The following is a 144,179-nucleotide window of genomic DNA, read 5'->3' as shown; positions in this document are numbered from 1 at the left end:
TCTTACTCCCGCCCGCGGCGCTCTGTAATTTGTCTAAAAATACCACGGAAAGAAGAGGAGGAGCGTAAACTAACAAAGGGGGAGGGGGCGATGAAAGTAAGGAGGCCAGCTGGAAGAGAGAGGTTGCAAAGGCCCCTGAATGTGGAGACGGGGGGCATGTGCTAGACTCCTTTTATTATTTTATTAGATTTTTTTTAGCAATATGAGCATCTCTCCTCTTCTGCTCTGTGCTCAAATTGAAGCCATTGGGGAGGGAGGGGGGGGTCGAGGCGAGGTCACCGCTGTCACAGCCACAAGCACAAGTCCAACAACCAAGGCTCCAACAAACACGTTTGTAAAACGCGTGGCATGAATTGCGGTCCAATCGGTCTTGCATGACACCCCATCGCACCCGTTAACCCTTTTAAAAGGCGCACCAGTGTCAAGACTCAGTCTGTACCGTCCCTTTGTCACCACGACGGCTTCTCAACGTGCAATGACAAGTAGAAACCGCCCCGGGTGACGTGCTCTGCTTTTCGTTTTTCACCTTACCAGGCGAGCTTGAAGCTTTTCATCAGTACAACGAGATGCGTCTAATGTCCATAGCGTGTTGTGGGCACCGGGCCGTCCGTTGACGCCGCTGCATGCTGATCGACAGCCTCTGCGATCCTTACCTCCCATGCACGCGAGGAAAGCAAAGCGACAATCTCCCTAGCAAGGACGGATGTTTTTTTTGGGGGGGACAACCAAAATCCCCAAGGATTTGCTTTGCCTTCCTGTTACATTCTGTGCCGCAGTGCTGTGCACTAGTGCCAAAAAATTCACATTCTTTTTTTTAGTTTCCCCTAAAGAGAAGCAGGTGACCCAGCAGTGCGACGTTCCCGATGCACTCTACCGCATAAAGTGGAAGAGCGAGGAATCGCACAGAAAAGCAAAGACGGTCAATCCTTCTAATGTCCACGTCTCTGACGGGTAACGTTTCCAGTTTGCTGTCTGAAACTCTCCCCCCATTGCTCCCTCAGCCGCTGCCTCTGCGGATGAAAATTGCACTTGCTGTGCTCACAGTGAGCAAGCAGGATAGCGCTCTTCCCCCTCCCCCTAACACTCCTTCCTGTTCTGTCTCTGTCCACTTCCCTAGATGGCTCCCTTTCGCTTCTTTTCAGAGATAAGCTCGGCTGACCCTGAGTGCGGGCCGGCGGCCGGTGGCTGATTGTAGCCGTTAGCCAACCTATCCTCCATACCGAGCATGAGAAGGGTATTAAAAGCAGCACCGACTGCAATTCTTCTCCAGCCTCACCTGGCGTCCGTTGATTTTTTTTCATCTGCTAATGGGATCCATGAATGAATGTCACCATGGGTGCATTTTTGATTAAAACTAAAAAGGATATTTTACGCTTGATCACCACTGTTAGCTAATGGGTAGCTATAGCACGGTGTTTACGACACTGTATTAGTAAAGGATTAACCTTTCCAGCATCAAAGTTGCACTGCCAAAGGAAGCAGTACTTGTTTAATCTGGAGGTCAGGGGAGCCAGAGAACAATGACCCACAAATAATAATAAGGTCAGAAAAATAAGAAAGAAAGAGGGAAATACACAACACAAAGATAACTACGGATGATGGAACCGCATCTTACTTTCAAGACAGAGAGCAAATTACTCATTAACCGCTTGGGAAATTAATGCACAGGTGTCAAAGTCAATGTCCGGGGGCCAAATCTGGCCTACCACCAGCTGGTGAGGCACTGATGTCATTACAGTCAGATTTACAAACATATGAACTCCACAGAGTAGCTTATGCACCATTTAATTGGCAACAGTTAACGTGTTTTGTTTAAAAATATTATGTCAGCATTCTTTATAGACTGTATGTAAACTGGAACATGTAAACAAAGAATTAAAAAAACGTTAATAATAGTAGCTGGAACAGTGAACACGAGCTGGAGCAACTTTGTCGCTTCAGGAATAGTTTCAATGAGATCCTTCTTGGCCAAAAAGCTGAGAAGCTGTCCAGGAGATTTACATTCATCCCTCACCGTTTGTGAGCTATACAGTCCGGTGTTGGTCTTCCTTTAATTATTATCTTCTGCTTCGATTGAAAGTCCAGTTTAGAAAATGCTTTCAATTTAGATATGTAATTCACCATGCTGAAAATAAGGCCAAGCAACACGAAAAAATGACTGGATGGTTGCACTTAACTTGCTAACTGTTTACTGTAGCTTGCTGTCACTAATTCTATTATTCTGCAGTCGAGGAGTCGCAAGAAGAATCTGTAATCACCAGCGCCCCCTGTCATGAGGCAGGAGAACTGTGTGCCTCACCTATGCACACAGTTTTGATAAAAATAAAATAAAATAAAATAAACACTGTAGTACAGTGTTTATAATGTCCAGTGACTGTATATTATATACACCAGCTAAACTGTAGAAATTTAGTTCATATACTAAAAGCTTTTTAACACTTTAATAGCAATATGCAGAGGGACAGCAATGCGGTCTCACTGCAGAGCAAGCCAGCACAGGTAGCATAGTGATTGCGCAATCCATGGTGAGGAACAGCCGGCTGCTGCCTCACCACTCGTCTCCACTTAGTATTTGAATGGTAAATGTGAAAATTCGGCGATTTAAAAAAAATCCAAAAATGGTGAAGTTAAATGGAGAAGAACGTTAAAGTACAAATCACTAAATAAATATAACTGTTTAATTTATTTTGTCATTTGACAATTCCATGATGACAGTTGAGGCACAGCCTCACCTGCCTCCCCTGACAGCAAGTCACTGCCTGCCACATAATTTTATTCGGCCCACGAAAGCCAATCAAACTTGTGAAATTCCATGATGCTTGCAAAAGTCCGAAACAAAATTTGAAATTGCCGTATATAAACCACAATAACAGTCATAATTCTCAACTTCATATTTGAAAATTAGTAATTCATGGTGCGCTTTATATGTAATATGTGGAGGGGATGAACATTCTAATTGTACAACTACAATGTGGCCCACGGCAAAAAATTAGTTTGACAACCTTGAGTTAATGCGTCAATGCTAACCAACTGGTGGAATAATGGGATCATGTCTAAAAGGAACTATTTCAACTATTGCAACTATTTAGTGACTTTTGAGACCGATGGGCTTCCATTTGGTGGATTTCTCATACTTAAAATGTAAAGTAAAATGTCACGTTATATCCATCCATTCATTTTCAATACCGGCAGAGGTCAATGCCGGAGAGGCATCATGCACCTACCGCTTGTTGTGAGCAAATCACAAGGCTGAAGCCACGTAGACAAAATGGATTCCATTATGTGGCAACATAACCTCAACGATTCAACCTCAACCTGTTTGCTGGCTAAGGAAATGGCGATTGGGACGAATATGGCTGCGGCCTGCTAATTAGCATGGACTCGGAGAGCATTATTCTGCTCAACAACCACAAGTTCAATTTCACCCCTTGTCCATGAGTAGTTAGCATGTACACTCTCTAAACTGCCTTGTTCATTTGCACTGGATTTTATTTTATCATTATTTTTTAAATAAAATGTACAACACGACCAGTGAAGAGAATGTACATGGTAAATGCCTCATTAGTACAATACGATTATAATCCAGTTCACCGAGTACAGTAAAGAGGAAGGACAAAGTGAGCGACTCCAGGCCCCACCAGATCACAACAGACACGAGGCAGTCATCACATTCTATTGTTAGTCAGGGGAGAGACAGCCGGCAGAAGAAAGTCAGGCAAAAGGAGGACAAGATGGCAGCATGACGCAGCGAGAGCTTGCAGCAAGAGCAGAGTAAGTCGTCTCACACAGAGTCCATCTGGGGTCCACCCCGCTTTTGTGTGTGAGAAAATATACCCACCCAAGGTGTGCTTGGTGATGGTGCTAATTCATGAAATGAGTGCATAAATTAAAAGGTCATCTTCCTCTCAGGTGCAGGGGTCAAAGTCCCCTTCTTTGCAACACATCTGATTTATTAATCACCATCCTTATGGGGCTTCGGCAGATGTTGCTGACGTGCCAATCCTTTGAATCAGGTGTGTTGCAAAAGGTCATGATGGGCGTAGATTTGACACCTGTGTTCTCCCGCATTGTTGTTGATGTCAGAAATAGGAAGCCCAAAACGCGAGGGGATTGGTTGTCTTTCGTCACGCATGCAGCACGTGACACGAGTATTGCGTTCAGCGTGTCGGGGGACAGTGGTGCTGAATGGACAGCTCCACCCGAGAAAAGTGAATTTGTCAAATCGGTTAATTTTCTCCCCACCGATGCCCCCTGTTGGCTCATTCACAGTGACATTTTTGTTGTGTTCACGTTTTGTAGCACCCGTTTTCTTAAAAGATACATGACACAAACGTGTATGAATCACATTTAAGAACAAAGCAGATAACTGCAGTAAATTCCAGCAAAAGGAAAACCACTCATTGGTTCATTGGTTTGGTCAACAGTGAGTGACATGCAGGGCACAAATACAATAATTGAAATATTTCCTGATTTTAAGGAATCGGTTGTTTTTCTCCTTTTCTGTTTCTTCAGAATACAATATAAGAAGAATTTCTGGCTTCTCCGTGAGCAGGGAAAGCAATTTTTCAACAGCGCGCATGTGTGGGAAGCTGTGCGTATTTGGGTCAGCAGAACGACACAGTAATAAAAATCGATAATACGAAATATAAAATGAAAAAAATGACACTAAAAGTTATAAGATTTATAATTGCACTGTAAGCAGTTTGGTATATAATAGTATTCAATCGAAAACGTTCTTTCAAAACAACAGATTGACATCGTTTACTATTCTGTTGTATAAACCTTGCGTTGGCCATATTAAAGCCATTTTGACTTACGGCCATTTGACTTACGACAGTTTTGTCGGAACGGAACCAGGTCGTAAGTCGGAGGTTACCTGTATATAGAAATTGGTATATATATATATATATATCTATATATATATATATATATATATATATATATATATATATATATATATATATATATATATATATATATATATATATATATATATATATATCATCTCATCTCATTTTCCGTACCGCTTATTCCTCATTAGGGTCGCGGGGGTTGCTGGAGCCTATCTCAGCTGTCTTCGGGCACGAGGCGGGGGACACCCTCAATTGGTTGCCAGCCAATCGCAGGGCACACAAAGACGTACAACAGTCACTCTCACACTCACACCTAGGGACAATTTGGAGTAGTCAATCTGCCTGCCATGCATGTTTTTGGAGTGTTGGAGGAAACCGGAGTACCCGGAGAAAACCCACGCGGGTCCGGGGAGAACATGCAAACTCCACACAGGGAGGCCGGACCTGGACGCCAACCGGCGACCTCTGCACTGTGAAGCCGGTGTGCTAACCACTTGACTACCGGGCCGCCCATATATATATATATATATATGGGGTGCTGGAGCCTTTGGGCACTAAGCAATTGGTTGCCAGCCAATCATAGGGCACACAAAGACAAAAAAACACCCACTCTCACACCTAGGGACTATTTATAGTCTTCAATCAGCCTGCAATGCATGTTATTGGAATGTGGGAGGAACCCGGAGGACCCGTAGGAAACCCACGCAAGCACAGGGAGAACATGCAAATTCAACAAAGGGAGGCCAGAGACAGACTCGATCTCAAGACCTCTGCACTGTAAGCCACCGTGCAAACCCCTCGACCAACGCATTTCACCAAAAATCTAGATATACATACATATTTTATAAATTAACATATTTTATAAATTAACCTGTGTTTTACACATTAAAAAATAATAACTACCATAAGTATATGTAAATGTACACAAATGAAGTGACGAACTCTGAGTCATTGTATGTAGGTGTGTTGACCGGCAGCCTAAACTGAGCCACGCAATGCCATTGCCGCTGTTTCCAGTTTTTACCTGCAGCTACTGAGTCATTGCATCATGACCTTAAGCTCATCCAATTCACAATGACACTGTTCAGAAAAATGCCACAGAAGGTATCAACGTGTTGATCGCGCTGAATGCAACTTTATCAATGCAATGTATGTATGTATGTATGTATGTATGTATGTATGTATGTATGTATGTATGTATGTATGTATGTATGTATGTATGTATGTATGTATGTATGGATGGATGTATTGGAAGTGCTTTTTTGAAAAAAAAAAAATATTTTTAAGTCAGTTTATCAGCAAAAAAATATAAAGGTATAAAATAAAAAGTATGAAGGTCTCAGGTACAATATTAATAATTTTGCTTTATAACATCATGGCTTATTGCGTGGGGTATATGATTATATCCTACCTTTGATGTTTCCATATCAGTTTCTTCCACTTCTTTTGCTTGGCCTATCAGCGAGGGTACAGAGAAGTAAGTGAGAGGCCTTGGCATGTGATAAAAATAAGAAACTTGTGTTAATCTGGATACCGACGAGCATTTCAACAGTTGGGGATGGGAAATTGGTCAATTCAAATACTCCCGTTTTCATATTGTCATGGCTTTCTTTGAATGACATTCACCCTTCTCTGAATCACACCACATATTCAGTGATGTTGCCAAAAGAACAAGGCACACATGTTCCGTCATCTCTGAATAAGACCTCACGCACACAATTACACGCATTTGTATCTGTTAAATCGCATCTAGAGTACTAAGTAACACATCCCTTCCTCTCAATAATGTACTGTCTGTACAACATGTGTACAAATGCATCATGTGACCCGAGAGTGCAAAAAACACAAACATTGGTGGAATAATTTGCAGATGAACTTGCAAATAATGGGAACGGCATTGTGAGTCACTCAAGGCTTTGAGATGACTCAGCCATGAATGCAAACTCGGTCTGCACTTACATAATGCACATTTGAGACGCCACTGATGAAGTCTGTCGATCATTGGATGCAGCAAGCACGAACTACAAATAGCAAGAAATGATACGAAGTCACGAAGAAAAATCGATGCAGCCTGCAGTGGCCCTTCATCATTATTGCTACCTCCGGTTAATGTACCATACTATAAGGTGCACCTAAAAGCCTTCAATTTTTTTCAAAAGCTGTCCATGCGCTTTAGAATCCGGTGCATTTAATATATGGAATGAACTGATAAAATGAGCTTTATATGTTTGCTTTTCGTGTTTACAGTTGAAAAAGGTTGGTCACATTGAAATACAAAGAAGTCCAAGATGGCGCCCGAGTAGGCAGCCATCATCAAATGCTCACAAGCCTTTCTTTTCTTTCTTTTTTTTTTGTGTTTTCTTTTGTCACTTTGAGTTGGTGTGCGTCATGGAGAACGGATACGGATTGTTTTTCAGCACTTTTGGCCATGGCATTCATCATTATCTAGAACTGCTTCGTACAACAAAGTAGAAAGATTGAATGACCGTGTCTTTGTGTTGTCTTATTATTTTGTTATTTAGCTTTTTAGTTCATTTGACTTCAAGATGGTGCCGCGAGAGTGGCTGCCTTTCCAGCAGCTCCTGTATTTTGTTATTCTAGTCCTTCCTTTCCTTTCCTCTCACTTTCATCAATTTGATGCAGAGAATTGTGAATTTCTCCACTGTGAGACTAATAAATGCTAATTCAATCCAATCCAATCCATTGTGAATATGGACATTAATGCATTAACAACATTCATTTATGACGCTATTGCTTTAGAGGTATTATTTTAGTTATTATTGTTATTGCTTTGACCTATTATCAGTGTTACCATATTGTGACTGCACTAATATTTAATTTACAGTAACAGCATCAGAATGTTTTTTACGTGTTTACTGAATAGAGGAAAAGTTCCGATCCACTAAGTGATATAAATGTTGCACAAAAATTATTACCTTGGTGTCGTTAAAAGGTAAACTATGTTATGAAAATACAAATACAGTAAAGTCTCGTTATATCGACGTTCTCGGGAGTCGGAAAAAATATCGATATAACCGGACTATCGATATATCCGATCCTGCGGCATGTAAATTTTATCCTTGCGTTCATAGAAATAGTATCGTAATAAGCAGTACTATCGATATAACCGATATCGATATAACAAGACTTTACTGTAATATACCTTGGAGAAAATAATAAAACATTTGTTTGTTCATTTTGGGAGTGAATAGCGCGTTCAGAAAACGCCTTATATAGTATATGGAAAAACATGTCATTGATTAAAGGATTAAACCTTACAATGCGGAAATATGGTACTTGCAGAAGTGTAATCTCAGAATGAAAATTGGAGAAATGGTTAACCAGACGCCGAATCTTTACGGGAATCCAAGTGCCACACAAAAATTAAACAAACAATAAAAACAAACAAACAACAAAATAGAATAAGAACTATTTTGCAGACTTTACATTTTAGAGTACCTGGTGGAGTTGTTTAGAGTAGTTAACAGAAACGTTAGCATACCAAATGTCAACCGTAAATGACAGACAGCTACAGTATGAGGCAACGGGAACGCCTTCATTTTCTCCGACAGAAATTGAGTTTTTTTGATTTTGTCCAACTGAGCAAATCTCAGGGGAAATCACATTGATCTAATTTTGTTCGTCGAGAAAAAAAAATCGGCATGGTACTTGTCGGCCAACACGCACATCATTTGACATCATGCCTCATTTGAAATATGATTCAAGTCACTTTTGATAAACTCATCCAAACGGGTTCACTGACGCCCCAAATTAACAAAAATTCAACCTGACCTTCTTTTTGTACATGGTGAGCAGGTGGACACCATCCTGGCTTCTCTTCTCGCTCTCATTACCTCTCTTCAATCACATCAATTCTGCTCTTGTGTTGACATTTGTCCAGAAAAAAATCACCAAGCCTCATGACAACCCCTCGCTGCCTCCACAAGCAAATACCAGCCGGATAACAAAACCCGAGGATGCAGAGGTGCTTCACCTGTTTCTTCTAAAGCCGGAGGATATCCAGAGAGCAACAACGATTCTATCTCAGCACAAGCACATCTTATCAAAAATGGATGTTGTTTGAAAAGTGTCCTTTAAAAATAAACATCCGGCATATGAGTTTAAAGACAAAAATTAGTAAAATCCGGTTTGGTGCTCAGCCGATGCACAGCCTCGTTTCCAAAGTCATCGTTTCAAATGTGAGCCGCTGAGGCATGGATGAGCAATCACACGAGGTAGGATGGCTCAAGGATGCGAGCGCTCTGATTGGTTGGCCGGCGATGGTGTGTGTGTGGGAAGGCCCCTTCGGTAGGCTCACAGAGAATGGCTGTGCTCAAAAAGGGTGGTCCCTCACCTCCTTTCATCCGCTCCTGGCTTCATCACGCTCCATCTCCCACCCCACCCCCACACGGATGACACTGCCTCTCTCTTCCACCCTTTTCCATCAATGGCCAGCAAAGTAGATGAAACTCGTAAATGAATCATTTTGGGACATGACTACGCCTGTTGAGGATGCTTACTTAATTTTCCCAAGCTGTTCTTAGATCATGATCAGAACATCAAGCTGAGTTTGTGTGCGGATACAGCTGGGCCCGCTGAGCGAGTACAAAAATCTCCCAGAGAAGGATCCACACATTGTGTAACATGACTGAGTGGTAACTCAAATATTGTACAAGGACAAAACACACAAAAAAAAACGCACTTGCGCACACACCTGGCCTCTTCAAAATGATTTTTTTTTCCGGCTGGAGATACAAAATTTTGGCGCCCCGTGGGCTCCTACAAAGCATTAAAAGCACCTTAAAAGTGTACATCCTCTAAATAAAAGTTGTCCTGCGCACCCCAAAGATTGAATGAAACTGAAGTACATTCAGGATTTTCTGTTATTTTGCTTATATCATTCAACAAAAGCTGAAACAAATACAGAGGGTTGTGTCAGGAAGGGCATCTGACGTAAAAGCTTGGCCAAAAACAAACATGCAAATCAAACCTCTGAAGATCGAGGACACTGATCCACTGTGGCGAACCCTGAAGGGACAAGCCAAAACGAAAAGAAGATTCAACAAAAGCTGAAAGAGTGACCCCCTCCCAGGATAAGTTTCAGGAACATGATACCAAAACGATTTTCAAAGATCTAATTTTCACTGTCCCACATTTGAAAAGCATTTTAAATACATTTGATTGATAGATTATATTGCTTAGTGCCAGCTCACCCTAAAAAGAGGCAGGGTCTGTTTCTATGAGCCTCCAGACTCGAAAGATCCGATTATGCTGACTTGCATCAGGCGAAGCAAACATCTTTGAAATCTCAGACAAAGATCGATCAGGCGGCAACCGAGGCAGCGGAAGATCAACGAGGACGTTACCACAAAAAACTGAAATACACAAGATATCTTTTGATCCAAATCTACAAATACGACAAAAACACAACTACAGTTGACACTCATACTCAGGAATGAGAACAGTTCTATCCACAAGAAACACTGTCCACTGGACAGATAAATTTGTTTGAGTAAATTGAGCTTAAAGTTTCCCGGTATCAGCCAGCCACTCGAACATGCATTATTTAGAAATTATGTTCCTGTAATAACGTGATCTATTTTTACGTGGACCACTTAGACCTCAATTACCTGCTGTGAGGTCGTAACGCATGCAGACAAAAAAAAAAAAAACGAGTAAAATTGGACCTCCATTTGTTTAATAATTATAGATACACTTAATTTACGAAGGGGAGGGGCATGCCTGACTGCAAACACAACAATAAATATCCTGACCGTCAAGTTAGGAATGGCCAAATTGAAAATCACTACAAACATTTTTCAAAATTAGATTATGTTGAAAGATTGCAAGCAAAAGGAGCCTTGAAGCAACAGAGCCCTGCAGTCTCAGTTTGTTGAGATGCTCCACATCACACCGATGTGAAAACGGGGGTTCGGAACACTTAGCAGTCTCGCATGGAAAACCCTTTAGTTGCATGTGCGGTGAAGGACAGAGACACCTTGTGGCTTCTTCGCTCTATCTGTACCCATTTCGCATGACCGAACAGCAAATGCATCACAACACAGACAGGCGCAAACACACAGACATCCCAAATACAAACTGTCAACTCACTTTCTCTGCTTCATCATCAACAGTGACGTACGGCGAGGTTCATGGCTGGTGACCCACTGACGTCGTCACAGTCAGATTTACAAACATGAACTCTACAGAGTAGTTTATTCACCAGTTGATTGGCAACAGTTAACGTGTTTTGTTTAAAATGTCATGTCAGCATTCTTTATATATACAAACTGTAGCACAGAAAAAAAGAAGAAAAAAAACTTTATTACCGTGTTACCTTTACTTATAAATGAAGTCTATGTGCCGCTCCTTCTGAAGAAAGGCATCGGTAACTTCTTTGTAGAAGCCCTCCTTATCAGTTTTAAAAGCCTTTCTGTCTCAATGGAGATCACTGCCTGTGAAGAAAGTCGGCTTTGGTCAGTCCTGTTCCGACTTTATGTTTTCAGTCTTTTCAGTGCTGAGAACGACTGCTCTACTGATGCTGTAGTAGCTGGAAAGGTGAGCACGAGCTGCAGCAACTTTGTGGCCTCAGGAATAGTTAGAATGAGATCGTTCTGGGCAAAAAAAAGCTGAGGAGCTGTCCAGGAGATTTACATCCATCCCTCACCGTTTGTGAGCTATACAGTCCGGTGTTCGTCTTCCTTTATTTATTATCTCCTGCTACAATTGAAAATTCAGTTTAGAAAATTCTTGCAATTTAGATATGTAATCCACCATTCTGAAAATAAGGCCAAGCAACACGAAAAAATGACTGGATGGTTGCACTTAACTTGCTAACTGTTTACTGGAGCTTGCTGTCACTAATTCTGTTACTCTGCAGGCGAGGAGTCGCAAGAAGAATCTCTGGAATCACCAGCGCCCCCTGTCATGAGGCATGAAAACTTGTACCTCACCTATGCACACAGTTTTGATAAAAATAAAATAAACACTGTAGTACAGTACCAGCTAAACTGTAGAAATGTAGTTCATATACTAAAAGTGTTTGAACACTTTAATAGCGATATACAGAGGGACAGCAATGCGGTCTCACTGCAGAGCAAGCCAGCACAGTTAGCATAGTTATTGCACAATCCATGGTGAGGGTCAGCCGGCTGCTGCCTCACCGCTCGTTTTTTACTTAGTATTTTATCGCCAAATGTGAAAATTCAGCGATTTTGAAAAACAAATGATGACGTTAAATGGAAATGAAATTTAAAGTACAAATCAAAAAATAAATATAACTGTTTAATTTATTTTTTCATTTGATATTTCCTTGATGACAGGTGAGGCGCAGCCTCACATGCCTCCCCTGACTGCACGTCACTGATCATCAAAGATGCACACATGAAGACCATTCACACAATTCCATGCTATAGTAGTAACACTTGACCAGCAGAGTGCACCAAAGCATTGCAAGAACATTGATAAATTTTAGAACAGACCATAGAATCTGCCTTTTTTTCAACAAAAACTGGGACAACCATAGCATCTCGACCTACCTTTTCAGCTTTAACCCCATCTCAGCAATACCTGTGGCGAAATCAGCGGATGAACTGACACGACTACGCTGCCGACCACACTGACATCTCCGTGTTACTGTAGCCACAGCTCACCCCATTAAACCCCTAACCGCTCACTCCACCTCTTGTTTGTGTTGTTCCAGCAATCAAAGCCAACAATGGCATTCCCTCGCTTGCAACTGCATGGAGTCCACAGGCAAAGCACATTTAGACACGCTGCTTGTCACATACAAAGCCGACAATGTGTGTCACACATGGGACGGGAGGGTCATTTTGGGCCCAACGGTGGGGGGTGACAACGGCAAAGGCAGCTAGTTTAAGACCAAAAACATCACTGTTTTGGTGGGTCACAATGCACACTCACCTGATTTTGACAGCTGCACTGTCAGACCTGCAAACGGAAACGCAGGAGTTCAGAACTTTCAAAGAGCGGTTGGCTCATTCGGTCACAGAATTACTGTATTTTACAGTGTATAAGGTGCACCCAAAAGCCTTGATTTTATTCAAAAAAATGACCCTGTGTCTTATACGCTGGTGTGCCTTATATGTGAAGTAATATTTATCCACAAGAACTACTGTCAGCAACCACAGACTCCATTTACACCTGTAGAGCGTAACCCTAGCGTCTACTGTAGCACCTTATAATGTGGTGTGCCTTGGAAAAACTTTTAGATATCTATCCATTATATTTGGAAAACGTTTTTCATTCATTGTAGGTGTGCTGTATAAGGTAGTTCCTGAAGTGCGTTCATGAACTGTTAGTTGCGCGTTCATATGCAAACTGGGTCTTTCTTTAACAGCTCTTATATAAGGATCTTTCTACATAACGACACGGTAAGGTCTCGAAGAACCTCACATTCGGTGTCATCTTCGCCCATGAGTCATCATATATATATATATATATATATATATATATATATATATATATATATATATATATATATATTTTATATATATATATATTTTTTGTTACAAAGTCACATTGTGCCATTATATAAGCGTTAGAAGGAAGGAACTGCACAAGCACATTCCTGACAATCGCAGCGAACCAGGGAGCGTGGATGATATAGCCGGCAGCTGCAGTACTAATGATACAGCTTGCTGCTACTACGCCGGAAAAATACATCTGCACGTCGAACATTCGGCAAAACCGACTGAGGTTCGGCGGAGCAACGCAGTAAAAAGTCACGAGAGTGAGACCGAGGAGCCAAAGTCCGAAACAGGTAGCAGTTCAGACATTGTAGTTGTTTTACCAGCAGAGGAGACATGACATTCCGTGCCTTCTAAAACCGGTCACAGAACGCCACTCGCCCTGCAAGCAGCTGTAAAAGCCCCAAGCTAGGCGAGAGGAAAACATCCAGCCAACCCATGGGTTAAGCTCCGAGGTCATGCAAGTAGAGACCGTCTGAGAACAGCTCGTAGCCAGGGAGCTGGGGGGGGTGAAATGAAACCTGTGGAGAGGTGCACGGAAAGAATAAGTGGAGGTGTGGTGAGCTGTGGCGACACTGTAAAATGGGAGTCGCTGCACAAGTGCCAGCCACCATTTGAAGTTTGGATGCTTTTTTGGAGGCTTTTTTGACATACTTTTTAAATTAATAAGAACCCTGAAAATTTCAAACAAACACTGAATCGTATTTAACATAATTTGTTAGTTTCTTCACCGTTACAAAGGCCTCGGTTCCGGTTAATTAAAAAAGAGTCCTAAAGCAGAATGAGGCAATGGGATATCATTTTATTAATGGCTAAATAGGCAGTTTCCACATGACAATAATAAATCAACCTACTTTGTGCGGTACTCTGTTATTTATGTATTCATTTCATCTTTCATCTTCCTCTCATAACTTTGCTGCTGTGAGACTAATAAAGGTGAATCCAATCCAATTTATGTATTCATTCATAATAATAATGATAATAATAACAGTAATAATAATAATAATAATAATAATGGTAACAATAAACAACAACAACAACAACAATAATAATAATAATAATACATTTAATTAATAAGCACCTTTCAAAACTCTCAAGGACACTTTACAGTCAGAATAAAGTTTATCTACCATATGTCTGTCTGTCTGTCTGTATGTATTTCCATCCATCCATTTTCCGTACCGCTTATTCCTCATTAGGGTCGCGCGGGGTGCTGGAGCCTATCTCAGCTGTATTCGCTGTCTCAACCTGAATTGGTTGCCAGCCAATCGCAGAGCACACAAAGACGTACAACAGTCACTCTCACACTCACACCTAGGGACAATTTGAAGTGGTCAATCTGCCTGCCATGTATGTTTTTGGAGTGTGGGAGGAAACCGGAGGACCCGGAGAAAACCCACGCGGGCCCAGGGAGAACATGCAAACTCCACACAGCGAGGCCGGACCGGTTCTCGAACTTATGATCTCTGCACTGTGAAGTCGGCATGTTAACCACTTGTCAGACATATGGCAGAATTCTCCATCACCACTCGACTACAGTCCCGCCCTGGTTGAAAAATCATTTCTGAAAAATAGCTGTCTGGCAGAAGGCGGACATCCAATGCATAAGTCTGAATAAGTTCTGCATCCGCATTCTCAATTATCAGATCACAAGTGACTGACATGGTAAACTAATAGACGGCCGGCGACCTCTGCACTGCGAAGCCGGTGTGCTAACCACTCGACTACCGAGCCGCCGTATGTATGTATGTATGTATGTATGTATGTATGTGTGTGTGTGTGTGTGTGTGTGTGTTGTGTGTGTGTGTGTGCGTGTGTGTGTGTGCGTGTGTGTGTTGTGTGTGTGTGTGTGTGTGTGTGTGTGTGTGTGTGTGTGTGTGTGTGTGTGTATTTATTTATTTATTTATTTATTTAAATGTTTTTTTTTTTTTTTTTAATGGCACAACATGAAACCGGATCAGTGCCCAGTGGGAAAGGACTCAAACTGATTACACACTCAAAAGCACAGGTCTCAAACTCCGGTCCTCGTGGGCCGAAGTCTTAAATGTTTTTCAAGTCTCCCTGCTGCAACACACCTGTTGCAACACAGCCTCAGTTGCGTTGCAACAGGGATACTTGGAAAACATGTAGGACTGAAACCGTTGAAGACTGGAGTTTGAGACCCCTGCTCAAAAGGAATTCAAAGATGTTGCTCACCTCTCCTCTCTGATGAATGGAGTCAAGAAACGAGTGGTATCATCTTCATGGCTACTTTGTTGGCTGCTTTGCTGGCTACTATGTTGGCTGCTGCAGACACATGAAAGAGTAGTTCAGTTACTCAATGTATTCATGACTTTAGACATACATGATGTACTTGCACTGCTAAGCAAAAAAAAAAAAAAAAAAAAAAACCCAGATGGGAAATGAAAAGAAATGTGCAGCATACCATCTAGAACACAGAACATAATATTGACTATACATTGTCCCGGTTGTGAATTGAGGATTATTTTGCAAAGCAGCAAATTTGGCCCAGTGGGTCAAAAGAGAAGCATTATCCATCACGCTGCCCTAAATACGTTACTTTTGCAGCAGAATCAGCTAAAAAATGTAATACACTTTTCATGTAATGCAACAAACCTGCAGACTCACATATCCACAATATCACAAATTACGTTCATAATCATTGAACATGATTTGACAATTTAGGTTCCTTCCATGCACATATGGTATATTGACACAAGAGGGGGTCACATGACCTCTATGACTATCCTGTAATTGTGCTGAAAAAAGAAGGGGATTTTTTTTTTGTGGGGTGGATTATTCTAGAATATATGAAGCAGAAAATATTATTATGAGCCTGTTTCTGTATGTGGAAGCTCTTAATTGTGGTCAAATAAAACAAACTGTAAATAAAAGTCATAATTGCATAATACCACAAATCAAATTCCCTTCAACAAAAGCTTCTATATGTTCAAAATCTTCTTTTGGAAACTGAAATCACAAAAACTGACCCATTTTATAGACCAGTGTTGTATGTTCAAATACAGTAGTCACAAGAATTTTCTCTGCTGCATGGCTGAAACGCAAGGAACTTTGAACGTGGCAGCATGGAAGTGTAATCTATACCGTTTAACATGACAGTAACATCACCAGAAGCAAGCAAATAAAAATTGTGTTGCCCGTGTATGATTAATTGACGATTCATTTAAGTTCACTTAAGACCGACAGTGATGGTGCGATGGAAAAATTGTGCACAAACAGGTAAACTGAACCATAGCCATACGGATCTCTGTGAGTTTTTTCTATTGGCGATGACAATGGTCACAAAAGAGGATTGCAAAATATTCAAAGGAAGGTTTTCAAATGATAAAAAAAAACTTAAGAAAATACAGCACCATACAATATATCCAACTAACATGATGCTTGGAATTAAAATCAACTTCCTATTTAAGTATCATGTCTACCCCTTAGTGCCAGGCATCCATGCCATGCATTCACTATCTTACATACGCACCTCATTTAATTAAAACTGTAGAAATTCTTTGAAGACAATAATGCATTTATACAAACTGATTGACAGCGGGTCACCTGCTCTGGTTTCGCTTCACATCTTCGAGGTGGTTGTAGCATTTAGTATAGCCTTCCGGCATTTTACACGAATCGTTGACTGTCTATTCAGTGACTTGGACTCTAATTTTGGGGCACATGTGGTGTGCAGATTTTAAAGCCTTGCCTGTTAAACTAAGCGAACTTTAACCAAATAAATCTGGTGTGCGCAAGTCATTGGCCCCCTGTCGTGGGGCGGGGTCAGGCAAGTGAGCAGTTAAAATGATGTTCGTTATTGTGTAGTTACTGTGACCTTCCTGATGATGGACTTGTCATCAATGTTTAACCGTAAATGCTCAATCATTTGTTTTTTTCCCCGATAGACTCCCTACTGCACAAGTGTCTCTTTTAGATATAGTCAGGGCTCAATATATATACAGTATATACCAGGGGTTGGGAACCTTTTTGACTAAGAGAGCCATAAAAGTAATATATTTAGAAATGTTTTTCAGTGAGAGCCACACACACACGCGAGCGTGCGCACGCGCACGTAAACACGCACGCTCGTATATATATTTATATATAATTAAAATAACTTTGTGATAGTACTCACCGTTAACATGAATGGTTTTTCCGTTCCTTATGATTGGTAAAAATCCAGCCAAACAATCGGAATGAAAGTCAACTTGCCGGCTCAATAGGCGAAGTTACACTTTCATTCCGATCGTCTGCCTGGATTTTTACCAATCATGATGAACGGAAAACCATTCATGTTAACGGTGAGTACTATCACAAAGTTATTTTAAATAATACATTCTGACATTTTGTTGAAACGTGGCGCGTGTTTGCGTGCGCGTGCGTGTGTGTGGCCGCGCGTGTTTGCGTGCGTGTGTGTGTGCGCGCACTCGCGTGTGTGTGGCTCTCACTGAAAAACATTTCTAAATATTTTACTTTTATGGCTCTCTTAGTCAAAAAGGTTCCCGACCCCTGGTATAGGGCTTCCTTTCGGATTGAAAGAGGAAAAAAATGTCTCAGCAATAATTGATTGTGGTGGGAAAAAAAAATCATCACTTTAAGACCACGTGTTCACCTAAGACAAAAATGTCTTAATAATGAATAAATAATAAAGACAGATAATAAATAGAGTCAGACAGACAGACAGACAGACAGGCAGACAGACAGACAGACAGACAGACAGACAGACAGACCGACAGACAGACAGACAGACAGACAGACAAACAGACAGGCAGGCAGGCAGACAACTAACTAACTAACTAACTAACTAACTAACTAACTAACTAAAGGAATACATACATAAATAAATAAACGAGATGTGTTTTTTACCTGATGAACATGCCAATATATCAAAGCTAATATTCTCAAGAAATTAGTGGTATGGTACACGATATGTATAATCATCAGACATTTGTGAATTAGCATATTCTCCGATGCAGCATGGATTAACGTGATGAGTGGAGCAGAATTGGGGAAAAGGGAACACTTTATCGGCAAAGGCCCGTACCTACCTGCTCTCACTGCCTTGGTCCTTCTTCTCTCTGACTTTCAGCCATTTCCTCAACAGGAATCGCTTGCGTCGCGGAGAGGCACTGGGCGTAGAGCAGTTAGACCATGAAGAGGGAGCATCTTCATCACTGGACGGCGTGATCTCAATGGATGGCAGCTGAAGGTATTCCTTGGAGCCAGATTGCGAACGAGCCTTGAGGTGGTTGCCGCTGAGCTGTCCCCTTTTGCGGGGCCTCTCGCTGGGAACGTTTCGCATGCGCCGCATCTTGAAGCGTTTACGGCGAAGCGTCGGTGTTGAGGAGCTGGACGTCATGGAATACTCCGACTGGCTGTTCTTACCCCCGTCCGAATATACCGGCGCATCATTTGGAACGCTCACTTGGAGTGAAGGAGGTCGAAATGTGTCACTCATGGCAACTAATATATTTCAATGTGTCAATTCAGGAGTGACACCACTCTCGCTTGAGGGATCAGAGACTTCCAAAATACAAAAAGAAACAGTCACAATTTATATCCTTGTATCCTATTTGGTGGTCTCCAAGCTGCTTCTTCACTTTTCCTGGTGCGATGACTAAGTCCCTGTCAAACTGAAATAATGGCCGAAGAGTCCTGATAGTAGCTATCTTAAGTCTGACTCATCTATTTAATGATATGCATCTATTTTGCGGGTGGCTGGCTGATGAACCGAAGAGCAACTTGATGGTACAAAAGGCACCGTCCCAGGCTGACTGAGGAGAAGGCCGTGTTAAATAACAAAAGGGAACTTTTGTTCTGAACAGCGGATAAAATATGTATAAGGCATGTCATGGAACGTAATCCAACTCCCTGGTCCTTTCTGGGTCTAAATTGCAAACGTTGCCAAACTTGTCACCTTTGCTCTGCTGCTAACAGAATTGCGAAAGGTATCGCTGGCAAATATGCTGCTGCGGTTTGAAGCCAGTGAGGTCATTCAATGAGATTTTCGTGATGTTGATCCCGGTTCTTGGAGGGACTGGATTTGAGGTCCAATCTTGTACTCCCAGTTATCATTGCTTCCATGCAGTTGCAGCCTAAGGGTTAGAGGGAGGTGACAGGACTGCAGGGTTTAGGCGAGCCTGCGGGTGATGATGGCCAAATTAAGCAACCGCGAATACACACAACACACAAAAACAGCCACACAGTCACGTTTCCACAATCTCTCTCTCTCTCTCTCTCTCTCTCTCTCTCTCTCTCTCTCTCTCTCTCTCTCTCTCTCTCTCTCTCTCTCTCTCTCCCACTCTCTCTCTCTCTCTCTCTCTCTCTCCCACTCTCTCTCTCACACACACCTTTGATTCAATCACAGGAAAAGAAGGCTGCACTGTTGCGAATAGATTGAACAATTTACAGACTCCCACACGGCTTTATGTCCTTAAGCAACCGTCCAACGCCACAACCATGCACCAACCCAAAACGATTTTTCATAGACCCACTGTCTTGACAATGACATAAATAAATTAATAACTGCGGCTAACTGGATGCATGCTTGAGGAGCCTACAATGAGTAGAAAAGAGTGCCAGTGCAGAGTGCCGATGCAAATGAGGGACTGTCGCGGCTTGGAATTCAAGTGGATTTATGTGGGACAGGAGAGATGTCATGAATTGTACACATTGTGTATGCTTTTTATTTTGAAAATAGTTTATTGTAAAAAAAACAACACGAATGTTTGTTGGAATTGATTATTTATGTTGTTATTGTTTATTTACAGGTCTGAGAGAACCACTGCTTTGGAAAAGAACCTTTAGAATTAGTTAAAATCGGAGTAAAATAACTGGTTTACTCTGTTTATATTTAACTCATTCACTGCCATTCAGAAATGTATTTGGGAATTTAAAATATGATGAAGAGCGCCATTTCAGAATGAATTGTTTTTGTTTTCTTCATTGCTTGGGTGCCGATAAAACACTGGCCAGACCTCTGGCAATGTTTTTCCTTCCACAAGAGGGGGCAGCATTTCTCTTTTGTCCATGTTAGTGCTTTGTTCCAGCTTCAGCTGTTGCTAAAGCGCTATATAAACCAATAACGAAGAGACGCTTGCTAAACTAAAAGCTATGATGGACAGCTCCTGCCCACCCTGACAGCACTGGGTAACTCCTTCAGTCAGAGGCTATTACACCCGCGCTGCAAGAAAGAGAGGTATCGCCACTCGTTCCTACCAACTGCTGTCAGGCTTCTCAATAATCACGTGAAAAAAACTAAACAAAACTGGACACTTGTACTGTAAATATGTGTTGATCCAATACAGCTACATATGTCAATATACAGTGGGGCCTTAGCTTACGAACTTAATTGGTTTCCAGACAGAGTGTGTAAGGTGAAAAGTGTGTATCCCAAAATTAATTTACCATAGGAAACCATTAAAATGAGAATAATCCGTTCCCAGGTCTCCATAAAATATAATTTTCAACTAAATAAGCCTTAAAACTACACACAACATAACTTATTCTATGTGTAATAAATGTGCTATTGTATTGTAATGAAAGAAATTTACTGCACTGTATAACAAAATCACTTTATTTACATTTGTGATGGTCGTTGATGGCTCTTAATTGACACCTGTTGCTTTCTGACTTTTAAGGTCTTACGAAACTGAGGCATTGCATTATCATTCATCATGTTGATGATTCTCATAGCCACAGACTTTTATGGATGGAACTGTTCAATAAAATCCTGCACATCATTCCACTTAGCCAACATTGCCTTGATGCTCTCACTTGATGCTGTATCCATCTTCTCCTCCTCGCCCTCAGATGACAACTCCTGAATGGCTTGTCCTCCTGAAGGCAAATCAAATCCTCTGTGTTGAGGACCTCATTATGGTCAGTAACAAGCTCCTCGATGTCATCTGCATCCACTTATAGTCCCATGTTCTGTCCAGTGGAAACAATGTCGTACAAAACAACAGAGTCATGAGGATCAAATCCTTCAAAGTCCCTCGCAAGGATGCATGCGGGACACAAATTCTTCCATGCTGCTTTCAAGGATCGAAGGGTAACATTCGGTGTCATTAGTCACATGAAAGTATCAAGTAAATAAAGCCTTTGTGTAAAGTTGTGTTATAAAGGATTGTAGCAATGGTGGACTTAGCATATCCGCTAAGTCGCTAACTCAGACAAACGCACACCTCGTTCGTGTTTCTCAATGATGTCCTTCTTCTCCTTCTCGACTGTAAATTTGTTTTGTGTCTTCTTCGGCTGAACACGAGCCTGTGCTGGGGTCTTTTTCGGTCCCATAACAGCAAAAGTATCCGTTATGAATCCTTGAAGAAGATTGACGTGTGCATTCAGATAAAGGGGGTGTGGAAAGGTAGACCGGCTGGGGCGCTGTTCGGTCGTGTGCTTTGGTGTTCTTCCTCCGAAGATTACTCTGCCAATCGTGTTGGGGCGGCGCTTCTTGTGTATCCCGAAAAGGAGTACTTATGCCAAGGTTTAATTTTCAGAAATTTAACGTTCGGAAACCGAAAAATTCGTAAAGCAAGGTGTTCGTAAACAGAGGCCCCACTTTATCTTTGCTTTGATACTTGCTCTATGTACAGTTTTTATGAAACTTTTTTGCACATTTTCAGTATACTTCTCAGTCTTCTGACATTTTTACTATGCTTAGAATATCTTGTTTTTTATCCTTTCACCCCCACACCCCATCCCCTTTCAAATTGCTGCTGTGGACTGCATTGTGGGACGATTAAAGGTTTTCTGATTCTGATTCTGACCCACATAATTTTTTTGATCAAAGAAGAAGTTCTAAGGTTTCTTACGCTGCATTGAATTTTTATATAGTCCTAAAACTCAAATAATCTGTGGGTCCTGGAATTCAAGTGACAATGACAAAAACCCTGGCACTGGAGTGGACACATTTTTGCACATCGTTTGGCAGTAAATGAGTTCAGTTTAAATTGATTTTTTCACTGTCAAATGATATACCAAAGAATCAACTTATTGTATGGATTCAAGAGAATACCCCACTGAATTTTCATAAAAATATTTAAAGCAGGGGCCGCGACACCGGAAAGAAAAAGGAAGTGACAACAAATATGCAAACCATCTTTTTTCATGCATGGTTGCGAGCGGAACGCCAGCGTGCAGACTCCGTAACCGGAAGGCTGGAGTGTGGAAGCTGGAATATCATGAATTAATCATGGCCAGGCAACGTTTCTCATTACAGCCTCACACATTCCGGAAGCTGCGGGTCATCGAATGCCATTTGCCGGCTCAACTGAGGTGAGCTGTGAAAGAATGTAGTGCAGTGTTCAAGTTACTCTGTTCAGTTTTGATGAGTTGATTCTTTTAAGCTTCATTGGAAAGCAAAATGCGGAAAAAAAACAAAACACCTGTGGTTTTATGGCAAAAGAAAGTGTACCTGTGCACTCCACCATAGTATTAATGAAAGCAAAGCGCATAGCAGAACGAAGCTGAGCAGTCCAGCCATCTTGTGTCGGCACAGCATGAGAACTTCATCATCCATACATTAACGTCGCGAACAGATGGACCGACCGCAGAGCGACATCGCTATTACAGTAACATCTTCTCATCAGTAACAGCTTCTTCCCCCAAGCCATTAACTCTTTGAACTCTTCAACAGTAGCCAAAATGGAACTGTATAGTGCCACTTAGCAGTTTTTTTGACGACGATACTAGTGCAGCGTGTTCTACCGGAAACAAATTCCTTGTGTGTTCTACATACTTGGCAATAAAGATGATTCTGATTCTGATTCTGATTCTGATTCTGATTCTGATCCGTGATAACACTTAACACTCCGTAGTGGCTAGGGCCTAGCCGCTAGGCCATGTAGAAGAGCACGATTGATTGATTGATTGCGTTGAATGCATGATTGTGACACATTCCTTTTCAAAGTGGATTATTCCTGTAGAGAACCTGTAACTGGACAAAGATGGTGTACGTTTGAAGCTCATTTTGACTGATTGTGGATGTCAATGATTATTTTATTATTTTTTTCATTATTATTCATATTATTCTTGGTCAAAAAACACAGCCACCATAATTAGCATGAATACAGTTACATATATGCTTTTATACTGTATATTTTATACTTTGCACACTGTTCAGTTCTTTTCTTCTGAAACATTTTTGTGTAGTTGTACAGTTCAGTCTTCTGACATTTTTTTTGTACACGTAATACTTTGTTTTTTTGTTTTCTTTTCGACACTCACCCCTACCAATTTTGCTGCCGTGGACTGCAAATTTCCCCATTGTGGGACGAATAAAGGTTTTCTGATTCTGATTTGTATTTCTCCCAGGAACTCTAACATTCATCCATCCATATAATTCCATTTTGAGATGTTAGGAAACTAACATTAATGAATTAAGTATGATCAACTATGATGGGACACAGTGTGTGCACACTCAGGAACATAATCATTTATTTAAAGGATGAATATGATGTTCTTCTTGAGGCGTAAGAGAACTCAGTGCCCAGGGCCCAAAACTGCTTGTATGCAGGGTCATTGCTACAATCATTGCTGGAATGACCAAATGAGGGACTTGTTGACCGACATAATATGGACAAAAGTTATGCTTTCGGGCCAAGCCCATTGACTGTGGTGACTCCCAGTGAAGATTAGCATCTGGCTAAACATTTACTTTGACACAACTATCAAAACGGCAAACAATATATCAGTTATTTGTATTATTATACTGTTTTCAATTCTCTTTGTTCTGAGCGTCACATATTAGGAGCGCAAAGGTCATCGAAGGACACCACACTGACACCTCAGGTGAATATGGAGTGTTACATTAGCCTATCATGACCCTAATGAGGAATAAACTGGATTAATAAAATAAACTGGACTGCCCGGAGAATACCCACACAGGGAATTGGATGAAATATGCAAACTCCTCGTAGGAAATCCAGAGCTGGAATCAAACCCTATACCTTTGCACTGTGTTAACCAGTTAACCAATATGCCGCTGAAATGTGAGTCATTGATGCAGCTACATGTATGTTAAATCATGGAATTTCACAGTTGCTCGAGATATAATTAAAGGTACTATATTACATTTACTTACATCGTAATAACAATGAATTGCTGACCTTGACTCATGTTTACCTATTTTTTGACACGAACATGTCTGGTTGATCTGTGTGATCATAGTGCAGTTACAAATCACAAATACTGTCAGGGAGAGGATTCCTGGGTCGATGGTAATGTTGTAATGCACAGTCACCGAGAATAATTCATGGCACACGGTCAGGGACGATGTCTGTCATTCAAAGACACCACATAACAGCCAAATGGGCCGCTTATAAAATCCCATCTCTGTTATTCATTAGCTCACGAGGTCCTCAGACTTAACAACATTTGGCCAGACAAGAATCTCTCAGTCAATACTTTGCTATGCCGCTCGATTCATTTTAGTTTTTTTGTCACTTGAACTCTGCGCGTGGAATGTGTGTAATTATACGCCATTGAATTCAATCATGTTCGTTTTGGGACTTGAATGGATTCCCTTATTGCTGGCAGATTTCATTTGCATTTCATTACAGGGATTCATTTTGGACACAATATTTTTTTCCTGTGTGGCTGAGAACATTCTACAGCCGTGTTGCACTTTCTCTGTGACATCATTAAAACAGTTTGAACTGAGACATGAAAGAAAAGGATCCAACAACAAGGCAACTGTGTTCATTCCCATAACAGTGCAAACATGAATTTCCCTCTGAAAATACAAAAAGAAGTAACATTCCACCCATGTGTACAATTAGACTTCACTATGCAGTCGATCTGCACTGTGCATGGAAATAGGGCACCTGGTGTCCCCTGAGTTTGACAAACCCCTCACCTAATCTGATCAAGCAATTTCAAACACCAAAGCAATTGCAATACTTGGAGTCACTGCCGTAAAGAAACCAGATTTGCACTTCATTGAATTACTTTCAAGGAAGGAATGGTGGCCATCAAAATGGAAATGTCAAGAAAAGGGGGCCTGCGTGAAAAATGATTTATTGAAGAAGCTGCAGGCGTTTTGCTAGTCATTATCGTATAAGCAAAAGACACATCCTCGACATTTGCCTTTTTGCTTGAAGTTACAACTCCATTCCACCAAATGCATAGATGTTATTTTCTGCCTCCTACGCTCCTTTATTAATTCATGAAAAGACAATTCAGTAAAGGATTTGCATCCAGATTTGAGGTCACAAAGGAACAGTTAAAAATTTTGTTGTCTGGTGAAGGCGGCTTGGTAGTCGAGTGGTTAGCACACCGTCTTCACAGTGCCGAGGTTGCCGGTTCGTGTCCCCACCCGGTCCTCCCTGTGTGGAGTTTTGCATGTTCTCGCGGGGCCCGTGTGGGTTTTCTCCGGGTCATCCGGGATTCCTCCCATATTCCAAAAACATGCATGGCAGGCAGATTGAACACTATAAATTGTCCTTAGGTGTGAGTATGAGTGACTGTTGTGTGCCCTGCGATTGGCTGGCAACCAATTCAGGGTATCCCCCGCCTCGTGCCTGAAGACAACTGAGATAGCCTAGAATAAGCGGTACGGAAAATGAATGGATGGATGATAGTCTGGTGAACTGTCACATAACTAGGTAAATTTGCTTCCTAAAATATTATACTGGAACGTAGTACTTAGTTAGTACTACGTACTGCTTAAAATGTAAAATGTATGCATTTACATGTCTGAGGTTTTAGAATTGGATCCCTAAAGAGAGAGCAATACTCTTTGTTTGATAAAACAGTCACGCAGTGCATAAATCATTTGGTGGCGTTTGAAATTCATGCTGGAAAGGTTTTTGAATACATTAAACTTTTATTCCTTTGTCTCGTAAGAATAGAGCTGATGTGTTGCCCGCACAAAGCTAAAAATAGCACATAATGAGCCATTGGCATGACATTGAATGTGGCTAACTTCACAAGATGACAGCAAAGGTCTTCTCAATTTCGACCTGACTACCCACTTTATAAATAACCAGAAAATCCGAGCGGAGAGCGCATGGATCGAAGCAAAATGGAGATTTACACCACTTTATCGACAGGACTGTCATTGTGATACGTTGTATGTTGGTGACACGAATTGGGTCACAAATCAACTTAATCTTGCATGGGAAGGAGATACCACTTGAAAACACAAAGAATGCCACAACTGAACATCCCAGACTCTCGAGAGTATGCAGATTAGAGGATTTGATATATATATATATATATATATATACACAGTAAAGTCTCGTTATATCGATATCGGATATATCGATAGTCCCGGTTATATCGATGCTATTTCTATGCACGCACTGAGAAATTTACATGCAAACAGGGTCGGATATATCGATAGTCCCGGTTATATCGATATTTTTTCGGACTCCCTTGAATATCGATATAACGAGACTTTACTGTATATATATTCCCATAACAGTGCAAACATGAAAGTCTCGTTATATCGATATTCAAGGGAGTCCGAAAAAATATCGATATAACCGGGACTATCGATATATCCGACCCTATTTGCATGTAATTTTCTCCGTGCGTGCATAGAAATAGTATCGATATAACCGGGACTATCGATATATCCGATATCGATATAACGAGACTTTACTGTATATATATATATATATATATATATATATATATATAGAGAGAGAGAGAGAGAGAGAGAGAGAGAGAGAGAGAGAGAGAGAGAGAGAGAGAGAGAGAGAGAGAGAGAGAGAGAGAGAGAGATAGATAGATAGATAGATAGATAGATAGATAGATAGATAGATAGATAGATAGATAGATAGATAGATAGATAGATAGATAGATAGATAGATAGATAGATAGAAAATCACTTCAAATGACTTTGACTGAGCGTATTTTACAAAGATTCCACAGCATATAGCTATAGTTTACGTTTTAAGACTTGCGCTGAATATTCATGAAGTCATGTTTTCGAGTTGATGACGACCCCCATGTGACGTCACGTTTGGACCGCCCCTGACCGAGAAAGCGACACACAATGCATTTTGGGTACTTTGTTTGGTCTGAAAACTTCGTGTTGATGACGAAATTAGAGGGAAACACATAAATTGTGCCATGGTGAATCGTTGTGTGTTGCACCAAGACAACTACAGTAAAGTCTCGTTATATCGATATTCAAGGGAGTCCGAAAAAATATCGATATAACCGGGACTATCGATATATCCGACCCTGTTTGCATGTAATTTTCTCCGTGCGTGCATAGAAATAGTATCGATATAACCGGGACTATCGATATATCCGATATCGATATAACGAGACTTTACTGTATTTGATATTCGCTGACACAAATTCCCAGCTGACAAATCAGCCCATTTCTAACGGAGTTTGGGCGCAATCTTCTGCATTTTCTGGGTGCTACATTGCTGTCATTGACGGCTCGAATTGATATGGGAGGACTCCTTCAATCAATTGCAAACATTTATGCTTTCCTTTTCAGAACTATTTGAATCATATTCATAACTGGATGAGTAACAAGAAAACATCTTCTCCGAATCTGAAGCCATTGTTTTGATTCTCGAGCAAGGCAAGACGTCTTGGCGTGACGTCACGAACAAGGGGGTAGGACCTTCTGAAACTGGCCATTTCCGGATTCATTTTGAAGTCATTTTTATTGGCGTTTTTCATTTAACTAAAAATATCAGCCTGCCTGATTTGGGTATTTTAGATGCTATAAAACGTTTTTCTGATGTCAGTGGGAAACAAAAAAAATGGTCTCAAGGAATATGGCGTTTACATACTATTTCGTAGATACTTGGAGGAGGAAATGGAAATAGATTAAAATAACATATGCGCTGTGATTTATCAAGATTGCGTCTGTTTTTAATAAGCTTTCATTGAAGGAGCAAAGTTAAAGAAATCAAGAATTATTGAAAAATGGAATCAACATTCAAAACATATTATTACACAACGAAATATTTAAGCTCAATAATACCTACTTGTGTTAAATTCTGGCAAATCATAGATGGTTTGTCCTGACCGCGCGCTCAACAAACTCTCCACTGACGCCCTCGCCTTCACGCGAAAAACAATTCACGTGTACCGTCGCCGAGCACACAGACATAGGCTACCTGCAGTTGAAATTTGCATACTCGGCACGGCGGCCAATCAGAAGCCTGCTACTTTCTTCCGGACTTTCGCAAGCGTTATAAAGTCGTGCTGTAACTGCAGCTGATGCATTTGTTTATGACCGATGTCCCGTAGTTGACCTGCAAATGGTTGTGCTTTATTTTCTTAACATTGCGTTGGGCTTTTGTGATTTCCCGTAGAGATTTACTTCCTGCTCTATGGTATTTAAGTTTCATTTTACTAAGAAGAAGTCGGCAAGGATCGACAAGCTTTATCGCTGCGCTGTGTAGCAAGGAAAAGAACAAAGACCAAATACTTCTATTTCGGACAGAAAGCGGGCAAAGTGTTCTAAGGTTTTTTTTTTTTTTTTTTTTTTTTTTAATTCAAATGGCATGCAAACATACAAAGTAATAGAAACAAACAAACAACACTGCAAACAAAACACAACAAAAGTAAACAAAACCATTGGTTTTGAATAGCTTGTGGAGCTTCTAAAAGTACATCTGAGGTGCGTCTCATCAAATCTTTCTGCATACTTGATATTTTCCAAATAGTTGGCAACATACATTAGGTGACATAATCGCGTATGAGACAGTACCTGATCGCACAGGAAATAGAAGTTCCTGACAGATAATCATTTCACAAGAAGAAGAGGAGAGAAGAACAAAATAGAAGAGAGAGAGAGCGGGGGAAGGGGGGTGCCAGGGGTTTTAACATTCCATCGAGTCTGCACAACATAGTGAAATTGACAAAAAAAAGAGAGGGGGGGGGGGACACCAGATGATTTCGGCAAGCACATCATCCTATGCCATATTTCATCAACAAATCATGTGTTTTGATAGCATTTGGGTCGGCAGATGGTTGAATTGTTTTCTGATATAGTTTCATTTCATTTTGAAATATTACAAATAGTGGTTTCCTCCCACAAAATTTAGATTTATGAATATGATGTTTGGCAAGAAAAACTAATAAATTAATAATAAAATATTTATCGTTGGTCTTGTTGTAATATCCAAACAGCATGTCTTTGTAATGAAATATGAACAGAGAAGTGACTTTACATTGAACGTATTTGACAAAGTGTTTCCAGAAGCGAGTAGTTTCGGGACAAGCCCAGAAGAGGTGAGTTGCAGTTTCAGGCTCAGCTTCACAAAATGTACATGATATATCCTGTAAGGACCGTATCTTATGTTTAACAGGATAGCAACGGTGCAAAAGTTTGTATGTTATTTCTCTTTGTTTGTTGGTGATGAAAAATTTATATGGGAGGGTCCAAACCTTTTCCCATGGAATATTTGGGACATACGTTCTCCAGTGATGAACAACGTAGGGAACCGTCACAAAAGATTTTTGAAACAAATGTCGAATTGCACGGTTCCGATTTCGAGCAATTGATGAGAAACAGAGTTTCCCCAGGGCAGTTTCTGTCACTGGAATTGGCGGTGGTCTGTCGGGAGTAGCGGAGTGACCCTTGAACAGGCTTATGATACCACTTGGGATGGCATCCATAACGATGGCAAAGTCCTTAGGGGTCACAGGGATTTGATGCTTATTGAGAAACTCAGCATAGTTCATTAAATCATTGTTTGTGTTAAAAAGTTGCTTTACATAAATGATACCCCAGTCAATCCATCTCGACAAAAACAGTGATTTGTTTTTGTACAAAATATGACAGTTATTCCAGATCATACATGAATGCGGAGAGAAAGAATGGTTATACATTAGGCACCAGGCTAATAAAACTTGTTTATGAAATTTTGATAGGTTAACAGGCAATTTTTCAACCTTATAATTACATTTCAGCAAGAAAGACAGACCACCAAGTCGGGAAAACATGGATTTTGGAATGAAATTCCAGATTGCATCAGGGCTACACAGATAATTACGCAGCCAGTTAATCTTAAACGTATAGTTTAGAGAAGTAAAGTCCAAAAAATCTAGGCCTCCCTCCTTTACCGTCCTGGATATGACTGAGTTTCTTATATAATGAGTTTTATTTTTCCATACAAAGTTATACATTATTTTGTCCATTGTCTTACATGTGCTTGGATCCACATTTAAAGCCATTGTAGGATATACAAACCGAGAGATTCCCTCACTTTTTGCTAGCAGTATTCTTCCGTTTCGTGAAAGTGTTCTAAGGTGGTGGTGGTGCTGGTGATGGTGATGACGTTGGTGTAAAATCACATTAAAGAATAACCATCTGTACAAAGAACCAGAGTCCTTTGTTCGAAATGGAGTTACACGTGCAATTGCATGTCATTTTCCAAAATAGATGCACAGAACCTCAGCCCAGAAGAAAGATTCAAAAGAAGCTAACAACATATGTGACGCTACTAAACGTAAATTACATTAAACCCTGACTGTGAAGTGTACGTGAGACTTATGAAAGGGGCTTAGTGGCTCATGGGACGCAATGCAAACGTTGCATTGTGCACCACAATGCCAATCGACTACTGCAGCAAAATCTACAGCCATGCACATTTACCGTAAATTAAACAAGGTAGCATTTGTAATAGGTACATTCTTGATTTAAAAAAAACTTTGTTTTGCGACAATGTTTTTTTAATGTGATTTGTTGTCTCATTGTGCTTCAAGTTGTGAAAAATGGGGCAGGCAACTTTTCAGTTATCTGCCCTGTTGTCTGCTGACTTTTTGTCATGAGTTTCAGACACTGTTTTTACTATAATTTGGGCAAATTCGGCGGGCCGTATGTGGCCCGCGGGCCGTAGTTTGCCCATGCTGCTCTACCACCATGTTTGCCAGTGGGGATGGTGTGTTGAAAGTGATGCGCAGTGTTTGTTTTCCGCCACACATGTTTTTCATTTCGGCCAAAAAGTTCCACTTTGGTCTCATCCGACCAGAGCACCTTCTTCCACACGTTTGCTGTGTCCTCCACATGGCTTCTTATGGCTTTTTATCAACAATGGTTCCATTCTTGCCACTCTTCCATAAAGGCCAGATTTGTGCAGTGCAAAACTAATTGTTGTCCTATGGACAGACTCCCCCAGAGGCGTCTTAGCTGCATCGCTGATCAGTGCTCTCCTTTTTCGGCATGTACGTTTTAATGGATAGCCATGTCTTGGTAGGTTTGCAGGTGTGCCATACTCTTTCCATTTCTTGATGATGAACAGTGCTCAGTGCTATGTGCTTTGAACAGTGCTCTGTGAGATGTTCAAAGCTTGGGACATCTTTTTATAACCTAACCCTGCTTTAAATTTCTCCACAACTTTATCCCTGGCCTGTTTGGTATGTTCCTTGGACTTCATGATGCTGTTCACTGACCAGTGTCCTCTTAGCAAACCTGTGAGGCCATCACAGCACAGCTGTATTTATACTAAGATATATTAAGGTTAGATCCATTTGATCATTAAGTGAACAGCTGATCATCAACAATAATCAGGCAACCTCTGAAAGCAACTGCAAGGTTGCACTCAGAGAAAAGGGGGCTGAATACTTTTGCACGCCACATTTTTCAGTTTTCTATTTTCTTTTAAATTTGAAAGTCATGTATAATTTGCCTTCTACTTCACAATTATGAACCGTTTTGTGTTGGTATTTCACTTAAAATGCCAATAAAATATGTTCATATTTGTGGTCAGAACGTGACAAAATGTGTGTTCAAGGGGTATGAATACTTTTTCACGTCACTGTATATACAATATAAATTAACAATTGTATTCTTCTTTCATTAAAACCTCATGGTGACAGAGAAAATGTATGCAAAATGCATGCCAAATTTCCTAAAAGTAAAATAATGCTGGAGCTAAGGGAGTACCGCTTTTGTTTGTGATCAACTAAATGACACGACTGACTGTTTATATTATATTAGACTGACTAATATAAACATGCCGCCTTCTGGATTTAATCAGGCATACGGGCATGAACTATTCACTGGATAACGATGAGGTGAAGAATTCAGCAGCAGTAGAAGCGTGCTTAATGGCCATAGAACTGAATGTGGAAACTATCACGATATGGAAAGAATAATAAAATATGCAGCCTTTAAAAAGTGACTCAGAAGTGTCAGGAACCTCAAATTCAAAACTTGGTTCTGTGAGGTCGATGCAAACACATTCCAAAATCAATGTAAGATTTCTCATTGAAATAAATGGAAATACTATTAATCTGTTCCAATTTATTTTTTATATCGGCCTTTGTTGAATGATTGTGTGTCTGTGCGCACCTGTCATGTTTTTGTTTATGTCATAAGGTTTTGTTTCTTTGGTGTCCTGTGGTTTTCAGGGCTGTTTGTCTACTTTGGTTATTCCACTGTACACCTGCAAGTATTTTTTTAAATATGTTTTGTTCAGTCCACCTCGCTCCTCCCTGCCTCCCTCCATTTTTGAGTCCTCCACCTTCTGTCATGCAAAACGTGACAAAATTGATGAAAAAAGACTTTATAACCTCTTCATATTTGGTATAGTGTGACCTACATATTTCAGATATAAATTCACATCAATATGTCAAGGGCTGTTTAAGTCCAAATGCGATTTATTACTTCATAAAATCTCTACACCTGCACACAAAATGGGGTTAATATGACTCCCATTAACACCATCTAATACCGGTCAAGTATGCCAGGCATGCAAAGCCTTCCATTTTTATGAGAGAAAGTGCATACAGGCGATTACTGCAAGAATGTTCATACAGGTTGTTTATTAACATAGGGATTAGTAAACAAAATCTATTTTAAACATAATTGCCCCACCAGAGCGAAAATAAGAGCCTTGGCAGTTACCTTGCTTGATCCAAAAAAACAAAAAATACAACCCCCCCAAAAAAAATAAAACTGTAAAGAAATGGTTTTTCGTCATAGCTGTTGCCTTTCACACAGTTACCATGACATCCCGTCGATCGATTCTCTATACCACTCCGAGTAAATTAGAGACCTTCCTAGCCGACTTGGGGTGAGAGACAGTTATGCCAGTTGAGAGAGCCTGGAGAAAATAGTCCATAGTCTCAATCAGAACAAATGAATGATAATGTCATTTGAAAATCTATGCCTAATTTAACAGTGTATCTTTTTTTGGTGGTGTGTTCTGTAGTTTTTACTCAGGAACCTCAAATTCAAAACTTGGTTCTGTGAGGTCGATGCAAACACATTCCAAAATCAATGTAAGATTTCTCATTGAAATAAATGGAAATACTATTAATCTGTTCCAATTTTTATTTATTTATTTATTTATTTATTGATTTAACTGTGTGGCTAATGTAATATAAGAAAGAGATTTATAAAGAAATAAAACACTGAAAAAAACAGGTAACTATTTATTGTTCACAAACTTCAGCTAAGGGAGGATTTCATTTTAGATTTTCAACTTCTGCCTGGCGACATCAGCTACAGCGATTTTGACATGAAAATTAAATGACTTTAGTCGTCTATTAGTTTACCATGTCAGTCACTTGTGATCTGATAATTGAGAATGTGGATGCAGAATTTATTCAGACTTATGCATTTTTCAGAAATGATTTTTCAACCAGGGCGGTACTGTATTCAAGTGGTGATGGAGAATTCTGACATATGTCTGACAAGTGGTTAACATGCCGACTTCACAGTGCAGACATCATAAGTTCGAGAACCCGTCCGGCCTCGCTGTGTGGAGTTTGCATGTTCTCCCTGGGCCCGCGTGGGTTTTCTCCGGGTCCTCCGGTTTCCTCCCACATTCCAAAAACATGCATGGCAGGCTGATTGAACACTCCAAATTGTCCAGAGGTGTGAGTGTGAGTGCGGATGGTTGTTTGTCTGCGTGTGCCCCACGATTGGCTAGCAACCAATTCAGGATGGCCTCCTGCCTCGTGCCCGAAGACGCCAGTGATAGGCTGCAGCACCCTGAGACACCAATGAGGATTGGTCTGGAAAATGGCTGGATGGCTTTTTCAACCAAAATTTTGTGCAGATCTAAATTGTTTGTAAACTCATGGGACATTCACACCTCAGGATTTCACTGCATGTGCACTAGCCTTGCAAATAGGGATTAATGGACTGTGTTGTCTTTATCCCCATGCATTTCACGTCATCGATAACATCTTGCGCAAGCTAAAGGTCGGAAACGGCTTCAAAAATAACACTCACTGTCCACTTATAGTGCTGACTTGTTAATAAGGTCAGTTCAATGTTCAGATTGAAGCTTTGTTTTCAAGATCATGGTGACCATGTGCGCATGTTTGACTAACATGCTATTGTTTTGGGAGCAAACTTCCCTAGATTGAAAAAAAAGTCAGAATTTTATTTTCTTCAGGAAATTAAACAATATGCGTCCTATGGTGTCAGATGTTGGGGAGAAGCGAGAACATTGTGTTTATAAAAAGAAAGGATGGCCTTTATCCAAGTCACCTGATGCTAATCCTCAGTTACAAATAGAGGATAAAGTAGAAAATAAAGAAGTTTCACTGATGTGAGCTGTTTCGCATTCTGTCTCTCATCACAAAGGTACCACCAGGAAGGTTAACGAACATTTACAACTTTATAAATTTGTTCCAGTTTAAAAAAGTTGACATATTTCCTATTTAAAGACATTCCGTCATATTTCGAGCAAGCTACTGCTCTCAATTAGCACACTGAAGACTGACTTTATTTATGGCAGTCGGAAGGTGAGAAACACAGATCTGACACCAAAGCAACACCTTTCATCTTTACCTTAGAATATCTGACAGCAGAAGCACCTTTATCTCAAGCCTCGTGACAAGTTAAATAAGTCCACTCAGTCTCGGTTGTGATGGGGTGGTGATCGGGTCAAAGTACTTGCAAGCTATCACATCCCTCCTGACACTAGTCAAACACATCATGAAAGCATCACATTTCCCTGATTGGCTCATTCACTCAAGCACATTCAAGGCAAAAAGCCATGCAGGCAGGACACACAGCATGCAGCATTTGTGGGTATTATTAAAATGCCGGGAACAGGAAGTGACATTTGTTACCTGGTTATGGAGTGGAGTCAAAGCTCACTCCGCCATCTGTCAAGCCGATTCACTAAAGGAAGTAATGCTACCTTCTCTTCCTCTGTTCGTTTAACCCGAGCGGAACGAAGTGTACTTGTAAGGGCGCTGACACAGCTGTGTGGGTGTCCCTCTTTCTGGCTGGATCCAAATCCTGAAAGATGCTCTTCTTGAGGAATCACAACCTACTCCTGCTCCCGTTGCACGATACCCTTCTCTCATCGTAGATCTCTAGCCTCCTTTGTCAGCTTCCTCTCTCCCTCTACTTCCTCATCTTTCTCCACTTGGACTCGCTCGCTCACTCACTCACTCACTCACTCACTCACTCACTCACTCACTCACTCACTCACTCACTCACTCACTCACTCACTCACTCACTCACTCACTCACTCACTCACTCACTCACTCACCGATGGGCACGCATTCACTGAGGCAACCACAGAGCAGTGCACCACACACACAATCATATGCAAATAGCATAAGGAAGAAAAGACACTTGTGTGAGCTCAGTTAACTCCATCCCTCGTGTATACTAGAACAGGTAAAATTTCAGACAATTCAAACCGAGCTATTTTTCCCCATATACTATGCAATTAAAACAGATTACGAATAGGAGGTGGAGAGATTTATTGTGTAGAGACATGTTTCAATTGTTTGAGGGAAGCAGATGTTCTGACTCATCTTTCATTAAAAAAAAGAATTCCCTGTGACAGCACACATATTCAAAGCTATATATGTGATGTGTACAGGAGCTGGTTGGTGTGCAAGATTGGATTGGATGCTGCAGAGGGATTTGCTATTTTGAGATGCAGAGTTGTGACGCATACCCATACAACATGGATGCTCCTTTCACTTACCCACCATTTTTCAATTCGTGCAGAACATTTCCACATGTTAAGAACATAATAGCAGGAGTGAGGCAAGAGATAGAGTCTTGTAGATAAAAATACTCATGCATTGAACCGAGCAATTCGCAGGCTGCGTCCACCTGGTAGTATCAAAACAGGTTGACATAGAGCACAGGTGTCAAAGTCAAGGGCTGGGGGCCAAATCTGGCCCGCCATATTATTTTATTCGGCTCGCAAAAGCAAATCAAGCATGTCAAGTGCCATGATACTTGCTGAAGTCTGAACCAAAATGTGCAATTTTCATTTGTAAAGCACAAAAACAGTCATTATTCTTGACTTCAGATTTGAAAACGAGTCATTCATGAATTTCTTGGGCATTCTGTATGTAATATGTAGAGGAGATGAAACCCGATAATGGTTTTCGCAAATTCATAATTGCCCTCGAGAGGAAACCGTAACTACAATGTGGCTCGTGGCAAAAAAATGAGTAACACCCTGGCATAAAGTTTTTTCTTCAGCCCGTATCTGCTAACCATTGGGTCACATTCTTCAGAATTCTTAGTTCTTGAAGCGTATTTCATCATTTAAAAAGATTGCTCATACAAAATAACATTTTGAAAATAGACTGGAACAAATTAACACTCATATAATTCATCAGGATGGAAGTTTTTGTTTTGAAATACAATCAGATCAGACCGCGTCACAAAATGGACTGTTTGGATGTTGTCATCTGTAAATCAAAACGTTCATCGTCCTAATTAATAGATAATCCGTTTAATGTTGCCCTGCTTTCCTTGTGCGAGAGAAGGCCACCGATGTCTAAGTTTGTCAATTTGCAGGCTTCATTATCATCTCCTCTTCTTTTCCTTTCGGCTTTTCCCTTCAAGGGGTCGCCACAGCGAATCAGTAACCTCCATCTTCAGAGGTATGATACGCATGTTTGTTTTGATGCCCTTCCTGACACAACCCTCTGTATTTATCCGGGCTTGGGACCGGCACAAGAAGACTTATGTCCCTTTGTGGTTACAGAACAAGCAACTCGCTCAGTAAAAGGCTCCCAAACACAAAATGGTCATCAGCACAGCATCTACTTGCCGTAATTAACCTTTAAAGTGCTGATGATAATGTTGCTCAAATATTACAGCAAACATAAGGTCAGAGCAGTGATTATTCGATTGCTTTTCAAGATTTAAAAACCGAGCACAGGTGGAAAATATTATATTGTAATACTATGCATTTCATCCATTTTAACAACCAATTCCACTCACACTCACTCCACGGGACAATTTAGAGCAGTGGTGTCAAACATGCGGCCCGCGGGCCGGAACCTGCCCCCAGGGAGGCCCGCAGGATAATTTGAAAGTGGAAAAATGCATAAAAAAACATGGAATTAATATTTTTAATTCGCTGCAATGGATGTATTATCCGCTAAGGGGCGCACTCTTTCCATCAGAGTAGAAGACACGCTGCATCACTGAGACAGACTGAAAACAGCAGACGGTGTCAATGCGGCATCTGCTGCTTGTTACGACATTGGTCTCTACCTCTCCGCTACACCCTCATTAGCCAAAATGTCGTTATCCAAATGGAGAAAAGTAGATGAGGAGTCTAGAATTTTCAAAGAAAAATGGACCACGTCCTATTTATTTACAGAGATGCACGGAACACCTTTGTGCTTGGTGTGTTTGCAACAAGTTTTGTTATTGAAGGACTATCATATTCGACGCCACTACGAGACTCATCACAGCGAAAAATATGACGGGTTGTAAGGACAACTGAGAAGACAAAGATTAACGAATTGCTGGCGGGTCTGAGGAAACAGCAGTCAACTTTCATCCGGAGCTAAGAAGTCAATGAAGCAGCGGTAAAAGCTAGCTACCTAATTGCTAGCGAAATAGCATTAGCATCGAAGCCGTATTCCGACGGTGACTTTGTTAAACGATGCATGATGAAGGCGGCTGAACTTGTATGTTCCGAGAAGCGACAAGCTTTTGCCAATATTAGCCTGACGAGGAATACTATAGCAGAGAGGATTTTATTCCATTTTCCGTGGCAATTGACGAGAGCACTGACATCACAGACGTGGCCCAACTGGCCATATTTATTCGAGGAGTTGATGAGACATTGACTGTTACTGAAGAGTTTCTTGAGTTGGTGCCAATGATGGACACCACAACAGCCGAGGACATTTTCGGCTCTGTCGTTGCTGTTTTGGACAGAGATGGAGTGGACTGGTCCCGCGCTGTCAGCCTGGCTACAGACGGCGCGTCATCCATGGTCGGAAAGAAAGCATGTGTCGCGACAAAGTTCAAAGACAAACCACAAGCCCTTAACGGAGGAGATCGTTTCTGGACATTTCACTGTATTTTGCACCAGGAGGCATTGTGTTGCAAGTCGCTGAAAACGGACCACGTCATGGAGGTGGTTGTTCGCACTGTAAATTTCATCCGGTCCAGAGGTCTGAACCATCGTCAGTTTGACCAACTTCTCAGCGACAGCGACATTACCCACAGCCTGCCATACCACACTTTAAAGTTAGTCTGCAGCTTCAAAACAAAAGTTCTGTGAAGGAATTCTACTGTTCATACAACTCCATACATTTTCAGTATGTATTGTATGTGTATGTATGTTTCATGTATGAAGTTTACAGATTTACAGGACAGGTGAACACTTTCTTCATTACGCATTTAAAATCACTCTCCTTATTTTGTAAGGTGTACGCAGGGATTACATTTAGATTTTATATGCGTATGTGTAAGTGGTTTAAAAAATCATTTCTTGAAAAGTCTCATTTAATCTTAATGTGCATTACTATATTTTTCAGTACCAATTAAAGTTTTGTGCCTTTGTACAATCAGTGGGATCAGTTGCAATGCATATTTGTGAATGATAAAAGTAAATTTGTCTAAGGAAATATGAGGTGTTTCATGAAATGTTTTGTAAAAGGATAGTCCATTAATTGTCAATATTTTCCTAATGTTCTTGTGCTTCTTTACATTCTTCTGTCATGCGTGTTTTTGGAATGTGGGAAGAAACCGGAGTTCCTGGAGAAAACCCATGTGGGCTACGGGATAACATGCAAATTCCACACAGGGAGGCCGGAGCTGGAATTGAACCCTGTACATATGCACCGTGAGGTCAACGCCCTAAACACAGGACACCGACCACCTCCTATTCTTTATTCCATTTGTAAATTGTTGATGGGTATTCCATGAAGCACGCCTTGAAGGAGAATAAGTAAAATCAAAGTAAATGTTGTTGTGCCACCATGTGGACAAATGTCTACATCACCATGACGCAGTTTTACATTTAAGTCTTGAGCAATTTTATTTACAGGCCTTAATCCAGGACGCATCTGCTTTCACCTCTCAAGATTCATGCACACAACACCGCCAAATGATAAAATGTATATTTATTTTTAAATCTTCCCAAAAAATACATCACAATTTTGTCTAAAAACTATCACAGCTTTTCACAATATTTTGTTGATGTAGTTGTACATGTATTTTTTGACTAATCTCTTGTCTGCGTCTACATTTGTGCAATCCAATTTGGCATTACTGAAACGTGAGATTTCTTAGTTGTTTTAATTTTTAATACATTTGCTGAAATTAGAAATAAAACCACTTTTTTTCTGCAGAACTTTGAGGGGAAAAAATGTTGTTTTTTTTCAATTTGGATTAGGTTATAAAATAGGTTATACAATTAAAAACGTGGAAAAAGTGAGGCGCTACAAATAATGGTGGGCTGCAGTAGCTCTCCTGGAAGGGAAATGTAAATATAAGGTACATCACCCTTGACCATTTTGATGATAAACTGGATCGGGAAATGAATTAATTTCCCGGTTTATATAATTCACATTTGCTTTGCCATGCAGTGCCCCCACATATTTTTAAACTCTACTCAGTCTAAAATCTACTCAGTATTCTCACTAATTGGACTGGAGTCGAATTTTCATTGGTAGATAATTAATGTGACACTGGAGTGTGAGCTAAGGTAATAACTCTGGTGGGCCATGACCCGAGAGACTTCAGTTTATGTTGAGCCCGCACAGGAAGTGGGGAGTAGAAGAGGAGGAGAAAGGAGGAGACTTAATCAATGTCCCTGCTTTTGTTCATTAATCAAGGACCTTGGCCTGGTCAGCTTTTAAGGAGATGCCCTTGGGGCAGCCCGAGTTTTGCATTGAGGATCGAAGTGCCCAGATGCTAATTTTTCACATTCGGAAATCTAAATGTTCAGCTCCTTGCTTTACTCGGCGTAAAAAACGGCACATCGTGATTTTCATACACTGTCAAGAATGATCAAGGTGGATCACTTCGCAGCTGTGATCACCCTCACCCCCTTTGCGTCATGCAAAGGTGGAGGTCTTCTTCAATTTCCTAATCAACACCTTTTGCATGCGTCGTTCTACTGCAGGGGTCGGGAACCTATGGCTCGCGAGCCATATACGGCTCTTTTGATGATTGCATATGGCTCGCCGATAAAACTAAATACATATTCTCGCTTTTTCGCCGTTCATTTCCTGTTGGGGCTGCAGTTGGCGGAAAGCGCAATTTTGATTGGATGACACTGACCTAGGTTGGCGGAAAGCGCAATTTTGATTGGATGACACTGACCTAGGTTGGCTGAAAGCGCAATGTTGATTGGTTGATACTGGCCTTCATGTTTAAACAGGTTAACGGCGCTTTAAATGAGCCTGATGAGTAAAAAAAATGACGAGTACTCTTCAGCTTGAATGCACCGGAGGATTCGCGATTCTAATTTTCAATGAAACAATAACATCGATGAAACAGTCGACCGTCAGTGATATTTTAACAAGCCCCATGTTAAAGTTAGCATCAATATACTTCTGCGAGAAGTATATTGCAGATAGCAAGTGTGTAAGCTAATGAGCCGTGTGCAGGCTAGCTAGCAGTAACTTCGCCTCTGGAGCCGGCAAATTGACTTACATTCCGATCGTCTGCCTGGATTTTTACCAATCGTGATGAACGGAAAAACATTCATGTTAACGGTGAGTACTATCACAAAGTTATTTTAAATAATACATTCTGACATTTTCTTGAAACGTGGCCATGCGTGTTTGCGTGCGCGTGTGCGCACATGTGTGTGCGCGCGCTCGCGTGTGTGTGGCTCTCACTGAGAAACATTTCTAAATATTTTGCTTTGATGGCTCTCATAGACTAAAACGTGTATGTGCGCATTATTATGTTCCCTTGACTGTAAGTAATTAGCCATCATGGTGAACCAGTAACCCATGCAGCAGAGAGAATCCTGCCTTGTAGACCACAAGGCAGTATTCAATGCAGTAGAACAGGAAATGAACGGCGAAAAAGCGAGAATATGTATTTAGTTTTATCGGCGAGCCATATGCAATCATCAAAAGAGCCATATATGGCTCGCGAGCCATAGGTTCCCGACCCCTGGTCTATGACATATGGCATCACCACGCTGAATAACTTGTGTTTTGCGATCCAATAAAGAGCTCAGTTTTATAATCTCTCCGGCTGGATTTTGTTAACTGGTCGGCCCGTTAAACGCCAAAAGAACGCAGTCAATTCAAGCAGGATTATGGCTTTTGTTGTTTGGATTATATGAATCTAATTACCTTGCAGAGGGTTTAACTGCTTCTGTGGTTTATCAGCTTGATTTCCATATAGGCTGTCACCGAATTACCGGCCAATTACAAGTTTCTCATGAAAACAGCAGAAGTGAAGGTGTACTTCTGTATGAGATGGGATTAAATTTGCTCTATAGTTAAATTGTTCATGAACATTTAAGAACATAAATTCTGGTAAATGCATAGACACATTTGCATCACAATAAATTACCTTATATCTGATATCTTAAATTTATGTGCAAGCTCAATCGATTTGGCATCCTTTTTTGAATCATATATCTTATTACAGAATCTGTACGATAAAACAGTTCAACATTACAACTTTTACTACGCGCACCATACACGCCGAGCAAATGTTAAGGCATATATTTTTTCCTCCTAAAATCTATCAATAATCTATTTTAATTCTGCAACATAAAAAGTCAAGTCAAAATACATAGTCGCAACCAGGACATTTCTACACGGCAATCATTCTTCCATCACGGTTTGGTTCAGGGCCACCAAAAAAATGGACAAAATTCGACTCCAACGGACAGTTAGGACGGCGGAAAAAATAATTAGCACCATTATACCCACTCTAGAGGACTTGCGCACTGCAAGAATCAAGACAAGAGCGTGGAAAACCCTACTGGAACCTCCGCACCCTGCCAACCACCTTTTCCAGCTACTCCCCTCAGGCAGGCGCTACCGATCCATGTGCACAAAATCCAGCAGACATTTAAACAGCTTCTTCCGTTAGCCATTAACTCTTTAAATAGTAACCCAAATCTAACTGTATAGCCTCTTTGCATTCCGGCACAAGCCTGTGGAACAGCATTCTGTTATAATCTTAAAACTTCATCATTTATTCACAGTTGTTCCTGAGAGGTACTACTTCCATTAAAGAATTCAATTAGATTTGATTAGATTAGCCCTTATTAATGTCCTCTATACTTATTTGTCATATCTTTCTCATAATGATACTAGTGCAGCGTGTTCTACCAGAGACAACAGACCTTGTGTTTTCTACATACTTGACCAATAAAGATTATTCTGATTCTGATTTAATCTTGTTTTCTCATTTAGCTGTCAGGAGCTAAATGTGGAAACAAAGCATGAGGAGCAATTGTGAGTTTGGTAGATTGAATCATACAACTTGTCGTGATAGTTGGATGATTTCTAGTGCACCAGTTATTTCAACATGATATATCGATATATTTTTAAACGAAAGCCATTCTTAGAAAGGCTTACGGTGAGTAAACAATCATTCACGATCAACAAGTCCTGGCAAATAATGTTTTCATTCTTTTGTTTCTCTTTGAAACAAGCTAGCAGCAGAAAGGTCAGTATGTGGCATTTGTCATCCAATTTTGTGGTAATTTCCTTAAAATAAAAAAAAATACAAGTTTCTCGAACAATCTGGGACGCTGGAAGACTTTCTTTCTCAGCATAATGGCGATCAGGGATTTTGCAGGCTGAAAAGAAAACATCAATTCCTCGACTGTGATGTAGCTCTTCCTCATTTCGTAGTCAGAGCTTTGACTAGACTCCTCATTAGTGCGCTGGTGCACACGCGGCATTCAAGCCATCACGCAAACACATCGGACACATACACGGTGATGAAAAGCGTGCCGGAATCAGCTGCGGTTGCAAACTGACACAAGTGATTCAAACCGCTCATCCGTTTGCCATTTCCAATGTGGCCTAATTACAGACATTCGCAACCCCTTTCTGGATCGCTCCTAGGGATGTTTTGTTTCATAAGAAGGAGCAAGAACATTGACTCAGCACGTTTGCACACTTTTTCAGGTCAGTATATGTTTCTAGCTTTTAATTAAATGTCAGCTGTTTTTGAGCGACCCCGTACCGAATGGCCTGGAGGTTGGCTACTTTAGAGAAATGAAATCAACTTCTTATTTGGCTCATGAGTTTCGATGAGAATGCAGGTCACTCCAGGTTATCAAAGATTAAATCACAGAAGTGAAAGGCTTTGAGATTCTGATTCTGAATTGTAATTGTCACTAAAATGCGGTGGCGGACCCTGCAAAGCCTTCTCTTTGCCTAAAAAAATCTGAATCACACACACTGATGTTAATTATATTTTGTCCATGCATTCTTATTAAATAATTCCAAATTGTCTTTCAGTTTCCTTTCATTACTTTTCCACTGTTGGGCTGCTTCGAGATGTGTGTTTTCATATTTAAGGATTTGACCAACCACATTTAAGCCATCATTTGTTACCAGAGTCAGAAATCTACCTGGACGCCTGCACAATCAGCTCTGCGGGCCCTGTCGCCTCAAATGTGTCGATCAAGCTGTTGCTCTAACTCATCAGGCAACCCAAAAGGGGTACCAACGCCTATTGGAGGTGCTGGTTATGTCAGATTTTTCGCAACCTATGATTGGCCAATCATACTGTCTAGAACTAGCACACTGTACCTATCGGGAGCAAGCTGCATAATAGAAACAAATTTATTGTGTTGATTTAATTGCAGTTTTTGTTAGCCCACTATGGCTGAAGGAGGAGAAGAAAAGTCTTTGGTTGGAGATTTACTGCTAAGCCATTTTCAAGATGGACTTTTCAAGAAATAATGCACATCATTAAGAAAGGCTGATCAGTTATTTCCTGGCTAATGGTACCCTCTAGTGGACGTTTAGTAAATCACCCCACACTCTTTTCAGTCTGGATTGATTCAGCTGTTGAACGACTAAAGACCTCGCAATGGTGATGAAATCCATGGCCCGCCACTGCTAAAATGATACATTCATCATCTACTTCATTCGCTCCAAAAAGAGAGAAAGACTATGTGCCTGGTTGATGTAACTAATACATTTTATTATGTGGACCGATAGTATAAGATAATGTTGTCATATTATTAATTGGAGTAAAAAAAATTAATTGTGTAATACAAAGCTAAAACAAAGTAGAATTCACGCACAATTTGCACCACTTGAGTTAAGACGCAAATCTCCACACGAAATCATAGCCATTAGGGGAGGTTTCAAAAAACATACAACATAGCCAACTTTCTTTTTTTAACAGGCTGCATTGATCCCTAATAAAATGGGAGTCCGTGGCCTCTTTGTGATGACTGTACACTAGGTGGCAATGATGCTATAAAAATATTGCTGAGATGACTGTTAAAAATGCCCCCAAAACACCCTAAATTCCATTTTTTAACTTGAAATTTTATTACTTTTCCTAGATTTTCCCCAACTATAGAAAACTTGAATTTTGATTAAAATTTCCAATGAAGCTGTACAGAAAAAGTACAAAGATGGTATTCGGGTCAAAATGACGTGCGTGGAAAATTTTGTTAAGGTCATAACGTTAAGGTCATAACGTTTTTTTACACACTAAGAATGTTTCAATGTTTCAGTTGTGTCAAAATAATCAGTTGCACATGTGAACAAGACATTAGCATACATAAACCAGACAATATAGGTGGCATTCTCCCATATGGGCAAACTTTTTTTTGTGGATTTCAAGGGTGAGAACAATATCACATATTGTGGTGAAGGACAAAAAGGGTTAAGGAAAAAAATACAGTGCTTGGCTACAACCTGGCCTTGTTATTTCACCTTGAAGATTGTATTCAGGGGATTGTTTGCAAAGTGAAGGACACAACAACTAGATTAAGCCCATGGACAAAAGCACAACTCGTCTTTGTGGACAAGGAAGAGCAAAAATGGCTGCACTGGCAGTGTTTGTCCCATTGTAAATGGGGGAAAAACCCACGTCAGGAGTCCAACTTGGTTGTAATTGAATGTATTTTATTTGCAAATAAAAGAGTAATAACTCATAAGTCATAAAAATATACATTTTTAAAATTGTGATATTTACATGGATTGTTTTTGTCATCAATCAAACAAAGAATATAGCACGGTGACTCAAAACCGAACAACTGCAGAAAAAAAAGAATGGACGATCGCGAAACAAAACAATCGTTTCTTGCGTGTACCCTCAAGTACCGATGGACTGAGCGTGTCTGCTCTTTTGACGCTTTTGTCATCAAGAAGAAATAGCCGACCCGCACATATCCCACAGACCCACGATGAGTGTAGAACACACAAAACTGCAAAGTACATGGATGCAAATGAAAAAATTAAAATAGCTCCATAAATTTTGTATTTACAATTTTTTTTCAATTCCTTATCCAAACACAGGTATGATACAACAAAGCAAGGCATTCTCATTCCTTTGCTCAGTTTTGTACGACATGCAGATCCCTTCATATCCCTTTTTGGCTTCGGCAGTCTCCGTCATTTTGGGTGTAGGCGGGGGGAGGGGAAAACGCATCACATTCTGAGGCCCAAACATCTGAGCATCATTCGCTCTGCCCTCAAGTCAGAAACAAAACAACTTAAAATAAACATTAAAAACGTTCTTCTCACACAACACGGGTTAACCTAACTAACACTTGAGTGCCGATGATGAGCCAATACGCATACAGTGTCGTTGGAATACAGTTCTAAAACTCTGTGTGGGGAGAGATCGGGGGCTTTATTCCATTACCGAGATCTTGGAAATCTGTTGAAAGACAGGACCGCACATAAGAGAATGAAGTCAAAGATCTGCCAAATGAGTCAACGCGCTTGGAGGAGTTTGAACAGCGGCAAGGCTCTCGCATTCTTTCTTCCTCCTCCGCCATTGCTGGTGCTATTGTTTCAACGACGGTGGAGAAGGAGGTGGGGGATTTCAACGTCGAGAGCTTTGGCTCGATATCAATTGTGTTAGGAACTCCCCCCGATCCAAGCGCTGCAGTGCTCTGACATAATCCACCGTTGCCAAAATGCAACAGATGCTCCCTGTTAGTCCCTGCATCTTGTCATTATGGTGGCTACGTTTACCTGCGTCAATACTTCTAGTAGTACTTCTAGTATTAGTTGTTACTAATCGTGCTCCAACATCCAATCCATCAAGATGACAAAAGTATCTGGGCACGCAGAAAGCTACAGAAAAGCTGGAATAGTGATCACCACATCCGGTCTTCCGGTAAAGATTGAACCCTTGAACTATATAAGTCTATGATGTACCAGTCAGTTTTTTTCCCTTGGAAAATCCTCTGCAGTCAGATCTTCAGAGTTTCAAATAGGTTAGTTCCTACTTCCTAGCATCTTCAGACTCTCAAAAATCTTCTTCGTAAAGAAGTGCGAGAGGTAAGCTCCATCCCAGGTTCTTTGTCCACATGCATAACTACTTATGATTGCATTTGCATGTGCATATAATACTATTGTGTGCGCGCGCCAACGGCCAAGTGTAAAAGCATGAAGCCCACTGATGAATTATGTACACACGTCTCAACACCCTCCCGCTCCCCTCACAAATGCTAATATGGCCGCCGCTTGGAAGGCTAGCTTCAATTGACTATCCAGTCTGCATTCGGCTCACCGTGAATGAAAGGCGACTTTGCCTGTCGAAATCACCTCTCATTCGCGACATTTTGAGAGGGTGTGGCCCGAAAGCTTATACTGAAATAACATGGACGCACGCTCAGCGTCCACACTAACACTTCTATCACATGCACACATACACACGCTAGCTCCCCTGGTCGGATATGCAAACTGCTGCCTCTTGTTTAATATGAAAAGAGTTTTTGCACCTCCCTTTACTGGCAGGACAAAAGGGAAGTACCTCATGTGAAGTCAAAGTACATGTTTGTTTTCCATGTCTGCTGCGATGGGTTGCCTCTGGAGCAAATGACTTCAGTTAGAACCGACGACTATGAGAAAATAAGGTTTTAAAATTATGGCAAATTGTCAGTCGACAGCCTGACTTTGACATGGAAGGTTCCAACAGAGCTGACATTGCCATTTCATTTTATGAAATGTACCATATTTTCCGGTGTATAAGGCACACTCAAATGCCTTGATTTTTTTTCAAAAGAGGACCCTATGCCTTGTACGCAGGGGCGCCTTATGTGTGACGTAATATTGAGCCACAACAGGTCTCACAACTACTGTCAGCAGCCACTGACGTAGAAGTAGTGCATAACCCAAGCCTCCACTGTAGCGCCTTATAATGTGGTGTGGCTTATATTTGGAAAACTTGTATTTATTTATATATTATATTTGGAAAACTTTTTTCATTCATTGAAGGTGCGCCTTATAGTCCAGTACACCTTATATATGGAAATGTTTGAAAATACACCGTTCAATGGGGGTGCGCCTTGTACTCCGGTGCACCTTATATACCGGAAAATACGGTAAATGTAAATTCACATTGAGATTAATAAAAAAATAGATGGACGGTCAGGCCGACCTGAAATGGAAGGATGACTGATGGACCGATATGCCCTCCTGACGTTTATAGCCGACGGGAGGTGTATGTTCTGCTACTTAACTACCTGGTGTGGTTCAAAAGTGTGACACGAGAACCCCAAAATAAACTCCCTGTAGTGTGCTTTGAATACATAAAGATAATCCAGTCAGCATTTTGTTCTCAAGACATTGGTGAATGTTGTGTTTCTATTCCATTGTGTCTAATTGGAGCGCTTCATACCTGGGTGGATATCACCAAAGTATTAAATTGTATGTAATTATTTCATGAAACCACATTATTTTTCCACAACACCAATTTCACTACATTCATGAAATATTTTTGCATTAACCTCACAAATAACATATTGTAACCTTGTGGAAGCAAGGCGGAATGACCCTAAACTCTTTTTTCTGGCGACATATCACATCATGGACATTGTGAGACTCGGTTAAGCGGTATCGTGTTGTATTCACAGTCTGCCAGTTTATTGATGAAAGTTGTTTTTTAAAACGATGCACGTTTAGGGCCTAAAGAGCTTCTCATTACACATATTTGTGTGTTTGTGCAGAACATACACGTCCCGCTTGGGAATTAGTGTGAGCACCGCCGCCACCCTCTTGGCAATTACTGGCAATAGTTGTCGTTCCGTGAAAAATCTGTACGATCATGAAAGTTCCAATTCTGGCAGAAAAAAAACAACAAAACATTGGGGACCACTGCAAACATGTTTTGAATTCACCTTTGGGTTTTCCATTTGACTTTTTCCTGTATCAGGAGCAAATCTCCTTTCATTACTCTAATTTATCAAAGCAAATTACATCATGTGCATATATTTATCTGCATGTACAATACAAAACAATACTGATTACATCATGTACAGTACATTGCCCATGGCATGATATTGCTTTCTTAATAATTGATACTCTGAACTGCTCTGAAGTGCCTCATTCCCCCTCGGGAGACTTATTGAAGTAGCATCGATATTGATCGCGAAAGACCTTCCGAGTCAGCGTGGTAAAAGATAAGGACAAAGAAAGAAAAGTGTGAAAAGGAATCATGGGATTGCAAAGGCACACTGATAGAAAATCTACTTGTTCTATTTTAAGCTGCGTTCAATCAAACTGCCCTGGGTCGGTGACAATGTGACAAAAGGGACGTTGGCTGATACCAGACGGACCAAGAACACACCGGCACCTGCTGAGTCAGCCAGACAGCCATTAACTGCCACTCCGTTATTATGGATCCATTGTGAGTTCTGACAACGATTTCTACACAATCTGTTTTACAATTGAAATGAGTGTTCCCGCTCCTTTTATTCAGCCTAATTGAACCTTCTCCCTATGATGTCTCAAAGCTTCAGCCTTGTCTTTTCTTTGGGTTATCTTCACTAATTCACCACGTAATTGTCGTAATATAATCAGACAAGTGAGGTACGGACAGACAGAGGAACGCAGACAAGAGAAGAGGCTGCGAGAAGCTGACAGAGGCAACATCAGAGAACAACAGAGGGCCATGTCTCTTCCTGGCATTGTGTCTGATTCTTCGCCGAAAAGTACCTCGAAAAAAAAACACAAAAAACCAACAACAAACAAAAAACCAACAACAAAAAATTAATTTATTTTCCGCACTAAAAGGCAGCCCCAGAAGCCTTGATTTTCTTTGTACGAATGCATCGACTGCACTCAAGTAAAGATCAAACCAGGAAGAGCGAGCACAAACGACTCCTATTACGATTTCTTCTATGTGCTGATCATTCACTTCCATTCCCGAATTTATTCGGGAATTGAAAATATGTCATGGAGCGCCATTCCTGAATTTGTTCGGATTTTGTTTCTACTTGCGTGGGGGTGCCGATTAAGCGCTGGTTAGACCTTTGGCAGCATTTGCCTTTTGTACAGCCGCCCCCACTTGTACCTAATATTAGTCCGGAACCAAATAAGCTAGAAATGAATTTTTTTCTCATGAAAGAAGAGAGTCTAAAGTTTCTTACACTGCATTGCATGCTGATGTAGTCCTAAAACTCAATCTTCTGTGTGTCCTGGAATTTGAGTGACAATGACAAAACCCTGGCACTCGAGTGGACACATTTTTGGACAGGTCTGGCAGTGAATGACTTAATTCAGTACCTGTCTGGAAGTGAAAACAATGTCGTCGGTCCTTATCATCTATCAGACATTCGTGCTGACACATTTTTGGTTTAATTTCTTAAATGCAGGATGCCAACAAACAAAACAAAAAAAATATACCCAATTAGCGGCATATATATATATATATATATATATATATATATATATATATATATATATATATACATCAATAGCTGAAGTCAAGTACGTATATATATATATATATATATATATATATATATATATATATATATATATATATATATATATATATATATATATATATACGTACTTGACTTCAGCTATTGATGTACATACGGAAATCAGAGTTCATCTATAGTCTGAATAAATGTAAGTAATAGTCATAGTGTATTAAGTACCAGAAAAGAGGTGAAGACTCTGTTGGTACGACTCCGCTGTTAGTGCTATGCAACTTTGCCCTGCTGGTGGTAAAGCAGAAAAGCTGTTCAGTAAGATGAGGGAGTCTAAGTAGCTTCGTTTGCGGGTTTCCCATGAGAGAGGTTGATGTTGAACACACACGCACACACAAATGGAACACTGTGTCTTTCCGCATAAATGGGCCCAATTGGGTCAACCCACGGGTGGCAAATGGGGTCTGTGGTTTTGGATCTGATGTCGGAAGAAGATAACATCACATCATCCTCCCGCTGGATAAGAAAATATCTGCAGTCTCTTCTGTACATCTCCTGGTGGGAGGGGGGAGTGCTACTTCTACTTTGATCAAGTGTTGAATGTTTCATCCGCGTTTACCCCTTTGCTTTGTTACATGCCTCAATTTTGGATAAGATATACTGTATATATATATATATATATATATATATATATATACTCAACAAGAGAAGGGTGTGGGTGTTAGCTTTCCGCTCACAGTGCTTCGTTCTTTGAGTCATAAGACACAAACAGTGTCTTTGCTCTGATTTTTTTTGTGGTTGTAGTTCATTAGGGCGCAAGCATTCCATGTTTTCCCTTTTAAGTATGCATTCATTAGAAGTATTTGCGGACTTATAATATTGAATTTTTAATTACATCCTTTTAACTAGTTGCATGTCTCTGTTCATGGAAGAGTCTTAGCTTTTGGGAAGTGGGTGCAAGGTTGCGGGGTATGGATGGTAGTCTGGGGAGGAGTTAACTCTCAATCCTACACAGTCTGAAAGGCTTTCGTCTGGGTGGGGACCATGAGGGTGGGGGGTGTTGGCCCAGACATATTCCTGGAGTTGAATTTGGGAGTGGTCGGGGGCTCAAGGGTTTTGGATGGCACCACCGTGGTATAAGCCGGAGGGGACTGGGGAAAGCCAGGAGGTTGTCCATTTTCCTTCAACGCTGCAACTGCAGGGGGTCGGGGGCGGTGCCCGCGCTGAGCACTGTTGTGGACCATCGACTGGGTGGAGGAGGCACCAGAGCGTGAGCTTCCAGAACGGGACGAAGACAAGGAATTGGGCTTCACCAGTTTTGCTTTGGGAGCCTCCGCATCCTCTCTGCACAAACACATGGGGCGCATGAAAAATATTTACTGATGTTAAAATGTATATTCAGTATACCAGTGGTGGGCCGTCAGGGCCTGAGAGGCCTTCTCTGTTGGCCTAAAAATATCTGAATCATAGACTAATGTTAATTATATTGTTTTCATTAATTCTTATTAAATAATTCCAAATTGTCTTGCTTCCTTTCAATACTTTTACCCTGTTGTGCCACTTACATATTTGTGTTTTCATATTTAAGCATTTAACCAATCACATTTCAGCCATCATTTGTTACCAGGGTCAGAAATCTACCAGTACACATTCACAATCAGTTCTGCGGGCCCTGGAGCATAAAAAATCAATGTCAATGAACCTGTTGCTTTAACCAATCAGAGTTTGAGTTGGCAACCCAAGTCCTGCTGGAAGGCGCTGGAAACGTCAGAGTTTTCGCAAACGACAGTATCACTATTGCTAGTGATGAGAGCATACTGTCCAGAGCTAGCACACTGTGTCTGTCGCGAGCGGCATAAGCAAATATATTGTTGTGTTGATTTAATAGTGGTTTTGTCAAACCACAAAGGCTGAAGGAGGAGAAGAAGTGGATTTGGTTGTAGATATACTGTAAAACCATTTTCAAGATGGACTTTTCAAAAATAGATGGACATCATTCATTTGGACAGCTCCGAAGTGAGCAAAAATAGCAAATAATATTGCAATTTTTTGAGGTTAGCATTAATACACACATTGATAGTGAAAATTAGAACATTTTAATGACACCAATCCAATCCAATCTTCAGTTCTTCAAGTCAAGTTATTTCCTGGTGAACGGCACCCTCTAGTGGACGTGTAGTAATACCACACCACACTTGCAGCTGTTTGATTCAGACTTAGGACTACTAAAGGCCTAAGAGTGACATGCATGACCCGCCACTGATATATACATGGGCAGTATTTCACAAACATAAGCCCACCCACTCACAGCTGCTGACCTACTCACCCCATTTAACAAAGATAGGTAGAAACAAAAAATACATGAAAAATACAAAAGATATAAAAAATCGTAAAAATCTGAGTACGGAGGAGGAAGAACAAACCTTATCTCATTTGGAGTCTCCTCTTCTTCGTACTTCTTTTTCTCTTTTGTTCGAAAGACAAGCCAAATAATTAAAATGACAATGAGCACACCCAGGGAAATTCCCACGACTGCTCCAGCTACCTTACCCATATCCCTCACATCTGTGAAAACACAACAGATTCCATCAGATACATTTCGTACAACTGCACATCTCCTAAATCTTTTTTTATAATAACACACATCATTCTTGGGGGAAAACATAGTCTAAAATCAAGGGGGGGCGGGACGAAGATGGTTTTAGAGGGGGAAAAATGCACCAGTGTATTTTGGGACTTGGGGGTTGTGATAAAGTGATTCCAACGTAATATCTAATGTATGCATCAAACCACCACTGAACTAAGGACTGGGGCACTATTAATTCCTCCTGTGTTTTTGGTGTGACAGACATGCTTACTTCTTTGTTATATACTCTTAGCCCCTGTAATTTTGAATGAGAACCAAATTTTCCGGTCTAAAAGGTGCGTTGGATTATAAAGCGCATGGTCACATTTTGAAAAAAATGAAGGTTTTTAGGTGCATCTTATAGAGCGGAAAATACGCTCAGCAAATAAGTTCAGCAAATTGTACACACCCCACACACAAAGCCGAGATTGGCTCCACAAAAGAAATGTATGGCACCTCAACAAAAATCGTGAGTGTTGCAAAAGGATGTGTCCTAAAATAGGGCTCAGGTGACATTAAAAGGTGATTTTTGAGGTGCATATAATAAGCGTGTATTAAAATATGTCATTGACGTGAGGTGCAGCTATTTTTTTCATGTATCCTATTTTCCGCACGAAAAGGTCCACCTAAAAGCGTTCAATTTTTTCAAAAACTGACCATGCATTTTATAATCCAGTGCTCCTTATATATGGAAAAAGGTTTCAAATAAGCCATTCATTGAAGGTGCTCCTTATAATGCGGTGCTCCTTATAATGCGGTGCACCCTATAGTCCGGAAAAGTTTAAAAATATGTCATTCATTGAAGGCGTGACTTATTATCCAATGCGCCTTATAGTACAGAAAATACAATATCCAATATATTGACAACACATTGGCAATTCTACTGCATTGACCATGTTTCAATTTACCACTGTTCATCCATCGGTTTGTGCATAGCTCCACGGCATGTCAATTTGTTTAGATGTCACCCAGCCTCTCTAGAAATATATTTGTGTGCGAGGGAGATATGAGCGTTGGAGCGCAGGTGGCGAGCAGTAACTATCAGCACATTCTGTGCAATCCCTTGCGTTGGTGGACTGGGGAAGTGTCATGGGGTGTGGAAGCAGAGAGAGGGAAATAAATGCTTTTCCATCTGCAGTTTGAAACAATTGCCATCGGTCAGTTTGACAGGTGGAGGTGAGGTGAACGCCACAATTATTTGCCAGTTGAACCCCCTTCCCACCTTCCATACACTCACGCTGCATTGTGACCTCAATGGTGCAGTTTTCCTCGCCTACATCATTGCTGGCTGTGCACCTGTAGACGCCTGTGCTATCCATGGTGAGGTTCCTCAATGTCACAAGTTCAGGGTTCTTCAGATCTGGATAAGTGGGGGTTGCCATAGTGCAAAGCCATTACAATCATGTAAGTCACGTGGCATCTCTGTCGACATCTTTCATGGCGTGAAACTGTCATTATTTTTCTTACCTATCAGTGCCAGATTTGGCAGTTTGCCGAGGCTCTTGCCTTTTTCCAGCACTCGCTCCCACTTGTAGTTGATCGGGTCAGAACCGTCGCTGGACTTGCAGCTCAGTTTAACGTCGCTCCCTTCCAGCAGGTCGCCATCCATCCAACATCTGGGCTTTGAGGGTTTCACTGTAAACATAACAAATGACCCGGTTTATGTCAGTGGTAAGACAAATACAATTTGGATGTATCCGTCCATTTTCGGATCTGCTTATCCTCACAAAGGTCGCCGGGGGTGCTGGAACCTATCCCAGCTGTCTTCGGGGATTAGCCAAGAAAAAAACCCATCCAGGCAAAGGGAACACTTTCAAATTCCACATAAAAATATTCAAGCCGGGCTTTACAATATTAATCTGGTAATATTAATACTTAACTGAATGTCTCATTGGATCAATCAAGTATCCCTGTTCATTAATTATATTCAAATATTATTTTTAAAAAGTATGGCAGGCATACTTTTTCTTTAATGTAAACTGTGCTTCATTGCAAATGATTGTATGATTAAAAAACAAAATAATAAAGAACCCCCCCAAAACTGACTGTTATTTATTGTGCAATTGAAATTATTATGATTATTATTATTTTACAAAGAAAACAACTCGTAGTGTAACACCATCCGAAAAAAAAGGTTTGAGAGCAACGAATCCTAAAATGTTTCTTCAAAATTTGATGTCAATAGAATAAAAAAAAGAATAAATTCAAAAAAATCCTTGAAATTATTCCATGTACTCTTACTCCGATTGGTGACCTGTTTAAATCACCCACACAATGAATGCTTCGATGCTTTTTAGTTACAGCAGGCAGGCTGTCTTCTTGATATATTTGACAGTTGTAAAACAGATACATATGCATCATAACTCAAAACTCACACTGTTTATAGTCACGCCATGTACTGTTATAAACCTGCAAAATGTGAACATGTTCCAAATAAAACTTTGACTTATCATTCAGCGACAGGGATTTCATTGCTAAAGCTATTTATTTCCCCCTAGACACACACAAAACCCATAGCTGCATAAATTCTATGACTGAAAACAAAGTTGATTAAATATGAGGCAAACTGTTTGATTCTGTCGAGATAAAATCCTTCGATGTGGAATTGCTGGGCTCCCTTTGAGACCACAGAGAGTTTAAACAGAGTCTACGGAGTCTCGTTCACTGTGACTGCGAAGATGGCTTTGAATGTCATGATTTTTTTCCCTTTCTTGCCACAGCTCAAACATTTCAGGTCAACAGCTTGACACACACAAAAAAACACGAGGAGTTCTGGATTCTGCTGAAATGCGCACTGCCTCTTCTCTGTCTTTAAACACAATGCTGAGCTATTAAAAAAAACAATGAAAATAGCCTGGCTTCCATCCCAGCAGCGTATTTTTAGATCAGCGGTGAGCTATTTTTAAACAGCCCTTTTCTATTTTGTCATAGTCGCAGTGTTGGCTTTCGTGCCTTTGGATGAGGCTGGCAGTCTGCAGAGCTGCGGTATGTTGATTAAGATACACTGTCGTGAGGTGGTTTGTGCAGAGAATCATGAAAAATTGATCACATTCTATTTTATATAGTTTGTAATGTAATAGCAAAAAAGGTGCAGCAATTGATCATATTATTGTGCAGAAAGAAGTACTGAAATTACAGTTGCTTTTGGAAATATTTATTTTGACAATCTTCATCATATTGCCACAAAAACTCTGATGTAAACGTACATCGACCGTATACTACGAACCATACGGCTTTGAATGTGAAAAGCGTAATGTACAGTATGTATTTTTACTCATGAGCTTCAAGCCATTGATATATTTACCCATAGTCTGTTGAAATTACCAGACATGTCAGAGTGGATCAATGAGTCCAGAGTCATACTGAATATTCATCCAAAAAATTGAGGTTGCTTTCGAGCTACGAGAGAGAAATGTGTAAATGCGTGTAAGAGTGAATATAGAAGAAATTACGCATCTTGAGTTGATTTTAATGAGCATAGGGAATATGTGCCATAAATACATCCACCTCTGCAGTGCAACCCCTCTCCCGCCATTTGTTGTTTATCTAGCAACTCCTCCATTGTTTACACGACATCCCCCTGCAGCTCCCAAAACGGCGGCTTGCTGAAAACTGCGTTAATGCGGACTTCTCTGCACTGCTAACTGATGAACCTCGTTGGTGGATTGGATAAACTAGGTAAGAATTTAATCCTAAAAAATGTGTGTGTGATCTCTTTGAAAATAGACATGTTAAAAAATGGAGATCCTCCATTGCTATTAATATACAGAGGAAAAACAAACTAACAATGTGTTTATGTGGCAAAATTTAGCTGTTGTGGTTTTTAATCAAGTACGTTTTTCAGTCCGGAAATTACAGCAAATCCTCAATCACGTTTGCTTTTGCAAACTGGCTCATAAAAACATACATTCACAATTCACAGGAGGGCTGTGCATAAACAACCTGTCTGGCACCAAGCGATTATTTTCAAGAGAGAAATGCAAATGTCTGTTTCTCTCCAAATCTAACACATCACCACGAAAGCTGAGGGCCATTTGTAAAAAACGGAGGCACAAACTCAATGAAATTTATATATGGAAGAGAGATGAAAATGAGAGGATTAACGGGCTGTTCTATAAGAGAACCAATAACCGCGGGCCGAACTAAAATCCCGTGATGTTTTAATAAATCGCCTGCTTTTCCATCACTGAGATGATCTCAAATCTTCACATCGATCTTTGTGGCGGGCTGGAAAGGTCGGCACTCTACCCCCTTTTGCCATTAGAAATGGGCAACATTGAACATTTCCACCGATCTTGGAAAACAAAAGGAATGAAAAGTAGAGCAATGATATTGATAAAAAAATGAATTCATGAAGCATTGAGAGGCTGAAACAAGCTCCCCAAGACAATTTGTGTAAATAACTTTTCTAAGAAGCTTAGACGGGGTTTCGGGCTAGACGTTGTAATTATAGACTTTCACCAGAAAAGGACATTGTGTGTGGAAATGCAGCACCATTATCATAAATAAGTGTGTGCACGTGTGTGTGTTTGGTCAAAGACCCTTACCCAGCACGATGAGGTTGACTTGGCTCCAGTGGTACTTGCCCCCGGTCTTGACCTTGCAGTAGTACTCCCCGGAATCAGTCAGCAGCAGGTCACTGATCAGCAAGGAGGCATCACCCCCCAGGTACTCCCCGGCAAAAGACAGGCGGCTGCCATCAGTGCTCGTCGCCTCATTAGTGTACACGTGGCCACCAAAGAACGTAATGATCTAGAACAATTGAAGAGCAACGCATCAGAGACTGTCATTATCTCATTCACTGCCAGACGATGTGCAAAAATGTCTCCACTCCAGTTACAAGGTTTTTGTCATTTTCATTCCAATTGCAGGACCCACAGAATATTGAGTTTTAGGACTACATAAATATTCAATACAGCCTATAGAAACCTTAGACTCTTTTTTTCGTCAGAAAAAAGAGTTAATTCCGAGGTTCTATGGGTCTGGAGGTATCTGAGCTTGAAATGAGTGCAGCTGTACACAATACAATACAATCCATACATATTGATTAATACAGCGCTTTAACAACAGCTGAAACTTCAACAAAGCGTGAACATGGAAAAAAGGCAAATGCTTCCCCCTCGTGGAGGGAAAAAAAAAACATTGACCATGGTCTGACCAGTGCTTTATCGGCACCCCCACAAGAAAAAACAAAACCCAAACAAATTTGGGAATGGCGCTCAACGTCACACTTTTCAATTCCTGAATACATTCGGGAATGGCAGAGTTAATGTGTTAATGTGAGTGAGCGAACTGTGTTCAAAGCTTCGCAAGCAAATTTAGTTAAGTGTTCCCCAACAACTGGGTGAACGACCATGAAGAGTTTGCTGATTTTTATATGTGGAAGGAGTCGCAGGAGAACTTCCCGTTGTGATTGTTTTGCATATATGCCATATTTAAAAATGAATTTTGCAGTTTTAGTAGCTCAATACTTTGCACCAAGGATGGCTGGTTGAGTATCTTCAAATTCCCTTATTTAATGTGATTTATGTTTTCACGATATAGCCAAAATATGAGATGAGGAATCATCACACAAGTGGGACCCAAAGTGGAAATGATGGGATTCTAACAGCTTGGAAACGAAAACTGACTCAGTAAAATCCCACAGTGGGCTCATTGAATAAATATTTTTTTTCAATTAAGTGGGAAATAAAAGTGACATTCCGATGCCCCACACTTCCTTCTGTTTTGTTTTCCTTGTCAGTTCCAGTTGGACTCACGATTTTGATGGTATTAGTAAATAGAAACAGAAAAGTGATTTTGTATTGATGGCCTCTTATCACAAATGATGAATAGATGCTTATTGTATGTACATAGAAATGAATTCAAAACAAAAATAAACTGTTTCAGAGTAAAAATAACATTTGGGTGCTCCGAATTTGAATCTGATGAATGACTTGAAGCATTTTGCCAGAGCACTATGCTCACTACCTTTCGTTCTGGCCGCATTCATGCCCACAAACACAGCTGTCATACTGGCCTATTACTCAGGGTTAGGGAAAGTCTGCAGATGGGGCCCACTAAGTGCCCGTGCCACTGCGCATCGCCAGCGACCAAATAGGCAGCACCTGCCGTAACCACAGGTGGTGACTGGCCGCTTGATTGTACTCACAAATGCACAGAAAAAAAATGACTGAAAAATCAGGCCCTGAATGCACATTGATGTATTGCACATTAGGGAGCCACAGTTGCGCAGAAAAAAATGTACTTTAAGGGCAATGAACAGTAAGCATATCTCTTCTTTATGCACATTTACTGCTCACGGGCATCGGAAACTTATTCACCGACATAAAGATGCATACAAGAGAGCAGCAAAGTGCTGCTCACTGATATTTTTCGCAAAATGGCTACAGGTTGGTTTTAAAGTTGCAATGACAAAATACTAACATTGAGCTTTTCGGCCTAGATTTTTTGGGAGGACATGATTTATTAAAACATCACGGGATTTTAGTTCGGCCCGTGGTTATTGGTTCCATAATAGAACAGCCCGTTAATCCTCTCATTTTGATCTCTCTTCCATAAATAAATTTCATTGAGTTTGTGCCTCCGTTTTTTACAAATGGCCCTCAGCTTTCGTACTGATGTGTTGGATTTGGAAAGAAACAGACATTTGAATTTCTCTCTTGAAAATAATCGCTTGGTGCCAGACAGGTTGTTTATGCACAGCCCTCCTGTGAATTGTGAATGTATGTTTTTATGAGCCAGTTTGCAAAAGCAAACGTGATTGAGGATTTGCTGTAATTTCCGGACTGAAAAACGTACTTGATTAAAAACCACAACAGCTAAATTTTGCCACATAAACACATTGTTAGTTTGTTTTTCCTCTCTATATTAATAGCAATGGAGAATCTCCATTTTTTTAACATGTCTATTTTCAAAGATCCTGCGCAAAAAAAAAAAAAAAATCCGCAAGCTAAACTTATTCGTGATCAAGGAGATGATTATCTTCCATTTTCAACACCGCTTATCCTGAAGAGTGGAGAGGGTTGCGAGTACTTCCTGGAACCTATCCCATCTGACTTCAGGCGGAAGGTGGATGACGCCCAAAATTTGTCACCAGTCAGTCGCAGGGCACATATAGATGTAAAATGAAACATTCAAACTCACATGCACACCCTGAGTTCGGCGAGTGCACCACTACATCATCGGCAATTAGGTGATTAATATTATGTATGTTATACATGAATAATTACAAACATAAATTACCAAAAAAATACAATAGTAGTAATTGGCAAAGTCAGAATATTAAATTACCAAGGAACAATCTTACAAGTAAGTGTTAAAATAGTGCTTGGAATACATTTCAATTTAAAAGAAAAAAAAACTGTGATGAAATGTCGCCTCTATTTTCAGCATGGATGTAAAATTGACAAAAATAGAAAGATAGTGTCGTGCGGCGAGACAGCAAGCAGGTGGATAGGTGATAAAAGTTCACTCAGCCAGATGCAGGAAGGGTATTGTGAGTTTTCTTTATTTGAAGTTGATATCAGTTTTCGGCAGACCCCAGGTAACACTGCTCTCCAGGTTGTCCGTTGTCCTTTGTCCCTCTTCTTCCTCCTCGAAGTGACTGGTTCAGGCTGGCTTTAAAGGTGCTTCACCTGAGCTTCTGGCCAATCAGGTCCCAGCGGCAATTGGCCATTCCCAGGTGGTTGCAATCACCTTCTCAGAGTCAATTAGTGGTCGCCCAACTCAACTGTTTTGGATGGGGAGAAATGCGCACCTTTCTCCCATCCAAAATCCATGAAACACAAAATTATTTAACATTTCTTTTAGCATCATGACATCATTCACCCCCTCTCCTCAGAGTTCAGACATTCTTGTCAAATAATCAGCAATAACATTTGTTGTCAGGGCAGAGAATGTCATATGTGACAGATAGATGGAAAGAAAGAAACAGAAAGATAGAAATATAGATAAAAAGAAAGAGAAAATGGATGGGTAGATGGATAGATAGACAGATGGACAGATTTTATTTGAATACCATCATAACCGTTAGCTCTATACTTACTTTACTTTAACGGAAAACCGACGTCTGCGGACAAGTTGTGTCCATAATTCGTAAAATGGCTTCAAATCACTTCGACTGAGCGTATTTTACAAAGATTCCATCGCATATAGCTATAATTTACGTTTTAAGACTTGCGCTGAATATTCAGGAAGTCTTATTTTTGAGTTGGTGACGAGTCCGTACGTGACGTCACTAAAGGACCGCCCTTTACCGTTATAAAGACGCATTGTAGCCGTCCTTCCATCACGTCAATGTAATTTGCTGGACTTGTTTGGTCTGGGAACCTCGTGTTGCACCCAAAAGCCGCCAGAAGGCCAAAAGAGGGCGTCCAAGCGCCATATACGGAATTTATCAGCCTGTGGAAACGGAGGTGGCCTCAGGAGGTCGCCATTTTGTACCTCTTTTTTTGGGTGAGAGATTTTCCCCCAATGTTGCCTCAAAATGGCACAAATAAATTCTTTAATCGATTGCAAACATGTATGCTTTCCTCTTCAGAACTATTTGAATCATATTCATCAATGGATGTGGAACAAGAAAGCATATTCTCTGAATCTGAAGCCTTTGTTTTGATTCACTAGCAATGCAATACGTCTTGGCATGACGTCACGAACTGGGGGCGGGACTTTCTGAAAATGCCCAATTCGCAGCTCAATTTTTCGCAGATTTTGGACCCTTTAAATCATTTTTATTGGTGTTTTGCATTTCACTAAAAATATCAGCCTGGGTGTTTTGGGTATTTTAGATGCTATAAAATGTTTTTCTGGTGTCAGTTAAAAAACAAAAAAGTGACGTCGGTTGTCCTTTAAGGTAAATTACATTTGGTGAGTGATAGACGTTTTTTAGAGTTAAAATAATCTCTTTGGCCTTTGAAGTTTTTACGACTGATTTTGAAATTGTGCGTACACAATGGTATGACAGGCGAGTGTATTTCAGTTATTGAGCGCATATCCTTGAGCCTGTTGTTTGGTCCCTTGGTGATCGCAACAATCGTAACCCACACAATAGCTAAGGGGGGCTAAATGTTGCAAGATGCACTTTCTTTGGCTGACAGTACAAAAGAATGATTTATTCATTCAGCGACAGGCGCAGTCTCTACAACCTAATCAAATTTTCAGATGTTTGATTTTAATTAATGGCGCCTTCGATGTTATCTTGCCGTTAAATATTCATCGTCGTGTGGCAGCCCCCCCGCCTTGAATCATTAAAGCTTCAGCCAGAAGCCTACATTTGACAATTCCGTCCCCTCCTTCCTGTCCTCTCCCTGCTATTTTCTTTCTCGCTGCGTTGCGCTTCTAACAAACGGCTTCCAAATGGAGTACATGTATATCACAAAACATTTCAATTCCTCCACCAGATAGCCAGAGAGATTTAAAGTTAATTTCTTCCAGATTCAAATTGAGTCTGATGAAAAATGTATGTAACTATTGAACAAAAGCAGACTTAAGTATAACTACTCATATCAAATGCCCACAGAAATAACAGATAGTCAACAGGAATGTGTTGACCGGCGAATCCCATTTTTTACCTAGAAGTGTTTGATAGGGCAAAATCTGGTGAAAATCTGATTTCCGATCATCTGAATAGACATCAATCATCATGATGATGTTTGGGTTTAAAGTTTCTTTTTAAAAGTGAGCATGTCATGATTATTATCATGATTTTTTTATTCAATGGTGCATTTCTCGAGGGAATAGATCTTCCTTACAACAAAGATGATCTAAATGCTACCATCAGTGGAAAGGCATCGATGCCTTGAGTAAAATTAGATAAAAGGTTTCATTTTGTTTTAAAATGTCAACAACATATCTAGATTTGTGCATTTGCTGCAAAAATAAAGACAAAATAAATACGGTTGATGAAATTATTGCCTCGAGACAGCGTTTGAGTCTCAACGCATCCATTATGATTTCATTACGATATCATCGTACATTCTGACAAGGGTCAAAGTGTCGGAGAATTCAGTCACACTAACACTGAAGCTCATGTTGATATTTGGCCTGCAGCGTGAACAAGAATGTCATATGTGACAGATAGATGGAAAGAAAGAAACAGAAAGATAGAAATATAGATAAAAAGAAAGAGAAAATGGATGGGTAGATGGATAGATAGACAGATGGACAGATAGATGGATTTTATTTGAATACCATCATAACCGTTAGCTCTATACTTACTTTACTTTAACGGAAAACCGACGTCTGCGGACAAGTTGTGTCCATAATTCGTAAAATGGCTTCAAATCACTTCGACTGAGCGTATTTTACAAAGATTCCATCGCATATAGCTATAATTTACGTTTTAAGACTTGCGCTGAATATTCAGGAAGTCTTATTTTTGAGTTGGTGACGAGTCCGTACGTGACGTCACTAAAGGACCGCCCTTTACCGTTATAAAGACGCATTGTAGCCGTCCTTCCATCACGTCAATGTAATTTGCTGGACTTGTTTGGTCTGGGAACCTCGTGTTGCACCCAAAAGCCGCCAGAAGGCCAAAAGAGGGCGTCCAAGCGCCATATACGGAATTTATCAGCCTGTGGAAACGGAGGTGGCCTCAGGAGGTCGCCATTTTGTACCTCTTTTTTTGGGTGAGAGATTTTCCCCCAATGTTGCCTCAAAATGGCACAAATAAATTCTTTAATCGATTGCAAACATGTATGCTTTCCTCTTCAGAACTATTTGAATCATATTCATCAATGGATGTGGAACAAGAAAGCATATTCTCTGAATCTGAAGCCTTTGTTTTGATTCACTAGCAATGCAATACGTCTTGGCATGACGTCACGAACTGGGGGCGGGACTTTCTGAAAATGCCCAATTCGCAGCTCAATTTTTCGCAGATTTTGGACCCTTTAAATCATTTTTATTGGTGTTTTGCATTTCACTAAAAATATCAGCCTGGGTGTTTTGGGTATTTTAGATGCTATAAAATGTTTTTCTGGTGTCAGTTAAAAAACAAAAAAGTGACGTCGGTTGTCCTTTAAGGTAAATTACATTTGGTGAGTGATAGACGTTTTTTAGAGTTAAAATAATCTCTTTGGCCTTTGAAGTTTTTACGACTGATTTTGAAATTGTGCGTACACAATGGTATGACAGGCGAGTGTATTTCAGTTATTGAGCGCATATCCTTGAGCCTGTTGTTTGGTCCCTTGGTGATCGCAACAATCGTAACCCACACAATAGCTAAGGGGGGCTAAATGTTGCAAGATGCACTTTCTTTGGCTGACAGTACAAAAGAATGATTTATTCATTCAGCGACAGGCGCAGTCTCTACAACCTAATCAAATTTTCAGATGTTTGATTTTAATTAATGGCGCCTTCGATGTTATCTTGCCGTTAAATATTCATCGTCGTGTGGCAGCCCCCCCGCCTTGAATCATTAAAGCTTCAGCCAGAAGCCTACATTTGACAATTCCGTCCCCTCCTTCCTGTCCTCTCCCTGCTATTTTCTTTCTCGCTGCGTTGCGCTTCTAACAAACGGCTTCCAAATGGAGTACATGTATATCACAAAACATTTCAATTCCTCCACCAGATAGCCAGAGAGATTTAAAGTTAATTTCTTCCAGATTCAAATTGAGTCTGATGAAAAATGTATGTAACTATTGAACAAAAGCAGACTTAAGTATAACTACTCATATCAAATGCCCACAGAAATAACAGATAGTCAACAGGAATGTGTTGACCGGCGAATCCCATTTTTTACCTAGAAGTGTTTGATAGGGCAAAATCTGGTGAAAATCTGATTTCCGATCATCTGAATAGACATCAATCATCATGATGATGTTTGGGTTTAAAGTTTCTTTTTAAAAGTGAGCATGTCATGATTATTATCATGATTTTTTTATTCAATGGTGCATTTCTCGAGGGAATAGATCTTCCTTACAACAAAGATGATCTAAATGCTACCATCAGTGGAAAGGCATCGATGCCTTGAGTAAAATTAGATAAAAGGTTTCATTTTGTTTTAAAATGTCAACAACATATCTAGATTTGTGCATTTGCTGCAAAAATAAAGACAAAATAAATACGGTTGATGAAATTATTGCCTCGAGACAGCGTTTGAGTCTCAACGCATCCATTATGATTTCATTACGATATCATCGTACATTCTGACAAGGGTCAAAGTGTCGGAGAATTCAGTCACACTAACACTGAAGCTCATGTTGATATTTGGCCTGCAGCGTGAACAAAAATACTTTGAGATCCAGCTCAAAATTAAACCAAGCTGTTGTTATTATCAAACCTGCGATTTTGAGCTGCAATCTAAAATCCAAATTTATTCTGATTAAAACATCTAAGATAAGCGGAAAGAATCACGAATATGTCGTCTCACCACTTTCTGTTTGGAGTTGGGTTTCTGCAGGAGCCACTCAATGTCAATGGAGCCAGACGATTGGAACTGGTGGTGGCAAGGTAAGGTGGCATTGTCCCCGACTACCTTCTTCATCTCGGTCTGAGCACCCCCTGACAGCGGACTGAGGAGAACTGGAGGCGGATAGAGAAGACAAATGTCAGTTCGACCCAACTAAACCTTAAGATGTGAGACAGAACCTGCAAATTGCATTGCAAAGTCGACATTCAGAGAAGACGTGACAGAAGAGACGGACTGAGTTGAAACGTCGGATTTCAATTACTGTCGGGGAAAAAAAAAAACTGGAATGTGGAAAAAGGTGAGAAAAAAAATGCGGACTTGTTTTCAAACAGCCTTTTCGGCATTCTTGTGTAGGCGCGAAAGACAAGCGAGCTATAATTTGATTTATCATTCTCATTAACTTCAACATACGTATGTCAAATGCCAAAGGCGCGCTCTCAAAGTACAAAAACGAGTCAGTGAATGGAAGACACTACAGTACTGTATGCCTCCGAGGTACAAATTGTAGCATAATTTGCGGTAAAAAAAAAAGTTACGTTAAATAAAACCCCCTGATGAAACCCCCCCCCCCTTCAATCACACTTTATTGTAAGTATTTCTCCACTGTGAGACTAATAAAGGCATATCCAATCCAATCCAAGTGCGAACATTTGTACGTTGAGAGAAAATGTAGCCTTTCTGGGTGAGCATCCATTTTCTAATCCGCATATCCTTATCCTATTCGGGAGGTGGGAGGGGTACATCCTAAACGGGTCTCCAGCCAATCACGGGACACACATATATAAACGGAGGTCCTGGGTTCGATTCCGGGTGTTTCCTTAGTTCCATTTGAATGTCCTTTATCTGCGTGGGTTTTCTCTGGGTAATCCGGTTTCCTCCCTCCTTATACAAAAAATCAGGGTAGGTTAATTGCTAAACCCGAATGAGTGTTTATCTGTGTCTGCCCTTTGAATGTGTATGTTGCCCGCCGAGTACCCAAAGTTAGGATGAGTGGCTCAGATAATGGATGGATATAATTTTCGGATGTGAACGGCTTTGAATGCATTTTAGAATTAACCATGTCCAAAGTCCCTGTTACATTTGCAACCTGGTATTTCAGTTTATATATTATGTTATACAGTATTTTCAGATACAATTAATTCATATTGTTTCATTCGATTTTTAAAATTTGATTATTCAACTCACTTGCTATGGAACCGAAAATTTAATTTTTAAAATTGTTGGTGCAAAAAAATTAAACTTGAAGTGGCCATTCCGATCAAACTTTACATTTTGGGGTATCCTGTCACGTTGCTACTTTGAAGTCTGAGATAAATATACATTTTCTCACATAGTGTAAACAAAACAAACCCCAGGCTATTTTTCATATCGCAGTAAAAAAGAAAAGAACACATGCAGCTATAAATATGCTTATGTTATGAATGAGTGACTCTTAGCACTGGTCCAGACAGACATGTGGCAAATCCCTGTGAGGGGAGCAGGAGTTCTAATTCACAAGAGAAAACTGTGCCTCATACTGGCTTTCAGCTGAGGTGTCACGGTGGTATGTTGAAAATTGTGTTTGTGTATCCAAAGGGCGTGCCCCATGTTGTGAGACCGTGGACTCTGAACACCTGTTCCCAAATAATGCATTGCTCGAGCATGCCTCGGCAATAAAGTGCGACAATATATTTTGGGCTCTTCAACATTGAACTTAAAGGACAACTAACGTCACCTTTTTGTTTCTTAACTGACATCAGAAAAACGTTTTATAGCATCTAAAATACCCAAAACACGCAGTATGATATTTTTTATTCAAATGCAAAACACCAATAAAAATGACTTAAAGTGTCCAAAATCTGCAGAAAAATTGAGCTGCCCCCAGTTCGTGACGTCACGCCAAGACGTCTTGCATTGCTGCAGAATGAAAACAATGGCTTCAGATTCGGAGAATATGCTTTCTTTTTACACATCCAGTTATGAATATGATTCAAATAGTTCTAAAGAGGAAAGCATACATTTTTGCATTCGATTAAATAATTTATTCCGTGCCATTATGAGGCAACATTGAGGGGAAATGTCTCAATGAAAAAGAGGCACAAAATGGCGACCTCCTGTGGCCACCTCCGTTACCACGGGCTGATAAATTCCTTATATGGAGCTTGGACGCCCTCTTCTGGCAGCTTTTGGGAGCAACACGAGGTCCAAACAAGACCAAACAAGTACAGCAAAATACATTGACGTGAATCAGTCCTTATTTTTTACTTCAAATTTGTAAAGTAGTTAATTTTTTTCAGGGGCGTTCCTTTCATGACGTCACGTACGCACTCCTCACCAACTAAAAAAAAAAGACTTCCTGAATATTCAGCGCGAGTCTTAAAACGTAAAATATAGCTATATGCGGTGGAATGTTATTAAAATACGCTCAGTAGAAGTCATTTGAAGCCATTTTACAAATTATGGACACAACTTGTCCGAAGACGTCAGTTGTCCTTTAACTACCCATGTTTAATTTAATTGCAGTGTGAGTCAACAGTTTGTGGTGCTTGTCAGCATTTAAAATAATCTCATCAACTCTAGCAAATAATCATGCAAATGATCAGGCTGTATGTTATATGAAGTGGCTTTCTCTCTCACAAATATGGTGTTGACTTTGAAAGATTAACAAAGGCTGAGAAACAAACGCTTGTAGACTTGCTAATTTTGCTGTGTGGCCAAAGCCCATAACCGTACTTGTCTAAAACTGTCAAATGGGGAAAGAGACATGTGGTCGGAGAATGTAAATACACCCAGTTGGCACCTGTCCACTCGTTTCCTGGTACCTCCTTACTCCAACAGTCCCATAAGTGAGCTGTGGGCCAATGAAAATGTCAGTTCAGTGTCAGCACTGACGCAGTGGGATAACGGAAAAGAGCAGCACAACCGCTTCTTCAAGCATGTACATGTCATTATTTGCTTGTTTTCAGCAGTTCTTTGTGTTTTGTTGCACCTCTGTCATTTTCCCCCCTCAGTACAGTCACTGTCAATCCAAACAAAGCAAGAAAATAATACTTGTCAGCAGAGACTTGTTTCGTCGCTTCACAGGGACAGTTTCTGATGTCCTACTGTTATTGGACCTTTAAATCACCAGTCAGCAGAAAAAAACAAATGGGACATTCATTCCCATGGTGGATGTCTTTGACTTTTTGATTACGTGTCATTTCTCCTATATTTCTAAAAAACAGGTTTATGTGGCAGCAGTGGATTGATTTGAAATCACAGTAGAGGCTAATGGTTGATGGTGGGAGTCTTGACGCTATGTCGACTGTCTTCCCTTGACTCCTCAGTCTATAATCAGCCGAACATGTTAGAGACTCGGCGCAGTATCCTGCCGTGTGCCAAAGACCCGATAAGAGCTCCTCAATGGCTGTGACTGTGGGCTCTGTAAATCCAGAAGTCTCCCAGAAGATATGGCACAGTGGACCGTATAAATTGGGGGTAAGCTAATCTTTGTCCGGCATGATACTAAAACAGTTTCCACGAACGAACTGTTCAAATGACCTTCAAACGAAGACTGTCAAGGTCAGCTTCTTTATGGTCGTGGAAATGCTACATTGGCTATACTATGAAATGGATCTGGAAAATCCAAATCAATCAAATGACAGATCTGAATCAAAAGGTATGCTTTTCTGCTGCTGAAATTGAATCCAAGCAAATACATTACTTTAACTGTAGATGATGTATGCCACTAAACATCTTCTGAATGCTTGAGGCTGTATCCGTATTGTTCTGAATTGATCCTTAATGACGCTAATTTAATTTTTTTAAATCAATTTTAACACATTCCATTCATGTTTTTGACCAGTTTATCCTCATAAGGGTAATGGAGGATGCTCGAGCCTCTCCTAGCTATACTCGGGCAGGAGGCAAGGATCACTCTGAACTGGTTGCCACCCAATCGCAGGGCACACATAGACATAAAACCATTCGTGCTCAAACTCACCCCGTGGGACAATTTAGAACATTTGGTTATCCTGCCATGGATGTTTTATGTGAGTACCCAGAGAAAACCCACGCGGGCATGTGGTGAACATGCCGGAATCGAACCCTGCACCTCTGCACATGATGCTTCAAACCTTTATTGAGAAGTGAATTTTGTCTTTAAGATTGAACTGTCAATCACAAAATTAGTGCAATTGTATTGTACCACGTTAAACACAAGCATTACCTAGAACCACATCATCCATAAGTGTCGGACAAGAAATATAGCAGCACATATTTTATTTCAGTCAAGTCAAGATGTTTGATACATCACTTGTATTGGCCCCTGAATTGCGGAAGTGTGCATTCTAAAGTTTGTAAAGTGTCGATACCGAAAGTCATTTTTTGACAGGGAGAAATCAAACAATATATGTCAGAGAGAGTTGGCAGAGAAAGTGAGAAGTGAGGGGGTTTGGTTGGTATGTAATCACCTCTCCGCATTTTGGCAGTTATTTATGGTGGAGATGGAGGCTTTTGGGCTGTGGATAGAGTGACTCCACACTGCCAAAAAGCTCACTTCCATGCGGGTTGGCATTCACATTGGCCTCTTCCAAAGTGTACACAGCTGGGACAGTTAGACTGCTGGACCCCATCATTTGCGTCAACAACACTTGATGCTGAATTTCCCAACTGCACACTATATCAAACTATGACAGCTTTCGAAAACAGCAGTCTCGGGTAAACCAAATAATACGAGCATGCAGAAACGCACTCCGTAGAGCGTAGGTCTCCAGGGTGGAAAGATGGTGGTATACAGATAAATGTTTCAAGCAAATAAATATATTTTTTCATATATTACATGTTACAGAAGTATAATTGTGTTAATTGGAGGCTTGTATTGGGCGCAAGTATTGATAATTTAACACCTCATTGATGAAGCGTGGTGGTAGTGTGTGTCTGGTTGCCAATGGGACTGGTTGTCTTGCGTTTATTGATAATGGGACTGCTTGGAAAACTACCGGGATGAATTCGGAATGGTTTTGAGCAAATATTATGTGCTCATATTCCACCAAATGCTTATTGATTCATTGGACGGAGCTTCATAGTGCAGATGGACAATAATCCAAAGCATACTGTGGGAGCAACCAGTTTATTATTATTTTTTTATATAAAAACCGTAGGACATGTCACAGTGGGAAATACAACATCAAGCATGTACATGTCATTATTTGCTTGTTTTCAGCAGTTCTTTGTGTTTTGTTGCACCTCTGTCATTTTCCCCCCTCAGTACAGTCACTGTCAATCCAAACAAAGCAAGAAAATAATACTTGTCAGCAGAGACTTGTTTCGTCGCTTCACAGGGACAGTTTCTGATGTCCTACTGTTATTGGACCTTTAAATCACCAGTCAGCAGAAAAAAACAAATGGGACATTCATTCCCATGGTGGATGTCTTTGACTTTTTGATTACGTGTCATTTCTCCTATATTTCTAAAAAACAGGTTTATGTGGCAGCAGTGGATTGATTTGAAATCACAGTAGAGGCTAATGGTTGATGGTGGGAGTCTTGACGCTATGTCGACTGTCTTCCCTTGACTCCTCAGTCTATAATCAGCCGAACATGTTAGAGACTCGGCGCAGTATCCTGCCGTGTGCCAAAGACCCGATAAGAGCTCCTCAATGGCTGTGACTGTGGGCTCTGTAAATCCAGAAGTCTCCCAGAAGATATGGCACAGTGGACCGTATAAATTGGGGGTAAGCTAATCTTTGTCCGGCATGATACTAAAACAGTTTCCACGAACGAACTGTTCAAATGACCTTCAAACGAAGACTGTCAAGGTCAGCTTCTTTATGGTCGTGGAAATGCTACATTGGCTATACTATGAAATGGATCTGGAAAATCCAAATCAATCAAATGACAGATCTGAATCAAAAGGTATGCTTTTCTGCTGCTGAAATTGAATCCAAGCAAATACATTACTTTAACTGTAGATGATGTATGCCACTAAACATCTTCTGAATGCTTGAGGCTGTATCCGTATTGTTCTGAATTGATCCTTAATGACGCTAATTTAATTTTTTTAAATCAATTTTAACACATTCCATTCATGTTTTTGACCAGTTTATCCTCATAAGGGTAATGGAGGATGCTCGAGCCTCTCCTAGCTATACTCGGGCAGGAGGCAAGGATCACTCTGAACTGGTTGCCACCCAATCGCAGGGCACACATAGACATAAAACCATTCGTGCTCAAACTCACCCCGTGGGACAATTTAGAACATTTGGTTATCCTGCCATGGATGTTTTATGTGAGTACCCAGAGAAAACCCACGCGGGCATGTGGTGAACATGCCGGAATCGAACCCTGCACCTCTGCACATGATGCTTCAAACCTTTATTGAGAAGTGAATTTTGTCTTTAAGATTGAACTGTCAATCACAAAATTAGTGCAATTGTATTGTACCACGTTAAACACAAGCATTACCTAGAACCACATCATCCATAAGTGTCGGACAGGAAATATAGCAGCACATATTTTATTTCAGTCAAGTCAAGATGTTTGATACATCACTTGTATTGGCCCCTGAATTGCGGAAGTGTGCATTCTAAAGTTTGTAAAGTGTCGATACCGAAAGTCATTTTTTGACAGGGAGAAATCAAACAATATATGTCAGAGAGAGTTGGCAGAGAAAGTTAGAAGTGAGGGGGTTTGGTTGGTATGTAATCACCTCTCCGCATTTTGGCAGTTATTTATGGTGGAGATGGAGGCTTTTGGGCTGTGGATAGAGTGACTCCACACTGCCAAAAAGCTCACTTCCATGCGGGTTGGCATTCACATTGGCCTCTTCCAAAGTGTACACAGCTGGGACAGTTAGACTGCTGGACCCCATCATTTGCGTCAACAACACTTGATGCTGAATTTCCCAACTGCACACTATATCAAACTATGACAGCTTTCGAAAACAGCAGTCTCGGGTAAACCAAATAATACGAGCATGCAGAAACGCACTCCGTAGAGCGTAGGTCTCCAGGGTGGAAAGATGGTGGTATACAGATAAATGTTTCAAGCAAATAAATATATTTTTTCATATATTACATGTTACAGAAGTATAATTGTGTTAATTGGAGGCTTGTATTGGGCGCAAGTATTGATAATTTAACACCTCATTGATGAAGCGTGGTGGTAGTGTGTGTCTGGTTGCCAATGGGACTGGTTGTCTTGCGTTTATTGATAATGGGACTGCTTGGAAAACTACCGGGATGAATTCGGAATGGTTTTGAGCAAATATTATGTGCTCATATTCCACCAAATGCTTATTGATTCATTGGACGGAGCTTCATAGTGCAGATGGACAATAATCCAAAGCATACTGTGGGAGCAACCAGTTTATTATTATTTTTTTATATAAAAACCGTAGGACATGTCACAGTGGGAAATACAACATCCATCCATTTTTGAATCAGTTTATCTCCATGAGGGAGTAAGTGGGATGCACCCTGAATCGGTGGCAACCGAATCACAGGGGACACAGAGACAAACAACCAGTTGTGCTCTCACTCACAACTGGGGGCAGTTTCGAGTGTTCCATTAACCTGCCATGCATTTTTGGAGGGATGTGGGAGGAAACCAGAGTTCCTGGAGAAAACCTATGCAGGTATACTCAAGTGTGTAAATGCAGCAAACGATCTGTTCCTGAAACTCCACATACATTTGTATGTAAAAAAAAGAATTATCCTTTGTTACAATCAGCGCCACAAGATTATGTGAGGGCTCGGTTACAATCAGATGCTGTATTGCCCCTGTCTTGTATAACAACCCAATTATTGCAATAGACATCATTGTCAAAAGGGTTAGTTTGTCACCTATCCACAACATTCTGATTCCCCAACATCAAATAAATGGATCCAGTATGTTGAGGGAGTGAGTTAAATGTGACCTATAGATTCCTCTCCCCGAGCTATGTCTGCATTCCACACTATGTCTCACCTTTGGAGAGACTTTGGAGCCGGCAAATAGGATTTTCCAACTGTCAGTGTGGAAAGTGTCCCGGCATGATGAACAAAAGGAGAATTGGTTCTAAACACAAATCTGAGAGAGGGGAATAAACACAAATGGTGGAAAAAAGGGAGGAACCAACTTCTATGAATAGGCCCTAGGGGGTGTCCTGCTCCAGTAAATGTCTCACAGAGCCCCACAATCTTGTTATAGTGTGACCAGTGAGACAGACAGATAGAATGACGCGGCAGGCCTGAATCTTTCACACCGCCTAATGTCAAGCTCTATATTCCCTCGGTAAGCAGAGAGGGCATGCGGCCTTCGCCGTCTCCAAAATTCATGACCTCTGGTGTGCTCGTGCATCAAAGACAGATGGCTTACGGAAGAGGATGGATGGGGCAAGTTTTACATCCTTGAGACCTTTGGAAAGTCGCAAGTGTGGAGGGAAGATTGCAACATCTCAAGGGGAGGATTAGGACACCAAAGGAAGAATGGGGTGAAGGCGTACCTCCTTCTAACTTCATGCTAAGGAGAGGACACATTTGAAAAGGTGTCCTTCATCAAACATCTAGCGCACATGTGTCAAAGTCAAGGGCCTGGGGCCAAATCTGGCCCGCCGCATCCATCCATCCATTTTCCGTACCGCTTATTCCTCATTAGGGTCGCGGGTCAGCTGTCTTCGGGCACGAGGCGGGGGACACCCGGAATTGGTTGCCAGCCAATCGCAGGGCACATAAAGACGTACAACAGTCACTCTCACACCTAGGGACAATTTGGAGTGGTCAATCTGCCTGCCATGTTTTTGGAGTGTGGGAGGAAACCGGAGGATCCGGAGAAAACCCACGCGGGTCCGGGGAGAACATGCAAACTCCACACAGGGAGGCCGGACCGGAGCGCGAACCGGCGACCTCTGCACTGTGAAGCCGGTGTGCTAACCACTCGACTACCGGGCCGCCGCCCGCCGCATCATTTTATTTAGCCCATGAAAGCAAATCAAACTCGTGAAATTCCATGATGCTTGCTAAAGTCCAAACTAAAATTTCAAATTTTCTCATGTAAATCGATGAAAAGGTTTCTTCAGCCGTCATTTGTACTTCTTTGAAGGTGTCGGACATTTCGCTTCTTATCCAAGAAGACTAATAAAGGCAAATCCAATCCAAGAAACTTCGTCAACAAACTGCTGATCGATTTACATGAGAAAATTTGAAAAACATTTTTTTTTTTTGCCGCAGGCCACATTGTAGTTAAGATTTCCTCTCGGGGGCCATTCTGAATTTGGGGAAGACACTAGAATGTTTCATCTTCTCCACATTTTTTGCTTTTCTACTTTCATTTCTTTCATAACTTTGCTGCTGTGAAATGTAAATTTCCCCACTGCGAGACTAATAAAGGCAAATCCAATCCAATCCAATCCATATTACATATAGAGTGCACAGAAAAGTAACTACTTTACAAATTTGAAGTAAAAAATAAGGACGAAGGCAAACTGCTGACGAAGTTTCTTGGATAAGAAGCGAAATGTCCGACACCTTCAAAGAAGTACAGATGACGGCTGAAGAAACCTTTTCATCGATGGACCACTCACACCATGTAAACCACAATCAGTCTTTATTTTTTACTTCAAATTTGTAAAGTAGTTAATTTTTTGTGCACTCTATATGTAATATGTGGAGAAGATGAAACATTCTAGTGCAGGGGTGGGCAAACTTTTTGACTCGCGGGCCGCATTGGGTTCTAAAATTTGACAGAGGGGCCGGGCCAGGAGCATTTGGAGGGAGTGTTTGGGCCGGAAATACTCGGAACAAGTTATGTCCATAATTTATAAAATCACTTCAAATGATTTCGACTGGGCGAATTTTACAAAGATTCCACAGCATATAGCCATAGTTTACGTTTTAAGACTTGCGCTGAATATTCATGAAGTCTTGTTTTCGAGTTGATGACGATCCCCATGTGACGTCACGTTTGGACCGCCCCTGACCGTGAAAGCGACACACTGCATTTTGGGTACTTTGTTTGGTCTGAAAACTTCGTGTTGATCCGTGTTGATGGTGAAATTAGAAGGAAAACACATAAATAACGCCATGGTGAATCGTTGTGTGTTGCACCAAGACAACTATTTGATATTCGCTGACACAAATTCCCAGCGGACAAATCAGCCCATTTCCAACGGAGCTTGGGCGCAATCTTCTGCATTTTCTGGGTGCTACATTGCTGTCATTGACGGCTCGAATTGATATGGGAGTACTCCTTGAATCAATTGCAAACATTTATGCTTTTCTCTTCAGAACTATTTGAATCATATTCATAACTGGATGAGTAACAAGAAAACATCTTCTCCGAATCTGAAGCCATTGTTTTGATTCTTGAGCAAGGCAAGACGTCTTGGCGTGACGTCACGAAGAGGGGGGTGGGACCTTCTGAAACTGACCATTTCCGGATTCATTTTGAAGTCATTTTTATTGGTGTTTTTCATTTAACTAAAAATATCAGCCTGCCTGATTTGGGTATTTTAGATGCTATAAAACGTTTTTGTGATGTCAGTGGGAAACGAAAACAAAAAATGGTGCCGGTTGTCCTTTAAATGTAGTATGTACAAACCTCATAGCACAGTAAGAACACTACAACCCAATTTATTAACTGTCTTTCAAATGTGAAAAATATCCCTGATCAGTTAATAAATTTGTCTCAAGGAATATGGCGTTTACATACTATTTCGCAGATACTTGGAGGAGGAAATGGAAATAGATGAAAATAACATATGCACTGTGATTTATCAAGATTGCGTCTGTTTTTAATACGTTTCCATCGAAGGGGCAAAGTTAAAGAAATCAACATTTATTGAAAAATGGAATCACTTAAAACATTCAAAACATATTATTACACAACGAAATATTCAAGCTCAATAATACCTACTTGTGTTAAATTCCGCCAAATGATAGATGGTTTGTCCTGACCGCGCGCTCAACAAACTCCTCACTGACGCCCTCGCCTTCACGCACAAACAAAACACGTGTACCGTCGCCGAGCACACAAACATCGACGACCTGCAGTTGAAATTTGCATACTCGGCACGGCAGCCAATCAGAAGGCGGCTTCTTTCTTCCGGACTTTCGCAAGCGTTATAAAGTCGTGCAATTGCATGTCATTTTCCAAAATAGATGCACAGAACCTCAGCCAGGAAAGAAAGATTCAAAAGAAGCTAACAACATATGTGACGTTACAAAACGTAAATTTACATTAAACCGTGACTGTAACGTCTACGTGAGATTTATGAAAGGGGCTTAGTGGCTCGTAGGAAGCAATGCAAACGTTGCATTGTGCACCACAATGACAATCGACTACTGCAGCAAAATCTACAGCCATGCACATGACCGTAAATTAAGCAAGGTAGCATTTGTAGTAGGTGCATTCTTGATTAAAAAAACTTTCTTTAATGTGATTAGTTGTCTCGGTGTGCTTCCAGTTGTGAAAAATGGGGCAGGCAACTTTTCAGTTATCTGCCCTGTTGTTCGCTATTTGTCGTGAGTTTTAGATACTGTTTGTACTATAATTTGGGCAAATTCGGCGGGCCGGATTAAAAAGCCTAACGGGCCGGATGTGGCCCGCGGGCCGTAGTTTGCCCATATCTGTTCTAGTGTCTTCCCCAAATTCATAATGGCCCCCGAGAGGAAATCTTAACTACAATGTGGCCAGCGGCAAAAAAAAAATAAAAAAAAATGATTTTGACACTCTTGATCTAGTGTGACCTACATCTGAGATTCAAAGGGCAAACATTAGGTCCTATAAATACTGCAATTGGCTGCAAGTTACACCTTACATATTCCCCTTCTCCATCTTGCTGCTGTTAACTTCACAAGATTTCAGACAGCCTCTCTAGAATGGAAAGAGTCTTGAAATGACTCAGCAGACTGCCTCCAGTTGTTAGTGCATAGTACAAGAACAACCTGCATGTTCGTTCTGTGAGATAACTTTTTTCCCCTTGCCTTTTTATTACTGTATTTTCCGCACTACAAATCACATCTAAAAGGCTTAAATTTTTTCAAAAGCTGACCATTTGCCTTATAATCGAGTGTGCCTTATATATGGATAAAGTCTGAAAATATATCATCTGTTGAAGGTGCGCCTTATAATTCGGTGCGTTTTATAGTCCAGAAAATATGGTCATTCTTGCTCTTGAAGGCTTACTTTCTTAAATGCACTAAATTACTGTGCACCATTAAAACACATTTTTCACATATGACCCACAACTTGTTGCTCCCTGTTTCAATTCGTCAAATTTATTGAGTAAAAGTCAAATGTTTTCTCTTTCATAGTTCTTGGATGGGATGAGGTTTTCCTCATGTGCTTGATGCTAACATGGAAAGTATGAGGTTCCAAATAACGCAATAAATCTCACAACATGATGATTTTTTCTTGACAAGATGAAAAAGTCAAACGTCAAGGGTATGAAAGTATTACTACAGAGGCTTCCACCATTTAACAATACAATTCGTACAATTTTCAAATGCTATGCCTATATGAAAGGAAAATAACATCTTCCAAGTGCACACTTTTTCCCTCAGGTTAACCTTAATTCAGAGAGCCGTTGCTCAAGAGGAGAAGAAGCAACACAATCATTCTCAAGATAATCCCTTGAAATGGGAAGAAAGAGGATGCAGGTGAAAGGGAAAGGCTATGAAGGACCGTTGGGAATGGGGATGAGGGGGAAGAGATCCTCTTCAGATGCCTGAATAATGCTAGATGCTCACTTTGTGGTGCTCTTGTGTATTCATTAGCATCACTTTCATGGCTGTAATGCTGTGCGAGAGGGACGCCGTCCCGTCGTCGCATTCCCAAACCGGTACAAAATTAGTTCCACGACAGCCACTTTTATTGGGCCCCAAATATTCAGCTTTTTCTTCTTTGCAAATTAGAGAAGTGCAGGAATAATATGGCGAGGGGAAGTTAATTACACCTTTCCCCATGGGAGGGAAGGCCAGTAAAAGCTGCTTACAGGGCTGTATACATTGTATCAGCGGTGTATCTGTCGGAGCCTCCCATCGGCTTGGGTGAAGCTGTCCACAATCCTACAGCTGCTCCATAAATCTTATTTTGTCTTTTATATCAATATTTTACTTACGTCATCCAGAAATAATAAAAGGGGAACAACCATCCATGATCTGAGCAGCTAAGATAGCAGCTTCGACAATTAATTCAGTAACGCCAAATAAAATCGGTTTAATTTTTGTGAAATTTGAAACATTTTAATGAATAAATTCAGTAACCACTTGGTTCTGTCATAGAACATGCAGAAGTAAGACAGATGGGGAAAAATATCACATTGCACAGGAAAAAAGCGAGGGGAAAGTCTCACTTGAAAAAAGCTGACTTAATAGTTTTATGTCAGGCTCTTCCGCACAATTGCATTTCACAGCTTGAACAACAACGATGGAAAGGAAGATGAGCCGTTTTGTGGAGCAGCTTGACATAATATATTGAGTCAAGCTAATTTTATCTATATATACATCTATCAATCTGTCCATCTATGTATCAATCTACATATTAATATACATATCAATCTACCTACCTATCGATCAATCTACCTACCTATCGATCAATCCACCTACCTATTGATCTACCTACCTACCTATCTACCTACCTACCTACCTACCTACCTACCTACCTATACCCATCCATCCATCCATCCATCTAATTTGTATTTGTTTATTTTTGACTGAATCTAGTTTCAAACTAGATTCCAGCACTTATACGCAAAAGACTATGACTTCTCAAAATCCTTCGAAGGTTCGTCTGTGTAAGCTCTCAGTCGTACAGGAGTGGTCCATCGATGAAAAGGGTTCTTCAGTCGTCATCTGTACTTCTTTGAAGGTGTCGGACGTTTCGCTTCTTATCCAAGAAACTTCGTCAGCAAACTAAAGTCTTACTGGTAGTTTTCCTTCGAAGGTTGTTATACAATATAATACTTTCTTTTCATATTTTTTTTTGTCAGGCATAACTGCCTTCCATACCTAAATTATTTTCTTGTAAATTATTTTAATTGATTCATTTTTTTCCTCTTGGTCCAGTTTCTTTACGAACACTGCACCCATTTGTAATAATAATTTTCATAATGTACAGTTCTTTTTATGAAATATTTTTGCACAGTTAAACATTTAGTTAAACATTTCAGTCTTCTGACATTTCTATTATGCATAGAGTCCTTTGTTTTTATCCTTTCACCCCCCAACCCCTTTCAATTTCGCAGCTGTAGATTGAAAATGTCCCCATTGTGGGATAATTAGAGGTTTTCTGATTCTGATTATGAAATGACACGCCCTTTTATTGCAAATCCAGCTGTCTCGCAAGGTTATAACAGACTGACACCCCCCAAAATTGTTCACTTTGCATCACACTATTTTCCAATGTGTCTGCATGATTGCAACAGATCACTTTAATGGAACAAATGTGCGAACCCGTTTTGCATTTCTGCAGGAACGGGATGACCTAAATCCGAAAGAATGTCTGCACACTTTCTGTGTTTCAACATAAGTCTGAGACAATGGATAATAAAGCAATCGTCGGTAGTTCACATATACGGAACACGTTGAATGAGTGGATATGAAACTATGAAAGTATTTTAAGGTATTACAGCCCAATTCAAAAATATTTTTGCAAATGAAATTGAGAGTTTGCTGTGTTTTCAAGCCTCAGGAAAAATTGATTTCAAAGTAGGAAGCCATTTTTTTCCTCGCCATCTGTACATCCTATGAAGGGGGATTTTTTTTTTTTATCACATATCAAATGTTGCCCTATTTTTTTTATCACATATATCAAATTTTGCCCTTTTTCAGTGGAATGTTTCTTATACTCCAGCTCGGTGTGTTTTCTATATTCACAAGTACTCAAATGGTACTTCATCCCACAGCTGAGCTTATTTCTCAGTCAGAGTGGCACGCCGTTATTTTTGCTGGCAAGGGTTTTGGAATAACGGAAAATACTCGTCACATAGATCTTGAGTTGTCGGAACAAAAACCGCAGTGTGCAACTTGTAACTCTGGGCAAAGTAGCTCTTTCATGTTCGTTATTTCTGACTTATTTATTATTTTGTGTTCAACCCTGCAACGCCAGACAGACGGTCGAACGAATGTGAGCAATATTCATTTACAGACGCTTTGCCTGGTGCTGATCATCTTAAATCTCTCCTTTTGGGCATCGACATATATGGCGTGCATCAGCAAAACGCGGCTGGCGGGTGGGACAGATGGGGCGAGCTCAGATTTCAGCGGCTGTAATGTTCACAAGAACACCCTTCCTCGTCAGGTAAAGTACAGACCAAGACGGTTTCGGATGTTTCGCCTCCTATCCAAGAGGCTTCGTCAGCGAACTAAAGTCTGACTGGTCGTATCGGCCCTATTTATATATCCCTAATGTCCAGACATGGTGGTGCCGGACACAGCTACTCTCAGGTTGGGGGGGCAGAGGACCCCTCCCTGTGGCCCCACTGATTGTTCCTACATTCCTGACTAACCACTGGCCTATTACCCCCACTCCCACTGGTATCACCTCATCAGCATAACGACCCTCATCAGCATTACGAAAGTTGCCTAACCTGTTTTGCCTAAGCAGGCTATTGTATGAACGATCCAAATTGAACCTCACCCCACCAGACCGGTTTAATGAAGGATTTTGTTGTTTTATAAGAATCGCCTCTTTTACCCCCCTTTCAAACCATCTATGTTCTTTCGCTAAGATTTTAACCTCATTGTCGTCAAATGAGTGGTTGCTCGCTTTTAGGTGCAAATGTACTGCCGATTGAGGTCCACTTGTATTATCCCTGCCTTTTTTTTCTTTTTTTTGAGAATTTGTTGAGTCTCCCCAATGTACTGCTCTTTACAATTTTCATTCTTACAATGTATGGAATAAACTACATTACTTTGTTTTTCATTTGGTAGCCTATCTTTTGGATGCACTAATTTTTGCCTTCACGTGTTTATCGGTTTGAAATAAGTAGGAATTTTATGTTGCCAAAGGACTCTTTGTAATTTTTCAGAAACTCCTGCACGTCCACAACGTCCGAAACCTTCACATTTGTACAGATGACGGCTGAAGAAACCTTCTCATCGATGGACCACTCCTGTACGACTGAGAGCTTACACAGACGGACAGACCAAGACGCGACGCCAGCCCCTCCTTCCACGCGGTCATTATTTATGTGTTCTAATCACAATTTGTGGCTGGCAAGCATGAGCCCTTTTACGTTGTTGGCACACACGAAACATAGACACTGACCTCTGCGGATCGATACTTCATACACTTTTCCGCTGCCAAGTCCATTTTTGCTGCAATCCGCATTTTTTTATGTCCATTAGGTTAAAAATAAAGCTGACTAGGTGTCTGACCACAGGAAGTGGAGAGGCAGTCCATGATAGACGCTTCGCGATATCATGAGATAAACAAAGAGTTTCAAATCCTACTACTTCATGTGCTATAAAGGCATAACATGTTGGATTTATTAAGTGGAATGCAATTTAGTATTCTGTTGGTGGGAATGAAATAAACACCTAACAACCTGTACCAAGACTAAAGCGCCTACATGGTTAGATTTGATGATACATGATGGAGTGATACGATGTCAAATTCACTAACCGTGCTTCACATTTGTTTTGGTAGGCTGCAGGTTAATAATAACCTCATTAAAAAGAACCGCTACTCGTTAGTAGCTGACAGTTTATCCCACTTTCTGGGCCGGGAGACCAAATCATTGGATTTCCGGATTTTCCGGAATATAAAGCACATCGGATTATCTAGCACACCTCCAATGGATGGCATTTTAAAACATTTTTGCCATGTGTAAGGCACACCCCATCTGTGCTCCAATGCTGATATCTCCCTTGCAAAGAAATATAATTGTAGAGAGGTTGGGTGACATGTAAACAAATTGACATGCTGTGGAGCTAACCACAAACCGATGGATTAACATAGTGGTAAATTCAAACGTGGACGACACAGTAGAATTGCCAATCTGTAGTCAATATATTGGATATAGTATTTTCCGGACTATAAGGCACACCTTCAACGTATGACATATTTTTATACCTTTCCAGACTAGAAGGCACACCACATTTTAACGAGCACCTTTAATGAATGGTATCTTTTTTCCATATATAAAGCGCACTGGATTATAAGGTGCATGGCCATTTTATGAGAACAAAATGAAGGCATTTAGGTGCGCCTTCTTGTATAGAGAATACAGTGTTTTGTTTCATATACGGTCAACATTATACATGTTGTCATGCTGGACGTAGTAGAGCTGGAGGTACCAGAGACAAAGCTGTTGAGGTTTGCTATGGAAGTGACCAGTTTTGATTTGATCAGGAATGAGGACATCAGATGGATAACTCATGTTCAACGATTTTAGAGACAAAATCAGAGAGGCCAGACTGAGATGGTTTGGACTTGTCCAGAGGAGGGAGAGTGGATATATTGGGAGGAGGATGACAAGAGAGGAAGACCAACGAGGAGGTTTATGGATGTTGTGAAAGAGGACATGAAGGTCACTGGCGTGAGAGAAAAGGGTGCACAATGGCGGGTTTGATGGAAGCAACTAATTCGCCCTGGCGACCCCTGAGGGAAAAAGCCGAAGGAAAAGAAAAGAAGAAGAAGATCAAAGTCCTCACAATTCCATGTCACTCTCCAATGACAATCACACAGCGCCAATCTCCATCAATTTTCAGATATTTCATGTTGATATTTCAAATTACTTTTCCATAGGTCACTGTGATTATTCACCGGTCTCCAAAGCCTCTAAATCACTCCCATGAATCCACGTGAGAGAAGGAACTGAATACGGCAGAGCAACTCCCATGTTGAACATTTCTGCAGCTAATTGAAAACAGACGGGAGGACGATTCCCCCTCTCCATCCGCCCGGTTCTGCTTTTCTCTGCATCCATGACATATTAGCGTTGACGGCCATCTAATGGCATGCATATTATGTTTCAAATCACTTCACCAGCGTCAGGGTTGTGCAGATAATAATACTCTACATTTCCACAACAATGAGAGCATTGTTTTATTACAGCCGTGTCACACTGCAGCTAAGGAGAATGAGAGCGAATCTATCTTTCTGGGGAAAAACAACAACAACAACAAAATGGCTTGACCATTTCCCCAGAGGTGAGCGGATGCCATGTGTGTTTTGGCAGCTGTGTACCGAGAAGTGTTGACCGGTGGGCTCGCTGACAGAGTATCGTGGCTACATGACGGCTGCACGAGGTCAAACTGGGCTGCACAAAGCTTCCAGGAAAGGCATCACCTTGACTCATTTAGAAGAGCTGATGGAACAACCGCCATCTGTCCTTTTGTTGAAGATGTTCACAAAGGACACTTGTTTATTCACTGGCGAAATGAACGGGGGAATAAATATGGATCGCTGCTTCAGGCAAGGGGAGAGTTCAGCTGTATATCGTAAATCGGAGAAGAGGACTTAGTGTATATTAGTCACGAACATCTTTTGAACGTTATGATTTATACTAGTCTAAACTTTTTGCAAAGGAGGTCAGATTTTGTGTGTTAAAAATGTAGAGGGGCCAACCTTGGCAGATGTTCTTTACATATAACATCAATTCATTTAAATACATTTCATCGAGCTATTCTGTGTGAAACATTTGCTTTTTGATTAAAAATTTTAGCTGTCATAGGCATGCATTTTGGTTCATTTGCGTATCAAAATTGAATTGCCAATGAAATTTTAAATAGAATATTCACTTAACTAATTGTTCTTTTGTTGGTTGTTTTAGCACATTTTAGAAAAAAATGCAGAAAATGACCTCTTTAAAAAATTGGGGGCACGTTCAGCCAACTACCGTATTTTCCGGTGTATACGGTTCACCCAAAAGCCTTTTTCTTCAAAGGATGACCCTGGGCTCTATACGCAGGGGTGCCTTATATGTGAAGTAATATTGAGCCACAACCGGTCTCGCAACTACAGTCAGAAGCCACACCTCCATTTCCCCCTGTAGAAGATGTAGTGCGAAACCCCACCTTCTACCATAGCAGCTTATAATGTAGTGTACCTTATATTTGGAAAACCTTTTTATATTTACATATTATATTTGGAAAACTGTTTTTATTCATTGAAGGTGCGCCTCATAGGTCCAGTGTGCATTATATATGGAAAAAAGTTTGAAAATACACCATTCATTGAGGGTGCGCCTTATACACCGGAAAATACTGTACTCATTTTCTAACTTGCTGTTCCTAATTGACCCTCTATATGGCAGCATTCAGCACAAGCAGGTAACAGCGCTATTGCCCAATGTATTAATTCGTCATGCGGGCCAAATGCTATTGATTTTATGATGGAGGCTGCAGGCCGGCTGAAAATTGATCAGGGGCCGCATTTGGCCCACTGGCCGGACTTTGGACATGTTTTACACATATCTAGTTGGGAGGGACAGACACCAATCCTTGCGGAAAATATCGAAAAGAAAGAATAATATGCAGCCCAGTTATGTGTAACACGTGACATAATTTAAGTTTTGAAAGTGTGAAAAAGTATGAAACACACCCATCGAAACATTTACAGTTGTCCTTTGAGTCATCACATTGTGCACGCTCACACACAGGCACACAGACACGGACACATACACACATACACACACACACACATCTTGAAACACAAAGGAATGTCCACATGGCCTCATCGCAAGGGTGGAGAGAAGATTGAAACCAGATGAATAGAGCTCTGGCACCGCCTGCTCACTGTGACCATTTTTCACTCTCCAAAGCCTGATTAAAACGAGGCACAAGCCGGGCCGGGGCGGCTTATTGTGGCTCGGAGAAGGACAATGGCCTACAGTGACACCGCTGGCAAGGAGGAAAGAGGGGCAAGGTTGCACCTTCAGCTGGTTCAATTTACTTACAATTTTCGAGCAGAGGAAAACTTGTATGAAACAACAACAATAAGCGGAACTTTCTGAAAGGAAAAAAAAAAGTAAAATCTTGATTTTTGTGCTGAAACAACGAAAAGGCTAGAACTGGAAACTGTCAAACTAGAGAAGACAGAAGATGAGAACAAACTGCAAGGAGAAATAAATAAGACTCGAGATTGTTTAAGAGCACATATACAGTCTAAACACAAACATTACAGTCCACGCGCACTATAAATTATCAGACCATTTTTGTGCTGAAGTCACTTTTTAGAATTATTACTTTTCATTTCATCAAGCAGTATGTTGGGAGCACATCTGCCTTGTAATAAGAGTAGAGGAACATAAATATCAAGTTAATAATAAGGTTCTACAAAATAAACTGTAAATTTAAGTTTCATTTGATGTAAACGGAGCAAAATTAAAAACATCACTCAATATTTTTGTGGTGTTCTGTGAATTTGTTGGTTTACAGCACATGTGCCAAAGTTAAGGCCCGGGGGCAGAATCTGGCCCACCAAATCATTTTATTCGGCCCGTGAAAGCAAATCAAGCTCTTCAAGTGCCGTGATGCTTGCTAAAGTCCAAACCAAATTTTTCAAATTGTCCCATGTAAACTACAACAGTCAATATTTTTTACTTCAAATTTAAAAACTAGTTATTTATTAATTTCTTGTGTGCTATATATTTAATATGTGGAGGAGCTTAAACATTCTAATGACTTCCCAAATTCATAACGGTCCATGAGAGAAAACTGTAACTACAATGTGGCCCGGGGGGAAAAAATACTTTGACACCCTTTGTGGGTGTCTGTGTGTGTGTGTACCTATCAAGAAAGGTTTGCAGTACAGTGTGTGTGTTGTTTCCAATAGTTCGTATCGGACCTTATCGCACAAACATCATGTAGCGGGTGCAAAATAGGAACCAAAACTAAATTTGACTATGTTACTGTACTAGAACTTATTCAATTGTGCTGCAGAACGTCATGAAGTTGTTTGTTTTGAGCTTTGCTGGGAAGGAGTTGGCGTACGCACGCATCTGGCAACAAAAAGTAGAGGGTCTTTGGGTCTTACGGATTTATAAAAGAGGTGACCATGCTTTTTGTGACATCTGGAGTAGGTTGGTGATTAATTAGGGCTGGCTGTTTGGCACACACTTCCGAAACAGAAACAACCCCCGAGATTCCGGTCTCATACACCATGCAGAAATGACAAAAGAACAGTTTGATTTGCGTAAATCATAACAAACACGTTTGCTCACAATGAACGTTACATGAGGAAGTGTCACTTGCTCATGTAAAAAGGCCGAATGGAGTTGAGTGGCATATTTGTGTTTGCTCAGTTTGGTCGAAAACCATTTTTCGGTCATTATCTGAGCCGTAGTAATGTCAAATTTCCTGGTCGAAATCCGATTTGGTTGAAAAGTGAGGTTTGACTGTATATCTCGAGCAGCATCAAAGTTGAGGCGGTGAAAACATTTGGAATTCAGATGACGACGAGATATTTCCGCTTCATCCTCCGCTTACAAAAACAAATAAATACAGTCCATAGCATGACGTCAAATTTACATCCAGAATACTGAGGGCCCAAAAACACATAATGTGAACGTACAAGAACGCACCCCCTGCATCATGTCCGTGCACGTCCAAGGAAGCAAAGTAGCTGTACAAGTAGCCTGCTAGCTGCCTACCCCATGGGGCACCACTGGCGGCCGCCGCTTCCCTCCAGATGAATCATAAACAACTCTCTTGGCCTCCGTGACTTAATCCCCTGTGACATCGCCACAGGGAAACGGCAGAAACGAGAGAAGGGAGAAAAGTAAACAACGTTCATGCTGACTTTCAAGTGAATAAAACATTCGAATGAATGTGTATGAGGTGTATCTGAGGATATGTCATGGAGGTGAGGTCCTAATTTAACAGTTGATAGTGTGTGGTTGCAGGGCTCGACGTTTGGGGGAGTTTAATTTTGGCCCTAATAAAAGCAGGAGTCACTTCATGTCACGCTCTGCCTTCCCGCCTCATCTCTTTGTTCATGTGTGCGTTATGTAAATGGATTTCATTTAAATACGGCCACACAGCTTGAATTTGTGTCATGGGCAGAAGGTGGCATGCAGTGAAAGCCAAGATCAAAATCATGGTTTTTCAAGGCAACGGAGAGCAGACCCTGGAGAAAACAGCTCATTAATTTCTTTGCGGAAGCAGAATCTGCAATCTTCTGGTTAGACATGCTATGTTTTACCTTTCAGGCTTTTTCGGCACATTAGCACGAGTTAAAAAAAAGGAGGAAGTTAAGGAATAGGAGTAGGCGGTTTGTTTGACCCAAGCCAAGGTGCTGCACTCTAAAATTTTTGAAAACGATTTGCTGGCTCTTTTTCAGCTTGTGCTGATACAAGGGGCTTTTGTGTTTGAGATTCATGAAAGATGGTGTGCTCTTTAGCATTTTAGATCACACGCAAAGGTTAAAATCAGCCCCCGACCAGCAAAAGGTTTATGTGCAAACAGCCGACTAGGTTCCGCTGTGCGGTACAGTGTATATCGTAAATTATGATTGTTTCCCCCACTTACATCTGTCTCCGTATTTCTTGTATTTTTGCTGAAGACAAAGTTCATTTCTCCCTGTGCACTATAAGCCACTGGATGAAATGTTACATTATGTTTTAGTATTTCTTCAATGGAGGCTAGGGGGGGGGGGGGGTGCACAATGCTTTTGCGCATTCATGTGTCAAATTGGAAAATAAGACCTGGCCTAAAACATGGATTTTCTCCATATATTTTTATGTGTATGTGTTACACACAACATAATGTATTTTTAACATATACTGGTCAAGTGTTCAGTAACACTACTTTTTAGGCACCTGACACTGTCAAGTATACAGTATATTATGGACTAAACACTTTGTTAAAAAAAACAGCCCGGCTTTATGCATTCAATTGTAACGGTTGATTCCGCTCTATGTAGGCAATCAGGTAGAATTTGTTTCCCGTCATCTTTGCTGAATTCACCACTCATCGATTGAGGAAAGAGGTCAAAAGAAAGATTTTCTTTGTCGTCATATGAACGTTTTCATTAGAAATGCCTTCCTGTCTGTGATTTAGGGTGACATATGCTTCTGCATGGGAAGTCAGGCTAATAATGGAATGAAGGGAAAGGGTTAAAATGGAAAGAGCTGCCACTTATTGTCAGGTACAGTTTGTGTACAGAGAGTACCATGTTGTTTCTCTTTCCAAATCAAAAAAGCCCTGCCCAATAATGTTATTGACTTACTAAGAAGTACGCAGAGGAAGACGTTGTGTGGTAGTTATGGGTGTGTGATGGCAGAAGTCTTTTTTTTGATGTTAATGAGCAGAAGAGTTTAGCCTGCAGCATTTTTTTGAGTGTTGCGCAATGTCCTCCTCATTTTCTCGATACGCCAAGGCCGCAGAGTGTACATACTTAATTGCACACCAGGAAACGCTCGCCTAGACACTGTCGATATTTCTCACACATTCCTGACACACACACACACACACACACACGCACGCGCACGCACACACACACACACACACACACACGCACACACACACACACACACACACACACACACACACACACACACACACACACACACACACACACACACACACACACACACACACACACACACACACACACACACACACACGTGCATGTACATTTGAATGTGGAGAGGAATGCTGTCCTCAGCATTCTGCCACCTACTTCACTGCGCGACCTTCAGGCCCCAATGTTCTTCGTCCCTGAGGTGTCCTTGATGACTCCCAGTGCAGAGGTGCGGGGGGACGCGGAAAGGAACATCCATATGATAGTTGGGATTTAACAGCAGAACGGGTGGAGGGAGGGTTGTCGGGTGGTGTCCTACCGTCCTATTTTACCATGCTAGAAATACCAAGTGTCCTCTGGCTCCGATGTTGCAGCTCTACTGAGAATTAAGCGAATGTGCATCTCACATGTTAATGTTCTCGGTAATGCGGCTAATTTAGATTCCGAACGCAGCCCTTTCATCCGCCAGCTAGGCTGTACAGTGTACGTCGATTTGAAGCAAAGGAACAAATGAAGGGAAAATACGCATGACATTTGAAAGGCCGAAGCCAGTCGATTCTTGAAAAACCTTGCAGATTAAAAGACGGTCAGTGAACATCTGCGCTCCAGTTGGCAGATTGATGCAGTAGCGCTACCGGGTTTTATCGGCACTGAGTTTTTGCAGGAATTAGCGAATAATGTCATTCTGCATGCTTTACCTGAATGTCACGAGCGTTTAATTGGCCAGATCGTGAAATGTCCTTGTTATTTTGTGACCCATTTTGACAGTGTTTTTTTTTTTTTTTTTTTTTGGGGGGGGGGGGGGGGGGGGGGGATTTGGATGAGGATAAATATTTGTCAGTCAATATCATATTAGTGTACACTGCAATTAAATCCGTGTCAAGCTGTTGCATTTGGCATAAGATATGACGACCGGACCGGTGTGGACTGTCCTATTTATAGTTTGATGTTTGCTCAAAATAACAAAAACAATATCCTTCTGCAATCATGCACCACACTAAAAAGTGGCAAGTTGAAATAAGTACCATATTTTCCTGTGTATGAGGCGTAAGTATAAGGTGCACGCACCCACAATGAATGGTGTATTTTCAAACTTTTCCATATGTAAAGCGCACCGGACTATGAGGCACACCTTCAATGAATGAATAACTTTTTCCAAATATATTAATACATACATTTTTCCAAATATAGAGGCACACCATATTATAACGCGCTACATTAGAGGCTGGGGTTACGCACTTCTACAGGGGGGGGAAATGGCTGCAGACAGCAGCTGTGAGACAGCTCAATATTACTTCACGTATAAGGCGCACCTGCATTTAAGGCACAGGGTCATTGTTTGAAGAAAATCAAAGCTTTTAGGTGCGCCTTATACACCGGATAATACGACACTCATGTATACACACAAACAGTGCCTCAATAGAGTTGCAAAGAGGCTACATGTATGCATTAGCCCGCTAACTAACAAATACATTAACAAAAAAAAAAAAAAAAACAACAACAACGTGCCAGCAATGAAAGACTTCCTTCTCGCATAGAGGAATGACTATTTTTTGTTTAATAATCGGGCTTGATTTCATAGAGCATAATTCCACTTAAAAGCTAATGACAATCATCAAGTTCAGTAGAAGAGGCTATACAGGTACTTCTTTTGTGTCCACGGGTAGGATAACAAGCGTCGAAAAGTGAGGTCTAATGATACCACTAATAATGTGTTATTTTTTGTTATGATTATATTAATAAACACTTTACTTTTAATGACAACATTCTCACTTACATCAGCATTATTCAGGAGCGCCAAATGATTTTTTTTTGTGCCAATTTTGGGACACAGCTCGAGTACGCTGGGAAAAGACTGAGCTTGCGCCATTGTAAATGGACCGTCTACTGCTGTTAATGGAGTTGCTCCGTTGCTCCAATGTTTCATTACTGCCACAAGTTCAACTTAATGAAGAGAAAGGAAAAGTGCACCGTGGGTAAAAGTGCCTCTTTCACCTCCCGAAAATGTTAGTTTCATTATGATACATATAAAAAAAGGATTTCCACAGTCCGCTGCAAAATGTTATAGCCCTCCAGTGGTGCAATCCCGGCTGACCAAAGGACACATTATGTATTTGTATTTCCTCTGCAATACAATAAAGAAAGCATCCGTCTATGGAGGTAAAAAGATGGCGCGTGGGGATTTAGCCCGAGAGTAAAATATTCAGGGGTTGGAGGTCAAACCAGTCACAGCTGCTTGAGAGTACACGGCCGATGGGCTCATGGGACACATGGACACCAAGCAAACACGCACATTCACTCTTTTTTTTTTGGGGACCATACAAATTCATACAAATCTAAAAACGCACCGCACGAGATGTAAAACAATCAACAAAATGAATGAATGAAAGTGGGTTATAAAGACATCGTCTTCCTGCTGTGTTATGTTGCTCTTTCTCCTGCGTTGTCTCTTCGCGTTAAAAAGGACAACTTTCCAAACATCACATGAATATAATTTACCAACTTTTTTCTTATATCACATCATCAAAGTTATTCCATTTCTATTCTCCCCATGTTTAACTCATTCTCTGCCATTTCCGAATTGAAAATATGACGTAGAGCGCCATTCCCGAATTTTTTGGGGATTTTGTTTTTTCTTGTTTGAGTACCAATAAAGCGCTGGCCAGACCTCTGGCAATGTTTTCACTTCCACAAGGGGCTACATTTCCCTTTTTTCATGTTAGCACTTTGTTCCAGCTTAAACTCTTGTTAAAGCACTATATACTGTGTATTCCATTCTATTTTGGACCGACAACCTTATTTGAAGGTCATATAACTCCAGACACATAGATTTTAAGTATTAACTATTTTTTTTCTGATGAAAGAAAAGAGTCTAATGTAAATTTACCAGTTTTTTTCATTGAGCTGGCTGTGAAATCTGCAGTTACTGGAAAATGCACAAGATGCTTCAGTCTTGTTCCAGGAGAGGTTATGGAGGGGCATACCTGCATCACTTTGGCATTGGCCAACCAGCAAACAAACCTCTGGAGCAAAATTTTTAACAATTATCCAGAACAAACTGCAGCTTTGTCTTCAGCGCGGTCAAACAGATGCTGCAGGAATGTGAAGGAAGAGCCAAACGGGAATGGCCAAACGGGAATGTGTTGTACGAATGGGTTGGATTAAAAAAAAAGAAGAAAGTGAGAAAAAAACTGCTTTCAGGAAATAAAACGGGATGTTTTTGTAAATAGAGCTCCGAGTTTTAGAGGAAACTTTCAAGTGCTTCCATTCCAGATGCAGAAGGATGAAATGTGGACATGCTTTTCTTTCTACTGCATGCACGCACGCAGACACGCACACACACACACACACACACACACACACACACACACACACACACACACACACACACACACACACACACACACACACACACACACACAGCACAGACACAGACACAGACACAGACACAGACACAGACACACACACACACACACGCACACACACCCACACAGGCACACACACACACAAGCGCACACACACACACACATTAAGAAACCACTCCCCTGTCAGCCTGGTTGACCTTTTGCGTCTATGACCAACAGAGTCATTCCTCACTTGAGCTGTCTGAGCTTTGTTTGGATTAGCTCAGAGGGAGCAGAACCCCCTTCTAGTCCCATTGGCTGTTGCATGGCACACGTCCGCCTGCTGCCGGCTTGCACGCACGCACATACACACAAGCACACACACACACATACACGCAGATCCCCAAACATGTTCATGCAACAGTACACAGAGGTAAGTATATTTCCTCAGAAGTCCGTGTATATGCAGACACAGGCACTCACACTGAGACGGGCTAGTCAGGTTGCCTTATACAGTCATAGTGGCGACTCATTGCCTTTCTAGGGAGTAGACTCTTTGACATCTACACTTCCGGCCTTGTGTTTTCTGCAGTCTGGTTAGCTCACAGTTGGGTTGGGGGTTGAGGTAGAAAAGTCGGAGGATGGTGAGATGGAGCAATAGAAAGAACAGGATGGGGAATGTGATGTGCGATGAAAGCAAGGAGGAAGTAGAGGGGTACTCTCATACTGTTTAGATTGCGGCTGCCGAGCATTCAACTCTATCTTTAAAGCCCCATCTTCACCTGAGAAATACATTGTGAATGTAGAGGAATATACACCTCAGCTTCTAAACCTCCTTAACCTAATGCACAACCAAACCCTACCCTCTTCATAAACACCCCGTCATCCTTTCACAGGCAAGTGCTCTTTGACGCGTTACATAGGATGGGTTACTTTGCACGGACACAGTCGGAGCAGCATTAAAGAACAAAACGAGATTTACACAGACATCAATCACGAAGTGCCAATTACACATGACAGTTCGAGCTCTAACGTGAAACACTGAAAGAAAAATAGGAGCTAATCAAAAAGCATCCGGCCTGCTTAAAAATGTCAATAACGACGAAAGTAATGACCACAGTGACAAAGAATGCCAGTGCGAAACCGTTCAGAGGCATTTAAACAGTGTCGGGTTTCATCGCTCGGCATTCAGTAGTGCTATGTCTGACCACATTGAAAAAAGTGTGCTGTGATTTACTACGAGTCCACTAGAGGGTAACATTACCCAGGAAATAACTGATCAACCAAGGATACCTATTTTTCTATTCTATTTTCTTGAAAAGGCAGTTTTGGAAATGGCTCTAACAGTAAATCTCCAACCAAATACATTACTTGTCCTATTTCGCCATTGTAGGTTAAAGGCTTAAATACAAAAACTCACGTGTGGAAGCAGCGCAACAGGGAAAAAGTAATGAAAGTAAGCTGAAAGAATTCATAGAGAAAATATAAATAATATCGTCCATGATTCAGATATATTTAGTTCAGCAGGGAAAACTTTGCTGGCCTTGATGGTCCGCCACTGCATTTAAATCTAGTAAAATCTGTCACTCAGTTGACATATGTGTAGAAAAATAGTTTAATAGTGAGCTCAATAATGTTTACTTCAAAATTAGTAGAGTATTTCATGCACTATAAGGCGCACCAATTGTAAGGCGCACCATCAACGAATGTTGTATTTTCAAACTTTTTCCATTATATAAATCAATGCCAGGATTTGATTGCACCATATTTTTACATGTCAATTTATCAGATTACAATAATAAATATAATCTTCCTTCTTTAAAATTTATAATTTTCAGAAGTAAACACTTTTCTGAGACACTGTGCAAAAATTAAGACAAAACTGCAAAAGTTTCCATTTTTGATCATTGTGCCAAAAATTGAAAATTATAGCAAAATCAAGAAAAATTCCACCCGGCGAAATAATTTTAAGAGATTACCCAAATTAAACATTGTTTTATATATCCTATCATGCACCATGCATTACTTTTTCTACGGGGACGGTGGCGATGGGGAATGGAGTTGGGGCGGCTAATGACAGCAGTTGCGAGACCTGTTGTGCTTCAATATTACTTCATATATAAGGCACGCCGGATAATAAGGCGGATGGCGTACTTTTGAAGAAAATCAAGGCTTTTTGGTGCGCCTTGTAGTGCAGAAAATACAGTATCTAAAACTCGTCACACAAAAAAAATGTTTTTCCTATGCTTCCGAAAGATACACAGATTTTTTTATTTGAACCGTGGAACTTTAGAGGACCATTTTCATGGTGTCGTGTTCAAGAAAGGTTTTTATGATGGCCTATCCCTGTTTTGCGGCTCCGACAGGAGATTCTGGTTGAATAAACACCAAGACTCAGGTCCTCCCGCATGACTCAGGGGAGTCATCTCAGCTTCATAACAAATGAATGAGCGGGGCTCAGGCTGGAGCACATATGCATAAAATGGCTGGGACGCCATCACGGGGCGTAGTGATTCGAAGTCGAAACATTGTCACGCGTGTTTCACGCATTGCTTGTGAACTTGGGCGGAAGAGGGGAAAGCACAGTGGGCGCCGACCACAGAGATTCACATGTATGATGCATAACAGTCGGCCGAGTGGGTGCAAGATGACATCGCATATGAGTCATCGGCAGGGTGGAGCGATTCTGAATGCTGTGGTGGAGGTCAAGGCAAACAGCTGCCAATATCATCGTCATTCACTATCAAAAGCTCAAATGATAACAGCGACTGGTATAAATGGTGAGGTCATAAGTGCAAACGTTTTCATCCCGCGGGCTGCAACCGGCGTCATGTTGAGCCCTCCGGGAAAATAATGCATGTTCCCATAAATAATGCTACACTGCAGTGCTCTGCGCCCACCAACGCCAGCACCCACCACTCCATCCCCCGCCACTGCTTCAATGCACCCAAGACCCAATCCATCACTCCCGAGTGTCTTGGCCTCAAGACATTGCCTGAGAGCTCACCCAACCCCTCCCCTTTTCAGTTTCTCCCAAATGTAATGAGTGGGTGATCCAAAAAAAGAGAAGTCAAATTGGGTGCCAAGCAGAGGAGGAGGTGAGTCATGGACGCGACCACAAGGTGATGGACTGTGAAGGAGACAGCAGGGTGTGGTGCAATGGGGTGATGAGAGGCCACGACGACTCAACTTTATGCTGACTTTAAAAACTACTTTTGTTTATATTATAATAATAATACATTTCATTCATAAGCGCCTTTCAAAACTCTCAAGGACACTTTACAGTCACAGAATATTTTTCTGTGACTTTTGTTTAGTTTGGTGTTGTGCAAATCAAGAACGTATTCAATTTGGATGCAAATTGAATGCAAAGGAGTCTAAGATGGCGCCGAGTAGGCAGCCGTCAGCAAGTGCTCTGATGAGCCTTGCTTTTTTTGTTGTTTTTGTCTTGTTTTTGTGTTTTCTTTTGTCACTTTGTGTTGTTGTGTGTCGTGTGGAACGGATACGGATTGTTTTTCAGCATTTCTGACCACGACATTCATCAAGGAGGGGACTGTGCTGAGCGGTTGCGCCTTTTCGGCAGCATGAATATGCCAGTACTGTTTTTGAAAGGGAGGAATGTAGGTGCCATTCGACTGTCATCGCTGGACACCACTGGGGCCATTGTGCTTTTTTTGCGCCTGTAATGGGCAGCATCTTTACAGCCCCGGTTTGTTCAGCGGAAGGTCGGTGCTGTTGGACAGTCTGTGGCTGGATGGATACATCGCTTGAGGAGCCCGCGATAAGAAGGAAGGAGTGTCAGCGCAGAGCGCCGATGCGTATATGGAACTGTCGCGGGATTGGATTGGATTGGATATGCCTTTATTAGTCTCACAGTGGAGAAATTTACATTTCACAGCAGCAAAGTGATGCTACTGTGTGGGATGGAATTGAAGCTGATTTATGGGGGACAGGAGATGTGAGACAATTTCTTTTCTTCAATGGATGCTACAGCTGCGTGTTTGCTTTCAACATTTAGCTTGTAGTCGACGTGCACATTCCACCATGATGTCCCTGATCCACTGGTGAAGAGGCGCTTTGATCCTCTCCTCTTTCATCTGGAACTGCTTTATGTAACAGAGGGTACAGTAAGTGCTTAAGAATGAATGTCTCTCTGTGTGTTTGAGTTGTCATGTTATTTGTTATTTAGTTTTTTTTTTGTTCTTTTGACTTCAAGACGGAGCCCCGAGAGTGGCGGCCTTTCCAGCAGCTCCTGTATTTTGCTTTTCTAGTTTCATTTCTTTCATAACTTTGCTGCTGTGAAATGTAAATTTCTCCACTGCGAGACTAATTGGATTAGATATTGGATTGGATATGCCTTTATTAGTCTCACAGTGGAGAAATTTACATTTCACAGCAGCAAAGTGATCAAGGCAAATCCAATCCAATCCAAATCTGGTTAAAAATGAGAATGTAATTGATGCAAATTTTATCAAATTATGCATATTTTGCCCCTAACCTAATTTCACTAACTTTATTTACCATATTTTCTGGTGTACAAGGCGCATCCGAAAGCCTTGATTACCTTTAAAAGATGACCCTGTGCCTTATACGCAGGTGCGCCTTATACACAGGGGTGCCTTATATCTGTTTGGCTAAAATTGGTTTGTTAAAAACAAGATACATGCTGTTTTGGTACCATACTCATCTGTAATTCTATATGTTGGGCTTTCATTACATATAAAATCTAAAGGTAAGAGAATGAATTAATCTACCATATTTTCCGGTGTATAAGGGGCACCCAAAAGCCTTGACTTTCTTCAAAAGATGACCCTGCGCCTACCCAAGTGCACCTTATATGTGAAGTAATATTGAGACACAACATGCACAACTACTGTCAGCAGCCAGTGACTCTACTGTGTGTAACCCCAGCCTCTACTGTGGCACCTTATAATGTGGTTTGCCTTATATTTAAAAAAAATCATATATTTGTATTTTTTATTTGGAAAACTTTTTACATTCATTGAATGTGCTCCTCATAGTCAGGTGCACCTTACATAGGGAAAAAAGTTTCATAATACATCAATTATTGAGGGTGCGCCTTATACAAGGGAAAATACGGTATTGATTTTTATTTTTATTACTTCACAAATGGAAACAGAATCAGAATCAGAATCAGCATCAGAATCAGAATCAGAATCAGAATCATCTTTATTGCCAAGTATGTAGAACACACAAGGAATTTGTTTCCGGTAGAACACGCTGCACTAGTATCGTTGTCAAAAAAACTGCTAAGTGGCACTATACAGTTCCATTTTGGCTACTGTTGAAAAAGTTCAAAGAGTTAATGGCTTGGGGGAAGAAGCTGTTTAAATGTCTGCTGGATTTGGTGCGCATGGATCGGTAGCGCCTGCCTGAGGGGAGTAGCTGGAAAAGGTGGTGGGCAGGGTGCGGAGGGTCCAGTAGGATTTTCCGCGCCCTAGTTTGGATTCTTGCAGTGTGCAAGTCCTCGAGAGTGGGTAGGGCGGTGCCAATGATTTTTTCCGCCGTCCTAACTGTCCGTTGAAGTCGGATTTTGTCCATTTTTGTGGCGGCCCCGAACCAAACGGTGATGGAAGAACACAGGATGGATTCGATGACAGCCGTGTAGAAATGTTGCAGCACCTCCTGTGGCAGGCCATGCTTCTTTAGCAGCCTCAGGAAGTACATTCTCTGTTGGGCCTTTTTCAGGATAGAGTTGGTGTTGACCTCCCACTTCATGTCCTGGGAGACTGTGATTCCCAGGAACTTGAAGGTCTCAACGGTTGACACCAGGCAGTTGGATAGTGTGAGGGGTAGCTGTGGTGATGGATGCTTCCTGAAGTCCACCATCATCTCAATTGTCTTGAGCGTGTTCAGCTCCAGGTTGTGACGGCTGCACCAGAATCAACAGCTGTATCCCGAATAATCGTGAGGGATGTTTTAAGGTCATCAGTCATGAAATTTATAGGAATATAACGATCCACTTGTGAATCTCTTCTGCAAATTAAGATGATGCAATTTTTTAAATTCTGATTAATTCATCTACAGATTATTTTTTTTAATCAAGATCTTAATTCCAAATTATTCTATTCTCTTTGCAGTATCTTTAAACCATGATCCTCCAAAATCCGATGTTTGTTTTTCATTATGAATAAATAAATAAATAGACAACTAAACAAATAAATAAATAACATGTTATTAGATATAGTATATTCTCTGGGTGTGTTGGTAAAAAATGTTCTTTTGTCATTTTAGGCACAATGCTGCTGTGTTACTTCTAGGTAGAATGAACGCTGGCCAAATGGCTGGCGCGAATGGCTGCCGCTGCTCACCCGCACAAAAAAAATGTCCTTGAGACTTTTCCTTGACCTTAAGAGTTTTGAAAGGTGCTTAGAAATTAAATGTATTCTTATTCTTATTCTTATTCTTATTCTTATTCTTATTCTTATTCTTATTCTTATTCTTATTCTTATTCTTATTCTTATTCTTATTCTTATTCTTATTATTTCTGGTTATTTATCTTTATGTTACTCTCATTCGTGCACCCCGCTTCACCTATTATCAGCTCTCAGCCTTTTATCCATCCCGCATTCCAATTGCTCGCATCCACTGTCTCATTAACTGACAGCTACGACGGGATGCCGATGAGTGGTCAGATGAGACCCACATCGTACAGTGACCTTGGTTTCACAAAAGGGCTACTATCGGTGACACGCGTTCAGCCACATATACATCCACGTACCGACCCAAAACTCGAACGAAAACAAAGCATAACAGTATCCGACATGCACACCTATCAGGGAGCATCATGGCGTGTCAGCAGCCTTCAAACAACTATTGGCCGAGGTTAGAGTTGACACATACAGCAGAAATGAAATGACAACCCTTCACCCATGTTACCCTTCACCCTGCTTTTTGCACCATTCGTTCACATGGCCTTTCCCACAGATGAAAGGGGAGGGGCTTACGATGCCAAGGAGTCTGCCGTGGCCAAGTCCTTGGGACACATGAGCACATTACACACACTCAAGGTCCATGTAGTAAATAAAGCCCATCAACCTGTGTTTTAATCAGTCTCAGGGACGCACGGCTGCCCCTCATGATGCTAACAGGCCATCCGTCATCGAAGTGGCGGATGATGTCAAACACGACGGTAGAGATCCCTCAAGTCAAGGATCAGAACCTCGGGTTGAACCTTTGAAGGCGCGATACTGGCAAGTTAGCAAAACACCGACCCATAAACAGCAGCTGAAGCGGTGGAGCGATTTTGGAAGTGGACGTATTTGGAAGATGAAAGTGAGTAGCGTACTCTCTTCATCTATCATCTGCAGATCAAAATGCGACCCCATAGTTCTGTCCCCTCGTGTTATCGTTGAATAGGCACAATAAGATGCATCCTTCTCAACGACCCCTGCTGAGATGAAATGCTAGATTTGGAAGGAAGCAACAAACAAGGTGATGGTTGGTTCTGAAATGTCTCAGATACGCTTCTCTGGTTAGAAAAGATTAAAAATAAACAAATAATGGCATTGGGAACATTTGATGTTGGTTTTTGGGTAGTGGAAGTGAAATTTAGGTGGCGCACATGTAAAGTGTGCCAAAGAGAAGATTGAATTTTGCTATGCCAAGCGGTTTCACATCTTGCTGTTTGATGCAAAGCCCAGTGATGCCTTCTTCATCGCATGTCATCGAACATCTGGGGCCCAAAAGCATTGCAAGTCGTCAGTTTCAGCAAAAACCGATTCCTCCAGCCTCGTGCCTCCTCTCCATCTAGTTGCAATCGTGACTAATTCTCAGCAGCAGCACATTTGTGGGACACTTTTGAAGATTCTTTTAAGGCAACTTTTCTTGTGAAATTGAACAAGCGTGACTTGAAGGAAGTTTACTGAACAGTGGAGTACAATTCAGAACGCAACAAGTTTAATAAACAGTTAAATACAAAACCTAGTTTAGAATACCTAGCATGTAGTATGAGAAAACCTGTCAAGACATATAATAAATGTTTCACTGAGCGCGACTGTGGCCTATTACCAGTAGTGGGGCATCAGGGCCTGAAAGGCCTTCTCTGCTGGCCTAAAAAATATCTGAATCACTGAATTCAATAATTAAAAATTATTTTTCAGGTTCCTTTCATTGCGTTTCCCTCGTTATGCTGCTTCCAGATGTGTGTTTTCTTATTTAAGCATTTAACCAATCACATTTCAAGCATCGTTTGTTACTAAGGTCAGAAATCTACCTGGACGCCTTCACAATCAATTCTGCAGGCTCTTAAACATAAAAATCAATGGTAATGAAACAGTCGCTTTAACCAATCAGATTTCAAGTTGGCAACCAAAGGCCTGTTCAAATGCGCTGGCAATGTCAAAGTTTTCGCAAATTAAATCATAGCATCACTATCACTTGTGATAAGTGCATACTGGCCAGAGCTCGCACACTGTATCTGTAGTGAGCTGCATAAGCAAATACATTTTTGCGTTGATTTAATAGCGGTTTTGTCTACCCATAATGGCTGAAGAAGGAGAAGAAATTGACTTGGTTGCAGATATACTGGTAAAGCCAAGACGGACTTTTCAAGAATAGATGGACATCATTAAGGTTGGACAGCTCCGAAGCAAGCAAAAATAGAAAATAATATTTTCATTTTATGAGGTTATCACGAATCCACACATTCAGAGTAAAAATTGGAACACCTACACTGTAAGTAAAGAATCTGCTTTAAATTAAAAATTGGAACAGTTTAATGCCAGTCTTTCTTCAAGTCACTTCCTGGCCAACGACATCCTCTGGTGGACGTGTAGTAAATCACACCACACTTGCAGCTGTGGAGTGATTCAGACGTAGCACTACTGAAGGCCTAGTAGTGACATGCACAGCCCACCACTGCCTCATTCTCATTTTTTTGACACTTTGTCATTCTTTTATAATTTGCAACACAAAATGGGAGCATCAGTTATTGCAAAGCAGCAATTCATTCAACGGTCTCGATTGATTCAGACTCACTTTCCAAATGAAAAGCTAACCATACGGTGAGAATAAGACCACGTCATGGCGCCATGTGATTTTCTTACCACAACACCACCCTCACCGGTAAAATAAAATTTTAAAAAAGGAAGGCCACGGAGTTATTGCTGCCCGCCATTTTGGAGGTTGGCCTCTCAATAAATAACAGAACACGCCTGGAGGTTTACAGACTCTCTGTCTCCTTTCTCATCCTCACAGAGAGGAAAGGATGTAGAGAGAGGCTGGAAGGCTCGTCTTCAATGGCTCTCTTGGTGAGTCAAGAACATGCACAACAAAAATAATCTTATTATCGGGTCATGTCTGATCCTTAGGCTGAGCTGTCATCGCCAATTTGAATTTGTCGCCATTTTTAAAAGACATGCTAATGTTGCTTGGTTGTTGTTATCTTGCACTAATTAACCACAGAGGTGCTGATGCTCAAAAAGCTTTGCGGGGTCTAACGGGGACCTTCTGTGCGCAAGGTCCTGTCTATGACCAGCATGACAGTGTGAGGATGCCAGGCTCAATCTGAGAGTAATAGAGGGGGAGGTGTCTTTCTTGCTCAAATGGATCATCGCGCTCCAGCTCCCCGGATGAGGCGAGAAATTATTCGTCGAGACAGGCGGAGTCTCGAAAGAAGACGGTGATTCAACCGGATGGACGGCGTCCCAAACAGATAAAATTGAACTCGGTAGGAAACATCACGACTCCTTTTCGAAAGAGATAAAAAAGCCCACAAGATGTCATCTCACGGGCGCAATTCATTAGCTAATTGCGGTGAGGAGAAATCAGCACGCAGTCACCTCCGCCTTCACTACCTGTGATCATTTGTCGCCGGCGGGATCAAAAGTCGCACATACTGGTGAAGACAGAGCAAAAGAGGTCGGGCAGCTGTTAAACATGGAAATTAACGTAAAGGCCAGAAGGATGTGCAGGGAGACGAGGATTAACGTTTTAAACCATTAAAGCCCTCTGTCATTAGTGTACGCCACTTCTTGCTTTTACCGTGCTGGAGTTTACACTCCTAAGGGCTAAAGTTAAATATAGCGGAGTGATGGATGGGTGGATCGACAATGAGAACAATGCATCATCATCACAGTCATCTACAATCCACATAAAAACAATAAGGGCGCTGTCATCAAGCTCCCCTTTGAATGTACTGTTTTTAAACCCCGGCAAGGTCAAAAGCATATTTTCTTTTGATCCCTGTTTGTTTGATTGGATGACTCCAAAATATTTACATTGGGGTTGATGGCATGTAGACTCCTTTGCGGTCGTTCCTCTCCTTATTTGTAATTTGTTTTGTTCACTCCTAGACACAAATAAACGATTTTATTCAATGAATACAATTTCCCCTCCTCACAAAAAATAAATTAACAATAAAAACATGACAAATAACACGTAACAAAGAACAAATAAACAGATAAATACATAGAGGGATGAATAGATAGACATATAGCAAGATAGATAGTTGGATAGATAGATAAATAAATAAAAACCTGCAGACAGTCTTTTTTCAAATTAAATGAAGAACAGCTAAACCCATGGTTGAAAGTGTTTTCTGACTTAAAACAACCAAAATCAATGGGGAATTCATCATTACCGTTGTTTCTAAGGGAAACGAGGAAAAAAATGTACCCTTTGATACAGTGCAGTGCACTTTGTAGTTACATGATAGTTTGTGTTCTAATGGATATAAACATGTTTGTGTTGACCATGGGGAGTTCTCACAAGTGTACACACACACAACACACATATATACGCACACGCACATACCTACACACACACACATACACACACACACACACACGCGCACACACGCGCGCACACACGCACGCACACAGACATACGGCTACACTTTAAGGCAAAGGTCATTTACACTTCTGAAAATAATAAATGTGTTTAAATTACTTCATTTATTATGCTTTGTTACTTAAATAATTACCATCATGGCATTCATTGATGTGAAGACATGTTCATAATCTCTTCACATTGATTAGAAGACAAACATCAATATGTGACACTTTCTTTGGCATACATTTGTGCCAGTGTTATTGTGGTCAAACAGCAAGTTACACAATATTCCACCGTAATCGCAACATCCCATTACTGGTGAACCATTTTTAAAACATGGTCGCGGACTATTCATTTGGTCCTTGGAGGGGCTAAAATCTCCACCAGATCTGTCCACGCTTGCTGCTGTCGTCAATAACCCCCCTGGAAGCAAAGGGTCCGGCTAATGAAGCCAACTGTAAACCCCTGCACTGCGTAACTCACTGAAGCAGGCTTGCCGCTCACCGCGGCGCTTTGTGCTTCTCTTTGGCTTCTACCGCAGCGACGTAGATCTGTCCAGGAATCAGTCAGATCGCGCAGCTTTTAAGTCACTGGCCATGTAGCAACGTTTGCCAACACTGTCATTAGAAGACCGTTGACTGGGAAGTAAAACCGGATGGACACAAAGCAGACGATAACAGGAGCCTCGGCGGTGTCAGGTCCCGCCTTCTTAACACATGCCCCACACTATCATCTTGATGTCTTTGTGCCATAACATTGTTCTCTAGTTTGGAAAGTGAGGTAAATCGGATTCACAAAACAAGTGGATTAACTTAATCACCCTTCGGCTTTGACAATGACCTTCGCTTCAGAGTCATAACGAGGATTAATTCCAAGTGCGAGGACATATGCCACGCAGAAGAAAAAGATTAGAGTTCTCCCGTGACAGCGTGATTGACATGTGCTATCCGCCATTCATTCCTTCATGGCAAAGGGCCCCGATAAAAGGGCAGTAAGCGATGCATCCTAATCGCAAACGGCTGTGAACTCCAAATATAAAAAAATGACCGCAAGAGAACAAAAGTTTAGCCAACACAACCTCAGCCTCACATAAAAACAAAGAAGAGCAAGTTTGCATTTACATGAGCGCTATTGATTCTGGGCTTGCTGACATATTCTCCTTTTCTGTCATTGCCGACAGCAAATGGTATAATATTTCTCATTGGCCTTGCTATTTTATTGATGAGCTGAATAGGAAAGAAGTTATTTTCGAGACAGTATGAAAGACAACACTCACAAGAGGGCAACTCAGAGGGCATTACCATAAACAAGGTTGGGCAAATTGATCATATGCACTCAACTTTGACCTAACTTTTGGGTAAGGGGGGGGGGGGGGGGGGGGGTCAGGCGGGTAATACAGGGTCCCGGCAGGGAAATAGAGCTAAGGAGATCTCCAATGGAAGGTAAACAATGGTAAATGGTCACCACTAACAAAGGGGGCTGATCAGTCAGTCACACACATATGACTCGCGAGTATGCAGTATCGTAGGAGAATGACTTTTTTTTTCTTCATAACAATAGATGCAGACAATGTGCTGAAATGGGTTCGCTAGAGGACACGGCTGCCCATCACCGCTGGGATAAGAATTTATGACTGCTACACAAGGAAAGCATTGCATTTTTGTGTGCACGGATGTACCGGCAGATATGTGTGCATTTGTGCAGATGTTAAGCCTAAGATGAATCAAAATTGTTTCACCTGCAGATAGCAGCAGGGTGCAGATACCGATTGCTGCAATCGCTCCTTGTTGTATTCTTTTTGTATGGCTGCTTCTGTCCTCATCCCCAGAGACAAAAGTGTCACTTTAAGAAGAATGACGTTAAAATGCAGTGAATGCAGTTATACAATGGGAATGATTGGTTTAGCAATGTCTGCTTGTGTTGATGTGAATGTCAGCTGCGATTGTTGCTAGGTAACTATGATTGTGAAGTTGAACTTCTAAAATCGTGGCCACTCTGCCCAAGTCAAGTCCGAGTCTTCATCCTTAGAGTCCTGATCCATGATCTATTCGATTTTTTTTCATGCCTTTATAAATGGAGAAATGTTATTCAGCTCAGAATCTCAAAACCTCTTACTTCATCACATCTCACTGTTAAAATTGTACCTCAAGTGTTGCCTCTCAAAAGCAAAATGAGAACAAAAGCTGCACTGTCATATCGTGAATGAAGCAGAAACAAATCAACATTTGCAATTTCCTTACTGTCGACTGCACTTCCTCCTCTCGTTCATTTCCATCGGTACTGTATGATTGAATGTTTATTCTTAGGCTTTTCCACTTGGCCACGAGACCTTTTACTTCTGGTTGGATGCAATCCTGTACAGCCGTTTCTGTAGTGTGTGTTGAGAATCTGGCAAACACACACACACACACACACACACACACACACACACACACACACACACACACACACACACACACACACACACACACACACACACACACACACACACACACACACGCACACACACACACACACACACACACATGCACATACATATACACACACCTTATTGATTCATCACAGCAGCAGGTGTTCAACGGCAATGGGTTAACATTCTTGAGGCAGCCATGTAAACAGATTGATTTGAAAACGACTGTGCAAAGCTAACCCGCAGTGTATCTTCCCAATGAAGTAGGGCTAAAAAATGGGCAACTGCAAGATGCCCGAAAAGGTATCCTGTGTGTATCTTTGTCTGAAATGGCTGCTTCTTTGTGTCCATGCAAGGTCGTCCGGCAAAGAGAAGGGGTTGGTTGCCGGGCGGACGGGCTTGCAAGAGGTAAAGGAAGGTGAAAGACCACCTGAAGAGGCGTAACTGGATGTGATTAGTAATCTGTCCCCATGGAGAGGGCGTGTAAAGATGATGGTGAAGAGGCAGCGTGTGACGTGCAGCAGAAACTTTTGTTGGTGAGGGTTCACATTTTTGTTTTTTGTCACCATTCCAGGGTACCGTATCTTCCACTGTACCTGGATAAGGCGCCCCGGACATAATGGCGCACACCCAGTGAATGGGTATTTCCAAACCTTTTCCATATAAGGCACAGCTGGTTATAAAGTGCACCTTCAATGAATGACATGTTTCAAAAGATTTTACATATGTACTGTAAGGTACACTACATTTTAAGGCGCTATAGTGGAGGCTGGGGTTATCTTTTGTATATACCAGTATGGACCGTGCACTACAATATTACTTCTCATATAAGGCACACCTGAGTATAAGGCGCAGGGTAATCTTTTTCGAGAAAATGAAGGCTTTTGAGTGTGCATTATACACCGGAAAATACAGAATGTTCTGGGAGTACTGTGGGACAAACTATCCTTGGTGTGCTCACATATGTATTTCGTAATTTATTGGTGTTCACATATAATTACTCAATGGAATAAGCACTCCAGATGCAGATATCAGCATTTTATTCTGGACACGCTCTTTCAAAGAGTACATAATCTTGGCTTCATTATGACCTCAACCCATGCAAATGTCACAAGATCAATGGCACAACCACTCTCTCTGCTTATTTCTGTAACCCAAAAGCATGAGAGTGCTTCCATGAACCCCACAGCGCTTATTTCTTCTATGACAGAGCAGCAGACACTGAAATAAAAGCCCTTCGGGTCATGACAATGCTCACACTATCCATCGATTACTTTCCCTATACCAACCATCATATCATTGATCATAGCACTAGTCGTGACAATTAGCATGACTATAGGCAATTACATCAACGGCCGACATCAACATCAACACGTAATAATAATGTTACCAATAATTATTTTTGAATGGTTCATATCCACGGCTTGAATGAAGTTAAAAATTTTCAACTTCTGTATGCTGAAGCACACACATGTGGGAATTGATTCCAACATATTCACTGTAAATGTAAAATATTACAGATGTCCGCTTTTTGGATGTAATCTGATTAACTCATTCACTGTCAGACTTGCAAAAATATGTCCACTCCAGTGCCATTGTTTTTGTCATTGTCACTCAAATTCCAGGACCCACATAATAAGCGTGTCCTGGAATATGTGTATTCTTTCATCAGAAGGAAAGAGTTACTCCCTAAATTATATGTGTCTGGAGTTAGATGAGCTTGAAATGAGGGCAGCTGTCCAAAATAGAATGCTATACATACAGTTTTATATACAGTAAAGTCTCGTTATATCGATATTCAAGGGAGTCCGAAAAAATATCGATATAACCGGGACTATCGATATATCCGACCCTGTTTGCATGTAATTTTCTCCGTGCGTGCATAGAAATAGTATCGATATAACCGGGACTATCGATATATCCGATATCGATATAACGAGACTTTACTGTAGCTCTTTAATAACAGCTGAAGCTGTAACAAAATGCTAACATGGAAAAAAGGGAAATTCCGCCCCCTTGTGGACGAGAAAAAAACATTGCCAGAAGTCTGGCCAGGGCTTTATAGGCACCCATGCAAGGAAAAATAAAACCCAAACTAATTCAGGAATGGCGCTCTACATCATATTTTTAATTGTCAAATAAATTCGTGACTGGTTTAATGTAATCCCATTACATATCATCAGATACTACTCAAAGCGGTAGTGAGTGGTTAGCGGGTTCCTCTGCCAAGTGCACGGAGACGGCTGGGATACGCTCCGGCAACCCCCACGATAAGCGGATCGAAAAACGAATGGATGAAAATACTCCTTTTAAAACGCTGCTGAACACATCAAAAAGTTCACTCTTGACTTTCCTCATGCAGATATAGGCCTAGGCGGGCAGCAAAGGAAAAATACAGCCAGTCTCTGGTGAGCAAAGCACGTATAGCTGAGAGGCCATCAATCATGACCGCGAGGCGGAGGTGTTACAGTCTAACACGCCCTTGCCCGCTCAGACCTCTCATCTCATCAAAGAACGAGGGGATGAGGAAGGTGGAGGACAGTGAGAGGAAGAGCGAATTCCCTCTGGAAAAGAGGGAGGGTGTCATGTAAAGTCCGAATTGGGAGAGGGGCTAACGTCAGACCAGAGAGATTGATTAACTCCGCTCTCACACTTGTCGTTGTTTTTCCTGCAGCCCGATTACTTGTAGTCACGCCAAGACTGGGAGTCACGATATTAGGATGAATGACCATGCAGGTGGGTACTCCAAAACATCATTCATACTCCCATTACCTCTCAACATGTCCTCAATGATTAAATACGATGTGTAGAGCAAATCAAACAAGTAAATAAGTGGCTTGATTTGTGAATTGGTTTTTCATTAGCACCGCAGATGGCAAGTGTTGTCTTTCAATTTTTGGTAGCAACATTTTGATGTGTTTGACCATAGACTTTGCTTGTTGCAGAGAAGTAAACACACTTCCGATGGAGGAATTAAGAGAAACTATCTTTACATACATACAGGAGGAGTAAAAAAAAACGACATGTGAACTTATATTATTTTAGCCAGTGGCAAACAAATAGGCTCAACTGCCAGCATAGTTCTTTTTGCGTCATGTACATTTTTTTCCCCGTCGTCCTTGCCACCGTGCATCTTTTGTGTCCTGTAACTGAAAACCGTCAGCTTTGTCATTCTGCCTCTTTAGATGCATCCACACAAAGCGCAAATGTAATCCCCCCTTATATTGATCCGGTCATGTGGTAACCGGCAAAGTCAAATATTTTAAACCGGGCTGTGGAAAAACCAATGCGGGAATGATGGAACAGGTGTACAGTATGATGTCATTAATTGTGACCGGTCACATAATGTACTGTAGCTCAAGTATCATTGATTTTGGGCAAATCCGTCCAGACATTTCCTCTTTACGGTTCAGTACACTGTTCCCAATCTAATGAGCGTTCGTCGTCATTGCCTCTCGAGTGAGACGTTCTTTTTCATGCCCCGTGTCATGAAACACTGCTGATACATTAGCGGAGAGGAGTGATGAACGCGGGTGGATGTAAAGGGAAAAAAGTATGATGACTAAGGCTGAGTTTTATGAAAGACAACGATGTCTCCTAATCCCTCCTGATCAGTTATAAACCCACCGTTATCGCTCGTTAGAATTGCGCATCCCTTAAATACATTAATGCGGGCCTTAAGGGGAGCCTGTTTTGTACATCGTGGCGGCTGCTTATTGGCTAAGAAGGAAACAACATGCATATTGATGTCATTTTATTGTCTAACATTTTGCAGCACGTCTACCCAATCTGTGCTGATATCTCCCAAACATATACTGACAGAAAGAAATAATGTTTTCATGGACCCATAGACTGTCTGCAGAGGCTCGGGTTATTATTACATTGTTCCTGCTTCTGGTCAATGTTTGCTTTCTCAACCTCTTGCTCTCATCACGGTGGATCTTGTTTCTTTAAAACCGGATTTTTGTAAGTTTAATCAGTTGTCCCGTGACAATTGGGTTCCTGACATATCGTAAGTTTTCTCGATTCCCTTACCTATTTCGAGCACCTTTTCATTTAATTTAAAATAGATTATTTTCTTACACACAGTGTATTGGATTGTATTGTAGGTGTTCAAATACCTGACATGACATCACTCTGACGAAGGCGGAAGTATACGCCGAAACATGTCAGGTATTTGAACACCTGTAATACACTGTTTGTAAGAAAAGAATCTGTTTAGAATTAGATATCAAGTAGACAGGATGAACTTAATACAACTATAACTAACATTTTCATATGTTTTTCCTGGTTTGTTTGACCAGCATTATCTGTTCATAGGTTTTTGGTGCACTTTAATAAACATTTTTCTTACAAAACTTTGTTTGGTATTTACGTTTCTGGCATGTTATTAGATTATTTGGTTTGTGGGATGAGGATCACATCACTTCCAAGCTGCAGGGTATGCCGCCCTGATGGCTGGGCCTTTAGCAGCTCTACATCCTCTCAGTCTGTCACCCAGCAAAAGCTCTTTTCGCACCATGAATAACTTATAACATAAAATAAACACTGTAAGTACCACGGTCAACAATACATGTAAGCAAAGAAATGTAAGTGGCTCAATTTTGGGAGCCTAACCAAGTACCGACAATCATATATTTCAATTTTCTTGCTTTGAGTTTACGGTATGTTAAATGGGCAGTGCAATTTACAGAAAGGCCCGACCGTGCTGGCTTAAATTATACCAAATAATGCACACTGAGTGTAGTTGTATGGTGCTCTGCAAAAGAAACCATTGAGTTTATTTTTTGGGGGATAACCCATTCTAGTTCTTTTCGTTCATCCATTTTCAATTTTGCTATTCTGTTCCGGGTCAGGAAAGCTGCAAAATATCGCAAAGGATCTTTATTTGCGTGAATGAGTTGGATTTTGTCATTTATTCATTTCATTGTTCCCGTCCAGGTGTTAATGACCAAGTACACACGGTGTTTATTCAAAGGCTACCCGTGATCCCCAGCTGTCAGGGGCTACAAGATGCTGGGCTGTCATAACTGAAAAAAGGGGTGGGGGGGAGGCGAGCAATCTTGTTCTGTATTCTGACTGTGGCAGGGTTAAGATGCTGAGACAGCAGATGACTTGCCTTGCTCTTTCAGCCATTCAATGAACCAATGTAGGATAGACTTAATTGCCCCATTACCGAAAAAGGACAGCGAGAAGTCGGCAGCCTCCGCGCAGTTCAATGTCAAATGTGCAAAGGAGAGCAAGAGGTCAAATGCAAAACCAGCGTGGGTTGTTCTTGCATGTGGAAAAAATTGTGTTGTATGGCGGGTATATCTCAATTTATTTCAGTTGCTGAATGTAACACACAGCATGCTTTTGCTACGAGGTAAACTCCCCAAACGGGCTATTTATAAGCTTCAATCCATCAAGATGGCAGTGTCATCATGCCAACAAATTATTTTAAGAGCTCGATTGTGCAGAGTGCTACAGTATTTCCTCCGACACTGCATATTTTGGATGTGGACAGTAAATTAAGCCGAACATTAACATTCTGGATTCCCCTCTTAATTAAATATGATGTACAAAAGGAGAAAAAAAATGATGTCCACGCTAGGAAGGTAATGTGATGTCTTTTTTTTGTTGCGAGAAAAGGAAAATATAGGAGTAAAGCACCATATCTGAAAACAGAAGTCTTACACTCTTTTTAAGTGACTGTCAAAAAAGAAAAAAAAACTGAAAAGAAATGCAATTGCTTATACCTTAAAAACTAACTGTGAGTGGTGTGTAATATATGGTCCTGAACTCAAGAAAATTACAATTCTTACTGAACCGTGACTGATAAAAAAGGTAATATTGAACCCTGACTTCAAAATGTAAACACAGAAGCACAAACGTATTTTATAAAAGTCAAATGAAATTAAAACAAACACATGTAATTGCCGCACACAGACACCTTCTTCATAATGGACAAAATGAGACTTTCCTCAGTCAAAGGGTCATATAAGATATCATCTGCAGAAGCCCCCTGGTGGGTATTTAAGGCTCTGGACTATGCAGTCATTAACGCAAGACTACATTAAAAAATAAAGAAAAAAAACAGCTACACATCTGCACGGGCAATATAGCGTTAAGACTCCATTGCATCAACCAGTCATGCCTAACGAGTTGGAAAATCCAAAGGTGTTCGCGCCATCTGCTCTGAAGCACTTTTCTGGGAAGACGGGGAAATGATACAGCGTATGACCAGACCCTGAGCGCCCAAATAAATTACTTTTATCTCCCACGCAAACACACTCCTCATCCTCGACCTCTTATTTGACAGAAGAGCACTGAACTCCTGACTATGTAAGAACCAGGTGGGGTGGAGGGGGGAAGGAAGGGGGGAGGGGACACCACAATCATTCATATAACAAAGCGAATAATTTGGTCTTGTAATTAATCAATGACAGCCAGTTTATGGTGGTTATGAGAGGCCAAATCGATGGAATTGTGGTTAGATAATTAAACCACTCATCTATCAAATACTGTCCATTTCCCTGGAAGAGGCAAAGATCGTGCTTCCTCTTGGCAGTGTTCTATTGTAAAATTTGTGAGGTATCATTTTGCTAACTTAGTCAAATCAATGATGAATTAAAAAAATGCAGCAAATTATTACACCTCCCCTCAAAAAAATCACTTTTAAAGTCAACTCTTGTTGTAAAAAACATGAAATTTGAAAGCAATTTGAAACCAAATTTAATAATCATGCAAATTCTCGACTTGAAGTAAAGTTGATAAAACATGGATATGATAAAAAATACTTATGTAAATTATGTTGGTTGCAGGAAGTATGAAGTAGTTCAACGACCGTATTTTACGCACTACATAGAAGGCAGTGACGTGCAGTCAGGGGAGGCAGGTGAGGCAGTGCCTCACCTGTCATCATGAAAATGTCAAATGAAAAAATAAATTAAACAGTTATATTAATTTAGTAATTTGTACTTTAAAGTTGTTTTCCATTTAACTTCACCATTTTTGGATTTTTTTCAAAATCGCTGAATTTTTACATTTACCGTTCAAATACTCAGTAGAGACTAGCGGTGAGGCAGCAGCCGGCTGAGCCTCACCATGGATTGCGCAATGACTATGCTAACTGTGCTGGCTTGCTCTGCAGTGAGACTGTATTGCTGTCCCTCTGCATATTGCTATTAAAATGTTCAAACACTTGTAGTATATGAACTAAATTTCTACAGTTTAGCTGGTGTATTTAATGTAGAGTCACTTTACATTATAAACACTGTACTACAGTGTTTATTTTATTTGTATCAAAACTGTGTGCATAGGTGAGGCACACAGTTATCCTGCCTGATGACAGGGGGCGCTGGTGATTACAGATTCTTTTTGCGCCTCCTCGGCTGCAGAATAATAGAATTAGTGACAGCAAGCTAAAGTAAACAGTTAGCCAGTTCAGTGCAACCATCCAGTCATTTCTTCGTGTTGCTTGGCCTTATTTTCAGAATGGAGGATTACATATCTAAATTGAAAGAAATAGAGAGACTTTTAAAACTGAAGAAAGATAAGGAAGGCTTCGACAAAGAAGTTATCAATGCCTTTCTTTAGAGGGAGCGGTGCTGGACTTCATTTATAAGTAAAGGTAACACAATAATCACATTTTTTTAAATTCTTTTTTTCTATGCTACAGTTTATATAAAGAATGCTGACATGACATTTTAAACAAAAATTGTTAACTGTTGCCAATCAAATGGTGAATAAGCTACTCTGTAGAGTTCATATCTTCATTTGGTTTGGATTTTTAGTTCATTTGTCAATTTGCATACTCGGCACGGCAGCCCATCAGAAGCCTGCTTTGTGCTTCCGTCTTTCCCGCGCATTATAAGGTTGTGCATTTGCATATCATTTTCCAAAGTAGATGCACAGAACCTCAGCCCCAGAAGAAAGATTCAAAGGAAGCTAACAACATTTATGACACTACAAAACGTAAACGTACATTATCTCGTGACTGTAAAGTGTACTTGAGAGTTTTGAAAGGCGCTTAGAAATTGAACGCCCATTTAGCATTGTAGAAAGAGGAATTCATGTGGCTTGTAGCAGACGACGCAACACAAACATGCATTGTGGAAAATGACGAGAGTGTATGGACAAATGACCAACTGGAGCAAAATCATCAGCAAGGGATATTTACGATAAAAAATGCAAGGGGGCATTTGTGGTAGGTACATCCTTAATAAAAGCAATCCTTAATACTTTGGAACAATTGTTATTTTTGCAATTAGTCGTCTTATTGTGTTTCAAGTTGTGAAAAATGGGGCAGGCAACTTTATGGCCGGGCAGGCAACTTTTCAGAGTTGTCTGCCTTGGTGTCCGCTAACTTTTTTCATTAGTTTCAGACACTGATTGAAGGTGCACTTTCTAATCTGGTGAGCTCTAAATATGGAAAATGTTTTATTATATGTCAATTATTGAAGGTGCACTTTATCTGGTGTGCCTTATACTATATGGAAAATGTTTTGAAACATTTCACTCATTGAAGGTGCACTTTCTAATCTGGTGCACTCTAAATATGGAAAACGTTTTACAATACAGTATGTCATTTCTTGAAGGTGCGCTTCTTAATCTGATGCGCTCTATACATGGAAAATACTTTTATATATTATAAATCAAACTTTATAATCCAGTGCGCTTTATTATAGTCCAGAAAATATAGTATTTTTGTTTTAAATGGATTGCGCAATACAAACTTATTTTACAAAGTCGCTCTACAGTACATATGTTTACAATGACATTTTATTTATAAAATATCATAAATACAGTAGTTTTTCCTCCAAGGATAATTCATCGGACAGAAAACACAATCCTTCCTCATAAATTAAGTGTAGTTTTTCCTCCAAGGGTAATTCATCGGACAGAAAACACAATCCTTCCTCATAAATTAAGTGCGGAATATTGAGCCAAACCGAACCAACAGTCAAATCTGGCTAATGTTTTTAATTCTTGCGCAGGTAACGGGTTTATCTTCCGTCAAATGAATCAATGACTCCTTGACGCCCTCCACAGCCTATCAGACACCATCAATCTTACGGTCCTTTCCTTTGCTGCTGCCAAAGATAAACGTCTGAAGGGCAGAAAGGTTTCTCCTGATGAATGCCATAAAATGCGCGAGGCAAGAGTGGCAATGCTAAGAAGGAAAGAAGTTAGACAATGGAGCAAACGGGGTTCAAAGTACCTAATGGAGTGTCCTGCTTGCTCGGCTAATAGACTATTTCAAATTGAAAGGAACAGCAGGTGGCTAAACAGAGCACCGTGGAACATTTCCTCCAGGTCATTCAACCACAAACCGATTGGAAAAGGGCGAAAAAGACACGCCTAGGTTGCTATTGTTTGGTGTGGTAGTGGTTACTTTGACTCTTTTGGAATCAATGCTGGCCATTGACTAACATCCGAACAGTCAGGAAAAAAAAGTATTCTTTCATGCAATGGCGCTGCAAATGGATTAGTACATCTGCGCGTAACGTTTTAGAATGTATTCCGTGTACATTATCGTGCTTCAAGACGATTGGTTTTGACCCCCTAAATCCAAATGGCCTCTGCCTGGCCATAAAAAAAACAATCTCTTGCCACTTTGCATCCCCACAGCTTGCATAAACATACACATGGATATTTGGACATAATAATAAATGACCACAATGTTAATAAAGCACCCCCCCCAACCGTCTCGAGTCCGATCGGTGTAACCAAATTAAAAGCGCTTAGTTGGCCGTATCAAATGATCAACTTTTGGCAGACTGCTTATTGGTGTCAGGTGATTGGGAAAGGCCGCGAGTAACGACATGGTTTTCGGGCCAGTGAAGTCTTCATGCAGCAAACGGAAAATAGCTTACAATTTTTTTGGGACATCTGTCAGTCACGGGTCTTAGAATCATAATTTTCTTCCCTTTACAGTGCCCTTGGGAAATGGTCTCGAACAAACATGGAGTTCAGGCACTTATAGGGATGTAAACATGGAATGGATTGATTCGTAATCGTGCCTGGAAGCAATGGAGGCAAAATAGAAGGGGCGCGGCAACCTAAAGGGGTGTTGTTAATTCAGTCGCGACTAGTTTGCATTCGAAAAAACAATGTGGTGGTAAATTACATCGGCGCTGCCAGACTGTCGAAATTCATTTCCACAACAATTTGTCTACATTGCACACATTGCTGACCTTTTGTCAAGAAATGTAAACCCGCTACAAGTACTTAGCTTCCAGATATCTTGAAAATGGCTGGCGAAAGTCTGCAGTGGCGCTCTACGTTGCTGACTGGAATGGTGTGTTATCAAGCCATTAACCAATAATGTTTGCTTATTTTCAAAGTTTTTAGGCCATGATTTATTTAATTCTTTTCATATTCACATCATAGCGTCCTCCCCCACCCCAAAGAGATCAGGTTGAGAGATTTGCATCGTAAATTACAGAGATTAGGGAACAATTGGCAGTTCTGGCTACATCCAATTATTCCCAACGATTTCCTGCACGCGTTGATTTGTTGCAGGCTCTGCAGGCGCTTTTACCAATATTGCTGACATATCAACAAGATGTTTTATACTTTGGAGATATTAGCACATTTTTTTTCGTACAAGCTACTCTCAGGAATATATAGTAGATGTGGTTTTTGGATTTTTATTTTTCTTCTTCATGAGCTCATTGTGTCCATGAGGTCCAGAAAATACACAGCGCCACATTGACTCAAAGCTCCTTGCGAGTAAAAAAGATGTATCTTTTTAAGCCGTTTATTCCCAAGCACAGTTGGACCCCCTCCCTTTTGAGGGAGGGGGTCTATAAAACTTATTATATGGAACTGGAGGCCTATATTTCTACCCGGCTGTTAACGGGACATGTGCACTCAAGTTTAAGTTACTCGCCCCAGAGCTCGCATTGGCGAATAAAAACAAATTATGGACATGTGTACGTTGTGTTGGATTCTATCGAGGCTGTAATTAACAAGACATTGACTGATGAATTGAAACTTGAACTTGTAAATATGACATGTTGCCGTTGTGTAAAAAGGCATTTGTCTTTACTTGACTGATCTGCTAAATTAACTTTTATGTTGCCAATGATGGAAATTTTTTAGTCTGGATTCGATGTTGCTATTCAATGAAGCATCACCAGTCTGTTTATAGTCCCAGTATTTAAGCAGAAAGGACATATTTTAATTATAAGCAAGTAAATATCAAGGAGAAGTTTGCCGTTGAAGTCATGCTTTGAATTCCCGCTGACATCAAATGTGAAATGAACTGAAACTTTGGCAGACATTGTGAAACCTCCGTTCAGTGGCCAGCAAAGATTACAGAGTGTGTTTTTGTCTTTTAGATTGCCGTTTTTTTGGCAACACGTTACCGTAAGCATGAGTAAGTACGTGGACTCACATTCAAAGTAGTGATAGTCCATTCTACATTTCGTTTCCCATCTTGCATTAATTCATTCACTGCAATTCCCAAATTTATTTTGGAATTGAAAAGCATTGCATGGAGCGCCATTTCCGAATTCGTTCGTGTTTTGGTTTTTCTTGCAATCCTTGTAAGAAGCATAAGAGCATTCTAGTGAGTGGATGTCATGTGTGGCCTCCGCATATGCGGATCATTTAATGTGAATGCAAGTCTCTCCAGAACAACATCTGTCAAAGATTAGCAGAAAAGTGAAATAGGCAGTTCCCGTTCTTACGCTTTAGAGTAATCTGGCAAGTCATTTTCCGAATGAAGTATGAAAAACCCTGGCAAATTTATCTGTCAGAAACAAAACAGTAAAGTAGCTCGGTTAATGCATGTTTTCTTGTGTAACACAGTAAGTGACAAACGGCCAACGTGAATGAGGAACTGGAATAACTTTGGGAGAGGGGGGGGGGGGAGTTTGCTTAAGTTCCACACACAAACTGAAGAGTTCCACGTCTACTTGCACACATTCTAATCATGGCAGCCGTCTTGAAGCTACAAAATAAAGGAGAGACCTTTAGAGTAAAAGCACAAGCATCACTGAACCATTAAGGGAGGCCTTCGGTCGAGAAAAAAAGGGCATAAAGCCTTTCAACTAGTAGGTGCAATTTCTAATCACAGCTGTTGCCCTGTTCTCTGATTGCACTATCCGCTTCATTGTCTGTTCATTGTGTGTGCGCGCGCGTGTGGATGTGTATGTGTGTTTGTGTGTGTGTGTTTGAGATATTCGCCTCTGAATCATCAAGTGCAAATTAATTGCGCCTGCCAATTAAAGTGAGAGTGGAAGCCATTGAGAGTTTACGCAACTGCAACATGATACAAAGGTTAATACCATTTCCATTTAACTTGCCACCTGACTGATAAATTTCTGAAATATCTTACAGTGAGAGTCCCCTGGAACATATTTGGCAAATTCAGCACATAATCAGCGTAGCAGTGATCGACCCGAAATGAACAACGAAATATCAAAACCCTAATTCTTGGTAACTAGCGACGTTATAGGAGAAATGTCATATGTTGGTGGTTGGGTGTGTGTGCGTGCGATTCAGGCGCAAACACATCAAGATGTCACTTTATAACCTCTGGCTCAGGAGGCTTCTGTCATCTTCACATTTCTGATCTGCTTGGCCTCGCCCTGCAGACATGCTAAAGATAGAATCTGCATTGAACACAAGCTGTGTGCCTTGACACCGCTATCTTCTTCAAAGAGTCACACATGCAAGCAAGCTAGAGCTTCCCAGCCCGGCCATTCGACCACCAGGCTCCAACCCCATGTTTGCAGGCACTGGATCTCCTGAAACAACTCACCCATGCATCTCATTCTTGTGAATTCCATTCCTGTTAATTTTGTTACAATGTCTTGGAAAGTGATCCACTCATTTCCAATCGCCCAAGGGCAGATGGCCACTCCATTGTCGGTCCACTTTACCTGTGTGAGTCATGCCTTCCAGTGGGTGGAATTACTTGATTTGACCTTGTTTCTCATTTTTCATTAGCCAAAATACTAGCGGGAATTACAGAGCCTGCTGTGGCAATTAATTGCAGTGATTATCTACAATGGCACCAGTGGAAATTACATTGGGAAAGGATATGGACGTCGGAAAATTCGGGTGCTTGAAAAGCGATAGCGGAATAGAAAAGGAAATAGACCTGATGAATGAAAATTGGAAAGTTGATTGTTTTAACAATTACACTTTTTCTCCTTGCACAGCCTCTTAGTTGATCTTTACATACCTTTCAGCTGGGAGGCGGAACTTTCTCACGCCGAAAATAGCTAGACTTTGTGTATATATATATATATATATATATATATATATATATATATATATATATATATATATCATAGTCAGTTGATAAGGCATCCGTTTGGCATATGGGAGACGAGGGTTCGAATCAGAGAAAATTAGCACAAAACATCATCCAGTGTGGGTCCTTGGGCAAGACCCTTCACGCTAATGCCTACCTCATACAATGATGAGAGACAATAAATGGAATGACATGCCGGCTCAGACGTCTCCCGGCCAAACACGGTCTGCCTCAGGTGCTGGGGAACTAGAGCACCTTGATGAAAAATTGGCTACTGGAACAAAGCGGAGATGGACGAGATGCGATAATATGGCTCTGTTGGAATGCTACTACTCAAGCAACCCTAGGCAGAGGGGTTAAAAGCGGATGAATGAATGAAATACTGAGTGAAGCAGCAACTGACCTGAGAGATAAGGTCATGGGAAGAATGAGAACTGGGCAACTAAGAAACCAATTACAACGGCTATGTGAAGTACCACCTGAAAGTCTCATGGAAACTGTGAATGCAGCTCTGAGAACGATCCCGACCGGAACGATCACGGAAACCAATGAGCTGATATACGCCTCAGCATCAGTGATCCTAGAAATGCTTGGCTACAAGAGCAACCATTACCCACCATGGAAAAGACGGTTGGAGGCTAAGATCAAGGCGGCTCGGAAAGATGTGAGTCAATTGACGGAGACCCAGAGAGGCGTGAATAAAAGGCCAATACCCAAGAGGTACATGCAGATAACCATACCTGAAGCATTCGAAACTGCCAAACAAAGGCTCCAGGCCTTGTCCAGTCGCCTAAAGAGGTACACGAAAGAGAATGAGGCCAGAAGAATAAACAGGCTGTTCGCAACACAACCTGCAAAAGTGTACGCTCAGTGGCAGGGTTCTAACACCAGAGCAGACCCTCCAAGGCTGGAAACTGAAAGATACTGGAAAGGCATATGGGAGAAGGAGGTCGCACATAACAGCAGTGCACAATGGCTGGTGACTCTGAAAGAGGAGCACAGCAACCTCCCTGAACAGAACCCAGTTACCATCACAGCGGCAGATATACAAGAAAGAGTCTCAGGTCTGAAAAACTGGACGGGACCAGGCCCGGATATGGTCCACACCTACTGGATAAAGAAACTCACAGCTCTCCACGAGCGCCGAGCAGCACAAATGAACCAGTTGCTGATGGATGGAACTCACCCAGGATGGCGAACCGAAGTGCGAACAATCCTGATCATAAATGATTCCTCAAAGGGTGCAGTTCCAAGCGGCCAATAACCTCTCCACAACATGGAAGCTCATGTCAGGCATCATTGCGGCTAAGGTAAGTGGATCAATACATGAGCAAAGCACAGAAAGGCATTAGTAGAGATACTAGAGGTGCCAAACATCAGCTGTTGGTTGACAGAACAGTCACACAAGACTGCAGGTCCTGACATACCAACCTGTGCACAGCCTGGATTGATTACAAGAAAGCCTATGACTCGATGCCACACACATGGATCACTTTTTTATATATGCCATAGAGACAGGGATATACCACACCAGACAAGACCCAAGGTGTAGGTTGTGCAAAGAGGCACCTGAGACAATCCAACACATAACTGCAGGGTGTAAGATGCTGGCAGGGAAAGCCTACATGGAGCGCCATAACCAGGTGGCTGGCATAGTCTACCGAAACATCTGTGCGGAGTATGGACTGGAAACCCCAAGGTCAAAATGGGAAACACCTCCCAAGGTGGTGGAGAATTACCGAGCAAAGATCCTGTGGGACTTCTAGGTACAGACCGACAAGATGGTAATGGCCAACAAACCAGATATCGTGGTCATAGATAAAGGGGAAAGGAAAGCCGTTGTCGTGGATGTAGCGGTCCTGAGTGATGGAAACATCAGAAAGAAGGAACATGAGAAAATCCAGAAATACCAAGGGCTCAGAGAGGAGCTGGAGAGAGCCTGGAAGGTAAAGGTGACAGTCGTGCCTGTGGTGGTCGGAGCACTCGGGGCAGTGACCCCCAAACTAGACAAGTGGTTGCAACAGATCCCGGGAACAACATCGGATATCTCGGTTCAGAAAAGCGCAGTGCTGGGAACAGCACGGATACTGTGCAGAACCCTCAAGCTTCCTGGCCTCCATAGGCTTTCTTGTAATCAATTCAGGCTGTGCACAGGTTGGTATGTCAGGACCTGCAGTCTTGTGTGACTGTTCTGTCAACCAACAGCTGATGTTTGGCACCTCTAGTATCTCTACTAATGCCTTTCTGTGCTTTGCTCGTGTATTGATCGACTTACCTTAGCCGCAATGATGCCTGACATGAGCTTCCATGTTGTGGAGAGGTTATTGGCCGATAGTTGGAAGGAACTGCATCCTTTGAGGAATCCTTTATGATCAGGATTGTTCACCCTTCGGTTAACCATCCTGGGTGAGTTCCATCCATCAGGATCTGATTAGGATGCCCCCGGGACGCCTCCCTCGTGAGGTGTTCCGGGCATGCCCCACTGGCAGGAGACCCCGGGGACGACCCAGAACACGATGGAGAGACTATGTCTCCCAGCTGGCATGGGAACGCCTCGGGATCCGCCAGGACGAGCTAGAAGAAGTGGCTGGGGAGAGGGAAGTCTGGGCTTCCCTACTGAAGCTGCTGCCCCCGAGACCCGACCCCGGATAAGCGGCAGAAGATGGATGGATGGATGGATTTTGAGGCAACATTAGGGGAACATCTCCCCCCCCCCCCCCCAAAAAAAAAAGAGGCACAAAATGGCGAGCTCATATGGCTAGCCCCGTTTGTTATATGGCTTGGATGCCCTCTTTTGGCGGCTTTTGTTAATGCAGTTCGCCGCAGGACGGATTTTTCGACAGTACGGTTATATCGACATTTTTTCCAACTCCCGAGAATATCGATATAACGAGACTTATACTGTATATATATATATAGAGAGAGAGAGAGATATAGAGCTACATAGTCTGAATATATATATATATATATATATATATATATATATATACAGTAAAGTCTCGTTATATCGATATCGGATATATCGATATTTTTTTCGGACTCCCTTGAATATCGATATAACGAGACTTTACTGTATATATATGTGTGTGTGTGTGTGTGTGTGTGTGTTTGTGTATTATACACACATACACACAATCAACACGCATTGCAATTTCCCCATTGTGGGACTATTAAAGGCTTTCTGATTCTGAAAGCATGACATGTGTGTGTGTGTGTGTGTGTGTGTGTGTGTGTGTGTGTGTGTGTGTGTGTGTGTGTGTGTGTGTGTGTGTGTGTGTGTGTGTGTGTGTATTATACACACATACACACGATCAAGACGCATTGCGATTTTCCGCATTGTGGGACTATTAAAGGCTTTCTGATTCTGAAAGCATGCCATCGGTATCATGTTATTATCAGTATGGTCAATTTGATCATTGTTAAGTCAAGCTAAAATCCCCTAATAGCCAAACCACAACAGGCGTGATGAGGTAAACGAAAAAAAATGCACTTGTATGCAAAGACTCCAGCAGAGTCAGCGGCTGCACCTCATGTGCAGTCTTAGCGACCAGCTCCACTGGACATTTGGGAAGAATGCGTCATGGGAATTTGACATCTAAAAGTGCTAAAAATTTACCTACACCTCAGCATATCACCAAATGTTGAATTCTATTACTTCAATCACAGCTCTTATTTATCTATTCAACTCTGAAAAGTGATTAGGAAAAACCCCAGATTGCGTCTGCTGTAAGTGAGCACAATGGACATTTACAGTGTATACAGAAGTCATTAACAGCAACAACATAAAAATCCCCATGGAGCATGAACAAAGGATTCTCTGTACACCTAAACGAAAGATATGAAATTTTGAAGACAAAGCCTGCAGTCTATTGACTCCTCTCCAAACTGCAAGTGTCCCACACTTCAAGAGTTTTGGAGTCTGACCAGACAAAACACGCCTGCAGAGCTTCGGCGGTCCAACAGAAAGCACACAGGGGATTCCAAACTTTTGCACAAACAAAGAAACCCCGTCTAGTTTCAACACTCCTACTAGATACTTCTAGGTTTAAATCACACCACTTCCCAAATTGGGTTTTTCTTCTCATTTGACTGCAGGTGATGAAGGAGAAGCGGGAGGAGGTATGAGACATCTTACTGGAAGTCGGTTTGTACGCACTGTCTCTCTGGGCTACATTAAGTCCCAGCCAGAGGACTCATTGTGGAATTAAACATTCCTTAATTGAGTTCAGAGCCTGCTGGATATACTTCTTGGTGCATTACTACAATCAGTTCACCGTGTTTATGTACAGTGCAAGAACACTGTTGGCATTAAAAATGAAAGTAAAAAATACAGTGACGGTGCAGAGAAAATGAACAAAGAGACTGAAATTTGTTGAATGCTAATGTGATTGTTATTAACTGAGAATATCCCAAAACTGTTGGTGGCCTAAAACAGTCCATGGTTCTAGAATTGTTTTTGTATGGGATAATGGAGGTTAAACAACACAATTGAAAGACAAATATGCATCCTGAAGTAACCTGTAGCGAGTAAAACAAATAAACAAATAAACCACTAAACAAATCAATAGACAAAGACAAATAAATAAACACATAAATAAATGAATAGATGAACACACATAAAAGAAGACAAATATTACATATATGAACAAATAAATACATAAATTACAACAACATCCGTGACACCCTGACAAAGTGGAAGTATACGCCGAAACATGTCAGGTATTTGAACACCTACAACACACTGTCTGTAAGAAAATAGTTTTAAATAAAAAAAAAAAAACATAAATCAATAGACAAACAGATAAATAAATACTATAAGACAGATAAATAAATAAATAAATAAATAAATACATAAATAAATAAATAAAAATACAAATAAATAAAAGACTGATGCTGTCATGACAACAAAAGCCCCCCTCAAAAAAGACTGGTCAAGCTAACTTTTTAAGGTCCTCCACTATTTGTGTTCTCATCACAAATTGCATGTACTTGTGTGGACATAAATGGATAGACGGCAAAAGAAAATAATTATTTCTATTTTCAGCGACATCATTTAGCTGGTGCCAGATGTGTTGTGAAGGACTCTGATGATACAAGAAAGAAATGAAATCATCTCGCGTCACGCGCGAGGAGAATGTTCCCCGTTGCCTTTGTCTCGTGAAATGCTCCTATATTTTGTTTCAAGAAGAAGAAAAAAAAACACACACACACACAAACAGAGGGGAGACGCACACGAGGAAGGTGAAGCGACTTACCCAGAAAAAAATAGCGCAACGTCGCAGACATCGCGCCTGGAAATCCCACATACAAAAGAGGAGATGGAAACAATGCGCCGAGGACGCCGCCTCATTCACGCGCGATTGATGATTGAGACGAGAGCGAAGGAAAGCGAAAGAGCACCAAAAATGTTGAGAATCGTGTGTCTCCGTGAGCATTCGATGTTATCATTCTCGTGGCTGACACACAATTGGTTTAGGATCAAAGTTCCTCCCCTTTCCGCACTCCGCAACCTGAAAGCTGCGTGGTGGCTGTGGCGTGTGGGACGTGTCGTGTGGGGCTTCTCCTTGGTCTGTTCCTCACACGAGGCTCTCCTCCTTTGCCTCCTCCGCTGCACAAAATACAACGAGGAGGAGGAGGAGGGGATGGGCGAATAGGTGGATGATGATGCTGAAGGATGGAGACCTCTAGAGTCTAAACTTCTCTTACACAGACAGCGTCTTGCGCGGATTTTTTTTCTTGTTGATTGATTCTCGGGTTAAAATAGTATTCGCTTTGCAATTCAAGCTGTAGTTACTCGCAAATTTGCAAAGAATGACCCTCAGTTGCAATTGACAATGTCAGTTGGGAATTCAACAATATGACAATTGTTTGAGCCGGTTATGGCGATGGAGCACTGGCGGGCCGTGCATATCATATATATATATATATATATATATATATATATATATATATATATATATATATATATATATATATATATATATATATATATATATATATATATATATATATATATATATATATATATATATATATATATATATATATATATATATATATATATATATATATATATATTACGGGTGTCACAACAGTGACTGTCTTCATCTCCACGATGCTGCCGTATTAATGAAGACGAGACGCGTGGATGTGTCTTTTTATTTCTTTTATTTCTGCAACACAGTATGGCAGAAGGGATGGGTGAAGTCGCATGGGTTTCGTCTTGTGATTAACTGCGATAGAAAAGCGCATATGCTCCTAAGTTCCACTCGACAAAACGTGAAGTAAATAATGACACAAAAAGTAATCTGGACTCGAAATGAATAAGGGAACTAATTAGATAACACTAGACAGTAAAAAAGGGGAAACAAAATAAGATATTGTCATGAAAATGCGCGTTAATCAAGACCAACAGAAAATTGCGACTCACCCTGAATCTCCTCGAGATTGTTCTGGAAACTATGGGCGGGACATAGTGCCACACTGTGTGCCGTTGCGTCACTTCCTTCATAATTTAATAACCTAAGTGTACAACTCCGTTACATACACCCCCCTTAAATTATGCAGAAGTGAGGCAACATACACACGGAAGACAACAGAAAGACCAACAGGCAAAACAGACAAGGTTATCGGGCAAGGATGTACAAGGAAGTCAATCATAGGAATTCTTCTTTCAGAAGTGTGAAGGAATAGGGTGGTTCAAAACCCATCCTATCACAGACTAGTAGAAATGCCATTTACATTTCACAAAACAGCACATAACTACACCCGTTACTGAGAAGCCATAAAGATAATGGCGACAATTGGCACACAGCACAAGCCCCAAAAAAAAAGAATCAAATGGTCATATTAAACCCACCTTAATGTTGGCATCCCGACTCTCTGATAGGACATTTCACATATCAGCCTGTCAGGGGGTTTAACTGTCCTACCACATCTCGTGAAATTGATGGGGCCCTGTGTGTCTTGTGGTTGTGTGCAAATTACCTCCTCAAGTTCAGTCTCATCTGGGGGTGAGTCAGGGGTCGAGCGTGCTATGTCAAACACCGGGTCTGTGGAAAGTTCAGTCTGTGTGTGGATATCATGGCCTGCTGACTGACTTCTCTCACTGACATCCCCTCGACATGCATCGGCGGAATCATGCTCTGAAGAGAAGTGCTCATGTTCCTCTGTCTGAGCAGGAGACTGCATGACCCAGTTCTCAGTGCGCAGCTGAGTGTCCTCCTGATCATCAGGAACTGAGCTTTTGTCACTCCCACAATGTGCGTCCATCTCTGACCCCTCTGAACACGAACCAGGCTCCACCTGCCCCGAGAATGTCAAGAAGTCAACCGGGAGCAGTAAGTTCCTGTGTACGACCTTCTCTCTGCCTGTGGCATCATCTCGGATCCTGTACACATTGATCAACGGCTTCACAGACACCACGTCATAAGGGGTTGACTCCCAACGATCCGCAACCTTCCGCTTGCCCTTCTCGCCTCGATTGGCTAGTAGCACCTTGTCACCAACAGCCAATGGCGACCCCTTGACTTTGCGGTTGTAGATCTGGGCGTGGCGGGTCTGTTCCTTGGCTGCATGCTGCTGAGCAATTTGCACGGCTTCAGAAAGGTCTCTCTTCAAGGTGCTCACAAACTCATTGTGACTGACAACATTGGCGTTCTCCAAGACATGATGGAACATGATGTCAATGGGCAAGCGAGGGACACGTCCAAACATCAAATAGAATGGCGCAAAGCCCGTCGTCTCATGTACTGTGCAGTTGTAGCAGAAAGTCAACATATTCAACATTTGTGGCCATTTGGACCTAGACTTTGGGGGAAGTGTTCTGATCATCCCTCCAAGGGTCTGGTTGAATCTTTCTGCGATGCCATTACCCATGGGATGATACGGTGTTGTGTGGGACTTATGCACCCCTGCCATCTCAAGAAGATCCTTGATGAGTCTACTCTCAAAGTTGGCTCCCTGATCCGAATGGATCCTTTTGGGGAACCCATAAATGCAGAAGAACTTGTCCCACAGGCAGCGGGCAACTTGCTTTGCTGATTGGTTCCTGCAGGGGAAGGCGAGAGCCAACTTTGAGAAGTGGTCGGTGACGACGAGGACATCGGTGGTTTTCTTGTCGCCAGACTCTGCTGTCCAAAAATCAATGCATACCAGTTCCATTGGAGCCGAAGTGCGGATGTTCTCCAGGGGTGCCCTGGCGTCTGGCTCGGGGGTCTTACCCAAGATGCACCTCTGGCACTGCCTTACATGTTTTGTAATGTCTTTCTCCATCCCTGTCCAAAAGAACCGTTCACTAGCCAAGGAGAGTGTCCGAGAACAGCCCTGATGACCAGCCGCGTCATGCACACCATGTAGGACTTGGTGTTTCAGAGACCCAGGTATGACGAACTGAAAGACTCTTCTGTTCATGTGGCGATCTTTCCTTACTCTGTAAAGAGTCCCGTCACGAACTTTCAGCTTCTTCCAGTGCCTCAGCAACAAAAGAACACAGCTCGTCTCAGCTGCTCTTTCATGTTTGGTAGGTCTCATATGTCGCTGCACATAGAACATGACTCGGCTGACTGTTGAATCTTGGTGCTGCAGGTCACGTAACTGACTATGGGGAATGACAATGGAAGGGTCTTCTTCAGGTAGCTGTAGTGACAATGGGGTTGCTCCAGGGAGTCGAGAGGTCCCGCCAGTCTGATGGACGTCTAAAACTGCAGACACCTCCTGCGCATCAATTGCACTTCCAGAAGACTGATCAGGAGCTTCTCCCTGGGGAACTTCTCCATCATGATCACCAGCCATGTGGACAGCCTGACAGTTGGTGGTGAAACGGAAAGCATCCTGTACAGTCTCATTCACGACCCCTTGGACTCCATTGAGTAGGTATTTGTAGGGTTCTTTCACCAGGCGATGGCTCACGCAAGACTGAACGAAGGGTTCTCGACTCAGTGCATCAGCCACTATGTTCTTGGGCCCTGGGACGTACTTCAAGTCAAAGTCATATGCTGCCAACTTCGACACCCACCTCTGCTCGCAGGCATCTAGTTTGGGCTTCGTCAGGATATATGTCAAGGGGTTGTTGTCAGACCATGCAGTAAAATGTCTGCCTTTTAGCCAGTGGGAAAACTTGTCACATACGGCCCACTTTAAAGCAAGAAATTCGAGCCGATGTGCAGGGTAGTTCAATTGAAGCTGGGAGAGGACAGCTCCAATGCCGTCAAACGATGCATCGACTGCAAGGATGAAAGGTTTCTCAAAGTCAGGGTGGGCCAACGTTACACTGTTTGACAGATCGTGCTTCAGAGTCTCGAAGGCAGTTTGACATTCAGTGGTCCAGTCCGCCGGTGTCAACTTCACATGACTTGATGCATCCGATGTGGGTTTCGACCTGCGTCTGGCCTTACCACGGGTTTTCTGGCCTGAAAGGAGCTTGAAAAGGGGCTTGGCCTTGATGGAGCAGTCCTCAATGAAGTGCTGATAATACAACACCATTCCCAAGAAAGATCTAATTTTCTTCTGTGAGGGAGTGAGGCCATCACTGTCCATTAGGTCTGGTACCTGTACACTGTTTATCGCTTCCACCTTTTCAGGGTCTGTCCGTAACCCTGACTCTGAGACAACATGTGCTATGATAGGTCCCTACTCTCAGGTTGGGGGGGGGGGGGGGGGGGGGGGGGGGGGGACCCCTCCCTGTGGCACCACTGATTGTTCCTACATTCCTGACTAACGACTGGCCTATTACCCCCACTCCCCCCGGTATCACCTCATCAGCATAACGACCCTCATCAGCATTGCGAAAGTTGCCTAACCTGTTTTGCCTAAGCAGGCTATTGTATGATAGCTGTGTCCGGCGCCACCATGTCTGGACATTAGGGATATATAAATGGGGCCGATACGACCAGTCAGACTTTAGTTCGCTGACGAAGCCTCTTGGATAGGAGGCGAAACGTCCGAAACCTTCACTTTTGTACAGATGACGGCTGAAGAAACCTTCTCATCGATATATATATATATATATATATATATATATATATATATATATATATATATATATATATATATATATATATATATATATATATATGTATATGTAGATATAATTACATATTATTATGTAATTAGGGTTAACCCCGTGTAGGGTTATTAATTACATATATATATATATATATGTAGCTCTATATCTCTATATCTATATATATATATATATATACAGTATAAGTCTCGTTATATCAATATTCTCGGGAGTTGAAAAAAATGTCGATATAACCGTACTGTCGAAAAATCCGTCCTGCGGCGAACTGCATTAACAAAAGCCGCCAAAAGAGGGCATCTAAGCCATATAACAAACGGAGCTAGCCATATGAGCTCGCCATTTTGTGCCTCTTTTTTTTTGGGGGGGGGGGGGGGTAAGAGATGTTCCCCTAATGTTGCCTCAAAATGGCACATACAATTCTTTAATCGACTGCAAACATGTATACTTTCCTCTTCGGAACTACAGTGTATTTGAATCATATTCATAATTGGATGTGTAACAAGAAAGCAGATTATCCGAATCTGAAGCCGCTGTTTGGATTCACAAGCAATTCAAGATGTCTTGGCGTCAAGTAATTTTTATTGGTGTTTTGCATTTGAATAAAAAGTGACATTGGTTGTCTTTTAATACACAGTATGGAGTGTACAGTAATTTTCAAAATCATCACGCTTCAGCAGACAAAACAATAAACATTTTTGCAAAAAACGATTGCATTCATATACAATACAGTGGGCATGTACATAACACAACAGGGAAACTGCAACGCTTACATCTCACTGTATTATGTATGCAATTTAAAAAAGTAATCAATCTTCTTCTGCTTCCCATTTTTACCTTTTAACACAAACACTTCAATCTCGTCTGCTACACACGAGCTGGCGTCTGAAAATGAAAATGGTGTCTGCTTCACGGGAGCTGGTCACGTAACAAACTCACGTGACCAAGTCGACCAATGGCGCGACCGATACAGATTTCGATAATGGTGGTACTGTATAGAAACCCCTAAGCAAATATCGATTCATCTTAAATATCTTTTGTATCGATATAAACATAGCAAAATGGCCGGCGGGAGATGAAAAAGAGCACCGTAGTAACCGGATTATCGTAAAAACCAGGAATCGTACAAAGCGGAATTAATTATATATAAAAAGACTAGAAATGTGCACGGGAAATGAAAATAGTGTTGTAATAAGCAATATTATCAATATAAACGATATCGATATAACGAGACTTTACTGTACTTTTGCTTTTTTGAATAATAAAAAGACACCACAGGCTCATGTTCAGCCTAAGAAGACACCAAAGAAAATTACAGTCGAGGAGAAGAAGGAGATCATTTAGAAACACGAACGAGGTGTGCGTTTGTCTGATTTAGCCGCTTAGCGGATATGCTAAGTCAATTTCAATGTGTATCATTGTGTTCAGCTGATAGAAAAGGCTTTGCATGATGTTACCCTTCGATCCTTGAGAGCAGCATGGAAGAATTTGTTGGCCGCATGCACCCGTGAGAGGGACTTTGAATGATTTAATCCTCATGACTCTGTTATTTTGGACGACATTGTTTCCATTGGACAGAACATGGGACGCAAAGTGGATGCAGATGACATCGAGGAGCATGTTGCTGACCATAATGAGGTCCTCAACACAGGATTTGATTTGCTAAGTGGAATGATGTGCCGGCTTTTATTGAACAGTTCCATCCAGAAAAGACTGTGGCTATGAGAATCATCAACATGATGAATGATAATGTGATGTCTAAATTTCGTAAGACCTTACAAGTCAGAAAACAACAGGTGTCAATTAAGAGCCATCAACGATCATCACAAATGTAAATAAAGTGACTTTATTATACAGCGCAGTGTATTTCTTTCATTACAATACAATATCACATTTATTATACATAGAATAAGGTATGTTGTGTGTAGTTTTAAGGCTTATTTTGTTGAAAATTATATTTTATGGAGACCTGGGAACGGATTAGCCTCATTTTAATGGTTTCTGATGGTATTTTTTTTTTTTTTTTTAGATACACCCTTTTCGCCTTACACACTGTCTGGAAACCAATTAAGTTCGTAAGCCAAGGTCTCACTGTATATATATAGCACACTCCATGGTGTGTTTTCCCCTTCTTTTTTATTTTTGTGCATTTAAAAATGTCATATCAGGAAATATGTATCAAAGCATTGTAAAGCAACGCCATTACTTGAGAACGAATGTCAAAAGATGATGGATTGCTTCTTCAAAGACATTTGTCCTGCAATTGCAGCTATTATGAAAACAAAACAAACAAAAAAAAAACAACACAAACAAAAGCAAATGAAAATTTGATTTTCAGTGTCACCCAAAAAAACTCCAAATGTGTACTTTTATACGATTATATAATTTTGTCCCCAATCCAAATTACAGGGAGTTAAATGAGATTATCTGGATAAATTATTTGGATACATAGTCTGAATTATTGTTTTTCTTTCACTGGGTGGCCTGCCAATCATAATTCCAAGTCTGTTTGCCGGTCTGTGAGTCTATCTTCTTTTTAAAACAATGTATTCCGTTACTCGGTAGCAGCACATAGATGTATGCAGACCCTGAAGCTCTCTGTTCCATTCTCAGATTGTGCTTTTCCTGCTGATCTTGCATTTTTCTCCGTGCTTGCATGGGTTTTGTCCTGGGATTCTGCATTATCAAAGCAGGCAACTTCGATGAACCTTGGCATTGATCAAAAGTCAAGATATACAATATGCCAGTTTTTTTAACACTAACAGGTCTGTAAATAAATCTGTATAAATTTGTGACAATGAGAGCCTGATATCCATCAATAATGGGTGTTGGTTGTCATGTTACATAATGACTTTTTTCCCCTCCATCCATCCATCCATCCATCCATCCATCCATCCATCCATCCATCCATCCATCCATCCATCCATCCATCTTCTGCCGCTTATCCGGCTTCGGGTCGCGGGGGAAGCAGATTCAGTAACGAAACCCAGACTTCCCTCTCCCCAGCCACTTCTTTCAGCTCTTCCTGGCGGATCATGAGGTGTTCCCAAGCCATTTGGGTGACATAGTCTCTCAAGCGTGTCCTGGGTTATTCCCGGGGTAATCTGCCAGTTGGGCATGCCTGGAAAACCTCACCGGGGAGAAATCCAGGAGGCACCTTGATCAGATGCGTCATCTATATGTGGACCGAGCATCTCACCTTATCTCTAAGGGAGAGCCCTACGGGGTGTTTTTTTTGTCTTTATTGTCTAAAATATTTAGGTCAAGATTTCACCAGGAAAACGTTGGACGTGATTAGGTTACATTAGACTAGATTTGACAGAGTCTAGTCAATGGAATTGTACACGTTGCATCATGACTGCTCTTTGCAAAAATGATGCCACTCTTTGTGAACACTGATGGCCGGCGAAGACAAAATATGACAACAGCTCATTGTTGATTGTAGATTGTTGCAGTTCAGCAGCATGTATCACTTGCGGTCCAGTTGGTGCCATGAGAGGCAACCTGTTTATATTTGGTGGCTTGGCCTTAGTGTATGATATAGCACCCCAATGCAGATGGTAACACAGATGGCTGATATTTATACCGCAGGGCTCTCAAAAGTCACTGGTGTGAAAACTGCTCTTCCTCCCAACATAACAGGCCCATCCCCCCATTTTTTCAATAAAAAAATCACATATTTTCTCAAAATGTCACAACAGGCTCCCCACCCCTTTATAGAGCCACAAAACATGACAAAAACAATAGACCTTCTCTGTGTTAACACACAATATCCCATTACATATGCCATTACATTCCTTCATTTTTTAAATCATTTATCCTGACAAGGGAGGTGGTCATTTTGGAGCCTATCCCATGTGAGAAGCAGGATACATCCTGCATTGGTCCGCAGCCAATCGTTGGGCAAAAAAAAGACAAACAACCATTCATATTCACATATGACAGTATATTTATTCCTGCATTGTGGTGTTTAGGTGGATTTAAAATTGGGATTGTAGCAAGAGTACAAGCACTTCATCCAGTGTTACCAATTTTTTGATCCATCCTACAAACACGGGCAAAGCACATTAGGATGCCTGGCCTTGGCCATCTTGTTTCAATGGCCTCAGGGAATGAGAAATGGATAGTTAAAAGGATTCTTGAGGAGCAACGTGAATGTGGAAGAAAAATGTTTTGTTCGGGGCTTCACTATTTTTAGACGACACCATGATGTGTCATCGTTGGTGTTTCATGGCTCACAGATCCCTTATAATTTCCGGAACCACCCACCCCCCACACCCTGACAAGAGATGGATAGCAAGCATCTTGATGCAGCGATGACCATTTTGCTTTCATAGATTTAAATTGGATGTTTGTTTTCGGGCTAGTGTTCAGTTATTCCAGTTTTTTCACAGCCCATTGAGTAAGGATGGTCAGTCAGCACAATAATGATGATGATGATGAAGTGAAAGATATAACCTTTATTAATTTCACGTTGGAGAAATTCCTCATTCACAGCAGCAAAGTTATGAAAGGGAGAGAAAAGGAAAAAAGAACAAGTAGAAAAAGAAAATCTTGCAGGCATTACTTGGTTTCGTTTCTTTTTGCAGCAGCAAAGTCGCAGAAGCAACAGAAGGAACAGGTAAAAAATCAAGTACACATAAAGCAAATAAGTAATTATATTACTCTTCATATACCAAATATACCATATATAACAAATATGCTTTTTATACTTGCATTTACATTTCTTTTTATGAAACTTATTTGTCCAGTTGTACATTTCAATCTCCTGACATCTTCTTTTGTTCATAGAATACTTTGTTTTATCTTTTGACCCCCCCACCTCCTACCCTTTTCAATTTTGCTGCTGTGGATGGCAAATTTACCCATTGTGGGACTATAAAAGGCTTTCTGATTCTGAATCATGCATCTCACTATAGATGTATACTGTAGTATACATATATACTGTACAGTATTACTGTACAGTATAGTAGAGATTAAATAATTCAGTTCAATTCATAAAAAATGATTAATAATTGAACCAGCGATGATTTTACATGATATATTTCAGTCATCATTATTCATTTTTCTAAAAGTAAACAACCACCCAACAAAAAAAAGTTGAAGCGAATTGAAGGACTACAAGTCCCATCGTTCGAAACTGCAAACTCCCGTTTAAAATTTCATTACAGCCTTACAAACAATACATCGTGACGAAGCAAGAAAAAAAAGTCTAAGCACCAATTAAAGTCATTTGAGGAATTTAAAGACTTTGCCCATGTTTAACCAGACGATTGTGAACAGAAAATAACCCTGATCACGATGCTGGAAACATTTTAAAGCCGTACTTGAGACAAAGTAAAGCAGACAAAAGGATACATTTCAAGATGTGACAAATAATTGGATCACATGCATCTTACCGTTGGGACATGCTGATGACGGCGTGAGTTATTTTTCAATCCAACCAAACTGTGATGAAGTTTTTTTAACCTCAATGCAAACATTCACTTACTCACTCAGTTAATCCACCTTGTAAATCTACAACCTGCCAGTTAAATGCCAGCCGTCCCGTCCAGGAAATGTACACAAACACATTGTCAATCCAAGTTGTGCAATGCAGCCTTCTGGTTAAAGATGAAGAGCACAGTCCCAGAGTCCACCATGGCCCTCAGTGGGTTTATATGGTGTGGATGCTCATTTTATGTAGTGTGCATTTTATGTGGGCATTATTTTCAAAAGACACATTGACACAAAATACGTGGAAGATGAAAAACATTTCTTAACAATCATTTTTCTGCTGTTCTTGAAAAAGAAAATGATCCTTTTCCCATTTCAGACAACTTCCAGTTATGTCCTGTTCTCCATGATCCAGTGAGCGCAGCACTCGTCGTCTTGTATTGCAAAGCCCAGCAATTTCAAAAGTGAATGTTCCTCCTCAATTTATGTATGTATGTTTCTCCGGGAACATGAGGAGGTAGTGAAGGGCGAGGGATGAGGCTTTAGAAACATCGTCTCTGATTCAAAACGTAAAGTGAAGCCATCCGTTGTTATTGCTTTGCCTCATCAGGTTTCTCAGCAACGGGTGAGAAGTTTGTGATCGTACCCTGAGGAAAACAAAGATGTTGATTGTTGATTGACACAAAAGATAGCATGTGCAGACAGATCGATTCATCATTTGTTGGTTGATGTGGGTGTTGATTGGATGCAAATTTTCAAATAATCTACACATCAACAGATTGCAGATCAGATTTACGCAAATGTTAAAATGGAGATTTTGCTTTCTCAATGAGAAAGCGAGGCGAGGTGAAAACTGTATCAGATGAAACTGAAGGAGAAATACTACTTTGCAAAGTACAGTTACTCTTTTCGGGAAGGCTGTTACCTTTTCTTAAATTCTTCTTGTTGACTTCATACATAGTCCAGAATTTTGTCCCAAAATGAAACTGTTCACGGGGGCTCTTGTCCTTCAACAAAGCTGTTCCATTTGTCTGCTAAATGACTGAAAGATGCTGCACAGACCCCTAAGGAACTCTCAGGCAGCAGAGCTTGCAAGGTCAAATATGTCATTGCACGTATCACTTTATTTCAATTTCCTAGCATGAAATGATCTATTATGGCGGAGGCCTAATGTCTTACTTCAACAATTACACACCGGTGACAGGAAAAAGTCATTCGAACACGCTCTCAAAGTCAATTATGAAATATCCTTTCATGTTTATCTCGATGTGTCTTCCATATTGCTGAAACATTTCTGGGAGGAGAATGTAGTAATAAGGTTTTAACAGGTACTTTTTACGAGCAAATCCGTTTCAAAAAGGATAGGTAGGTGGGATCAGTACCGGTCACAGCTTTTTCGACACTGAAAGCTGGGGACTATACTAAGAACGAGCCAGTTTTCCCAACCAACTATGTGCAGAGGCGTGACCGATCCAGGCGCCACTGAAGCATGATCATTTCTTTGACAAGTCCAAGCAAGAAAGAATGACAAGGAATGAAAAATTTAACACAAATGAAGTTGGTCCCTATTGGGTATAATGGCCCAGGTGACAGACATCAGACCGTGCATGGGCGTCTTATGTTTTTCTTTTTTTACTAAAGATCTCAAGGAGTTAGCTTGATGAAATGTCAGTGATGCATACCGTAAATGTTTCAGGCGACCATATTATTTAAATACGAAAATGACATTAGGCATCAATTAATAATAATAATGACGGGTGCAGGGAGCTTCGAGTCCCTTCCCATACGCCGGTCATGATTTTCATGGTAGTCTGATGTTGATTAGATGAGCCTTTAATTGTCTCACAGTGAAGACATTTACATTTCACAGCAGCAAAAACTAAATACACGAGCTGCTATAAAGGCAGACACTCTCGCGGCGCCATCTTGAAGTCAAAAACAAAATAACAAATAATGTGACACAACACAAAAGACACAGACAGTCTTCAAACTTTAGCACTTTCTGTACCCTCTTTGTTACATGAAGCAATTCTCGATGAAAGCGGAGAGGACCAAAGCCTCCTTTCACCAGTGGATTAGGGACGTCATGGTAGAATGTTCAGGTCTTCTACAAGCTAAGTTTTGAAAGCAAACATGAAGCTGTAGCCTCCATTTATGAAAAGAGATTGTCTCCCCTGTCCCACGTAAATCCGCTTCAATTCCAAGCCGCGACAGTCCCACATACGCATTGGCACTCTGCACTGAATATCCTTTCTGCTAATTACGGGCTCCTCAATCCATCCATCCATCCATCCATCCATCCATCCATCCATCAATTAAAAGAACTGATACTGACAAGCATGAGCAGAGAAGCGAGAGTAACTGCTGGTCTCCAGGGAAGGCTTCTCTGCATGGACCAACTTGCTTCTGCAGTTTCCAATAACACAGGTAATGAGTGTGATAATAGCAGCATGTGCGTCTCAAGTGTCAATCATGGGTTGATCAGGGAACGAGACATCAGCTCATCGGAAGTTATCAAGTTGACGCAAACACTCCAGAGAGATGCATTAATAAACACAATCAAACACAGTTACCTGTCCCTATAACCTCTGGGATGCATTACAGCTACTTGAAATCAAGATTGTCTCCGACCTCTTGCAAAACAATAGGTTGGTATTTCCATGTATTCAAATATGCTTGCCTCACATAAAGCTAACAATGCATTTATTTCACATGCAAGCGTACTTCATAGAAGATTGTCATCTGCTGTATATGGGAGGGGGAAATTCAATTGATTCAGGCGATTGTTTGAAATATACTAGAATAATAATAATACAAAATCACGATACATATTTAGCGAGAGTGGCAACATAACTTGTATATGCTGCACTGCTGCAATAGGGAAGTTTATTGAAGAAGCATGAGGCACCGCAATGGCGTGCTTTGTACAGACGTGATTGAATTGTGCATTCGACTGGCGGTGTTATGCGCTAAACACCGATGCATCCCGAGCAATAAAAAAAGAGCTTGTGACACATTCTCACATTTAATGAGCTCGGACACCAAAGTTGGGTTTTTCAGGGAACAAATTACAAGCTAGCATGCAGCTGTCACTTTGTTTTAGTCAGAACGACCACCCACTAAATATCAAGCAGCTCATTACGGCATTGAGAGCCGAAACGGCTGAACACAAAATAAATTGATTGAATTCACTGTATATAATTCTGGTCTGTATTTGATATTTATGTTACGGTTGAGGAATGTGTAAAGGTTATAATGTGGCAGTTTGTATAAAATGACGATACTTCCACAACACCAACAACTATTCACAGAAATATGCTGCTATTGCAGATGCGTTATTTTCTGGTGTGGCTCTATTCAATATTTAAATGTAGTTTTCTGAATGTAGTCTGATAAGATAAGGTTAAACCATATTTTTTAACATGACATGCCTTGTGGCGGTGGTTGCCATTTATGCATGACTAAACCGGTCCGCTCAACGTAGAGTCAGCTTCTGTGCTGTCGGTGGATAACTGGGCTCCATTTAATGATTCTCACACAGGAAATTTAAACGAGTGAATTCCAAAAACAAAAAAGAAATCCTCTATTAGCTCTAACCAACCAACCAACCAACCAACCAACCAACCAACCAACCAACCAACCAATCAACCAACCAAACAAATAAATAAATAGATCAACAAATAGATAAATGAATAACACACATACATACAGCACTGTGCAAGCTGTAATACATACATGAAAGAAAGAAAGAAAGAAAGAAAGAAAGAAAGAAAGAAAGAAAGAAAGAAAGAAAGAAAGAAAGAAAGAAAGAAAGAAAGAAAGAAAGAAAGAAAGAAAGAAAGAAAGAAAGAAAGAAAGAAACTACCAGTGACTGATAAACTTTAATGTTTGAAGCAAATAATGATGAACTCAATCTGTGACTGGTGACAATAAAGACTGAGAAAGTCGAGATGCCCATTAAAAATGTGTTCTCATAATAACAGTGGTTTACCCATATTTCACTTATAAGACATTTATTTATATTTCATATTATCATTATTTCAAAAAAAAATGCCTGGCCAGTACACATTTTTTTGAAGACAAAATGACAAGGAAAAATGGGTTCAAATCTAGAACAAGTCAAGTTCCACAAGCAAGAATACATTTAACCAAATATACATTTTGGCAGCTATTAAAAGGCCACAATAAGTGTGAGGTGCTGCTCATGAGTGAATGCCGTCCACTCCTGCCAGATGCTGAAAAATAAACAGGACAAGATTATGGCAAGCCTTAACTAAAAATAATCTTACAATAAAAATAATAAAAACTAAAAAACAATGTTTTTCTCCTTCCATTTTCTCAATCATCTAAAAAATATGTTCACGGTTTATCGGTTACAAAGCAAAACATTTTGACAGAACATACACAAATCAAAATGGTGCAAATGGCTGGGCAACGAGACAAAACATAAGCGCCATGACAGAGGTAACAATGCATAAGAGAGGGAAAGCAAAACAGAGAATCAAAGCCCAAGACCAGCTGTTATAAATAGCTGCCCTTCCCGGCATGTTCCATACCTTGCAGCGGTTCGCTACCTAATAATAGTAAATATACACACACATGGCTGTCGGCCACCGCAAACATGTTGGTGAGAGAGAGCGGCATAGAAACATGCCTGCAGGATAGCAAGGCGTACTAGGGTTATGGTAATTCTTTTGGAAGACAAGCTTCCCCCTCAGGACACGGCGCCCACTTCTCGCAGTGCGTTTGTCGTCTTTAACGAATTCCAACAGACAGTCACTGAGTACACGACACGAAGGCAAAAGATGGCGTGGTCATAGATCGCACATTTGTCAACAAAACTCCTTTATAGAATCAATATAAAAAGAAGATTGTCAGCAACAATGAAAGTATCCAAATCAAGGGTGACAGTGAAAAGTGAAAAGGGGGGGCACTTAGCGCAGCATCTCCCAGTTGATCTACGGTGCAACCACAGTAGGACACATTAGTTCTGTTGTACTTTCATGATTTGAAATGAAAAGCTTGAACTATTGCGGCAGTTGCAATCACGATGACACGGATAGTCCATCAAATGATGGATGATTGCGACAACAAAGGTGCAATCGCACATCGACCTTTTCAATTCATGAAATATTTCCCTTACTTAGATCACTGTTTTCTCCCCAGAGTCATTTTACTTGCATATCAGCAGCATCATGCATGCAGAAATCCATTTTACATATCTGGCCACTGTGGCGGAATATGCGACGCATATTCGCTATTTATCATAAACAAGCTTTGTGTTGGCTTTTCCTTATTCTCTCGGGAAATAGTCCGAACATGATAAACATGAAAGTTGCTCTTGAAGGGTCATTGTTTTCCAGTTCCAACCTGAATCCTTGAAGTCTAAATGACTTTTGCGTGATTTGGCGAATTACTCAAACGGTGACAGGATAGAAAAAGAGACCGACGAGAGGTGAAGGTGCTCAGACAAATGGGTTTCGATTGTGCTAGTGCAGAGCATCATTCAAGTGCAGCGGATGAGGTCTGGAACGCGGGAGAAAACAAATACAGTCAACGGTATATGTGTAATTTCCTGTTCATCCCGCCAATGGGGAATATGTCACCATTTCAAAATAAAGGATTTTGAAATCGTGATTTGGAATCGGATATTGCACAAATCACTTTTCCCATTCCCCTCAAACTAGTATGAGTGCAATATCAAAAAGTTCATTGCATAGATGGAATCGAAACAGCCAATGGCCATATCATAATCCCGTCAAATCAAGGAGCTAACTGGATATTCGAAAAGCCCGGAGAAGTAGCAGAATACCGAATAGTGGCCGTGTCAAACCGTGAAATGGAAAAGAGGTCAAGTGGAAAAGTCATCTTGATGCACGTGCCAATCACCCCCCCACCCCAAAAGTAATTATTCCTATATCATTCCTCCGTTGTGCTAAAATGTGGTCAGTCACCAGAACCACATTTATGACCGAGTTAAACTCCAGGACAAATATGAGGAGTGTCTCAAGCATTCCGAAATAACCCCATTGGAGATTCTAACATGGAACCTGGAAACTCATTAGTTTGCCCCAGTGACGTGTGACGCTATGAAAGCATCCGGGTTAGACGTGACGTCTTCATTATGCCATGAGGGAGGCTATCCACGATGAGCCTCATCGAGCACAATGTGTGTCATTCTGTTGGACCGATGCCAGACACAATAGCTCGTCTCTGTCTAGGATTTGGTTTGACATCAGAGGAGGAAGTGAGTCAAACAGACACCTCAAAGCAAAACAAATCTCCTTCCAAAAATCAAGGCAGCTTGGCTTTCTCGGGGCTCAGAAGCCGGCTAAAGGAGGCTGAAGTTTAAAAATAACACCTTGGCAGTGGTGACCCATATTTTCCTGAAAAATAACTCCAGATAAGACCCGAAACCGAGAACATGGGATTTCAAAATCAAATCTGCTTTGAATTTCAGTCACACTTTGGAACACCAGTGCACTGAAGTGTAAATCTAAAGTGTCTGTTTCTTTTTTGCTCTTGATCTTTACAAGTGCAGCCCGGTAGTCGAGTGGTGAGCACGCCAGCTTCACAGTGCAGAGGTTGCCGATTCGCGCCCAGTGCACTGAAGTGTAAATCTAAAGTGTCTGTTTCTTTTTTGCTCTTGATCTTTACAAGTGCAGCCCGGTAGTCGAGTGCTTAGCACGCCGGCTTCACAGTGCACAGGTCGTGAGTTCAAGACCCGGTCTGGCCTCCCTGTGTGGAGTTTGCATGTTCTCCCCGGGCCTGCGTGCGTTTTCTCCAGGTCCTCCGGTTTCCTCCCACATTCCAAAAACATGCACGGCATGCTCAGTGAACACTCTAAATTGTCTTTAGGTGTGAGAGTGACTGGTTGTTTGTCTTTGTGTGCCCTGCGATTGGCTGGCAACCAATTCAGGGTATCCACTGCCTTGTGCCCGAAGACAGCTGGGATAGGCTCCAGAACCCCCCGCGACCCTAAGGAGGAATAAGCGGTACGGAAAATGGATGGAGGGATGGATTCTTACAAGTTCCGAGCTTGATTTTTCACCTATTATGCCACCGTTGTCAAACTCAAGGCCCGGAGACCATATTTGGCCCGCCACATCATTTATTCGACCACACAAGCAAATCAAACTTGTCAACTCTTACGATGATTGCAAAAATCCGGACAAAAATGTTTTCACAGATAAATATGAAAAAGAGAGCTATTGCTAGCATTATAATATCTGACCTCTTTACATGGTTTCACTGTCATTACAACACTTCAGGTGGAACGTCTGTGTAAGCTCTCAGTCGTACAGGAGTGGTCCATCGATGCAAAGGTTTCTTCAGCCGTCATCTGTAGTTCAAGTGGAAGGATCACTACACTGTGGCCTGTGCCAAAAATAAATTTGACCCCCGTGTATTATGCAGTTTCAGTTCCGCACTGCCAACCAGTAAGTGTTTTTCTTTATTAGAGCCTTGAAAAAGTTGAGAGCCATCACCTTCATAATTAATACACCATGTGAGCACTTTCCTGTCATTTCAGTAATTACACAATAACCATCAAACTGCTAATGAACTCTCCCTATGAAGGGATATGGAATAAAACAATGGTTCATCGTTTAATGATCAAAATTTCATGGAAGAAAAGATCCTGAAAGATTAAAAAGAATATTGTATGCACTGATAAATGTTGCAAAAACTATATTAAAAAACAATAAAGCTATAAAACGCCCCTGCAGACACATGTGCAGCCTGTCAAGAGACACGCACTGAATGTGCTGCTTTCAGATACCTGAACGAATTGCTGAGAAGCAGTTCACTGGCATTTGAGCCATATCTTCTCTCTGCAGTACCCCCCCGACGACACGCTGAGCCAACTTGGAGATTTCTGTAAGCGGGTCACTTGCTCATGAGAGCTGCCGGCACTGGACAGTCCTATAAACGCATAGTAGAGTATAAGAGATCAAAAGGTAAACAAAGGAGAGGAAGTTGACACACTGCAGAGGGGAAAAAAGTCTGCCTGAATTGGTCACTATATATTTAATAGGCTCCAGCATCCCTATCCCTATATTGGATTGGATTGGATTGGATATGCCTTTATTAGTCTCACAGTGGAGAAATATATATATATATATATATATATATATATATATATATATATATATATATATATATATATATATATATATATATATATATATATATATATATATATATATATATATATATATATATATACATAAATCCTCGTCTCACCCCTCATGGGTGGTGTCTGTCCCGCATTTTAGCTCGGGTCCTCTACCAGAGGCCAGGAAGCTTGAGGGTTCTGCGCAGTATCCGTGCTGTTCCCAGCACTGCGCTTATATATATATATATATATATATATATATATATATATATATATATATATATATATATATATATATATATATATATATATATACAGTGAGACCTCAACTTACAAACGTCAAATTTCTGAAAATTAAACCTTATAATAAGCACTATTTTCATAATACACACCAACCACGGATGGCGGAGTGATCTTCGGCGGAAGCACACGACCGAACAGCACCAGAGGTTAAGTTTTCCTTATGGAAGGTGACTCTCCTCCCATGAGCCATCAACGACCATCAAAAAGGTCAATAAAACTTTATTTTACAGCACAGTTTATTTCTTTAATTACAGTCCTCATGTAATGCGCCTCTCTTTCCAAACAGCAATTCCCTTTGACCTTCGACCTCCAACGCCATTCCATCAAGCCATCAATGACCATCACAAATGTAAATAAAGTGACTTTATGATACAATGCAGTGTATTTCTTTCATTACAATACAATAGCACATTTATTATACATAGAATAAGGTATGTTGTGTGTAGTTTTAAGGCGTATTTAGTTGAAAAGTATATTTTATGGAAACCCGGGAACGGATTATTCCCATTTTAATGGTTTACTATGGGAATTTTTTTTTTAGATACACACTTTCCGCCTTACACACTCTGTCTGGGAACCAATTAAGTTCGTAAGTTGAGGTCTCACTGTATATCGTAAATGAGTGACGGTGTTTTTCGACGAATATCTATGTATTGTGGCCATTGGTTTCGATGTAACATCTGTACCTGATTTGACGACATGGCGTACATGAGTCAAATGTTAAGTGAATTATGCTCATACACAATGTAGTCATGTAGTCCCAATACACTCACCGCCAGCTTTGAAGGGGCTTCTTATTGTATATTCATGTTCTTTGCGATGCAAATATCAACACAACTGTGTGCATGCCAATAACAAGTCAGAAGAAGGTCAGATTTTTTTTCAATAGCGTATTGATATATCCGATGTTTGCATGACAACCAAATAAGAAAATATTCTTTTGATGAAAAGGTTTCTTCAGCCGTCATCTGTACTTCTTTGAAGGGGTCGGACGTTTCGCTTCTGATCCGAGAAACTTCGTCAGCAAACTAAAGTCTTACTGGTAGTTTAAGAAGAGGAAGGACCCTTGTTGGGCTCATAGATCAGTAACCTACGACCCCCCCCACCAGCTTCTGAACATCTGATTGGGCATGGGAGACAAGCGTGGGCGTGATCAACCTGTCGCTGGCCACCATCGATGAGGGTGTCTAGTGATGAAAGGCCGAAACGCCCAATGATTCTTTGGAGCACTACTGATGATGTGTCCCAAATTCACAACCTTCCCATCCCTGAGGCACAGCTCCCACACCACTCTCAACAACAAGGCTAAATCTCATGTGCGTACCATCCATTGGCACAAACTGACAGAATAACATCATGTCCAGTGTTTCATGATTCTAGGCCCTATATATATATTTATATCCTTACTGTCCAGACATGGCGGTGCCAGACTCTGCTATGATAGGCCCCTGCTCTCAGGTTGGGGGGAGCAGAGGACTACTCTGACTGGCCTGATTGCCCCACTTCCTGCGGTATCACCTCATCAGTATTACCCATCTTATGTTGCCTTAGTAGGCTGTTGTACGAACGATCCAAATTGACCCTAACCCCACCATATCGGTTTAGTGAATGATTTAGGTGTTTCATGAAAATCGCTTCTTGTACTCCCCTTTCAAACCATCTCTGTTCTTTCGCTAAGATTTTAACCTCATTGTC

General features: G+C 41.0%; 2 protein-coding genes across 10 annotated transcripts in view; both read right to left on the bottom strand.

The window, feature by feature from the left end:
- gramd1bb (GRAM domain containing 1Bb) overlaps positions 1–35,771 on the bottom strand; it is a 72,202-nt gene extending 36,431 nt beyond the window's left edge. For 2 of the 9 annotated variants that reach the window (XM_089013492.1, XM_089013493.1), the window contains exons 1-4: positions 35,363–35,770; positions 18,394–19,440; positions 15,539–15,628; positions 12,777–12,803 (exon numbers count right to left, since the gene is read on the bottom strand). In XM_089013492.1, coding sequence (XP_088869618.1) covers positions 12,777–12,803; positions 15,539–15,628; positions 18,394–18,803 — 527 coding nt within the window. In that variant the 5' untranslated portion in view covers positions 18,804–19,440; positions 35,363–35,770. Of the gene's footprint in view, positions 1–531; positions 1,018–6,264; positions 6,309–8,645; positions 9,031–12,391; positions 12,440–12,776; positions 12,804–15,538; positions 15,629–18,393; positions 19,486–35,362 lie in introns of those variants that run through there. The other 7 variants (XM_089013491.1, XM_089013495.1, XM_089013490.1 and 4 more) reach the window with 6 other exon arrangements.
- Positions 35,772–51,019: 15,248 nt separating this feature from the next.
- On the bottom strand, positions 51,020–124,194 carry clmpb (CXADR like cell adhesion molecule b). Its single transcript, XM_089013720.1, has 7 exons — positions 123,864–124,194; positions 65,364–65,515; positions 57,538–57,742; positions 54,458–54,625; positions 54,228–54,350; positions 52,788–52,929; positions 51,020–51,708 (listed from the first exon to the last, which is right to left on the bottom strand). The coding sequence occupies exons 1-7, from the start codon at positions 123,892–123,894 to the stop codon at positions 51,372–51,374; spliced, it is 1,158 nt and encodes a 385-aa protein (XP_088869846.1). The 5' UTR covers positions 123,895–124,194; the 3' UTR covers positions 51,020–51,371.
- Positions 124,195–144,179: the final 19,985 nt, after the last annotated feature.

This window comes from Hippocampus bargibanti, linkage group LG14 (assembly GCF_051943395.1).
Source record: "Hippocampus bargibanti isolate YZ-2025 linkage group LG14, ASM5194339v1, whole genome shotgun sequence".
NCBI classification, from domain to species: domain Eukaryota; kingdom Metazoa; phylum Chordata; class Actinopteri; order Syngnathiformes; family Syngnathidae; genus Hippocampus; species Hippocampus bargibanti.
This window is presented reverse-complemented; position numbering and strand designations above follow the sequence as displayed.

Coding starts and splice junctions, on each gene's coding strand:
- clmpb (XM_089013720.1), bottom strand. CDS start 123,894: ATGTCTGCGACGTTGCGCTATTTTTTTCTGG. Junction 54,626..57,537: donor AGTCAACCTCATCGTGCTGG/GTAAGGGTCTTT, acceptor TTATGTTTACAG/TGAAACCCTCAAAGCCCAGA. Junction 51,709..52,787: donor GAGACTCCAAATGAGATAAG/GTTTGTTCTTCC, acceptor GTGTTTGTGCAG/AGAGGATGCGGAGGCTCCCA.